This window comes from Enhydra lutris, unplaced genomic scaffold (assembly GCF_002288905.1).
Source record: "Enhydra lutris kenyoni isolate GAN:26980312 unplaced genomic scaffold, ASM228890v2 scaffoldscaffold10, whole genome shotgun sequence".
NCBI classification, from domain to species: Eukaryota; Metazoa; Chordata; class Mammalia; order Carnivora; family Mustelidae; genus Enhydra; species Enhydra lutris.
In genome coordinates, this window is record NW_019154094.1 from 10,187,428 (window position 1) to 10,309,323 (window position 121,896).

A 121,896-nucleotide genomic window follows, 5' to 3' on the forward strand; every position below is an offset into this window, starting at 1 on the left:
GTGTGTGTGTGTGTGTGTGTGTGTGTGTGTGAACAGAATGTGAGCACACACATGTGGGTGGCCAGAGGTAGGGGATGGGCTGCTACTTGTGCACTAGGCCACTTACATGCCTGCTGAGGGGTTTGGGTGTGGGTGGGGTCTTGCCAGAGGGCACCCCTGTGCCTCTTTGGCCCTTGCCATATGCCTGTGTTTGTGGGGGCTGGGAGGCCAGGGGCTGGATGGGGCCTAACCCATTAGCTTTGCCCATTTGGTATCCCCAAGATGAGAACAGATATATTTGGCTTCAATCTAGATGACAATATGAGATAGACGTTGCATGGTGAGTGTTCAATAGGACTTACTATTTGCTCCATAAATTCCAATTATGGGTCAAAATAATTGCTCCCATCCTGTGGCTCTTGGCTTCCTTCTCTCCTGGCTCAGGTTCCTCTTGCCCCTGCGCCCACCTCATTTCCATTCCCTGAAGCTTTCCCTGCCCCACCTGGAGGCTTTTGCCACGCTGGGCGTCCAGCGCCCCCCACGCTCACACTGCTGCCACCTTTACAGGCCCTTCTGCTCTCTGTACTTGGCATGTACTAAGAAGAGCTGGGCAGTGGGCCTGGACAGCCCTTAGGTATCGGCTAATCCAAGTCCCTATATTTTGTAGCTGGAGAAATGGAGAGGGAAGGTGGCTTGTCTGGGGCTGCCCAGCAAGTCTGCCACAGAACCAGAAGGAGAGCCAGGTCGAGACCTGCTTGCCCACACCCTGTGGGGCTCAGAGACCCTGGAGCCCAGAGAGAGCTCAACCAGAGTTAGAGATCCCCTGTTGCCTCCCTGCTGACCCTCGACGGCTTAGGGATGGTGATGTGACCACACCTGGCCTGCCCTGGAACACAAAACAGATTTGTCGTCCCTTTTTGGCTTAGATTTCACAGTTCCGCTGCATGTATGATTTGGTAGAAAACCACACAGGGTTGGGTGACGGGCTTCTGCACACCGTGTGTCTGCGTCTGTATGCACATCTGTGCACGTGTGTGTGGGGATGTGTGTGTGTGGGGATGTGTGCACACAGCTGCGTGTCCCGCATCTGAGCCATGCTTCGCTCTGCCCTGGGGGGAGGACACACAGTTCGGTGTGGTCAGCCTGCTGGAGATACAGTGAAGCAAGTGGGCAAAGAAGCTATAAAGGCTGGCAGAGGCCCACACGAAGGGCTTCCTGTGCCTGGCTGCAGGGGTCAGACTTCACATGGACGGTGGTGGCAAGCCTCCTGGGATTTTGGCAAGGAGTGGTGCCAGGAGGCTGTTTCAGGACTCGGAGGCTGAGGCCTTCTTTACTGCAGGGATGGGTGATACTAGGGGGACACGCCAGGAGGTGGAAGAAGTGCCAACAGGTGAGAGAGAGAGGTGCATCTGGGGCTGGGGAACCCCTCTCAACTCCTTTCTGCCTGCCCCTCAGCAGCCTTACCACAGCAGCCTTCTGCCAGTCCAGGTGACCATTTAGGTGTCCACTTTGGAACCAAGGCTAGAAGCCCTGGCTCACCCACCCCTCTCAGTGCCTTCAGGGTCTTGCGGATCTGGAAGGCGGAGCAGCTGGGCACCTGGTGGAGGCTTTGGTGAGCGCCGGCACCCTGCCCTCCTGTAGGCTCTCACAAGAATGGCAGTTAAAAGACCTGGAAGGAGCCCTGCAGTGGGAGTTGGGCCCTAGTTCCTGGTCTTGCCACCATCCTTTCTCCAGGTCTTGCTTTTCCCTTCTGTCTAATGGGGACAACAACATCCCGTCCTGCTCATTGCTCTGGGGAGGTGTCAGCGGTAGACAGATCTGGGTAGGAAAGCCCTGTGGAAGTGGGGTACCCCGGGAGGGAGGCAAAGAATGGAGAGGGGCTGACCTCTTCCAAGGAGAAGCTCAGGGAGCTCTCCATGCAGGGAGGCCCTCTTCTTCTGGGCAGGGCCTGGGTTAGAGCCAGCAAGGCCTTGGTGCTCACTGACGGAGGCTCCCTGGCACTGGAGTAGTGCTCGCAAGGGATGGTCTTTGAGTATTAAGTGGCTGCTGGTGTCACCGTGCCCTGAGAGGTCACAGAACCAATGTGGGGGTGGGTGGGTGTCGGCTAGAGCTAGAGTAAGCTGACCTACCCTGGGAGAGAGCCCTCTCCTGTCTCAGAAAAAAAAAAAGGCGGGGGTGGGGTGGGGTGGAGGGCAGCCTGAGATCCTTCTGGGTCTGGATCATGTGTGAGGGATATGATGAGGCCCTGACTGGGGTGGGGGAGAACTGGCTTGCCTGCAGGCTAGGAATCCCTGGCAGAGTGAGATAATTCAGGGTGTGCTAGGGGAGGACAGGGGTCATGTAGGGCTGGGGGGATACTGACACTCCACTCAGGGTGTAGCCAATGGCCTGCATGAGAGTGGGGTCATGGAGCTGTGCGGAGCTGAGTCCAGGCCAGGATGGGTGGCCTTTTTCCCTGAGACAGGGATGCCTTGGGGTCAACTGCTCCCGGGGAATCAATGGGGCCAGTCCCGAGGCTTATCCTTTCCCATTTCCCCTGGCTTGGGCTGCCCTTGGGCCTGGCTGGGTTGGGCTGTGGCAAACCACCTGGGCCCTTGAGACCTGATGCCCGCAGCTCTGATTTCACCTCTCTGTACATGTTGGTCCACCCGGCGTTGTTGCCCGCTCCGTGTGAGGGAAGACGCTGAGGGAGAGTTGGGCCCCAGAAACAAGTGCCCCAGTCCTAGGGGGACAAATGCTCCCCATAGCTCTGCCTCTTGGGTCACTACCTGCCATGACCTTGTACACGGATGGCTCCCTGGGGGTTCAGGGAGCTCTAGGACCTGGTCCTGCCCAGACCAGATCACCAGAGGCTGTATCCCCAAGATGCTCTCACTGGAGAGCTCCCTGCTGGGCTCTGCATACTCCCAACCTTTCCTGCCCCTCCTCCAGCAGCCAGCCCGCAGAGCCACCCTGCTTGCTTCTCTAGAGAAGTGTGAGCAGCACACGCTCTGTCCCCATGCAGCTCTGCCTCTCCATCTCCAGCTCCAGCTGAGAAGGGGGCGGGGTCCCGGCACTGGCTTCTGCCCCCTTCCATCCACTCCCACCCACCTGCCCAGCTTCAAGGTCTCTGGATCTCCTGGTGGCCTTGGGTCATCTCTAATAACTGCACCTGTAGCCCTCATGCGGGAGCCAGGGCTCTGTCTCCACCTGTTCTTCTCCTCCCCCTGTCCCCCGGCTTCCCTCCCTGTCCAGCTAAGGAAGCTGACCACAGGAGCATCTGGGCTCTGGTCCGAATCCCCAGTGTTCACTACTGTGGGTAAAGCTGTCCTGGGGATCCTATCTTGTGGGAGCTGGTCAGAGACCCCTGGCAGAGGGAGAAGTGCCCCTCCCCATATGTGGCTCTGTGGGTCTGGCGGTCAGGAACTGGGGGTGAAAACAGCCAGCCTGTGGTGGGTGTGTGTGGGGGTGCAGATCACTCCTTCTCTGCCCACACCCCACACCTGGGCAGTGGGAGCAGCCCAGCACATCCCTGACCAGCCCCCCGAATCCCATTGGGGACAGGCACTTTAGGGGTCACTGCTGCCACCCAGCAACCTCACAGCCACAGCCCTGCCAGAGGAGGGTTCAATGCCCTGGACTCCAGGACTGGGCATACACTCAAACCTTCAGGTGCGGCTATTCTGGGCAGCCCAGCCCCCGTCCACCCTGTCCGGGCGACCCCACCCCCAAAGGTCCCCGTCAGCCCAAGGCCACCCACAGAAGCCAGGCACTGGGCAGGTTTGCCCCCTCAGCGGCCAACGGCTGCCCCTCTGCCCTCGGCTCCTGGTGACTGCCAGGGCAGCGGGCACTGTGACTGCTGCGCGTGCTGCCCCGGGCCGGGAGGCGCCGCGCCGGACTGCCGCTGTCCCCACCTGCCCGCCCCCCAGGGCTCCGGCGGCCGCGCCCGGTGTCCCGGCTCCCCGCTCACCTCGGCGGCGCTGTCTCCGTACCAGAGGCACTGCAGTGTGGGAACTGTCCCGAGGAGCCAGTTCTCCGCTGAAACAAAGAGGTGGGGGAGAGAGAGGGGGGCAGCGGGAGAGGGAGAGGGTGAGTGAGCGGGAAGGAACGGAGGCTGGAGGGGAAGAGAGACGGAGAGGGCGAGGGAGGAGACGGGAGGAGACGGGAGGGAGGGGAACGCGGGGAGATCACGCCCGACTCCTGGGACTGAAGGGCCGGCGCGGAAGGGAGAGGAAGTGGGGAGGGGACGGAGGGGAGAGATTGTTCGAGGGGCCGCACGGCGAGGGGCGTGGGCAGAAGAGGGAGCCGGGTGACAGGCAGGGCTGCGGGCCGGCAGCGGGCTGGGGGCTGGGCCGGCGCGGTGGGCAGGGGGCCCCACCCGTCCTCTGCCCGCTCTAGCACTTGGGTGGGTGAGCAAAGGCCCCGAAGGAGAATGGGGGGGAGAGGCGGGCCGCCAGGAGAGGGCTAAGGAGCTGGGCTGGCGGGCGGGCTGGCTGGGAGCACAGGGGCCGGGGACAAAGGCGGGAGAAGAACAAAGGTGTCCGAATGGAGGAATCGGCCCCTGCTGACCTCTGGGTGCCGCAGTCCCCAGGGTCCTGGACAGAGTCTCCTGAATGGAGGGCATGTCCATTCTGGGGCGGTCCAGGCTCTGAAGTGGCAGCCGGAGGTCAAGGGGAGAGGGGATGGGCTGTGAGAGTGGGCAGGGCCTCTTCCTCCTGAGGGAGGTCGAGCACGCTGGCCGCAGGGACTGACCACATATTAGGATGCCAGTGTCACTGTCTCTTTGGGGGAGGGGATGGCCAATAGGGTCTGAAGCTGGGCCTGAAAGGTGGGTGGGGCAAGTCCCCTTTTAAGTAAAAGCATTTGGGGTCCCAGGAAGGGAGGGGGGAGGGTGGTGGGCTCTGTGGGGAACGGAGGAGGGACAGGGATGAGGGAGTGGGGAGTTGGGGACAGGGCAGAGAGGAGGCTGGAAAAGGGCCACAAGGATGGGTCCAGAACCGCAGCCCCTCAACAACAGGCCCTCAGGCAGCAGAGGCCTCCCTCTCCACACCCCACAATTCTGGGGCTGCCTAATACAGGATAGGCTAATGGGCCACTTCCCTCCTGCATCTAAGTACCGCTGTGCCAGGCAAGGGCACCCAGGAAGTCGGTTTGGGCTGCTCAGGGACAAGTCTATTAGTGCTGTTAGGACTACAGGGGACAGGGGAGTCCGGGTGGCCTTGCCCAGAGTCTTCCCATCCCTCTCTGGCCCTGGGCATAGTGCTCTGGGCTGGTGCAGTCTCCTCTCATGCTCAGAGGCACAGAATGCCCTCCTAAGCCTTCTGACCAAAGGAAGATCCCCTTGTCTCACTGAAGACTCACAGAAATTCCAGAGCACCTACGTTCTCTGGAGAACAGGAGAAGGGGAAGGAGCCATGGGCTGGCCTGAAGCTGTGACAGGGAGAGGGGAAGTCACTCAGCCCCTTGCCTTACCCACCCTGCACAGAAAGGGTAAGGGCTAGATGCCCCTTAGCCACTGCCTAGCCCCACCCCCTACCACCTGCTCAGCCCTTCCAGCCCCACCAAGCAGGGCCACATCAACCCAGCTCCCACTGGTCTAACTACATCTTCCAGTAGCCTGGAAGCCCGAGAAAGGAAGGAAACTACCTTCTTTTCTTCCCTCCCTCCCTTCCATCCTTTCTTCCCTCATTCCACCTTTTATTTAGAAATAATTTCAGACTTACAGAAAAGTTGTCAAAATAAGAATAGTCTAAGATACTCATATGCCCTTTGGCCATATTCAATTATTGTTACTATTTTACTTCACCTGCTCTATGTATTGGCTCTGTGTATGTGTGTGAGAGAGAGAGAGAATCATACATAATTTTTTCCCTGAGCTATCTGAGAGTAGTTGCAAGCATGTGGCTGAAAGGATGTTTCCTCTCTGCTTTGGTTTCCATCTCCTGGAGTCAACCCAAGGGAGCCCAGACCAAGTTGTATGGAATGAATGAAGCTCTGGAACAGGCAAGGAATGAGTGACATCCCCTACTGGGAGCTGAGGCCTGGGGACTGGAAGCCGTTGGCCGAGGCCCCCTGAGAGTTGGGCTGCCGGACTAGACAGGAATCCGCTTCTGCTCCTCCAGCCTGGGAGTCAGGGGGCCCTTGCCCACCGGAGCAAGCCTGTGGTGGTTGCCGGCTGTGGAGCTGGTGGAGGGCGGGCAAGGTGGAGCTGGAAGGGCAGGGAAGCCCATACTGTGGCCACTGGGCACACTCAGGAGATGGGGGATAGCCTGGCCTGGCCCTGAGCGGGATGGAGGAGACTCAGTTGCTGGAGGCCCCAGCCCCAGCGCTGAATTCTTGCCTTTGGGCCCTCCCCAAAACCCCATGAGGGACAAGGCAGGGAGGGATGGGGCCATCTTGATAGCAGGTCCATGCTGATTGGCTTATCGAGGGCAGGATGGTGGCTCTGGTCATACTGGGGTTTACGCGATGGTCCCTGATACAGGGCTAGCATTCCTTCTGTCCCACCCAGTGCTCTCAACTGTTTGGAGTCCCATCTGGAGGCTGTCCTTCAGATGACTTCTCTCTTATCCCTCCTCACCCCCATCCAAAGGTTATAGTTAAGTGTGGCATGTAAAAATCACACGGTGAGGGGTGCCTGGCTGGCTCAGTTGGTAGAGCATGGGACTCTTGGTCCTGGGGTCATGAGTTCTAGCCCAACATTGGGTGTAGAGCTTACTTAAACAAACAAACAAAAAACAAAAGAGAAAACCCCTAAAACCTCTTGTATCAAATGAGTCATACTAATAAACATTTGGGGAACAAAATCGCACAGTGAAAGATCATCTGAGCTCTGAAGCCCAGATTTCCTCTCCTTTATAGAGGAAGTCCTCTTCCTCCAGGAAGCCCTCCAGACTTCCTCAGATCTTCCCACCTCACACGGCTTCTGGGGGAATGCCAGCCCTGTTTGTTCCTTTGCTGGTTCACACTGGTGCTAGATCGGCCTACGGCTTTGCTCTGCCTTCAACCTTTCTCCCTCCTGCTGCCCCAGGTCAGCCACCTAACTGATGTCCTATAGACGGATGGCAGCGGCTTGCTCAGTCCTGCCAGGATACTGAGTCTCTCTGATGCCCCTGTGCCCATTGACTGAGAGTCCACAGGCTCTGGGGTCACTGAGGTGCTGGGAGGATGTCGGGCAAGGAAAAAGGCTTGTTCAAGACCACCAGCCTGTCGGGCAAAGGCAGGCCTCCAGCTTGGGGCTCTGACCACCTATTCAGCACCTTGTGCTTCTTCTCCGTGGAGCAGGGAGGAGAGACTATGCAGGGTGGAGGTTGAGGGTCCTCTCCAAAGCCCACTTGGGTGATTGCAGGACCTGCAGAACCGAGGGAGGAATGTAACCCTCGCATCAGTTACCCCCCACCCCTCCCGTATGAGAACCCAGGGTACGCAGGCCTCCTCCCCCCTGCCCATCCCCCAAAGCAATTTCTGCCAATTAACACATACAGTATTTACTTAATTAGGGTAATGACATAATTAGTGTAAGTTGGGCTCCATCGCATGGCTTCAACATGCAATTAGGAGCCGTCAGTGGGAGGCGACATTGTGGAAAAGCTCATTCAATTCGGGTTTCAGCATGGAGGCCGGAGCAGCTGCCTGTGCTTGGGAGGGTGGCAGGCAGCAGACACCATGTGTGTGTGTGTTGGGGGGAGCGGGGGTGACAGCAGGCAGCCTCGGACAGCACAGGCACAGGACTGGGAGAGTCAGCGGGGACAGAAAGGCAGTTTCCAGGGCTGCGGGAGTCCATGACCCCGCCTCTCCCATCCCTTATGGACTCTGCCAGCCCTGCATCCCCAGGGCAGGGCAGGGGTGACTGAGATTGGGGGTCTGAGCATTCCAAGCCTCTCCTCCCCCAAGCTATCTGCCTGAGATGCCACCGTTAGCTGGATCTGTCTTGTCTTCAAGGCTTTGCTGCTCACGAGAGCCACCGTCTCTTACCCACTGGCTCGGTGGCTGCTCATGGCGGCCCTGTGTGGCCACAGACTACAAGGCCTACTGTTATCCTCATGGGACTAGGAGGGAAACTGAGGCTCAGAGCAAGGGAGATGGTAAAGCCAGACATGGCAGTGCTGACCCTAAGAGGCAGCCTAACATGGCTGGCGACTTCTGGAGCCCAAGCAGATCACCCTCAGCCTCAGGGAGTTCTCCTGCCCGGAGGCTCCTTTCCCTGGGAAGGGGCAGGGAATCACGGGAGGGGGTGTGTCCAGAGACCCCTGCCTCCCCTCCCCTCCATAAGGCATGGGATGCAGGGCCCATACCTTCCCAAGACCATCCACAGCTTTCCTAGGTCCCGGGAGCAGGGAAGTGAGAGGAGATGGGAGGCAGTGCCAACGTTGTGCCAGGGGAAACTGAGGCTCTGGGACCTCCAAGAGCTGCCGTGGAAGAGCATTCCAGGCAGAAGGAGCCGCAGGTAGGGGCACCTGGGTGGCTCAGTGGGTTAAAGCCTCTGACTTCAGCTCAGGTCATGATCCCAGGGTCCTGGGATCAAGCCCTGCGTCGGGCTCTCTGCTCAGCAGGGAGCCTGCTTCCCCCTCTCTCTGCCTGCCTCTCTGCCTACTTGTGATCTCTGTCTGTCAAATAAATAAATCTTAAAAAAAAAAAAAAAAAAGAAGGAGCCACAGGTGCAAAGGCCCGAGGTACTAAAGGACAACTCACATGACTCGGGCAAGGAAAAGAGAAGAAAGTTGGAGGATGAGACCTGGGAGGCAGATGGGCCTCTATGGGTCAGGCTGGGGCCTGTGGCTTTTATTCTGTGTGGACAGGGAGTCATTGAAGTGTTTTAAACTGGTGAGTGATTCCCCTCCCTAGGAGTGATTTTTTTTTTTTTAAAGATTTTATTTATTTGACAGAGAGAGATCACAAGAAGACAGAGAGGCAGGTAGAGAGAGAGAGAGGGACGCAGGCTTCCCGCTGAGCAGAGAGTCCGATGCAGGACTCGATCCCAGGACCCTGAGATCATGACCTGAGCCGAAGGCAGTGGCTCAACCCACTGAGCCACCCAGGCGCCCCATCTAGGAGTGATTTAAAAAAAAAATCACTGTGGCAGTGGTGTGGAGGCTGGGAGACCAGGGCAGACCTGGGAGAGGATGGCAGCCAGGATTAGGATGCTTGCTGGCAGGGGGTGGGAAGATTGCATCTGGGATTTTGTTTGGAAACCAGACCAACAGGACCCCTCCTGAGTGTTGGCTGTGAGTTGTGAGGGAGAGTTGTCAGGGTAGCAATTTAGTTCCTCTCTTGGGCACAAGAGCCAACCGTGTGCCCATTTTCAGGAGAGGGGGATGCTGGGAAGAACGGGCTGGTGACAGGGAGACTGAGGGCTGGAGGCACCAAGGAAATAGTTGTCAGGCTTAAGTCTGAAGTTCCAGAGACAGTGCTGCTGGAGAGAGAGAGGGAGCTCATCCATACTTAGCGGAGACACAAGACCCAAGGTCCCTGGTCAGCTCTAGGAACACAGAGATTCAAATGAGCCAATCATCTGGAGGTCTCCAGAAGGGCCAAAGCACGGGCCAGTTGGGAAGGACCCTCCTCTCAATGCTTCTCCCACGTCAACCGGGTGAGCCAAGACCACCTACCCCCACCCCAAAGCTGGAGAAATAAGCTGATTCCACAAACTTGGCTTTCCAAATGGGCTGGAAGGTGTTACCATGGAAACCCTGGAGGCCAGCTGTCCAGGTAACCAGGCCTTGTGCCCACCTTCACAGGACCCCCTCGTGGCTTAAAATGTTCCTTCAGAGTGTCGGGGACTACATCCCCCCTCTAACATCACGAGTTAGCTGTGTGTTCTCAGGTAAGCCCCTGACCTCTCTAGGCAGCGGCCTCCCGATTGGAGGCAGCTGGAGGAGTAATTCCCTTCAGCTCCAGCTGAGGCAAGACAGGCAAAATGATGGGGCCGGGGGAGGGGCTCTGTCCCCACAGGTGTGGCCCATGGCCCCTGCCTCATTCCCATGTCCAAACTCTCAGTTCCGTGGGGCCCACTCGTGGCAGGCGGGCATCACTCCTGGGTATCCCCTCTGCGAGGCAAGGAGGCGGCTGCTGCCGCCAAAGCCATCCTCCAGGTCCCTCGCTCCTCCATGCCAAGCACATTAGGGAATAATTAAGTAAAAATAGGCCTTCCGACCAGTGTAGCTCATTAAGGCCTAATTAAGTTAATTAGTTCCAGGTGTGGATGGCGAGGCTCAAGTGAGGCGGCGGCTGTTTGCTGTAATTGCGTTTTCGAAGAAGCAGCCGTGGTGGCGGACGGTAATGGTGGCGGCAGAGGTGGTGGCTTCCTCCGAGGCCTGGAAGCCCGCCAGGGAGTTCGGGAGGCTGCTGCGGAGCTGTGAGGGGTGGGAAGCCCAGCAAGCCTGGACCACCCACAGAGAGCAGTGGCCAGGTTCAAGGTCAGCCAGGCCCTGGGAAACCTGGACTCCCAACCTTGCTAGTTCTCCTCTCTGCAGGGGTATCTTGGGACTGGGGTACTGGGGGAGGGATGCACAAAGTCACCAGCAGGCTTCCTCCCTGCTCACCAAATAGGGTGGGCCCACTGTGGCTGGTCCTTTGCATTCCCTCACTCCCTGTGACAGTCCCCAGGAAGACCCTCAAATGGCTTTGCCGAAGGGGAATGTGTGCCTCCTGGGGAGGCAGCTGGTAGGACCTGTAGGAATCCACCTAAGTCACTCTCTCCTTCTGGCCCGAATCCCCACTCGGGGGGGCTTCTGCAGGTGTGTGGCTCTAAGATGCCCTCTCTGTGGTTCAGGGAGGGAGTGCGGCCACTCAAGTCTGGGGCCTCTGCAGGGGACCTGCTGGCCCCTTCAATCTCCCACCCAGATGTCTCCCCAAACCCACTTCCTGCCCCAGTTCCAGGATGTCCCTGCCACTGTGGTCCCATCCCATTCACTCTGTCCATTTGGCTGCAGCTCGCTAGGCCTCCCATCCGTGCCAGGCTGCAGGGCCAGGGCTGGGGATGCAAGATTGGCTGAGGCAGGTTGGACCCTGCCCCATGGCACCTTTGGTCTCTCTGAGGAGGGAGTCCTACTAATGGCTCGGGCCACACAGAGCTGTCAGACCTGCGAGGAAAGCTGTGGGCGCTGCGATGACTATGACCCAGGTGAGGAGGGCGTCAGTTTTAGTGCCCGAAACTGGTCAGAGGGAATGTGGAGAATAAGGGGCCGATCAGGGAAGGGGCCAGTGGTGGGGCACGGAGGGGTCTAAGGCTGGGGAAGAGTGGCTGGACGGGAGGGATGCTTAGGGGCGGTGGGAGGGTGGACTTGGTGCACTGGTTGGCTGAAAGGGGGTGGGGAAGGAAGAGCCCACAGCCCCCAGGAGAGGGGCTTTGGGAGTAGGGCTGGGTTCTGAGACCCCCACGGGGGCGGGACTAGAGTGAGGCAAGTAAAGTATCTAAGATGCAAAACTGTGGGCATTGACTCCCAGCCTTATGTCCCCATCTGTGCCCTGTCCCTGGTCCTCTGAGATTTCTAACACAGTGGAAGCCATCCTTGGGGTCGGGACAAGGGGGCTAATTCTGGACAGGGTGTCCCCCTCTGTCTTTAATCCCTATCTGGGAGGTCCTACCTTCTCCGCTCCCTCCAGGGCTGGGGTAGGGCTGGGATTGACCCCCTAGTGTCTGACCTGCTCTGAGCCTGTACCCCATTTCCGTTCTGATGCCCAGTGACAGGTACCCCATCCGGCTTCTTCCTGCCTGCTCTCATGACAGGGGGCTCCCTGCCACCCGGGCACCCAGTCCCTTGGCTCCGGGCATTGTAAGAAGTGCTTTGGTGGGGCACCTGAGTGGCTCAGTCAGTGAAGTGTCTGACTCTTTATCCCCATGCAGGTCTTGATCTCAAGGTTATGAGTTCAAGCCCCAAAGTTTGCCTCTACGCTGGGTGTGGAGCCTACTTAAAAAAAATGTTGGATTTTTTTTTTTTTTAAGATTTTATTTATTTTTTTGTCAGAGAGAGAGTGTGTGAACACAAGCAATGGGAGCAGCAGGCAGAGGGAGAAGCAGACTCCCTGCTGAGCAAGGAACCCCATGTGGAACTCAATCCCAGGACCCTGGGATCATGACCTGAGCCAAAGGCAGATCCTTAACTGACTGAGCCACCCAGGTGTCCCTAAAAAAAAAAAAAAAAAAGGTTTTACCCTGAGCTCAAAAACCCTGAGCCTTGCAGTATCTTCTAGCTAACGGTGGCCTCAGCTCTGCCTCTGATCCTTTCCCACAACTCTGGTAGGTCTGCTGATCCCCTTTCCCAAGACAGCTTAACCTCTCTGAGCTTTAGTATCTCAGCCTATAGAAGGGGAAACAATGTCAGTCACCACCTTCTAGAGCTGGTATGAGGAATAACAACATGATGTGTGGGACGCCTGGCATGGCCTTGGCCCCAGAACTCCCCTGCCAGCCTCAGGTGGCAGGCTCTGCTGTGTCCCTCGCACACCCAGCCCAGACACAGAGCTAGTCCCAGAGGAAGACATTCACGGCAGAGAAGAAGTAATATTTTCCTGAGATGGCTGAGTGGTTCGAATGGGTTCTTTGCTCAGTATTCCCTCCAGCAGTAGGAGCAGCCTTGGCCCCTCCTTCTGGCCCCCTTCTTCTCAGGTCTCTCAGGGGGACCAGCCCTGGCTGAGAAGGAGGGGCGCAGCCCCACCTGGACGGAGGTGTCTGCCAGTAGGTCTCTCTGGGGCACGTCACCTCCTTTCCGTGTAAGACTGCAGTGGTCGTGCTCACCAACTCCCAGGGGCCCGAGACCTCTGTTTCTTGTCTGAGGGAAAAGAGCACCACTGAGGAGGAACCGACAGTGCAGAGGCCCAGAGCAGTGAGGAAGAGTGGATGCAGGGAGGCCAAGTCCTGGGTGCCAGGGGTGAGGCCAGGGGAGTAGAAGATGTGGGCTATTTGTGGGGCTGGGCATGGAGCTGGCTTCGTGCAGAAGAGGACTTACTCCTTCTTGCTCCCGCTACAGGAGGGAGGGCTTGCTGTTATTATAGACTCACCTTGTTTTTACAGACTGGGGCTCCAAGAGAAGAAGGGACTTGCCCAAATTCACATAGCAGGTGGGACCTGGGCCAGCACAGTTGGCTCCCACCCCTGCCAGATCCTGGTGGCCAGGCTCCTCCCTCTGGGGTACGTCAGTGGAGGGACCACCTCACCTCCTGAGGCTCAGTTTTGTTTGATTCGGGGGCCCGCCTTGAGGTGCTGGGTCCCCCAGGTGGTCTTGGTAACTGTGGCCTGATCCAGGCCAAGGCCGAGCTTTACTCTCTGCCTCAGTTTCCCCAGTTGTACAGGAGAGTTAAACCAACTCAGGTTTGGCCTGTACTGTTTTCACCACCCCCCACCATGGTGCACCAGGGGAGACAGGTGGTCTATAGCTCCATGCATGCATGGGAAAGCGAGGTGCCGGGAGGGGACAGGAGTACCTGGGGCCTAGGTCACCCCCAGGCTTGTCGACCCAGCTCTGAGGGTGTGGTCAGTGGCCAGGAGAGGTGGCTGCAGGGTTGGTGGCCAGAAAAGCCCAGGCTTTCTGATCTCCAGTGTTCTGTAACCTGCCCTTCTGCAGCCACTGCTCTGTCTTGGGTTCACAGCTCCACCCCTGCTGAGGGCATCCCCCTCCCTGCTACTTATGACTGGTCACAAAAGCTGGACCATGACCAGACAAAGGGACAGAGATGAAAGTGCTGGTTGTCATGGCAACCTGGAGGGTTGCTGGGACCCAGGGGAGGGGCTTGGCTATGTGCCCAGGCATCTGGATGACCTCTGAGCATAAGCCAGGATGGCCCAAGGGCTCACAGGGGTTCCCCCTCCTGTTCCATACCCTCCAGAACCGGGCACACAATGGCAACCTCACCCCCTCCATGGCAGCACCTGCTCCCTGTGCCTCCCCTGGTGGCCCCATTATCCTGCACCTGCTGCCCTCCCCCACACCTGCTCCCCAGCCCTGGTGTTCTTCCCAAGGTGCTCCCTGCCCATCCCCAGGCCCAGCTGCCTGCTCTGAGGGCTAGCCAAGAGGGGCGGTGGGACCAGGAGGGGTCACAGGGAGGGCCCTGGGGAAGGACGGAGGGTCCAACTGCCAAGCCAGCTCTGCCTGCCCAGTGGTGGGTGTGCCCATCTCAAGGGCTCCTTAGGGGACCTCCGTCTCCTCACCTATAAAATGGGAGCAGTCATTTCTGCCCTCAGGACCTCCAAGAGTAAGTTTCTCTCTGCTTGGAAGGAGCTCTGAGGCCAGGATGTTGCCAGAGCAGGTCAGGTTAGACAGCGAGGTTGGGAAGAGCTGAGGGAAGGGGTTGTCTTCAGCCATACTCTCAGGCCCGCCCACCTCTGTTAGAATACCTGGAGACCTGAATGCCGTCCTGCATACTTAGGGATCACAGCTTGGAGGGGGAGATGACATTTTCCAGGGGACCCTCAGGGTAGAGGGGACCTAGGCAGGGAACCCATCAGTGCCAGGTTCTTGAATGACTGATCAGGAATATTATGGAATTCACCCCCACCCCCCAATACACACATCAGGAAGAGTGCACACAACCAGGGGATGGCCTGCGGGGTCTCTGGTGTTCCAGTTCAGGTGGGGAAACGGAGATCCAAGGAACTGTATTGTCTGGTTCTCTGGAATCCTACCAGCAGGTGGTGGAATGGGGGGACAACGGGGCAGGAGAAGTAGGAGGCCGGCCAGCGCCCCCCTGCTCCCGGAAATGATTGGGGATCCCCATGGCAACTGGTTTTTGTCTTGTGGCCCACATTCTAGTGACTCCCTATATCCTATGCGACAGCCCCAAGTTCCGCTTGTACTTGGGCAAGGCCCTTCCCTTCTTGCCCCCTCAGTTTGCCCACCTGGGGGTGGGGAGCAGATTGCCAAGGAGGCTATCAGCTCCAGCTGCTGCCCTGGCTGTTTGAATGCCCCCCTCCCCCACCCCCCCGGGTCGTCACAGGCTGGCCACTGATGGCAGCGCCCACCTCTCTGACAATGAGGAACTTCCTCTCTGGAACAAACCAGCCTTCCTGACCTGTCTGGAGTTTCTTACACATTCCGTCTCAGATGTGTGGCAGGGGCAAAGCTTTTGCCAGGAATGGAGGCATTTGGGGGCACAGCAACTGTCCTGGTGTTCCTCAGGCCATTCCGTACAGGAGGCCCCAGGGCAGACCTCGGCACGTTTTGTGTACCCCACTGTGCAGATGGAAAAACCGAGACCTAGCAAGGGAAGAGACTTGCCACTGAGTTGGCAGCAGAACCCTGGCCTCCTGCCCTGTTCAAAGAACTTTCTAGGGGTGGGTCAGAATGGCAGGCTGGTTTCCAGACTCCGTGAACTCAGGCTCCCTGGAGGAGTGGTGTGGGGGGGCACTTGGTGGGTCGTGGAGGCAAGATAATGAGGCCAGTCCCAGTCTGCGGAAAGATCATTCAGTCGGTGTTCACTGAGTTCCTTGGGGCCAAGGGGAAATCAGAAGCGCTCAGAGCCTAATTATGACAGCTGCCTGTGTAGCTCCTTGGTGCCCCATGGAAATTCTTGTGGAAGATCTCACTGTCTGGGGGCCGATCACCTGGACCCCCTCCTGGCTCCTGCTCCTGGAGAGCCGGGCCTCAGCATCCTAGACCTTATTCTGGAGCATGGTCTGGAATTGCAGGTCAGAGGGGGGTAGGCTGGGGAAAGGGTATGAAGACGGGGTTGTGTGCAGCTGGGCTGCTATCGGTGGCTGCCATCTCCAGAGGGGTGGCCCCAATGTGGGGTGCTCTGTATCCTAGTCATCCCCTAAGAATTCAGGACTGATGGACTGGCAGGGCTGTGGGGAAAAGCAGCACCACAGCACCTCATTATCCCCACTGTTCAAGCCCGCCCTCCAGTTGGGTGACCCAGCAGTGGACCAACATCTGGTCGCCTGCCAGGTGGTACTGGCCATGGTCCTCTGGGGCCCCTGAGGAGAGTATAAGTGTGTTCTGTGGGCTGAGGCAATCAGGGAGGACTTCCTGAGGAAGCGTAGCCTGAAATGGGGTGGGAAGTGGTAGAAAAACTGAAAGAGGGAGGAGAATCCAGCTGGGAAGCTCCATGTGAGTTCAGGTGGGAATGGCTTTGGGCTGGGGGCCAGGATGAAGACTGAGCCTTCACGGGGTCCTCAAGCTTCCAGTCCCCCAGGAACTTCTATTCCTCCCTGAGATCTGGGCTTTTAAGGTCTTGTCTGCCAAGCTGACCTCATGGATCAAAGGAGAATTAATTTGTCTCCATTTTTATTCATCAAAGAAAATGCTGGTTGGAGCGGCTGAGGCCAGCTGACTGATAGAAGAGAGGGGGAAAATCAGAGGAGGCCTAGGGAGAGGGTGGACCCCAGACCTCAACCAGTCCTCTGACAGCCCCCATGCCTGTGACTCAGTTTCTCTCAGGAGCAGCTCAGGGCCCCTGGCCTAGAAAACCAGAGGGAGATCCTGAGGCCCAAGAGGCTGCCTGGGGGCAGGTGGGGAGCGATAGCTCTAGCCATCCTGTCTGGATGCCTGTCGCCCTCTGTTCCAGCCGGCCAGCCACGTGAAGGGCTCATTCTATCTCCTATTCACATGGGGCTTTCATCTCTGCAGCCGGGGAAGCATCGCTCCCAGCCTCAGCTCCGGCAGCAGAAAGGCACAGGGGAGGGGCAGTCCGGGCCTGCCATGCCCCCAGAATTCTGGCCCGAAAGGCATGGGCCTGGGAGCCCTGCACAGCCTGCCCGCCCAAGCCCGAAGCTTCCAGCCCACCAGAGATGGGGTAGAGAACCCCTACTCACTCACAAGCTCTTGAAGGAACCTGGTCTTATCTATTTCAACAAGAGCAAGGCTGGCTTCCCTTCTAGCCCATACACGGCAGAGGACTGCCCTCCCACCGCAGGAGGGGCAGGGGCCCAGGGTGGTGTCATGGCTCAGCCCCTTGTTCCTCCCTCAGGGAACAGGTAGGTGTGGCAGCCTTCAGGGCAGGGCAGGAAGCGCAAAGCCTGAACCTGTGTCCAACCTTTGGAGAAGATGGGGGCATTATAGGGTGGACATCTGAGACCCATGAGGGCAGGGACTGACCCAGTGTCCTGCCAGGGAGGAAGGGAGGCAGTCAAGCCCACCGCCCACATCCGTAGAGGGCAAAGTGGAGCTGGCAGGATTGCTGGGTGAAGAAACAACCCCTGGCCTGCATGCCCCAGGGACACAACAGTGACCATCTCATGGTGGGGGTGAGGGGATCTGTGGGCTGGGCCTTTTGAGAGTGGGCCTATCCTGCAGTGGCCTATCCATCTGTCTGGCAGCCATGGCCCCTGTGATGTCATCAACCCACTGCGTTGCTTGGCAACTTTCCAGGATTAGCGCTCTGCCCCTGTCATCCCTGACGTCCCACCATGGGCTGATGTTGCCCTGGCAACCCGGATGGGTACTGCAGCTTTTTGGACAGCTGTACCCAGTGTAGGAAGTGCCAGGAAAAAGCTGAGAAGCAGGTGCCTATCTATAGGCTGAATAGGGTACACGGCCTATCCCCAGACCCACAAAGGAGCCAGGCTGGCCCTAAACCGGGCTTTGAGGGTCTTTGTCTCCTTGAAGAGCTATGGCCACCTTTGCCCCCAATCCCCTTCTTACCCCTTCTTTCCTTCTACAATGGTCACTGAGCACCTACCATGTGAATGCCAACAAGAAAAGCAAATAACACCACAGTTTGGGCTTCGGGAAAGTTGCACCAGCATTGGGTCTTGAAGGATGAATAGGAGTTGGCCAGAAGCAGGAGTTGGTGGAGAGAGGTGTTCTGGGCAGAGGAAGCAAAGCCTGTGCAAAGGCCAAGTTACTGTCTCCAGCCACAGCTTACACTCTGCTTCTGTGCTCCTCATGGCCGGGCCTCTCTGGATCGCCCATTCAACAAACACTGTAAAGCAGAATCCAGTTCAAATCTGAATGCTTAGTGCTCAGCTCCGACTGGGCACTAAGCGCGCATTGCTAAAACGTCAAGTAAAGTTGGACATTTGTCTAAGGAACCTCAGGTCCTACCACCTCCCCCAACACCAACCTGCCTTACCAAGCCTCAGTTTCCCCATCTACAAAATGAGGCCAACTCTGAGAAAGCTCCCTGGGTAAGGGTTCTCAGGTTGAGGTGGGATCGTTTTTCAATTTTCTTTTGGTTTGTAACCCACCTCTTACCCTTACAGGAAAAAAAAATGTTAAGACTAATACACCGGACATCTGTAAACTTTCACATTTCTCAATTGTTAGTATTAGACCGCTTTTGTTTAATCTCCTCTCTATACTTATCTTTATATAAATTTAGCTGAACCATTTGAAAGGAAGTCACAGCAGCGGACGTCCTGACATTTGTCCTGAAATTCTTCGGCTCACATTGGTTAAGACAAGGACAGTCTCCTATACAACCACAATACCATTTTTCACATCGAAGAAAATTAGCAGAAATTCAATATTTAGGACAGACAGGAGGATCAAAGCCTGAACCCATGCCAGGTCTTTGGAGCAGATGGGCACCTGAGGCCAGAGATGGGGGAGGGGGATGAAGGAGCACCTACTGCCCACCCTGAGGAGTTGAGGAGTTGTAGCCAGGGGTGTGTGTGTGTGTAAGCTGAGCCGCCACAGAACAGAAGCGACCCTTTCCGCAGCGACCTAACCATCTGGCTCACAGCTGTGGCTTAGATACGAACTTCCTCAATTATTACCCCCCAATTATTTACATAACTTTAATTTTTATTTTATTTTATTTTATTTTATTTTATTTTATTTTATTTTTACTAGGATGCAATCAAAGTCCTCACACTGTGTACTGTTTTGTCTCTTACTCTAGAAGAGTCCGGGAGGGGCGATGGGTAACGGAGCCTGGATTTGACCGCCTAGGGGGCGGTCCCTGTTTCCAACCCACCGCCGGGTGAGGTAAGCGGCGAGCTCGGGGCGTGCAGACCCCGGGAGCGTTCGCGGGCGGAAGTACCGCCCGCCGCGCGGATGGCCCCGCCCCCTAGCAACAGGCCCCGCGTCCCTCCCTAGACACGGGCCTCCTGACCCTACTCCGCTCGTTGGAGCCGGTAAGTCGGTGGCGCCGAGGGTCGGCAGGGGCACCCCGACTAGGCGCAGAGGGCGAGTGAGCCGGGAGGAGGACGCCCTCTGGCCCAGGGTCCTCATTCCTACATACGAGTCTGCGCACCCGGTTTCCCCAGCCTTGGCCCGTGGGAAAGGAGTGGGGCGCGCTTTTAAACAACCCTGCAGAAAAGTCCTGTACTTACTAGGCGGGTGTTTTGCCCCTCCCCCCGCATGGCGAGGCTGTGGCTTCTCCCCCGCCCCGCTCCCCGCCCTGCGGAAGGCACCTGCAGGGAAGGAGCCCACCTCCACCAACCACTCAGTCCCTTACCTAACGCCACCTGTGTCCGTTCTTAGTCGTCCCTGTCCCCACCTGCAAATCCGCAGAGTACTGCGGCACCTGTCTCAGAGTGGTTATAGATATTAATTGATTTTCTTGCTTGACTCACTTCATTCATTCATGGAATCATTTAGCCAGCACTTTCTTGGCACCTACGGTGAGCCAGGCCCCTGTCCTGTCCTGCGGTAGGTTGTGAGGTTTCAGAGATCAACGTTACTCGAAAATTCCTGCATTTGCAGCTCTCATGATCACCTGGCAGGGCAGAGAGGTGTGCACATAGAATACAGGGAGATGTTCACTGGTGGGAGGAGCCTATGACAGCTGGGGGAACACAGAGGGGCTCACCTTAGGTGAGTACTCCAAAAAGGTGGGGAGAACCTCAAGCCTTTGTGGTTATTACTATCCACAATATTGTTTGCCAGCTAACACCACCAAGGAAAGAGACTTCAAAAATCCTTTAAGCCACACATCTCCTTTTTACATGACACCTTACCTAGAACCTGGTGTGTGAAACAGATGCAGGGTCTTCATTGAATCAGGGGGTGGATGGCTCTGAAGCCCTTCTGCTTAGGCTCCCCTCCCCATAAGCACTCACTTTGCAGAACCTCAGGGCTCCTCAGTGCACAGTTTGAGAACCACGGTTGTGGCGCTTAGGGACATGGACCTTTGGGTCAGCCATTTCCATTCTGGTTCTGCCATTTCTTGGCTGCGTGTCCTTTGCAAGGTCCTTGTCCTCTCTGGACCTTAGTTTCCTTGTTTATGGATTAGAGATGACAGTAATATTTGTTGTGAGGATCCAAAGCCCTTGTTTATTTGTGTCCATCCAGCCAGTGCTCGGTGGGTGGTTGGGTCACATGGGGTTGAATGACAGTGAATCCACTCCAAAGCTTCTGCTAGTCAAGCTATTAGGACTCCCAGGTGATCTGACTGGGGAGAAAGAATACCTTGGGTTTAAATTCCAACTACCCCTCTTGCTGGCTGTCTGAACTTACGCAGGTCCCTTAACCTCTCTGAGCATCATTCTCCCCAGCTCTGAGAAATGAGGATAGTCTCAGTTCTCACCTCAGAGGTTTGAATGAGATGTTGCACGAACCACATCTAAGCCTCTAATAGCACTCCCTGTTGCAGACACTGTGCCTGCTGGGGTCACCCCCACCATCTTACTGGTCAGTTTCCCCACGCAAATAGGGGAGCGTGCCCAGAGTGACCTTCAGAGGCTTGCTGGCAACGGTGTCCTCACGCTCTCGCCAGCCCTGCTCATTCCCGCACAGACCCCATCACCTGTGGGGCTGACAGGAGATAGAGGTGTGTCTGTCTGTTTATCTGTTAGCAGGTCCCATGGACACCAGCAGCGTACAGGTGCTCAGAGCTGGGGTGGAATGGGAAGGGAGTCTTAGATCTTTGTAAAGGGCCAAGGGATGGAGGGGAAGCAGGATTCTGGGTTTGCAACTCCCTCTCATGCCTTCCTTCTTGGGATGTGCCTGAATAGGGTCCCCACTGCCAATCCACTCAGAGGGAGAGGGCTCATAGGAGCAAGAGCCGCCCCCCCCCACTCCCCATCACGGACTCCTTTTGCCTCCAGCAACATTGTGCTTTCCTGGACATTTCTCCATCTGTTATCTTGGCCGAGCCCGATGACACACCAGCTTGACGGCCAAATATATTGAAACACATTTGAGAGCTGGGGAAACCAGAGAGTGGGAAGCCCTCCTGTGGCCTGGGGTCCCCAGCCTCTCCAAGAGCTGCTCTGTAAAGTGATTTTGTTCAAAGATGAGCAGACCTCTATGGGTTTGCAGCCACAATGGGGCTGAGCCTCAGCAGATCCTCTGTCCTTTAAGGTGCTCTGGGAAGGGCTGGTGACTGTCAGCAGGATAGGCCAGCCTCAACAATGTTTTTGGCACTGGCCCTGGGAGGTGGCTGGCCACCAGGGAGTGGATTCAGGGAGCTGAGTTCTGGTAGGTCACGCCTGACTGGCTAGAAGCTGGGCTGCCTTTGGGCTCAGAGTTTGGGGCTTCCTGCCAGAGTCCCATCTGCCTTTCATGGGCCCTACCGTGGCCTTGCCAATTCCCCCCTCCCCTCTTCTTAGAAATGGATTCGGCAGCTGCCCTCAGCTTCAGCACTGCTGGGTAGCTTTGATCCAGACAGTCCTGGCTGCCCAACCCGCCTTTCAGACCCCTCCAGGCAGGATTCCCCTGCAGTGATCCAACAGGAAGCCTAGGCCAGCCAGGCACACCTGGTGGCTAAAATGGAGATGACAGAGCATTACACGCCCAGCCAACAGGGCAGCCTGTACCACAAGTTTGCTTTGTGCCAGTGTGCGGGGTTGGGGTCGGGGGAGTGGGGAGAGGGCGTTGCTTGGGTCAGCGTAGGCGTTTGTTAAGACATTTCTCACATGCAGCACCCAGGGAAGGCCCTGCTGCCTCCCAGGGGGACCCGCCTGGCACAGTGTGTCTGTCCAGATTAGGAGACCCCTGTCTCTGTCCCCAAGCCCTGCGTGGGGGGCTGTGGCTTGTTGCAGGATGCAGACAAGGCGACCCTGTGTCCTGGTGCCCCTGGGGGCTGAGCAGAAGCTGGCAAGATCCCAGTAATGCCAGTATCTTCTCCTAGGAGCGCCCTGAGAAGCAGCATGGAGCAGCCTAACAGAGAAGGCCAGAGCCCAGGAAGGACCCTTCAGGGTCCAGAGTGCGATGGGACTCCCATGGACCAAGAGTGTGGTCTGAAGAGGACCCATGCCGACCTAGAGTTTAACCTGGGGAGGATTCTTCTGGGACCAGATTTTGGGTCAGAGAAGCCTCTTCCAAGTGCTGACCCCGATCTCCTGCCTTCGTCCCTGTCCCCACCCACGCTCTCAGACTTGGGGCAGCCCCGGAAGTTGCCCCTGACAGGCACTGATAAGAAGTACCCCCTGATGAAGCAGCGTGGGTTCTACTCGGACATCCTCAGCCCTGGAAGCTTGGATCAAATTGGGGTGAGTGTGGAGCTGTCCCCTACCTAGTCAAAGCTCTCCTGTGGGTTCCAGTCACCCACCCTCCCTCCCTCCCTCCTTTCCTTCCTCCGTCCCCTTCCTCCCTTTGTTCCTTCTCTCCATCAGTCCATTTCTTCACTTGTCTGTCTGGCCATCTAGCCATCTGTCTGTCTAGTAAATTGTCCATCCATCCGCCCATCCACCGGACCATCCAACCGTCTGTTCCTCCATCTACTTGTCCTCTCATTCAACAGTTCATTACCAAGTATCTCCTGTGCGACAGGCCCTGGGCTGAGCACTGGTGACAGTGAAGATGAGACATCTTTGTCCGTACTGTCATGGGGCAATGGCTTTGGTGGGGGAGTGCTCCCCCAGCTCTGGTTGGGGAGGGGTTCCTTGGACAAGGTGGCATACCATGTGTTTGCTGGGTGGCTGGCAGGGGGCTTGAGACCCTGACAGAGGCCATGGCCTGTGTAGAAGAGGAGGAAAGAAGGTGAGGGGACAGATTAAGGCTTGGGGTAGGGGGATGTTGGAGAGGGGATAACTAGGGGAGGGTTCAAAGAGCCCCAGAGTCCTGGACAGCCTTAGGAAAGTTCTAGCCAGGACGGGTCAAGAGAGATAGGGCAAGAAACCACCAATCCTCACTATGCTAGGTGTGCCAGACTTGCCTTTGGTGGAGGAGACATGCACAGAGACACCTGCTGGCACTGTGGTCCCTCCATCTTGTGGCTCAGCCCCTGGACACAGCAGGGGTGATCTCAGAGGAAGGAGGGAGCTGTGCAGGACCAGAAGCAGGTGGGGTCAGGGGTGTCCTAGGTGGCTGCAGCTTATTGTCCACTGTGGCCTCTGAAAGGGGAATTGTGGAAACTCACTGGTTCTGCCCCATCCCCGTGACCCTGGGTGTTTCCCGGTGGGTTTGGGGGAGACATTTGGCCTTGTGGTCCCTCCCAGGTCCTGCTTCTCCCCAGGATGTTTACACCCCCTCAGAATTCTGGGATTTGGTTTTAGGAAGTGTGCCGTGGTCCCTGCGTGAACCAAGACCTCCTGCGACAGGCCGACCTTGACCAGTTTACTCCAAACGGTCAGTGCCCAGAGGGACAGGGTGGATGGGTGGGTGCATTTAGAAGCAGGGCCTCTGGTCTTAGAGAGATTATTTCTGCTTGGCTTGGAATCTCAGTTTCCTTAGCTGTAAAATGGGGGTAACAAGACATAAGGTGCTTTGTGAGGACCAAGCTAATGGTTAGTGCTCAGTGAAGCACAGCTTTCTCTTCCTCTTAGCAGAGCTGTGACGAGGGCTCCACGGTGGCTGGGCTGCTCAGGGCCAGAGCATCGGTTCTCTGCCTGGCTGGAGACACTAGGGTGTTTACTTGTGTAAATTCTCTTTTCTCCCTCCCCTGGAACATGAGCTTGGAGGAGGCCAGTGCTGTGTCTGAGTGGTCCTTGCAGGGGCCCCAGCACCTAGAGCAGGACCTAGCACAGGAGATCTCTGCTGAAGGAGGAAAGGGTGACTCTCCTTCCTCCCAGGCTATGCACTGAGTCTTGTAAGGTCTGGGACAGGACTGTGGGGTGTGGGGCCGTCTCCACAGGAGAGGCAGCAAGCTGGTTGGGGCCCTGAGTGGCAGAGAGGAACTGGCTGGGGACCCTCCCACCTGGCTGGCAGCAGGGATACCCCCTTCAATCAGGCCCAGAGGGCCCAGCTCCAGGAGCAGCTTGACTCTTTGCTAGCATCTCCCAGATTAGTCCTCTCGGTGCCCCTGAGCCTTGTGGGATCTGGGAAGCCCCAGAAGTGGCCCAGGAAACAGCACGTGTATGTGCAATTGTGCAGTGAGCTGAGGATCCGGGCTATTGTGCTCTACAGTCTCCCAGACAACTGGGGCTCAGAAATGCTTACAGAGCACAGATCTAAAGGCTGTGTGCGGCTCCCACCATCCACGGGAGGTTAGGGTGGGGTTGCTTGGCGGCTCTGTACCCCCCACCCGCCTGAGGAAAAGCAGTCCCCCAGAAGGCCACAGGATGGTGGCTTCCAGGCCATAGAAGTCCACTCTGTGGCTGGAAGGCCAAGGGGAGGACTTGAGAAGCCTGCCTGGGACTCACGGGGCCAGTTGAAGGCCAGGCTTGGTTGTCCTCACCCTGCCTCCTTCTCGGCCCCTGGGATTCAGGGCTGGGCCCAGAAGCCCATGATCCTGGGAGGGGAATGGTGTCATGGACCCACAGGCTCAAAAATATGATTAGCCATGCCTTTTTGGTACTGTGAGGTTCCCTGAGCTCCTGACAACTTTGGGAGGAGAGCAGACTTCAGCTGAGGACCGGTGGCCTCTGCTGAGCCTCTCGAGTCTTCTATGGAGCCCCAGAGGCTAATCCCAAGGTGGGCTGTCCTGAAGTGTGACTATCTCTTGTCTCTGGAGAGGTGGTGAGGCCCAAGGAGGGGGTCACCAGGGCCTCCCAGGAGATTGGATGGGGGCCATCATTGAGCCTCTGTGAGCCTCCCCAGCTCCTGGGAAAGGTGACTCATCTCCCAGAGCATATTCCCATACCCCCTTTCCCCACCTCTCGGGACTTTCCTTTACTCTTAACATCCCAAGTCCTGGGAATCCCTAAGTTCCAGGCAGACTGGAATGGTCACCCTACCTAAGGGTCTCTCCCCACCAGCTGTCCTGTCCCAAGACCTGGAATGGAAGCCTCTGTCTGCCCTGGTTGTCTAAGTAGGGGTGGCCATTTTGTGCCCTGAATGTCCCACAGGGCCAGGGTGATGGCGCTACCTGCTCATACCGTATCCAGAATGCCTTGACTTTGGAAATGCTCCTGGGGGTTGAATAGCATTGACCATTGCTATGCCTGGGGCCTCTGGAGTAGGGGCGGCAGGGAGCTACCACTTTGCCTTCCTGTCCAGTTATAATCCCCATTGGTCATTGGATTCAGCATCTGGCTTACACAAAGGCCACCAGTGTGGGGAGGAGGGGTGTGGGGAAGAGATGACCGAGCATGCTGGCTCTGGACAGGGAGAGCAGGAGGCCTTCCAGAGGCCCTTGTCCTCCAGGCTTGCACTCTCTTGGGTGCTTGGTGCCAAATCTGCGTTCTCCTCGCCACTGCCAACCACAGACAAGCTCTGAGCTTCCCTGGCCCCAAAGCATGCATGCCTGGTCCCTAGTACTTCGCCTTGGGGAGTATTGGGCCCTGGCCCGAACCCCTGCCATTCCCGTCTGTGCCTCTGCCTGCAGTCAGAACCTTTGAGATTCCTGAGGACTTTGACGATTACCTGGAGCAGCAGCATATCGGGTCCACCACCCAGATGCTCACTCAGACTGACTTCCCGCCGCAGGCCTATGAGCCCAAGGTGCAGGTGCCTTTCCTGGTGCTGCCAGGCCAGTGTCCCCGCAAGATTGAGATCGAAAGGTATGGCTGAGTTGGCATCGGGCAGGCTGGTCCTCTGGGAGGGGGCATCCACCCAACTCAAGGGGGCGGGGGACAGCAGGCAACTAGGTGACCATCCTCATAGCAGAGGTTATGAAAACGGGTCTCTGTGCAAACCTTCTAGCCCTTTGGTTTCTTAATAGGGACACACTGCCTTCCTTGCTGTGGAAATGGGAAGGGTGGCCTTTGAGTCAAAACAGTGGAATTGCCAGGCAGGACGGAGGGCAACTGGGGCCCAGGACACCAGCCCCACTCCCGACATCACTTCCTGATGAGTTCCAACGGGGGTGGGGGGCCTGCAGATGTCCCTGGGCCACACTCCTATCCTCCCCTCCCACCCTGTGGGTCCTTGCTGGCACCTGTGAAGCCACCTCACATGAGCTGAGCTGTCATGAGATCCCCTCGTTCCCCTCTGCCAGGAGGAAGCGGCTGTACCTGAGTCTGGACATCAACCAGTTGCTGGCTGATGAGGGCATCGACTCCAACATGCTCATGCCCAGGCATCCAGATCCCCAAAACACCCAGACCATCGAGCAGGGCCATGACCCGCTCTTCCCCGTCTATCTCCCGCTGAAGGTGAGCCTAGTTTCCACAGAGGGCTGATGGTCAGGGGTGGAGGCCCAGAGGAGCCCAGCATTCACCCTCCCCCATCCTCTGGTACACGCCGCCCATTTGACCCCACTAGGGGTTAGCTCTCTGTCCCCACCCTCTGCCCGTTTCTTCTAGGTGTTTGACAATGAAGAGTTTGATTGCCGCACTCCCAGCGAGTGGATCAACATGGGCTTGGAGCCGGGGTCTCAGGTCAGGAAACCCGTCCCTGGAAAAGCCCTCCTGCCCACTGATGACATCCTGGGGCACGGTGAGCAGGGCCGGTGGGGCTGGGAGGGAAGGATCCCGGTCTGCACCATCCCTGACGGGCAGCAGATCGGCCATGGACTCCTGGGCTGCCCTGGGGGCTGGGGGCCATGGGAGGTGAGAGCCCACACATTTTGAGGCCTCCCAGCTGGGATACAGACTAAGGGGCAGGCTATACAGAGGCATGAAATAGAAGGACCAAGGATGACATCGTGGGAGGGCTGGGGAAGAGACAGCTGGATGGTGTCTAGTATTTTTTTTTTTTTGAATCTTTGATTTACTGGTGATAAAAAAAATAAGCAAGCTTGTTGGAAACGTTCAAATGTGCATAAGGGGCACAAGTGAAGCCTTTCCATCCTGCCACCCAGAAATCACCATAGCTCCAGCTGTCCCTGTGGCCTCTCTGCTCTCACCACAGGGTGGATAGCACACTTGTCATGCTCACCCGTCCACTTGCAAACACTCATTCACAAGCACCCAGCATCATCCTCACACACCAGCCCCCTACGCTCACATACCCGTTTTCATGGCACACACTCATACTTCTGCCACTACCACATCCCCACACATGTGCCCATGCAGATCTCTGCCTTGTCTGCGTCTGCGGCTGTATTTGCTGCTGGAGGGAACAAGCGGTGGGGGTGGGGGGTGATGGTGGTCTTTGGCTGCCACCTGGCCTGCGTGGCTGGTCTCCGTGTGGGCATCCCAGGAAGATCCAGGTTAGGAGGCGGGATGTTGGCGGTAGCTGTCCCCCTCTGCAGGGCTGAGGGCCATCTCTGCTCCCTGCACCCGTGGGCAGACACACTGCTTTGGGGTGGGGAGCAGGGCTCTGGTGGGCTGCCTCCAGGACTGAGAGCCATGCTGGCTGGTTTTAAGACTGCTCAGCCTCCAGGGGTCCCCCCACCAGCAAGTCCATTGAGCAAGCTGTAAATTTATGTTTCGATTTAAAAACATGTTAATGCTGGAATCAATTTCTCTGAACTAGACAAGAAACCCAGAAAGTTCCCTTTACTTTGGACTTAATTACAAAAATAATTTAACTCAATTGTTCCCAGATCTCCAATTCCTGGTGATAAAACCAGAAGGTGTGGGGCTGCATTAACCTTAAATGCACCGAGTACCAGCCTCCACGAAGTGTTTCTGCCCAACACCCCCCCAGGCCACACCCCTTCGCCCAAGCCCAGCCAAGGCAGCCCCTCCGGTGGGGTGGGAGGAGGGGCTGGCAGGAAGCGATTCTGCTAGAGACCTCTTGTGTTCTGCCGGGGGCTTCTTGTGACATCTTTTTCTCTAAGCTGAGCCAAACAGGTCAGCCTTTTCAAAAAAGAAGCTTATAGGAAGGGGAGGGATGGGAAAAGCAAAACAAGCAAAGCCAGCGAGTTTACCATGGCAAGCTCCTTTACCCATCTTTCCAGCTTCAACCAGAATTCCAGCCGTTTTTCCTCAACCCAGTGTGTAGAACCCATCAGTTTATTTTAAGGCACTTCTGCTAGGCACCGTGCCACACGCGTCTTCCTTCCACAAAAGCATACGGAGCACCTACTATGTTCCATTTTCCATTCTAGGTACAGAGACACAGCTGTGACCAACACAGATAAGGTCTCACCTGCCCTTGAGGAGCTGCCCCTAATGTGAGGAGGCCAACCAGCACCAGGATAGGATGCATACATACTGTGACTTTAGACTCTGTGAGGGACACAAACAGGGTATCAAGTCAGAGAGTTCCCGGGGCGAAGGTGCTCTTGTAGGCAGAGATGCTTTCTCCAAGGAGAAGCCATTTGAGCAAGGAACAAGCCAGCAATAAGATGACCTGAGCCAAGACTATTCCAGGCAGAGAGGATAGCCAGTGCAAGGGCCCTGAGGCAGGAGTAAGCTCCAAAGTCACAGGAACAGCCTGACATGTAAAATGGCTGGAGAGAAATGTGTAGGGCTGGTAGTGGCAGGAGATGAGCTGAAGAATAGGGCAAAGGCTTTCAGCCGAGGAAGTGGGTGGGAGGCCCATCCTGACCAACAGACTGTGAGGCCCACTTGGGGCCACTTCTGGGCGGTCATCATCTACTTTGCCCTGACCTATCCTGATATGAGGGGCCTAGAGGCTCAACTGCCATGTGCAGCCCACAGAAAGGGGTTCACTCTGGCCTTGGTCACCTTGAAGGGGTCCAGTTCAGACTTGAGGAGTTTTGCAACTACATCCTCAACAGGTCTCTGTGCCCGGGGCTCTCCTGCCTCCTGTCCCAGCCCCGCTGGCCTGTGTCTCTGCCGGCCCTGAAGGGGTCATACAGAGCACAAGGAAAGAGAAGCCTGGTCCTTCTGGCTCCTCCTCACCAGGGGTCCCCCAGAGGCCAGCTCAGCTGGGAGGAAGCAGGGGCCTTGCTTTGCTGGAGCTAGAGGCAGTCCATCCTACAGGGAGGGAGGCCAGACTAGTAGCCACTAGACTCATTCCCAGCACCTGCCGCCCACACTCAGAGGCCCCTGCCGACCCTGGGGTGGAGAGCACTGGCGGGTTCCCCTCCTGTTTCAGAGGACCCCAAGAGTCCGAAGCTCAAGTATGAATGGTGCAGTGTCGGTGTCCTGGATTATGACAAGGAGAAGAAGCTGTACCTGGTGCACAAGACAGACCAGAACGGCTTGGTGCGAGATGAGAGCGGGAAGCCCATCCTGAACGGAGGGGTCACCGCTGAAGGTGGGAGCTCTCTGCCCCCCGCTTGCAGACCCCCCCACATAGGCCCGTGACTGAGGCCCACCCCCACCCCCCAACACAGCCCCGTCAGGCCTGAATTCTCCCTTGCTCTGTGTCCTGTGGCTGTCTGTCCCCTGACCTGTGAAAACCCCAGGACACATCACTCAGAGAGAGACCCCAGGAAGGGCAGACTGCCATTAACTGATGGGTCCACTCTGAGCCGCTGACAGAGCCACTCCCAACACACTGCCAAGAAGGTGTCCGAGGCCCATGGATCAGTGATGTTCCCCCCCCCCCCCCGCACCGTGTGGCAGTGATGGATGGGGACATGGGCAGCCACCCCAGGGACTCTTCGTCTGAGCACAGCTCTTTGCAGTTGACAAAGCACTTTCACATCCAACCATGGCAAACTGTGAGGCAGGCCGGCCCACGGAGTGTGCCCATTCTACAGTTGTGACAGTGTGTCAGAAAGGGGAGACCACTTGCTCAGGGCCACCACGCCTCAATCACAGAGCCAGGCTGGAGCCTCGTGTTGCAACCCAGAGAGTCTGATTGTGTTCTGTGTCCCCTTCTCCCCCTCACCTGGCCCCAGGAAGGCCCCCTCTCCTCACCTGCCAGTACTGGGTGCCCCGGATCCAGCTGCTCTTCTGCGCCGAGGACCCACACGTGTTCACACAGCGCGTGGTCCAGGCCAATGCCCTGCGCAAGAGCACAGAGGCTCTGCTGCTGTACAATCTGTACGTGGACTGCATGCCCTCCGAGGGCCACCAGCTCATCAGTGAGCAGAGCCTGAGCAAGATCAAGCAGTGGGCCATGAGCACACCCCGGATGCGCAAAGGGCCCTCGTGAGTCCCCACCAGACCCTGCACCCCCACCCCATCCCCGACATCGCTTCCCCCTGGAGTTCATCTGTGGGCCATCTCTCCCACCGCACTGCGGACTTTTGGGCTCTAACTCGTGTCTTGTTCATCTCCAGATCCTTCATTATCAATATTGACTCATGGATTCTTATTTTATTTGAAGGGTTATAATCTGTTGCTACTTTTTTTTTAAAGATTTTATTTATTTATTTATAGACAGATCACAAGTAGGCAGACAGGCAGGCAGGGGTTGGGGAGCAGGCTCAGAGAGCCCGATGCGGGGCTCGATCCCAGGGCCCTGAGATCATGACCTGAGCCGAAGGCAGAAGCCTCAACCCACTGAGCCACCCAGGCACCCCCTGTTGCTACTATTTTATATTTTGATGCCCAAATTGCCCCAGATTGGGCCAGAGGGAACCTCTTCAAGCTCATTTCTGTGTCCTTCTGATATGTTCCTATTGGTCTTCGAGCATGTCTATACTTTTGGGCACAGCAAGAAGTTCTGGGCTCATCTTGTCCTTCTCCAGACCCAGCCTTGAAATCAGCTATTTCTCCAAGGAGCCCTGGTTCTTTTCAGTGGGGGAATGATATGTAGAAGCCAAGATCTGGGTACTAGATATTCTCCCGTTGCTACTGGAAAATCATTGCTTTGAGGTTCTTAGACCAGACAAATCTGGGGCATATATATATTATGACATTATATTACATTGTTATTATGTATAACCTCCACACACACCCATGTCTATTTCTGTCTATTGATTTATCTGTTAAAAACCATGGGTTCTATAGTGATACCTTCAAACTGCCCCTAATTCTCATTCTCACTTATACACATTTGTTACTTCTCTCCGCAGAAGAAAACCAGCTCCCATTCATTGTTCCTAGTATATTTGTTCAGTCCCAGAATGCACGGAAAGTAGTTTCAAACTGCTAATTCATACTCTTTAGAAGAAAAACCTTACTAAGCAGAACTTGATACACATGTAGTGTTCTTCTTCTCTTCACCCTGGGGGGCATTCAGAAGTTCATTTGCTTTAGTTCTTCCCATGCCTTCAATGGGATATGTTCATTTGATGAAATACAGGGTGGTCCATTTGTTTCATGTATTTAATGGATGTTTTCTCTATATCTGTTTCTCTCACTGACATATAGTATTCATAAAGATATCCTCAGATCGGTCCCTCTCCATCCCCATTCATTCTATCCTCTCTACATCTCCCACTTTCAACCCTGTTCCCACCACGTGTGCATAGCTCACCAGTGTCATTAGCTTCTGCTATGTCCTTTCTGTATTTCTTTCTGCACAAATGAGCAGACACACACGTATTCTTAGACCGCCTTCCTTCCTACTCGGAGAGCGGCTCGCAATGGATATCTTTTTGCATGTTACCTTTCTCACTTCTAGTATGTCCTGGAAATTAATCCGTGCGATCTCATTGAGATTTCCTTCCTTCTTTTTCACAGCCGCACAGCAGTCCAGTGTGTGAATGTACCCTGCTTACTGTGGCTTATTCGACTGTTCTCTATCATATAGGCATTTAGGTCATTTCCAGGATGTTGCAATCATAAACAGTGCTACAGTGAATAACCTTGTGCCTTCTATGTCCGTAGTGATGGAGGGGTAGCTTTACAGGTAGCTGAGAAGTGGGATTGCCAAGGCAAAAGATAAGCACATCTCTAATTTGGTTAGCTATTCCCAAATTTCCCTCCGTGGGGGTTGTGCTGTTTGCATACCCACCAGCAGTGTGTGAATGCCTGTTCCCCCACAGCTTTGCTGAGGGTGTGTTGTCATGCTATGTGATCTTTTGCCAGTCTGGAAGATAAGTAAGCAAGCGAGGTAAGTAAGACTGAACTGTTATAAGGGAGGCTGAACATTTTTTCCATCTTTTCATATAATTAAGGGTAAGTTTAATATATTTTTGGGACTCGCCTATTCATGTCTTTTGCCCATCCCACCCCCCCACCCCCCGGCCAGGCTCTTGAGCATTTTTTTTCTCCCTCTGATTTTAAGTGTTCTTTATATATTAAGGATATTGGTCCTTCATCTGTGATTCGTGTCGTAAATTTTTTCTCCTGGTTTGTCAGTTGTAGTTTAACTTTGCTTATGGTAATTTTTGCAATATAACTTAAAAAATATTTATCTAGATAATGTTATTAATCATTTCTCCCATTACCTCTGGGTTTTGAGTCATAGTGAGGGCCCTTCCCCATACTGAGGGTTTCTTCCCGTACTTGTATGGTTTCATATCCTTGTTCCATCTTTATGTATAGTGTGTGGTATGGATCCAAAATTTACTATTTTAACTGTTTTTAAGTGCACAGCTTAGGGAAGTTAAATGCATTCACACTGTTGTGCAACCATCCCTAATCTCCATCCACAGAACTTTGTGAAACTATGTACTCATTAAACAATAATTCCCCACTCCCATTTCCCCCTAGCCTAGGGCAACCACCATTCTACTCTGTGTCTCTGTGAATTTGACTGCTCTAAGTATGAGGGCAATCATACAGGCTTTTCCTTTAGTGTCTGGCTTATTTCACTGAGTATAATGTCTTTTAGGTTCATGCATGTTGTAACAGGAGTGGGAATTTCCTTCCTCTTTTTCCTTGTAATCGCCCATTGTGTGCACATACCGCATCTTGTTTATCTGTTCATCTGGGGATGGACACTTGGGCTGTGGCCATATTTTGGCTACTGTGAACGTGGGTGTACAAATCTCTCTTCGTGTCCCTGCTTTCTATTCTTTCGGGCATACACCTGGAAGTAGAGTTGTTAGGTCATATGGTAATTTTACTTGTTGTTGTTGTTTAGTTTTTATTTCATAATCATAAACTTAACTTTGCAATCCATCTAGACTTGGACAGGGGTATGGAAAACATGGAACCCAAAGAACTACAATGAAAGCACAGATTGTAGGCCATTATGAACAGATGGGAGAAGGAACCGTCTGGTGGTTAAGATAAAACACACATTACAGTTATTAGAGTTTTTCCACAGTCAGCAACGGTGAATGGTGAACTGCTCTTGCCATTCCTGGACCCAAAGCACCCAATGGTTTCCATGGTACTCTGCCCTCTTTCACCTGGCCAAAGACCACATGCTTGCCCCCCAAACACTCAGCCTTGTTGTGCAGATGAAACACTAGGAACATTCGTGTTGGGTCCTGCATTTGCCATGGACAAGATGCCGGGACCCATGTTCTTCAGGCTGAAATTCCCATCATCAGATTTCTCCCTCTGGCTGGACCTGCCGCCAGTGTCATTATGGCGTGGGAAGCCATCACCTTGGCACACGAACCCTAGAATAATTCTGTGACAGTGGGAAACTTTATAACCAAATCCTTTCTCTCTCTGCTCAGAGCACAAAAGTTTTTGGCTCTCTTTAGAACTTCGCAAATGGCTCGAAAGATACATGGCCCAAAGTCTCATGTTGATGGCAAATGTCTAAGAACATCACGGGGTTGACCATGGTAGCACAGGACAGCTCCAGTGGCGCCAGTGGCATCTGCGAAGCCCTGTTTGTAATTTTGGAGACGCCATCATCCAGCTGCCTTAGGCGGCGCCCTGTTGCATATTCCCACCTACGGGGCTCCGGGGCTCTAACTTCTTTACGTCCTCGCCAACATTTCTTTTCATTTTTTCCTTTACAACAGTCATCCTAATGGACGTGCCATGGTATTTCGTTGTGGTTTGTATTTGCACTTCGCTAATGCTTCGTGATGTTGACATCTTTTCATGTGCTTATTGGCCATTAGTAGGTCCTTCTTTGGAGAAATGTCTATTACAAATGCCCATATTTGAATCCAGCTGTTCGGTCTTTGTTGTTGAGTTTTATGAGTTCTCTCTATATTCTGGATATCAATCCCTTATCAGATCAGATATGTGGTACTTTCTCCCATCTCCTGGTTTGCCTTTTTATTCTGTTGATAGTGTCCTTTATATTACTAGGACACCAGGTTTTTCACATTGAGGAATTCTAATTTTTTTCCTTTGTTGCCTGTGCCTTCAGTGTCATAGCTAGGAGATCATTTCCAAATCTACTGTCATGAAGCTTTCCCCCATCTGTTCTAAGAGTTTTATAGTTTTAGCTCTTACATGAGGTCTTTGATCCATTTTGAGTTAATTTTTGTAAATGAGGTTAGCTAAGGGTCCAGTTTTATTCTTCTGCATGTGGAGATCCAGTTTTCCTAGCACAGTATGTTGAAAAGACTGTTCCTTCCCCCATTGAATGGTCTTGGCATCCTTGTTGAAAATCATTTGACCCATATATATTTGAGAGTTTATTTCTGGACTCTTTGTTCCCTTCCTTTGGTCTATGTATCTTTATGCCAGTACCACACTGTTTTGATTACTGCAGCTTTACATTAAGTTCTGGAATCAGAAAGTGTGAGACCTCCCACTTTGTTCTTTTTCAAGATTGTTTTGGTTATTTGGGTCTCTTGAGATTCCAATGACTTCTAGGATGGATTTTTCTATTTTCGCAAAAAGTGTTGTTGGGATTTTCTCGTTGCTAGAATTTTGATAGGAATTTGCATGCTTATTTTCCCGTGAGCATTGTGTCAATTCCTCTAGTTCTATCTTAAAAACACTTTGTATTTTGGTGGTGCCTGAGTGGCTCAGTTGATTGGACATCTGACTCTTGATTTTGGCTCGGGGGGATTGAGTCCCGAGTCAAGCTCCACATTAAGAGTGAGGCCTGCTTGGAATTCTCTCTCTCTCCCTCTGCCCCTCCCAAAGCTAGCATTATCTCTCTCTTAAAAAAAAACAACAAAACAAAACAAAAGCCCTTTGTATTTTTAATGGAACTGCATTATATTTTTATTTTTTTAAATTTATTTTTAAAGATTTTATTTATTTATTTGACACACAATTAGGCAGAGAGGTAGGCAGAGAGGAGGAAGCAGGCTCCCTGCTGAGCAGAGAGCCCGATGTAGGGCTTGATCCCAGGACCCTGAGACTATGACCTGAGCCGAAGGCAGAGGCTTAACCCACTGAGCCACCCAGGCGCCCCTGCATTATATTTTTAAATTAACTTAGGTACAGCTGATATCTTTAGGATCTTGAACTGTCCTATCCAAGAACAAAGAATGTTCATTCATTTGTTCAAGACTACTTTTGTGTCTTTAAGAATGCTTTATCTTTTTCTCATGTAGGTTTTGCATATTAAGTATTTTGTCTTCTTTGTTACTATTATAAATGGGATTTTCTCTATTACTGTGTTACTGATTTGTGTATGCTAATTTTATATCCCATTACAAACAATCCTTACTGAATTGTTTGAATGTGTTTTATCATTGATTCTCCAGGGCTTTCTAAGTATACAGTCCCTGTAAATAGAGGTAGTTTTGCTTATTCTTTTCCAATTCTTATTCCTCTAATCACTTTCTCTTGCCTAATTGCATTTTCTAATGCCTCCAGTACAATATTGAACAGTAGTGGAGATGGTGGGTCCTCACCTTGTTCCTAATATTAGTGGAAGTACCTCTAGTAAGTTTCCCCCTTAAGAAAATGCTAGCTTTAGGACTTTATTTAATAACATATCCATTGAAACTTCTGTTTTCTCAAGTGTTTATTTGTCACAGGTTTTTAAACTACTTATGGAGATAATCATGATTTGTCTCCTTAGATCTGTTTTTATTTTATTTTATTTAAAAAATATATTTTTAAAGATTTTATGTGCTTATTTGACAGAGATCACAAGCAGGCAGAGAGGCAGGCAGAGAGAGAGGGGGAAGCAGGCTCCCCACCAAGCAGAGAGCCTGATGTGGGGCTCGATCCCAGGACCCTGAGGCTTATTAACCCACTGAGCCACCGAGACGCCCCTCCTTAGATCTATTAACATGGTGTATTATATTAATTGATTTTCTAGTATTGAAACAACCTTGGATTCCTTTAATAAATCCCACCTGGCCATGGTGTATCATTTTTTTTTTAATGTGGTATTGGGTTCTGTTGGTTAGTATGCTGCCTAGAACTTTTGCATCGATATAAATAATGTTGGTCTGTAATTTTTTTGTGCTGTCATTATCAGGTTTGAAGCGAATTATGCTTGCTTCATAAGAAGAATATTGGTATTTTCCTTCATTGTTTCAGTACTCTGGAACAGTTTTTATTGTATTGAGGTTATCTGGTTATTCCCTTCTGAAACCATTTGGACATGGTGCTTTTAGGGGGGATAGTTCCTTTATAACTTCATTTCTACAGGAATTGGTCCAGTTAAGCTTTGTATTTCCAAATTGGGGGTCAATTTTTATATATTTTGTTTTATATATTTACATATGTAATATGTTATATATATATTTTATAGTTTTAATTTTTATATTTATATTATATATTTTATATATTTTTATATATTTTGTCAAAAAATGATCCATGTTTTCTAGGTTTTACAGTATATTTGCCTGGTCTTTTTTTTTTTTTTTTTTAATTTATTTTCAGCGTAACAGTATTCATTGTTTTTGCACCCCACCCAGTGCTCCATGATTGCCTAGTCTTTTGATAGGTGGTCTCATGATTTAAATTTTTTTTCTGTTTCGATGTTGATGTCTCATCTTATTTTGTAGAGTTATGCTCTCTTCCTTTTTTTTGCTTAATTAAGTTACTTAGTGATTTGCTTCCTGCATTAATTTTTTAAAAGTTGGATTTATTAATTTGACTGTTTTCTACATCTACCTCATTCATTTCTACTTTTTCTTTTTAAGATTTTACTTATTTATTTGAGAGAGAGAGAGTAAGATGGAGGAAGACAGAGGGACAAGCAGACTCCCTGCTGAGTGTGGAGCATGACCTGGGCTCGATCCCAGGACACTGAGATCATGACCTGAGCTGACGTGACACTGACACGCTTGACTGACTGAGCCACCCAGTCCACTTTTTATTATTACCTTTCTTGTGCCTTCTTTTGGCTTATATTCGTTATATTTATAGGAATTTATATTTTATTTATAGGAATTTATATGATAGGATTTAATTCACTTATTTACATTCTTTTTTTAAAAAGATTTTAAAATATTTATTTGACAGAGAGAGATCCCAAGTAGGCAGAGAGGCAGGCAGAGAGAGAGGGGGAAGAAGACTCCCTGCTGAGCAGAGAGCCCGATGCGGGGCTCGATCCCAGGACCTTAAGATCATGACCTGAGCCCAAGGCAGAGGCTTTAACCCACTGAGCCATCCAGGCACCCCCACTTATTTACATTCATATTGATAAATATGTTTAAGGCTAATGAACTTTCTTCTGGTAACCTATTTAAAAATAGTCCACAGATTCTGATATGTAGTATTTCACTTTTTTTTTCATTCCAAAAATCTGATTTGTATTTCGCATTTCTTTAAAGAATAGTTTAATGTCAGGTTTTACAATTTTGCATATGAGAAGGACTTGTTAAAATTTGTTGTTAATAATTGCTATTTTTATCACATTGAGATCAGAGAATGTTATTTATAACATTTCTATTCTATAGAACTTGCTGATGTTTTCTCTGTGACCTAATATATAATCAGTTTTTTGCTGAATGTTCTGTTTTGCACGTGAGAAGAGGTATATCCCCATAGTTAGGGTATAAGAGTTTTATATATACATGTATTCCAGAAAAGTCTATCTTATTATGTTATTTACTTCTAAGATATCTTTACTTATTTTTGTCCACAGAGAAGAGTGTATTATATTATCATTATTAATTGCAGCTTTTAGCATTAAAATGTGTTCTTGATCAGGTCAAAGGCTTTTTGACCAGAATTTTACTTTGTTTGATGTCAGATTTGTAACCTGACTTTTGTTGTTTCCATTTTCCTGATATATTTTTGCCCATCCCTCCATTTTTCAGCCTTTCTGAGTTAGTTTGTTTTAGAGAGGCCTCTTGTTATCAGCATATAATCAGGTCTTACTTTATGAGTCAAATTAAAAATCTTTTTCTTGTAATAAGTGAGTTAAACCCATTCGTATTTATGGATAGAGCTGCTGTGTTTGATCTCAATTCTGTTTCCTTCTTTATGTAATGTAGTTTCTTTTTTCTTTCACTTTTTAATTTCTCTATTATTATTTTTTAATATTTTATTTATTTATTTGGCAGAGAGAGAGAGAGAGAGCACAAGCAGAGAGAGAAGCAGGCAGAGGGAGAGGGAGAAGCAGGCTCCCCACCGAGCAAGGGATCCTGATGCAGGGTTTGATCCCAGGACCCTGGGACCATGACCTGAGTTGGAGGCAGATGCCTAATGACTGAGCCACCTAGGCGCCCCATTAATTTCTTTTTTTTTTTTTTAAGATTTTATTTTTAAATAATCTCTACACCCAACGTGGGGCTGGAACTCACAACCCCGAGATTAAGAGTCCCATGATCAGCCAGGCACCCCTCACTTTTTAAAATTTCTTTCAGCATTTGGGCAGATTTGTACCCTATTTTAGAGGTTTCTTTTGTAGTTAAGCCTTTTATAGTGCCCCATGTCCCTGCTTTCTTATTTAAACTGTTAATATCTGCTTTGTCCATTTTTAGTGTTATCCTTCTAATCCCTTTGATTTCTTTTGTAATAATCTTGACTTTATTCTACTTTCCTCATCCCTTTCTTCTCCCATTTTTAAAAAAATGATATATTTAATTATTTTAGAGAGCACGAGCAGGGGAAGGGGCCAAAGAACAGGAAGAGGGAGAGAAGCAGCCTCCCCGCTGAGCACAGAGCCTTTTGCGGGGCTCAATCCGAGGAGCCCACTCCCCCCAACCCAAATCATGACCTGAGCCGAAATCAAGAGTCAGTGGCTCAACCTCCTGAGCCACTCAGACGCCCCCTCCTCCCATTTTTAGTTGCTTTTTTCTCCTTACTGTTTTAATGTAATATTCTTCCATTCTCCTCTCTTTGTTTTATTTTTATTTTTTTAAAATAAATTTTAGTGATTGATTGATTGGATGCTCTACGCCCAACATGGGGCTCGAACTCACAATCCTGATATCAAGAATTGCGTGCTCCACTGACTGAACCAGCTGGCGCCCCATCTTTGTTTTAATCTTAAATCTACAATTAAGTTGACTGTGTATATCAGACTTTCTCCCTGAAGTTTCTCCTATCATCTTGCAGGGGAGGAAAGAACAATCCTCTTTTCTTATACTCTTCTAGGTTCTTGGCTGAGGCTCTGTAATAAAGACGGATTAGCAAGAGAAGAGCTTATAAATTTATGTTTCCCTTGACATAGGAACTTTTGTAAGGAAATGAAGATCTGAACAGATTAAACCTATGCTAGGTTTGATGAAGGATGGAAGGCTGTGGGAACTGTGGCAAGACAGAAGGATATGAGCTAAGGGTAGTAAACTGAGGAAAACAGTGAGACCTCTTCACTGGGATTCCTCTTGGTGTCATTCCATCTTGGAGCTAAGAATGCCCTTTCCTCTCCGTATAAGGAGGACACGTCTCTCCTGAGGATCTTATGACTTGCTTCAGGGAAGCCGTGTCTCAAATTCCTTCAGTTTAAAACATTCAGTATGCAAAGGTGCCATTTTGGGGAAGTGTGTCCTGAACCCCATCAATCTCTTGGTTGGGTGAAGCTCTTCTTCTAGTAGATTCCTCACCAAGGGCTCAAGAGTATATTGTTCCTAGAATTCTTGCATGTTTAAAACTTGACAGACAACTTGATTCAATATAAAATTTTTGCTTCACACTGTTATTTCTTGAGGTTTTTTGTTTGTTTTTGTTTTGTTTTGTTTTTAATGGTGCTTTTTTGTTGCCTTGCTTTGAATGTTGATTTTGAGAAGCCCGGTGCCAATCTAACTCCCCTTCCCTTGAGTTTCCCTTGATAAAAAAGAAAAATAAATCAGTTGATTTTTTTTGGCTTGGGGGCCTTGGTTTTTTTTTTTTTTTAATTTGTTTTTAATCTTTAAAGTCTAATCATTTTACTAGAGTATGTCTCGTACGAAGGCTCCTATGTCAAGGGAAACATAAATTTGTAAGCTGTTCTCTTGCTAATCCGCCTTTGTTACAGAGCCTCAGCCAAGAACCTAGAAGAGTATAAGAAAAGAGGATTGTTCGTTCCTCCCCTGCAGTCAGTTTTATGTCATACTAGAGTATGATCATTCTAGGTCAGTTTTCATAAGTACCAAATGGGCCTTTTAAAAACATAAATTGAGATATTCTTTATTTCTAGAATTTTTCTTGGATTATAGTTTTAAATATTTGTTCTGTTCCATTTCCCTGTTTTTCTTTATCAGATTCCCTTATATTTCTCTATCTCATCTATCATCTATCTTGTTTCTTTTTTTTTTTTTTTCTTTAAATTTTATTTAAGAGAGAGAGAGAGAGAGAACATGAGAGGGGAGACGGTCAGAGGGAGAAGCAGACTCCCCACAGAGCTGGGAGCCTGATGTGGGACTTGATCCTGGGACTCTGGGATTATGACCTGAGTCGAAAGCAGTGGCTTAACCAACTGAGCCACCCAGGCTCCCCATATCTTGCTTCTTCTTTACCTATTTCTAATTTAACCATTTCTGCCACTTTTTTCTGTTTTTCCCCTCATTTTCATTTTCTTGGTTATATTCAGGTCTTTCTTCAATGTACTTTATTACATTTTTTATTTGATTCTGTTCTTCCTTATGTACCTCTTAATTTTGCCTCCATTCCAGAAATAATTCTGTTTCTTCAATTTTTTCCCTGAGTTCAATGAAATAGCTTTCGTTTCTTCCTGTTATTTGCCCACTTCTGTGTTTTGGTTGTGAAATTCCGATTCAAGGTGTTTTTCATATGCCCAAACAATTGTTTGAAGATACTTAGTTTGGTTTGAAGTGCTGTGCTAGTTTTCTTCTGCTTTGTCTTTGTTTTTTTTTATTTGAGGGTTGGATGAGAATTTTGTTTAGGTAGGTGGATATTCTCTCTCTCTCTCTTTCTTTCTCTCTCAGTAGTTTCCTGCAAGGGTCATCTACTTATCTACTTTCTCCCATTCAGTCCTTGGATGTGGGATGATTTACAAGATTCCTAATTCCAGAGCGCCCTCTTCTGTTAGGAGAGCAAACCATTTTTTTCCTCTTCCTAAGTGGATAGCTCTGTGTGTGTGTGTGTGTGTGTGTGTGTGTCCGTGTGTTGGGGAGAGGGGTTGTCTTCCCAAGTTGTTTGTTTTTTCTTACCTTGCAGGACTCCATTTTTTAACTTTTAATTCGTTTCCCTTCACCCTTCAATCTCCAAAGTCGTCCTTTTCTTTCACCTTCCCTCTCCTCTGTCATGAAGCCTTTCAAAGAATGTTACCACGAATGAATGCACAGAAGTCCCGTCCTTGTCCAAGTGCTCCGAGTCTCCCAGACTCACAGTCAGTGTTTTTGCAGTTAGGGTGGACTTTCTGTCTTTCTGACAGGACTTCAGACCAAGCTTGGGGCTACCCCTCTTTCCGCAGACTGACCCCATCTTCCATGCAGGCTGACAGCAGAAGGGGGAGCTGCAGCTTGCTGGGAACTGACCATTGTTTTTCTACTTAAAGATAATGTGAAGTTTGGGCATTTCCTTTGCGCTATTTGTGTTATTTGTCCTGCCTTTTCTTTTTTTCTTCTTTCCCTCTGTCTTTCGGGAGCATCTGGGGAGTTTGGCATGGATGTGGCCATTCCCTTGGCTGTCCAGAATTCCATTTCTCAGCTTTTATATCACTGAGAATGTTTTGGGTTCTTTATAACAAATACGCTGGGCTCAGATTGGCTTAGATAGTAGGCAAATGCACAGCTTTGCTGATAACTAGAAATCGGATGCAGGACATGCCTGGCTCAGTGCGTGAGGACTCTGTCTCTGGTGGGTGCCGGCTTCATCCCCAGGTGGATGGCAGCAACAGTTTCAGAAGCACAAAGTTCAGATTCCACCGGGTCCTGCCCTGGATTGGATTCCCTCGAAGCTGGGCCTGTTTAGGGTGATTCTTGTACAAATGATATATTGACAGAGTCTTCCCCAGAGACATCTAAGGGAGGCAGCAGGATATAATGGAGGCAGGCTGCTGGGCAGAGGTGGCATTTTAAGAGAGGTACAGCCTCTGATCTCACAGGGAACTCTGGAGCATGAACAAGACTGCAGAATTTGTCCTGAGGAGGATGGGACAAGGGGATCGATTTTCTAGCTCTGTTTCAGTTGTTGATTTTTTTAAAAAAAGATTTTTATTTATTTATTTGACAGAGATCACAAGTAGGCAGAGAGGCAGGCAGAGAGAGAGAGAGGAGGAAGCAGGCTCCCTGCTGAGCAGAGAGCCCGATGTGGGGCTCGATCCCAGGACCCTAGGATCATGACCCAAGCCGAAGGCAGAGGCTTAACCCACTGAGCCACCCAGGCGCCCCTCAGTTGTTGATTTTAACTGGATCATGTTCCCACTCCTGAACCAATTAACAGTCTGATTCGTCTGATCACGACTCGCTTAGGTGAGATGACCCCAGAGCTGGGACATGTCAATGTCCCCTAAGTCAAGTGAGAAAGGAGAGAGTCCTAGAACAACAGGAACGTGCAATGAGGAGGAAGTGGACATCAGGCAGGCAAGCAAGTCTACCTCTTGTGCCAGGCACAGGGGCGCAGCAGCGAACACACCCACAAAGGCCTGCCCTCATGGGTTTTCAGTCTGGCCAGGGAGATACACAAGGAGAAAGCAAGGTGATTCAGGGCTTTGACGGATACTCTGGAGACAAAGCAAGACAAGGGAATAGAGATGTCGTGGAGGGACTCTCATATCAAGAGACTGCCTCACTGGGGTGATAACATTTGAGCTGAGTGCTGGAAAAAGTAAGGAGAGAAGATGATTCTGGCTGGGGGAATAACAGTGAATGAATGAATAAATGCCCTCAGGCAGTTAGGATCATTGAGCCAGGGAGGCACTTTGGGGCACAAATGAGGCTGCCCTCATCTGGAGGGAACAGCGTATGCAAAGGCTCTGAGATGAGAGCTCAGAGTGCCTCCAGGTACCCAGGGGGCGCTGTCTGTGGCTGGAGCTGGGGTGGGGGGTGGGGACAAGAAGGTGACCAGAGAGGAGAACAGGGAGGGGCTGGTCCCAAGAAGAGGTTTGGCTTATCCTAGGATGCAGGGGCCCAGGATTGACTTTTAGCAAGAGAAGGATGTGCTCAAACTTGAGTTTTGTGGGGAATGGACTGGAATGGGCAGGGATGGGTGCCTTGCTGGGATGACACAGGGAAATGAAAAGCAAAACAGGCAGAGTCGGGGCGGGAGGGTTTGACACTTAAGAGGCAGGGGACAAGGGTGATGGAGGTTAGCTGCTGGGGCCAGGCGGGAGGTGTGCCCATGAATCTGGAGGGGAAGCCCCAAACACATGCCCACAGGTCGATGGCAGGACAGAGTGGGCCCCAGCCAGCCCACAGCATGGGGGTGACTCCCCTGTCCCCCTTCCCCATTGGCAGGGTTCTGGAGCACCTCAGCAGCCTCTCCAGAGAGGTGAACCTGGACTATGAGCGCAGCATGAACAAAATCACCTTTGACCAGATTGTCTCCTCCAAGCCTGACACGTTCTCCTATGTGACCCTGCCTAAGAAGGAGGAGGAGAAGGTGCCCAGGCAAGGTGAGGGCGGCTGGACAAAGGCGGGCCCCAGGGCCATCTGCCTAGCCAGAGCCCTCCCGCCCTTCCTGTAAGGTGGTCTGTAAACCCAACACTCCCAGCACTTACCCTGCTGCCTCCCCAGCTGCCTCGGGCGCTGGGGAGGGGGGTGGGGGGTCCACGAAGGCTCTTCTGGGGCACCTGGGTGGTGTAGTCAGTTGAGTGTCTGATTCCTGATCTCAGCTCAGGTCATGATCTGAGTCGTGAGATCCAGCCCCGAATTCGGCTCCATGGGCATGGAATTTGCTTAAAATGTTCTCTCTCCCTCTCCCCATCTCCCCATCCCCCTCTCTTAAAATAAATACATAAATAAAATCCAGTGGTCTGAGTAGTACAGAAGGAAGCAGGTCATGGGTTAGAGGACAGCAACCGTTCAGAAGTGGACAGAAGGGCTCTGACGGTCTGAAGGACATTCAGCAGCAGGGGGCAGATGACATTGCTACAGCCCCATTTGACCCATGGCAGACTGCCTCTCCAAGTAGGGACGCGAGTTCTTCCAAGCCCTCCTTGCTTTAACTCTCCTGATGCCTGTGCATTTCATTTCCTAGACTTTGAGCTGCCATGTGTGGGAAGTGCCCAGGAAGCTGGGGTCAGGGGTGTGGACAGTGGGCACCCTGAGGGTCCTGGTGCCCACATCTCCTTTGTGTGGTGCTGGGTTATGTGCAGAGTGGGCAGGAGTGAAGGGGGAGAGGGCCTGTGGTTCTCCTCTACTTCAAATGGGTCAGGGACGCAGAGGGGCCTGGAGGGGATCCACTTACCCCAGAGCGGGCAGCTCGCTGTGAGCTGCAGGGCTGTGTCAGCAGGCTGTGGGAAGAGAGGGGTTCTGGGGTGGGTGTCTCTTTTGGAGGGTGGGTGTGTCTTTGGAAGGAGACAGGAGTTGTATCTCTCCATCACTACCTGTAGATCCCTCCTAATCCCTGGTGTGTCCCAGGCCAATCTGACCCTGCCCTCTGCCCCTACCCCTGCAGGGCTGGTGAGTGTTCCCAACTACCCCTTCCGGGAGCAGAAGGAAGACTTCACCTTTGTGTCCCTGCTTACACGGCCAGAGGTCATCATGGCCCTCAGCAAGGTGCGGGCCGAGTGCAACAAGGTGATGGGCATGTCCCTGTTCCACTCAAACCTCTCCAAGTACAGCCGCCTGGAGGAGTTCGAGCAGATTCAATCCCAGACCTTCTCACAGGTGCGTGGGCATCCAGGGCTTGGAGGGCCACGCGCAGGCTGGAGCCTTGGAGCTGACTGGCCAGCAGTGAGGCCGTGAGCTCCTGTTTTTAAACCTAGACCTTGTGGGAGGGTGGAGGTTGCCCAGGGGATGGCTCATCCCAGAGAGGAGAGGAGAGGAGACCCAGGGTAGGCTCCCTTTCCGGTCACTTTCCATCCAATCCTGGCGGCTTCTGAAGCAGACCCCTTGTCTTGGAAAGGATAACAGGAACTCCACATAGTCGCTAAGGATGGGGATGTGAGGGAAAAGGGTATAGCCTTGTGGGAGACCATCACCAGGTGCTCCAGGAAAAAAGCTCCCCGTTCCTGTTTCACTCCTTGTGTCTCTCTGCTCATTGACTGTGTCTCCATCTCTCTGTCTCTCCCTTAGCTGGGGGAAAAGCCCTGCTTCTGCTGCTCCTCCTCCCTCCTTCCCCCAGAGGAGCCCTGGTCCCCAGGATCATGGGAGGGTGTTGGTTGTGGGGCTCAGCAGTCAGTTGGGGCTGCGGGGGGTCCTTCCCCGGCCATCTGGGTCCTGAGGCTTTCCCAGCACCCTGGTGTCTAGGGTCCCTGAGTGTGGCGGCTGTGGGCAGCAGGTTCCCGGGGGACCCACCTGATGCCACCCACGGCCATTCCAGGTGCAGATGTTCCTGAAGGACAGCTGGATCAGCACGCTCAAGGTGGCCATGCGGAGCAGCCTGCGGGACATGAGCAAGGGCTGGTACAACCTCTACGAAACCAGCTGGGAGGTGTACCTCATGTCGAAACTGCGCAAGCTCATGGAGCTGCTCAAGTATATGCTGCAGGACACGCTGCGCTTCCTGGTGCAGGACTCGCTGGCCAGCTTCTCGCAGTTCATCAGTGACGCCTGCTGCAGCATGCTGGACTGCCCCGACCACATGGTCTGGGGCGACGACCTCATCAACAGCCCCTACAGGTGGGGCTGGCCGAGCGCAGGTGCTGGGTGGCCAGACAGGCAGGGGTGGGGGAAGTGGGGCAGCCGGGACCAAGGTGCCCAGCACTGCCAGGTCTTGGATGGCAGGGAGAGCCCGGCCCTGGCCCTGGTGGCCAGGGATTGTCCCACCAGCTCTGACTTGCACGTCTCTGGGTGACCTTCATTTTCTCCATCAGTCCCTGAGTTACTCAGTCAAAAGAAATATTCTTTGAGCACTTGCCATGGACCAGGTGGGGCTCTAGCGGAACCAGGGAGGCAGGACTCCTGCTCTCATGGGGGACAGGCAGCAAGCCAGTGAATCAATAGATGGTCACTGCCAATGTTTGCAGGGGCTGTGACAGACCAGGGTGGGGCAGGGGACTCTGCCAGGGGGTCAGGGTCCTCTGAGTCAAGACCTGAGATTGAGAGGAAAGCAGCCAAGGAGATGTGAGGGAGAGGCACTGGGTTGAAGGCCCAGCACATGCAGAGGCTCGGAGGGGAGGAAGACCTTAGGGCTGTCAAGGGTGGAAGGGCCAGCAGCTATGGCTGGAGTGGGATGTGCTGGTCAGGACGATATGGGAGAAGTCGCAGGGACAGGCCAGATCAAAGAACCTCTTGGGGTCACAGTCGGGGGCTAGATTTAGTCTAAGTGTGGTCAGCAGCCATTAGAGGGGAGTTACACCCTGATTAAACAAAGCTCTGGATTTGTGGGAACAAATGAGGCAGAAGGCAAGTCAGACCAAGTTTTCTGCCATTGTCTAGAAAAAGGATGATGTGACTGGGACTCGGGAGGGGTGCAGATTTGGGGTAGTGCCTGAGTGGCAGTGCTATGGGCCTGGCAGCAGGAGGAGGGGAAGTGGGAGGAGGGGAGAGGAGGAGACAGGCTGACTCCTGTGGTCCACCACTAGCACCAAGCCCTGAGGGGAGCTGTGTTTGAGATGCCCATAAAGGCAGGTGGGTGATGGATGGCAATCCAGAGTGCAGCAGGGAGGACTGGCTGGGAAGCTTGAGGGTTGTTGGCATGTAGTGGGCATCTGAAGTCAAAGATGGTGGCCTCCCAGGGAGAGCGTGTGTGCCGCAAGGACCCAGGTCTGCCTGGCCTGCCCTGATGGCCTCAGGACCACCTGGAGGTGGTCCTCCCTCTTCCCAGTACATGTGGACCTCTGGGCAAGTGGCAGGGATGGATTAATCTTTGGCTGCTCTGTGTTTTTCCGGTAACTTAGAGGTTTCTAGAAGGAGGGAGGAGACAATTTTCATGCATGGAGAAGCTTGAGAACCATCAGGCTAGCAGGGAGGGCAGAGGGCTAGATATGCTGCACACAGGCCTCCTTGGGCGCCTGCCCACAGTCAGCCTATCACCCGACAGGCCCCGGAAAAATCCCCTCTTCATTGTGGACCTGGTGCTGGATAGCTCAGGGGTGCACTACAGCACACCACTGGAGCATTTCGAGACATCTCTGCTCAACCTCTTTGACAAGGGCATCCTGTCCACGCATGCAGTACCCCAGCTGGAGAAGGTAGGCCACAGCTCAAGGCCCAGGGCATCTGCTGGCCTGGCTGCTCTTGGCTACCCAGCCACAGGCCAATGGGATTAGGGCAGTTCTACTTGATTTCAGGCCTCCCACCTGACCAGCAGAGGGCTCAGACTTTCAATTTTTGAAGGGCTCCCTTAATCCTCACCACAAGCTGTGCTGGGAACCATTAGCATCCCCATTTTGTCATGCACCAAGAGGGCACAAAGCAACTAAGTGTCAGACCTGCGACTTGAACCCGGCTCATTCTCCACCCCTGCCACAGCTGTTCTGGCCCCAATTCCACTCTCTTGATCCCACCCAGCTCCCTGCCTCTCTCTCCAGCTAAGATGTGGACAAAGACTGACTGTCACACTCAGGACCTCTTGCCAGAAGTCCCCACTCATCACACACCGGGTTACATCTCACTCCTCCCGGCCCAAGAGCTCCTGGAACTAGTCCCCTCTTGTCTTCCTTACTGGGTAGCCAGAGCCATCAGTGACCCAGCGGCCTTGTCTGCTCCTTTCCTGGGCTCTGCACTGAGTCAGGCCCGGGTAGAGGAAGACACCGCCCTTGGGTGGGGCTCCGGGGACTTCAGCCCTATCTTAGTCCACAGGGTGCTGGCAGACACCACAGCAAACCCTCTTCCATACCCTCCCGACACTGTCTGTGACTGGCCACACAGCTGCCCCCGACCCCCACTGCGCTGTCTGTGATTGGTCACACTGCTGCCCTGATCCCACCACGCTGTCTGTGATTGGTCACGCTGCTGCTCTGACCCTCCCCACACTGTCTGTGATTGGTCACACTGCTGCCCACCGCCACTGCGCTGCCTGTGATTGGCCACACTTCTGTCCGCTCAGGCTTCGGATCCCATCTTCAACCCCTCTGCTTGAGCCCCGTGGCTCATCCAGCTCACCCCCTGCCTTTGGCTCTGCAGCTGGTGATGGAGGACATCTTTATCAGCGGCGACCCCCTACTGGAGTCCGTGGGGCTCCACGAGCCACTGGTGGAGGAGCTGCGGGCCATCATAGCCAATGCTATGCGCAAGGCCATGATCCCACTGCAGGCTTACGCTAGGGAGTACCAGAAGTATTTGGAGCTGAATAACAACGACATTGCCACCTTCCTCAAGTGCGTGCGTACATCTGAGGGCGTCTGGGTGTCGGTATGACCCCTGGCCACCCACTTACACCCTCTGCCCCTCATGTGTGTCCCCTGTCCACAGAGACTACCAGACGCGTTGCCCGACAGCCTCGGAAGTACGGGAGGTGGTGCTCACCCACCTTCAGGAAAAAGAGATCCTGGACAGCTCTCTGCCCAGCAGTATCGTCATTGGGCCCTTCTACATCAATGTCGACAACGTCAAGCAGAGCCTGTCCAAGAAGCGCAAGGCCCTGGCCACTTCCATGCTGGACATCCTGGCCAAGAACCTGCACAAGGAGGTGGACAGTGTAAGTGCCCAGCCACCGACATGCGTTCACTCTCGACTCCTTGGTGAGCTCCCATGAATAAGGAAGGTGTCCCTGGGCAGGGCGAGGGCTGTCTGCAGATGCCCAGGCCAGTGGAAGAATCTGGAAGTCATCCTGCCTTGACCCCCCAGCCTGTTTAAGGGGAGCTGTCCCATATGGAAGGTCTAAGGAAATAGGGGCTACTACCTCTTTCCCTAGACTTGGAAAGACCTTGGAATCTCTCCCAAAGATGGGCCATTTCATGGAGCCGGGGGTGTGCCGGTGGGCTTAGAAGTCCCATGCATGTGTTGGCTGGGCGCAGGAGGCTAGGGAGGCCTCAGCTCCCCAGCAAGTCAGCTGCAGGATGTGGTAGGGTGGGGGCGGTTACCTATCAGGAGACACTGGGATCCAAGAAGGAGGAGCAGGCCCCAGGAAAGGACAGGGCGGGTACATGGCCTCCCTAGTGCCCTCCGTCCCTTGTCAGATCTGTGAGGAGTTTCGCAGTATCAGCCGCAAGATCTATGAGAAGCCCAACAGCATCGAGGAGCTGGCTGAACTTCGAGAGTGGATGAAGGGCATCCCTGAGAAGCTGGTGGGGCTAGAGGTGAGATGGGTATAAGGGGGACGGGGGGCTGGGCCCGGGGACAGACAGCGGCTGGGAGATTAGGAGCCAGGAAGCTAGAGGAGAGGTAGACACAGAGGATAAGGGGGTTGGGAGGTTACAAGGCTGGGTGCATGGTGGAGGTTCAGACCCATGCTATCTGGGATGGCCAGGAGGGTGGAGGGTGGCAGTGGGAGGTGTGGCAGCCTTGGCTTTTGGAGCCCTGAGCCCAGTGCTGGCTGTGGATCCTGCGCCTCTTCCCTAACCCCAGTCCTCCCTCTGTGGAAGAGAGCCACCTTTCCTTAGTGCTCAGCCACTTTGGGGGTCCCACACATGCAGCTCTCATTACCACCTGTCCGTGCAGGAGCGGATCGTGAAGGTCATGGATGACTACCAAGTCATGGACGAATTCTTTTACAACCTCAGCACAGAAGATTTCAACGACAAGTGAGTGGGAGCTTGGTCCCCCTCCCAGAGTGAGGGGCAAAGAGGTGCTGTGACACATGGCTCACATGGCTGTGTGTTCACACCAGAAATGCCACCCAAGATGTCTGAGACACTGGTTCCACATGGGCCAGGGCCAGGTGGCTGGTGGTGCAGAAGGAAATCAATGGAGCCTCTTGCCCTAGGGCCTCTGCTGCCCCCTGTCTCCATTCTCTAAAACATTGTCAGCCTGACACACACATGTTCGCACAGGCCTGGAATCCCCTTTGTGGGAGGGGCCCTTTGGGATTCTTGGGAGCATGGAGAACAGACAAAACTATCCTGGTGATCAGTGGGGAGCAGCACTTGTCCCCACCCAGCTCAAGAGCCTTCTGAGAAACAGCCTTAGGTTGGGACTGCCTTACTGAGGCCTCCAGAACCCCTTGCCCACCCTGCCTCACAGGCCTGGGGTGCCTTCAGAATGTCGAGGCCTGGGAGAGGTTGGCGCTGTCTCCTGGGATCCCTGCCAAGAGCCCCAAGGCACTGGCTTTACAGGGCATCCTGGTATTCAGGCTGGGCCTCCCCTAGGGTCAGCATTCCTAGGCCAGATGCAGGCAGAATCCCCAAATTCTACAGAGTCCCCCCATTAGCCAGCAAAGGGAGTCAGTCTGATATGAAGGAAACTGGCCTGGTGGCCTTGTTGGTCACCAAGGAAGTGTAGACTAGAGGCCGTTGCTTTGCCTGATGGGAGGTGAAGCACCTCCAGACTCCGGAATGTAAGGGGGGAGTCTAGCATTATGTCTCTCATTTCCGACACTGTTCCTTGTCTTGCCCCGTCATTGCACTGGGCACCATGGGCCAGCATCTCCCTGGGTGCCCACCACAGCTCCCAGACCGCAAGGAGGGATGGCCTCCCCAGCCAGGCAGGCCCACATCCCGACCCTGATGGTGGCAGGGGCTGCCTCCAGCTCACTTCCACTTCCTGGTTGCTTGGCTGTGACTGGTTCCAGCTGCCACCTGGATTCCCCCATTCTCCCCTTCACCCTGGGTGCCCCTGCCTGGCCAGGCCACCCCATGATTTCATCTGCGACCTGCCCCCCCCCCAATGCCCACCCCATCCTCTCCAGGTGGGCTGCCAGCAACTGGCCTTCTAAGATCCTTGGGCAGATAGAGATGGTGCGGCAGCAGCACACAGAAGATGAGGAGAAGTTCCACAAAATCCAGATCATGGATCAGAACAACTTCCAGGAGAAGCTGGAAGGGCTGCAGGTGGGGCTGGTTCAGGGCTCCGCTATGCCTCACTCCCCACCATGCGCTCTGGGGCCAGGCCTGGCTTCATGCATGCAGCAGGGGCTGTGGGGTTGTTTGGTGGGTGAACTGGTAGGTGGATGAACAAATGGCTGGGGGTGCCTGGGTAGCAAGCTCCAGAAAACTCAGGGTTACAAAGGGTCCCAGCTCTTCCGTGGTGTCCTCGGAGCCCCAATAGGTGAAAAAATGGGCACAGTGTTAAGGATGCTGGGTCTCCCTCTGACCTTGCTGTGTCACCCTCGACAGTCAGCATGCCTGTGATTGGCCAGGAACCTGCTTACTCCAGGAGAAGAAAGTGCCCTCAGAATGGGGAGGTATTGGTACCTGGGGCCCCGGATGCGAGCCTGTGGTTGGGGCCCTGGAGGCCTCTGACCCCGTGCTCCTTGGCCCACAGCTGGTGGTGGCTGGCTTCTCCACGCACACGGAGATTGCACGAGCGCACGAGATCGCCAATGAGGTGCGGCGGGTCAAGAAGCAGCTGAAGGACTGCCAGCAACTGGCCATGCTCTACAATAACCGGGAGCGCATCTTCGGCTTGCCCGTCACTAACGTAGGCCTCCTCGGGGCACGCCGCCCCCCAAGCCCCACAGCTTGAGGAAGAGCCCGTGGCATTCGTGGCCATATCTGAACCCAGCTCCTGGCTGGCAGGGCCCTGGCATTTGGAGGGTGGGACTGAGCAGGCTGCAGAGACAACTCCCTAGCCCCAGCCCTCAGGGCAAGGAGACTGGCTAGAATCAGGCAGGAGGCCTCGCAGTGCCACCCGGAGCCCGTGTGCAGTGGGGGAAGGGAGGCCAGGCCAGAGCTCATGGGGACAGGAGCAGGAACGGCATCCAGGAGCAAGGAATGGGAGAGGACCCGGCTTAAGAAGGAGCAGTGAGTGTGCAGAGAGCCTGGGAAGCACTCCTGGACAGCCCTGATTCATCTGTCCCCACAGTACGACAAACTCTCCCGGATGGTGAAGGAGTTCCAGCCCTACCTGGACCTTTGGACCACGGCCTCTGACTGGCTGCGCTGGTCTGAGAGTTGGATGAATGACCCCCTGTCAGCCATCGATGCCGAGCAGCTGGAGAAGAATGTCATCGAGTCCTTCAAGACCATGCACAAGTGTGTGAAGCAGTTCAAGGACATACCAGGTAGGCAGCCAAGCCAGCCTGTCTCCTCTTTCCTTGCCTGAGCTGGCCGCCTCTCACACCTGCCTGTCCCGCCCCGGCAGCCTGCCAGGACGTGGCCTTAGACATCAGGGCCCGCATCGAGGAGTTCAAGCCCTACATCCCGCTGATCCAGGGGCTGCGCAACCCTGGCATGCGGAACCGCCACTGGGAGGTGCTGTCCAATGAGATCAACATTAACGTCAGGCCCAAGGCCAACCTGACCTTCGCTCGCTGCCTCGAGATGAACCTGCAGGACCACATCGAGAGCATCAGCAAGGTGGCTGAGGTGGCTGGCAAGGAGTATGCCATTGAGCAGGTGCGTGGCCTCCAGGAGGCCCACCCAGCCCCTGGGAGGAGGACACTACTGGGCCCCATCCCCGGGGTCATTCCCTAGGCTCAGGGGTTGAGGTGCATTCTGTTCAGTGGGTTAATCTTGGATGTAAAGTGCTTGGTGCAATGTTCACCATCCCTGTCATTACTCAGTTACTCCTTTCAAGTACTTCTTGGCCCAGGGAGGAGCTGATAGTATTACCCTTATTTAACAGATGAATAAATTAAGGCTCAGAGAGGTTCAGCAACTGTCCCGGGTGACATAGCCAGTAAAGGTTAGAACTGGAACCAGAGCTTCTAACCAGCACCTCAGCTGCCTCCCAGTGTAGGTGTGTATGCTGTTCATGGGCAGCACGTGTTATGAGTACCAGCCAACCTTGAATTCAGACAAGGTCCCACGGGGGATTTGGTGACCAGACCACCGGGAAGTATTTGCCGGACAGCCACGGTCATGGCTGTGCAGAGCCCGCTCTTCCCCGTCCAGTGCTGGTCATACAGCGCATGGGCCAGCTCCTTCCTGGGACCCCGCCTTAACTTGCCCCCCCCACACTAGGCACTGGACAAGATGGAGAAGGAGTGGTCAACCATCCTGTTCAACGTGCTGCCGTACAAGGAGACAGACACCTATATCCTCAAGAGCCCGGACGAGGCCTCACAGCTGCTTGACGACCACATTGTCATGACGCAGAGCATGTCCTTCTCGCCCTACAAGAAGCCCTTCGAGCAGCGCATCAACTCCTGGGAGAACAAGTTGAAGCTGACCCAGGTGGGCCCTTGCTGTCCTCACGTACTCCTCCCCACCCTTCACATAGGCAGTCCTTTAAGGTGTCTGGGTGGGGGATGCCCTTTAAGGGTCGAAGGGGCGGTGCCTTACCCAGGTCTGCGGGCTCCTCCATCTCTGGCAGGCCCCTCCTGCAGGGCAGAACGTCGAGTGTGAGGCTCTCCATCTCTGAGATTTGGCTACCAGAGGAAGCGATTCAGGATGTGAGGGTAGGGCCGTGTGTGGTCCAGTGCTGTAGCTGGGGAAGGGCAGGAGATGCTTGGTCTTGGGACCACTAGGACCTCCAGTCTCAGAAATTTCTGGGCTGGATACCGCAAGGCCCTGAGGCTCCTCAGTGCTGTCTGCTCTGCTCTAAGCGTCCCATTTCTCTCTTACGTGAAGCTGGCGCAGGTTGAAGGGGCCTGGGCACTGGGCACTGCCCCTCTTGACGGCTGTCTGTTGAGCCTTGGAGGACTATCCTGGGTTAGGCCTACTGGTGTGTTTCTTATAGTCCCTTCCCTGGGGCCTTTCTGGGAGCTGCTGAGGAACCTCCAGTAAAGGCCAGCAGCCAAGTGAGGAGGGCTTATGAGTATGCTCCTTAGATCACCCAGAGATGTCTGACTTGGTCAGCATCGTCCCTGGGTCTCCGCCTTTGCTCACACTGCCCCCTCCCCCTGGAGTTCCATCTCTTCCTGCCATCTCCAAGGCTCAGTGTCCAGCAGCCCTCACTGACTCTCCCGCATCTACCAGCAAGGTGGCCCTTGGTACCTCTTACAAAGCCCATCACACATGCTGGGCCCTTAATGACTAGGGGCAGAGCTGGCTATTTTGTGGGCTGTGGGCCCCTTAAGTGTGGGGACCACATCCTGCTTCCCTGTTTTTCTGGATGCCCACATGGGCGTAGCCCAGGCCTGGCACAGAACTGGCTGAAGTACACATCACTCGAGGAAGGGAAGGAATGAATGAATGAATGAATGAATGAAAGAATGAATGAGTTTGCACTGATGGGAAAAGAGAGAAATGCATAGAGAGGAGTTTGAAGGTAGAGGGGGAAAGCGGCTGGTTTTGGAGGTATCTTGCTCTTGGACTGAGGTTCAGAGAGTATTTTAGGGATCTCGAGCTCAAATCCCAGTACACCCCAGAGACTCCTGGGGTCACGGACCCAAAAGTCCTCCCAGGAAAGAGGACTGGTTTGGTCTCCATGCACTGGGCTCTTTCCTCTGTGACTGCAGCACTCGCCGGTGTGAGGGTGGTTCTCTCGAAGGGAAGAGTGGCTCCCCTGGGTCTGTTGGAGGCTCAGGGGTTCTGGGGGCACTCGGGCTTCTCTGGAAGCCAGGGCCTCTGTGTAGCCTTGGATCCCTGGAGCAGTGGCTGGCAGGGTCACCTGGAAATCCACCCCCCCCTCCGCCCGTGGACGCTGGCTCTGATGTCCAGGGCTCTGCCCAGCACTCTGTGGTCTGGTGAGATCTCCAGGTCAGCGGGGACAGGACCTAACGTGGACCCCAGGCGCTGACGGTCCACGCCCTGCCCAGGAGGTGCTGGAGGAATGGCTGAACTGTCAGCGGGCCTGGCTCTACTTGGAGCCCATCTTCAGCTCGGAGGACATCAATCGGCAGTTACCTGTGGAGAGCAAGCGCTACCAGACGATGGAGCGGATCTGGAGGAAGATCATGAAGAACGCCTACGAGAACCGTGAGGCGAGCTTGCGTGGGGCTGGGAGGGGGCGGCGGGGACCGCCGAGGTCCCCAGTCACATTGTTGGCAGCCTCCTGGTCTCTCCTCTCCCTGAACAAGCAAGACTGAAGGACAAGTCCGAGGCCCGTGTCCCTTTGAGGAGACTCCCCAGTCTTGAGAGAGATTTCTCAGAAACACGGTAGTCGGTTTTCCCCTTGAAGACTTAGTCTCCATTAAGATTTTTTTTTTAAGATTTTATTTATTTATCTGAAAGAGAGAGCAAGGAGGGGAGGAGGAGAGAGGGAGAGGGACAAGCAGACTCTGCACTGAGCATGGAGCCTGACACGGGACTTGGTCTCACAAGCCTGAGATCATGACCTGAGCTGAAACCAAGAGTCTGACACTTAACCAGCTGAGCCACCCAGGTGTCCCTACATTATTAGGATGTTAAGGATTGTACTTATTTATTTTATTATATATTTAGAGAGAGCATGTCTTGGGGAGGGACAGAGGGAAAAGGGAAAAAAGAATCTGAAGCAGACTCCATGCTGGGAGTGGACCCTGAAGCAGGGCTTGATCCCAGAACCCTGAAATCATGACCTGAGCAAAAACCAAGTGTTGGACGTTCAGTTGACTGAGCCACCCAGGTGCCCCTACATTAGGATTTTAAAGGCTCTGACAAGTCCCACAACAAATAAAATTCCTTGGCTTTGTTTAACCCTAGTTCTTTTTTTATTTTAAAGATCTTATTTATTAGAGAGAAAGAGGGAACATGAGCAGGGGGAAGGGACAGAGGGGGAGGGAAAAGCAGGCTTCCCGCTGAGCAGGGAGCCTGACACGGGGCTCCATCTCAGGACCCCGGAATCATGACCTGAGCCAAAGGCAGACGCTTAACTGACTAAACCACTCTGGTGGCCCTAATCCTAGTATTTTTTTTTTTTAAAGATTTCATTTATTTATTTGACAGAGAGAAATCACAAGTAGACAGAGAGGCAGGCAGAGAGAGAGGAGGAAGCAGGCTTCCCGCCGAGCAGAGAGCCTGATGTGGGACTCGATCTCAGGACCCTGAGACCATGACCTGAGCCGAAGGCAGCGGCTTAACCCACTGAGCCACCCAGGCACCCCCCTAGTATTTTTTTTTACCATAGACTATTTTCTGTGGATTGACAGGGGTGATAGATGTGGGCCCTGACTCAGGGCCATTTTCCTGCCCTCTCTCCTTCCCAGGTCCTACTGGGGTCTCTGGGCAGCATGGGTGCCCTCTGAGGCCACCTTGCTGCCTCCCGGTCCGACCGTGCTCACTTCCACTCTCTGGCCTGGGCCGCGCAGGTAATCAGTGTGTGCTCTGACCAGAGGCTGCTAGAGAGCCTGCGGGACTGCAACAAGCTGCTGGACGTGGTGCAGAAGGGCCTCAGCGACTACTTGGAGACCAAGCGGGGCGCCTTCCCCAGGTGGGCACCGCCTGGCCCATGCCCACTGTCGGTGCTTGCCCGCGGGGCTGGGGCGTGAGGGTGTCTGACCCACTTCTTCACCCCTCCCTGTGCCCCTGGCAGATTCTACTTCCTGTCAGACGATGAACTACTCGAGATTCTGTCCCAGACAAAGGACCCCACAGCCGTGCAGCCCCACCTGCGCAAGTGCTTCGAGAACATTGCCCGGGTGGGTAACAGGGCCTGGGGTTCAGGTCCGGGAGCTCTGGGGCACCTTCCCAGGGAGGAGAGCTCTTTTCTGGCCCCAAGTCCTTTTAGCAGGAACTGAGGTGGCCCGTGAGGTTCCTGGCCCTTGGAGACAGCCAGGGCCATTGGGAGGAAGGGCACCTGTAGAACCCCCACCCAGCTCTGTAGAGTCCTGAGGTGCCAGCTGGGCCGAGAAACCCAGGAAGCCGGGAAGCGGAGGTTCCTGAGTCACCTCATCCTCTCTTCATCTACAAGGAAGGCCACACAGACCTATGGGGGAGGGGGACAGGCAGGGCAGGCTTAGCCTCCTTCCCCAACTGGGCTGGGCCGCAGCTGCGGACAAGGCAGACCCCACATGCAGTCGGGGGACACAGTGGAGAGGGCAGGGCCAGCCCCGGGGCTGGGGCAGACGGGGCCTCTGGGCACACAGGGGGTAAGGCCTCTCTCGCTCCTCCCCTGCCCGCAGCTGCAATTCCAGAAGGACCTAGAGATCACACACATGTACTCGGCCGAGGGTGAAGAGGTGCAGCTGTCCTTCTCCATCTACCCGTCCAGCAACGTGGAGGACTGGCTGCGGGAGGTGGAGCGCAGCATGAGGACCAGCGTGCGGGACATCATCGAGAGAGCCATCAAGGCTTACCCCACGGTGAGCCGTGCTGCCTGTCCCAGCACAGCCTTGGTGACCCCCCACTCCCTCACAGGGTCGCCTGCCCGCCTGCCTGCCTGTCTCATCCTTGGGCTCCGCCTTGACCGCTGGTGCTCTTAGTCAGCCGGGGGTTCTCTGGGGGCAGGTGGTCCCTGGGGCTGCTGGAGGAGGAATCTGAAAATGGTCCAAAAACTGAGACGTGTCCCTGGAATGACCAGCTACTGTGGTAGTGTTTTACGTACTCGCTGTGAGCTTGGCCTGGCCCAGGGCCTCCCCCACATCACCTCTCTCAGGCCATGGTCATGGACTGAGTCCATGCTGAGTACACGTACGTAGCTCCCTGTGGATTAGTTCAGAGATTTTTTTGCCCAAAGGTGTGTGATTTGAAAGTGGCAGGCAGGATTTGAACCCAGGACTGTGTTCCCCGATCCTAGGCTCCCATGCCTCCGCTTCAAGGTCTCCTCTGCTGAGGAAGTGAGGACTCGGCCCCATTCCAAGAGGCCCAGAGCTTAATGGCTTCTCTGCTTCTGAGGTGGAATTCACTACTTGGGCCCAGAAACACAGACAAAGTTTAAGCAAAAAAGAATGCACAGGCAGGGCTAGCCGCCCCTGGCTCAGCTCTACCTGTTATCTTTCTAGATGCCCAGGACCCAGTGGGTTCTAAAGTGGCCTGGCCAGGTGACCATTGCCGGGTGCCAGACCTACTGGACCATGGAGGTGGCAGAGGCTCTGAAGGCCGGGAACCTCAGTGACCAGCTGTTCCCCAAGCTGGCCCGGCAGGTGGGAGCCCAGGGAGTCTCCTTCTGCGTGCCCCCCCCCCACAGCCACCCCACACCCTGGGAGAACCTGCTTCCTCTGGGGGGCTTCCCTTTGTTGATCCTGGAAGGGGTTTGGACTTAGAGCCAAAGAGCAGTAGGTCAGACACCCTTGAAGTGAGTGTCTCACAACCTGCCACCCATGAGAGGGTCTGGTGGTCTGAGGAGAGCTCTGAGGCCAGGCAGGTGCCCCTCTGCCAGTGGTTAGTGAGGGAGCCACACACTGGGGCCTCTGGCACTGTGTGGTGGGCTCTCCCTGCCCCCTCTGTGGGCCTCTGTGCCCCCGGCTCCTCACCACGCTCCTTCCTCGAGCTCCTTGCCAGGCTCCAGCTCCTGGCCCCTGAAGGCTCCCAGGTCTCCGCATGCTACAGGCGCCATGCATGTGCCTCTGGTTTTATTTGGTTTCCTGCCAGACTTCCCACTGGCCAGCGCCCTGCCGGCCCTCCCCCTGCCTCGTCCTGCACCCCATTCCCATCCTAGGCCACCAGCTGCTCCCAGGACAGAGAGATTGTTCCTGGGAGAAGCACACCATCTATGCACGGGAGAGGAAGCCTACCCAGCTCGACCACGCCAATATCTGACAGCGTCCCCCCGCTCCTACAGCTCAGCGACCTGGTGGCCCTGGTGCGGGGGAAGCTGTCCCGCATGCAGCGGGCTGTGCTGTCAGCACTAATTGTCATTGAGGTCCATGCCAAGGATGTGGTGAGCAAGCTGATCCAGGAGAACATAGTCAGCGTGAACGACTTCGAGTGGATCTCGCAGCTGAGGTGAGGATGCAGGGGCCCCTGGCCCGGTCATGTCCAAGGCCAGCGCAGTGTGGAGAGGCAGTCTCCAGTAGGCCCTGGGACAAGCTGGGCGGGGTGCCTTGCTGCTTTCCTTCCCCACCCCTCCTGGGCCACATGCCCTACCCAGCGGCCCGTGGTCTCCATGGTCTGGGAACCTATCTCCCTGCAATGCCAGGTACTACTGGACAAATAACAACCTGTATATCCGGGCTGTGAATGCTGAGTTCACATACGGCTATGAGTACCTGGGCAACAGCGGGAGGCTTGTGATCACGCCCCTGACCGACCGGTGAGCCTCCTTCTCCCCACGTACTCTCCTACTCTGGTGCCTTCCTTCCAGCTCTGACTGGCCCGAGAGTCTGGGGGCCACAAGGCCCAGGGAGTCTGTGCTGGGCCAGTCCATTAAAACAATGCAGGGTGAGGAGCACGGGCTTCAGGTTCAAAGCCAGTTCTGACCCTCTGCTGGGTGACCTGGGACAGCTGACTCACCCCTCTGTGCCCCAGTCTCCCTTCAGCCTCCTCAGGGTGGTTATGAGAATTTCATGAGCCGAGGTGTAAAGCCTTTAAGCACACATGTAGCACTCTGGAAGCATCTAGAGGGTATGAGCTTTACTGATTTCATCAGTCACAGCTGCCTTTCAGGGTACCAGAGGAATTGGCTTGGGGGAAAGAACAGGCAACCCCTTTATAAAGTGAACCACTCCCTAAGTCTCCGGGAACCCTGAGGAAGGAGCATGGTCCCTGCTTACCTCTCGCTCCTGCAGGTGCTACCTGACTCTGACCGGGGCTCTGCACCTCAAGTTTGGGGGAGCCCCAGCTGGCCCCGCTGGCACAGGGAAGACTGAGACCACCAAAGACCTGGGCAAGGCCTTGGCCATCCAGACTGTGGTGTTCAACTGCTCTGACCAGCTTGACTTCATGGCCATGGGCAAGTTCTTCAAGGGCCTGGCCAGGTGAGGATGCCCATGAGGGTGGCATGGGGCAGGGCAGGAAGGCTGATGCCACCTGAGAGGAACCTCCTAGGATGGTGGAGGGGACAGGATAAAATAATAGGAATCAAAGTCTCGGCCCCTGGTGGGCACTGGGGTGGGGGGGTGGGAATATGACTAAGCTGGCCAAGATGGCCATCGGAGGCTTCCTCCCAGCAGAGTCACAGGGGGCCCTTGGAGGTGTCAGGTGGGCTCAGAACTTCTATCCCTGCGTTGTCCTTACCGCACTTAGTGCCGGGGCCTGGGCCTGCTTCGATGAGTTCAACCGCATCGATATTGAGGTGCTCTCGGTGGTGGCACAGCAGATCACCACCATCCAGAAGGCTCAGCAACAGCGGGTGAGCATCACTTCAGCTGTCCCCAGCACGCCCATGCTGCCACAGGGTCCCCATACTGGTGGCATCAAAAGCTAGGCATTCAGGTCTTCCCTGAGCCCAACCTCTTTTGTCTCACAGGGGATGGGCAGCCCCACTCCCGCTCATGGAACTGTCCCTGAGGGACATTTGTAGCCAGTCAGGGAGCCCCACATGCCTGCCCCACTCTGGGGGCAGCTTTCAGGCCAGGCTGTGGTGGATAAAGGGATCCCTCCCACATCCTGACCCTTATGGAAAGCCCCAACCTACTGTCCTTCCTCTAGCATCATTCAGAGTGACTAGAGGTCTCTTCCTGTGACTGGAGCTGGGAGGCTGGCAGGAGCCCAACCCCATCCCAGTAGGGCTCTGGATCCTAGTCAGAGCTGAGATTGCCCAAGTATAGGAGAACCAGTGTCAGGAATTGGGGGTAGGGTGGGGGTAGCAGGAGTTGTGTGAAGACCTCAGGGAGCCAGGACCTTGGAGGTCTCCAGTGCTCACCAGGACCCAAGGTCTTAGGCCAGATCCTGAGAGAGGAGCCCACCCTCTCTCCTGGGCTGAGCGGCTATAGCCAGGACAGGGCATCCGCAGGGACAAGGGGGCCCATCCAGAGAGGAGGCGGGGTGAGCCAACCCCTTCCCCCTTTAGGTAGAACGCTTCATGTTTGAAGGCGTCGAGATCCCACTTGTGCCATCCTGCGCTGTGTTTATCACCATGAACCCAGGCTACGCCGGCCGCACCGAGCTGCCTGATAACCTGAAGGCGAGTGCTGGCACAGGACAGCCCAAGAGGCTTCCCAGGATACAGGAAAGCATGGGGCTGTGGCCTTAGACATGCTGGAGTGCTATGCAAGGGCTCTCCGGGGCAACCCTCCTGCCCAGGGTTCCTGAGATCCACCCCCCAGCCATGGAGAGGAGGCTCCAGGCTTGTCCTCAGGCTTGGGAGAAGTCAGGGGATAGGTTCAGGTCAACACAAAGGACCAAGGACCCATTTCTAATGGCAGAGCCGTCTAGCCATGGGGGAGGATAAGCAGCCTCGGCTATGGCGGCTGAGGTGCAGAGGGGATCCAAGCATCCATGGGGCAGGAGGGCAGCGAGCCTGCCTTCCGGGGACTGAGGACCACCAAGCACCGAGAGGTCCAGAGAGTGGGCGGGGCTCTGGGAAGGGAGGCCTGCCTCTCAGTTCACACGTCACACGGGTGCCCCGTGCCCCAGGCACTCTTCCGGCCAGTGGCCATGATGGTTCCGGATTATGCCATGATCGCAGAGATCTCCCTCTACTCCTTCGGCTTCAGTGAGGCCAGTGTGCTGGCCAAGAAGATCACAACCACCTTCAAGCTGTCTTCCGAGCAGCTCAGCTCACAGGTGAGGCCCTGCCCTCACCAGATTAGAGTGTGAGAGCCGCTGTCTGCCCTCCGTGAGCCCCATAACATAGGAATTACATCCCCACTTCTCAGCTGAGGGCTAGTTGGCTCAAGCATTAGGAAACCAAGAGCCATACAACCCAAGGCTGAGGAGCAAGAATGCTGGGTCTTATGGGGCTAGAGCACGACAGCAGCCCCCTGGCACCATGAGCCTTCCACTCAGTGTGCTGAGCCCAGCTTCTGGGGGCACCAGCCATTGGCACAGACCCCAGCCCTGCTGGCTAAGCTTCCCTGTTTGGCTCCCTTCTCAGGCAGGCCCCCCTCTGCGGTGGCAGAGATGAGCCAGCTCTGGGCTTACACACTACCAGCTTAGTTCCTCTTTCTTCATAGTTCTAGAAAAAGTCATCCTAATGGGCCTTCTCTGGGTGACCTGCTCCTGCATGAATACCAATCACTGTGGCCAGGAGGAATCCAGGCTGACTTTGGCCAGCTGGGGCCTCCCAACCCCCGGGCTGGAGGAGATGTGGTCTGTTACTGGGAGATACAGCAGCTGCCCACACAGCACAGCCTGGATGCCCACACCTCCACACGCCTTCTTTCTCACCATCCACTTTCAAAAACACCGCCTTCCCTGTTAACTGTACCCACATGGTTCTGGAAATGCAGAACCTTAAGTGGCAAGACTAGCCCAGTCACTTCATCCTGCTCCAAGTCCAAGACTTCCGGGAAATATGCTGGTCATGTCCAGGTGTAGCTCTCATGGTCTGGCCCCATAGGGGGAAAATGATAAAAAATTTAACCATCTTCAACACATCTGCTACGTCATGGAAACAGAACCAGCAACAAAGAAGGGAAAAGCTACAGTGGTGTGGCCAAAAGATGTTAAGAGAGAAGGTTAGAAGGAAGCTCAAAGGCCCTTGGGGCCAACCCAGCTGTGACACCCACAGGAACTCCTTCTGTCATGTTTTGAAAAAACCCAAGTACATTCCTGCCCCTGGTGCAGTGCTGGGACCACAGGACTCTGCCAGGGTCAGACCCATGCAGAGTCCTCACCCTCAGGGGCCAAGAGTCAAGCAGAAGCAGGCAGGGGCTGCAGACTAGGGAGGCCGGAGAAGGGAGAGAACCCTGGGATGGCAAGGAGAAGGTGCCGGAGGCCTACAGTCGAGGGCACCTGGCTCAGGCTTGAGGCTTGCAGGGGGTGTGACCTTGTAACTTCCAGCTGGGTGAGGGCCAGGTACCAGGTGGGGAGGCAGAGTGTGCCAGGCAGCCACCCCAAGGCATAGGGCCCACCTGCCCCTCCTGTGCGGCGATAACAGGATCACTATGACTTCGGGATGAGAGCTGTGAAGACTGTGATCTCAGCCGCGGGGAACCTCAAGCGAGAAAACCCCAGCATGGGTGAGGTGAGCTCCGTCCAGAGGAGTGCAGGGATCTGGGCCATGGGAGGTCTCCAGAGGGAGCAGAGGCATGTCTGACCCAGGTCCCCTGAAGGCTCCCCCGGCTCCGCTGCAGGAGCTGATATGCCTCCGGGCCATCCGAGACGTGAATGTACCCAAGTTCCTGCAGGAGGACCTCAAGCTCTTCTCCGGGATCGTATTGGACCTGTTCCCCACCGTCAAGGAGGAGGAGACTGACTATGGCATCCTGGACAAGGCCATTCGCCAGGCCTGTGAGAACAGCAACCTTAAGGATGTGGACGGTGAGCTGCTGGCCTCTGCCCCCGCCATTCCGGAGTGGCCTCCCCGGGATCCAGGGCTGGGGTGCAGAGATGGGGCAGTGTTGCCCCAGGGTCACTCACACCCGGCCGAGTGTATGGCAGGCTGGGGCTCTCACCGAGCTGTCCCCAGAATAGGGCAGGTGACCGATGTCTAGGAGAAAGTCCTCTCGCCCACTCATGCCTGTGTCACTTGACGTGGGAGTTTTCCCACACCAACCAGTTCTCCCACACCAGTTCTCCATTGGCTGTCCCACAATTCAGCTCAGTTCTAGCACTAACCAGAAGCACAAGTCACAAGCAGTCACAAGTAGTGGGTCCCCACATTACCCACAACTTTTCAGCAGCTTGGCTACCAACTGGAGGTTCCCACAACCTCCTCCTTAGGTTTGATCATTCGCTAGAACGGCTCACAGAACTCAGGGAAACACATATGCTACTTATTCTGTAATAAAGAATACAAGAAGGGATACAGATGAACAGCCACATGAAGAGATATGTGGACTGAGGTCTGCTCCTCCCAGCACGTGGATGCGTTCATCCTCCAGGAAGCTCTCCAAACCCCATTCTTGGGGGGTTTTTATGGAGCCTTCGTCATGTAGGCATGATAAATTATTATTACTATCAATTATTATCCACTTCCAGCCCCTCTCCCTCCTCTGGAGAATGGGGGAGTGAGCCTGACAATTCTAAGCATCTAACCATGGTTTGGTCTTCCTGGTGACCAGCCTGCTCCCAGAAGTCCGCCACCAAGAGGTGCCTCATTAGAACAAAGGACATTCCTAGCACTCAGGAAATGACAAAGGAGCTCTGTGTCAGGAACCAGGGTCAAAACCTAAGTGTTAGAAAAGAAGATTGTCCTAGCATTCTCTTTACAATGGTTTGAGGAGCTCTGCATCAGGAACCCGGGGCAGAGACCAACATTCATTGTGCTGATTACTTTTCATTGGGGAAGCAGATCCTGTCACCGCCCCGAGACCCCTGCTTAGCCCCCCTCCTCTTGTGGGGAGCAGTCACAGGACCTGGCCTTGCTCCTCCCCGACAGAGGCTGTCCTTTACCCCATCCTTACCTGCCCCGGGGTAGCAGTGGGGTTTGATGCTGTCACTGGGGGAAATGGTGAGCCCTGCCCCACGACACCCAACGCACACTGTCCTCTTTCGGAACAAAGCTTGTTGCTCCCATCTTGGACTTGCCCACACTCCTCCTGGAATACACCAGGAGGTCACTGGAATAAGCCCAGTTGTCACTGGGCTAAGGAGCGTTTGGGCCTTTCTTGAACTAGCCTGTTACAAGGGCTACCACACAGATGGGAGAACCCTGGGGAATGGCACCCTCAGTCTCCCTCTGACCCTAATCCTCTTCCCTGATAGAAGCTGGGGGTCTCCATGCAGCCACTGTGTGGCCGTGCCCCTTGAGCTCTGGTCTCACCGTCCCTAGCCTAGAGGACCTTTCCTCTCCTCCAGGACCCTCCCTGCCAATCCTTTGTGCGGTGGGGGAACGTTCCTCCAGGAAGTCACACCTGGCCATGTGGCCACCCTGGCTATACGGCTGCAGGGTCTGTCCCCCAAGCCCTTCCCTGTCCTTCATTCCCCATTGAACTCTGAGGCCACTTCCTGCCCACCAGGTCCCAGCGGGGTTGTTGAATGAAGCCTCAAAATCTCTCCCTCATGGCCTTGGGTCCACTTAGCTATCACTGGGTAACTGGACCTTGTCCCGTTAGCAGGGCCTCCCAGACATGCAGGGCCACAGCTCCCCATGCCACCTCCCCAATACACTCTTGGGCCAAAGTGAGACACTCAGTCCCTACCTGTGTGGGCCTGGCCCTCTGCCTACAACGGGCAGCTAGCCCCACAGCTCTGGTCTTGATCAGTCGCAGCTGCTGATGCTCCGATTCTGTCTCTGGGGTTTTGCCATTTATCAGCCGCCATTTCCTCAGGGCAGTGCTTTCTGTAGGCCTGGCAGAGGATTTGGGGGCTGGAATTGCTTCTGGGGCTTGTGACACTGAGCAGGCCCATGCCAGCTGGACACCTGACCAACGGGTTTTAGGAAATCAATCATGGTGGAAATCATGGCCACCATTAGCAGAGTGCTTCCTCTTTGCCTGTCCCGTGCTCAGGGTTTCACCTGCCCCCAGGTATATTGCCAGCTGCATTTTCTAGATGAGGAGACTGAGGCTCAGGGTGACCCACCTGAGGTCGCACAGCAAGCTAGTGGCAGAGCCAGGACCTGAGCCCATGCTCTGCGCCCTGAGTGCCACTGCCATGTCCCTCTAGGCTTCCTGACCAAGTGTATCCAGCTCTATGAGACCACGGTGGTGCGGCATGGCCTCATGCTCGTCGGGCCCACAGGTTCCGGCAAGAGCAATGTAAGTAGAGCCAAGCCAGGCAATTCACGACCCAGATAGTGACACGGGCGGGGGTGTTGGTGTGGGTTGGGTTCTTGGCGGGGGTCTTAGTCCCCATTTGTACCTCTGTGGCCTCTAGAATACCCTGCCTGCCCTCTGTGGCCTGCAGCCCACTGCAGCCCTGTGCTCTGGGGAGCCAGGAGGCTGACTCTTGGGTGGCTGTCTCCCCAGTGTTACAGAGTCTTGGCAGCCGCCATGACATCGCTGAAAGGACAGCCATCCATCAGTGGCGGCACGTATGAGGCCGTCAGTTACTATGTGCTGAACCCCAAGTCCATCACAATGGGCCAGCTGTATGGAGAATTTGACCTGCTTACCCATGAGTGGTGAGTGGTCCCAACCTCTCTCCAGGGACCACCCTGAGCCCAGACCTCTGGGGGCTGTGAGCTATGGGCCTCCCTCCCCTAGTCCATTGGGGGCTCAGGAGCTTAGGCTCTGGAATCCAAATGCCTGGGACTCCACTCACCACTGCACTTCCTTGCTGAGTGACCTTCCTCCCTCCCTGGCCTTGGTGCTGTCATCTGCAAAGTGGGCATAACAATGGCACCATGGTTCTGGGAAAGAGAAAATGATCTTGACCTAGGGAAGATGTCTAGACAATATGACACATGCCGAATTCTCAGTAAAGATTGCCTACTGTCATGGCTAGAAGTCCCTCTCAGGTCCCCCACCTGCACACGGACATGTGCATTTCAGGGAAAGTACTCTGAGCTGGAGAAGAGCAACTAGGGGGAGACCCTCCAAACGTCAGCATGTGGGAGGCTTTTCTTTGGGGTCACTCTGTTTCTCTCAGGAAGACTCCAGTCTCTGTGGAGGGTTCTGCTTGGCTCCAGGGGTCTGGAAACCCAGGGGGGTGTGGGCACTGGAGTGGGACAGCCACCCATCTTTCCAAACATGACTCCGGCCTGCTTCCCCATTTCTGGTGAAGGGTCTCATCCACACCCACTCCAGGCTCTTGCGTGGGTGGTTGGGGGGCCCGGGGATCAGATCAGAAAGATGTCCCCCTACCCACCACTTTCCCAGGCCTTTGGTGCCTCTGAAGCGTGAGCCTTCCTGGGTTATGTGACAGGACCTGGATACCTCTCACGACCCATCCCTTGCCTTCCTGCAAGGTCATTTTCCCCATCTCCTTTTCCTCCCATCTCCCAGAACTGGATGGACCTCCATTTCTACTGGTGCCTCCTCCCCCATTTCCTTCTTTTCCCCAGGATACCACCTTTTATCTTCCTTTAATTTAACTTTAGTGATGATTCAGCAGAGAAGGAATATAAACGCACGTTTTTATAATCCCATGCTACACCAAAAAGTCCCATTTTCCCCATTGTTGTTTTTAAATGAATGAAGATATTAAAGAGAAAGATCCCTGCAGAGCAGGGCCAGACCGGCGGCCAGGTTTCCCTGGGTGCCATCTGGGTTTGCTGCCTGCCCCATCTCCCTCCTCCTGGTGGCTGCAGGACAGATGGGATTTTCCCCTCCCTCATCCGGGCGGGGGCCATCGCCTCCAACACCAACAAGAAGTGGTACATGTTTGACGGGCCGGTGGACGCCGTCTGGATAGAGAACATGAACACGGTGCTGGACGACAACAAGAAGCTGTGCCTCAGTTCCGGGGAGATCATCAAGCTCACCGAGGTACACTTGCCTGTCCGTCTTCCCACCTCTCCTTGGCAGCTGAGTGGCCCCGGGGGCCACAGTATGCTGGCCAGGCTCATCCCCCTCCCTCTCAGGGCCACGGCTGCCTCCCAGGGCATCCCCGAGCTCCCACACCTCAACTGTGTCGGGGGCAGCTGCCCCGGGCGGCCCTTCTGCAGCCCACATTCTGGGATGAGCTGGGCCTCAGTCCGGATGACCACCCACCGCTCTCCACTGACTCTGCCTTGTGCCTCCCGGGCCCACTTGTAGCCATGTGGGTCCAGTCTGGGTCAGACATCCTAGCAACATGCCAGGAGTCTGGAGACAGGCAGTACACACCCGGCCCCAGGGCCACCCGCCTAGTGTGTGAGGTGCTGTTCTCAGAAAAGGAGGGCTGTCACCTGGTGTTAGAGCAGTTTGTGATAGCTATGTGGAGCTGATCCCTTGAGCCCTCCTGAGAGCTCCTGGAAGTTCTGGAGCATGGCCCACAGCTCTTCTCACATTGTTCCAGGGCTCCAGGAACCCCAGAATGCCCTGGTCCTATGCTGGCCAGAGAGCAGTCAGGAAGCTTCTGACTTCGGTTCTCCTCACAACCCCAGGGAGAGCTATGTTATCAACATAGGTTGAGGACTGAGGGTTCCTGAGGCCCCTCCATGGCCTGCCCCACAGCTTGCCCACAGTTACAGGATGGTCACCCCCTGCCCAGAGGTTCTGCAGCCCTTTTCCCGGCCCTAGGAACTGGTGGCCAGCCCACTCACACAGTTCCTCCCCGTGCCAGGCAATGACCATGATGTTCGAGGTGCAGGACCTGGCCGTGGCCTCCCCAGCCACAGTGTCCCGCTGTGGCATGGTGTACCTGGAACCCAGCATCCTGGGGCTCATGCCTTTTGTCGAGTGCTGGCTAAGGAGGCTCCCTGCTTTATTCAAGCCCTATGAGGAACAGTTCAAGTTTCTCTTCGTCTGCTTCCTGGAGGTGAGTGAGGTCACCGTGTGCCCGGCCCAGGTGGGGCAGTGGGGCACTGTGGCCACCAGCCACAAGAGCCAGGTGCTCGTCCCCTGTAGGGATCCATCACATTCATCCGGCACTCGGTAAGGGAGGTGATCACCTCAACCAACAGCAACTTGACCCTGAGTCTCCTCAAGCTGCTAGACTGCTTCTTCAAGCCCTTCCTGCCAAAAGAGGTACAGCTCTGAGCAAGGGGGGCCGGGGCCCTGCTCCTTCCTATCCCTGCTCCCTGTGCCAGGGCACCCGAGGGCCCTGAGCCCCAAGCCCAGCTTTCTGGAAGAGCAATTCAGATTGGCTCACATGGGTCATGGGGTCACCCCAGCCTGTCTGCTGCAGACACACCAGACCATGCAGCAGAGGCCCAAAGATGCCCCCCAACCCCACTTCCTTGGGCTGCTCAGCACTGTTCTGGCCTGGGCCTGATGCGGTCCCCACTGTCCCCAGGGCCTCAGGAAGATACCCCCAGAAAAGCTGAGTCGCATCCCAGAGCTGATTGAGCCCTGGTTCATCTTCTCCCTGATCTGGAGTGTGGGCGCCACAGGGGACAATGCCAGCCGCATCAGCTTCAGCCACTGGCTCAGGATCAAGATGAAGATAGAAAACGTGAGAGGCAGCAGCCCCCAGGCTGGGCTCCCAGGTCCCAGAACGCTGGGGGTTCTGGGGCCGTCCATGGGGCCCAGGCCCTCATGGACAGGCAACCACACAAACTCCCAGGCCTCACAGCCTTGTTTTCCTCTGGTCCCTGCAGCTGACCCTGCACTTCCCGGAGGAGGGGCTGGTGTTCGATTACAGGCTGGAGGATGCAGGCATCAGCAGCTCCAACGACGATGAGGATGAGGATGAGGAGGGCAAGCAGGTGAACTCAGGCCTGTGCTGAGGGGGCAAGCCCAGGAGGGCCCTCTGGGTGATGGCTGTCCTCATCGATGAATAAGGACTATGGAGAGGAGCCCATGCTGATGGGCTCAGGTGGGGGATATTTGCATTAACTCGTGGATCCTCACAGACCCACAGTGTGGTTATGATTGTGCCCAATTTCCAGACAAGGAAACTGAGGCTCAGAGCAGCCACACACAGCTAGTGGGCGGCAGAGCTGGACTTGAACATGGGACTGGGAGATGTTGGCCTTCCTCCCTTCCTGACCACAAGCATTGCCTCCTCCATGTTATGTTGATGCTGAACCCAGGGATGGCTGCCGCAGTTCTACTTAAAAGTCCCATTTTCCTAGGGGCTGTGTGCCCTTAGGCTGAACAGCAAGCCCTCCTGGCCTGCCATGGTGTCCCATCCCTCCTATCAGCCAGCGAAGGCTCCGGGAGTCTACTGTGCTTCCAGGGTCAGGACCCCACCCCAGGACAAGGAAGGGGCATGGAGATGTCTACAGGGACAGCCACTATGCGTGCTCCTGCTGGGGGTCACACAGAGCACATTTGAGTCTAACGGTCAGAACTGTCCCCAGTGTAACCTGTGGTTTGACCCTAGCGAGCCCCCTCATCAAGGAAGGTCTGCAAGCTGGGTCAAGGCTGTGGGGGAAAGAATTCATGCAGGCAGGGATGGTTGGGGGCGGCCAGGCTGGAGCATCTCTCTATATCCCAGTGATGCCAACACCTGTGGTTCTGGCCCCCACACCCTCGGGGAGCCCGAAACTAAACAGCAAAGGTCTTTGACTGCTGGGCTGTCCAACTGCCAGAACATCTCCCTGACACCGAGACCTCGCAGTCCCTAGGAAGCCCCCCCACTCCCAGTGGCTTGTTCTGGGATTCCCCCCCCTGAGCAGAGAGGGGGGGCACAGGGCTTCCTGCTTCAGTCCTGAGCTGCCCCTCGCCTGGGCTCTCTTGCCATGGCCTAGCAGTGAATTCCCTCGTCCTCCTGGTGCGCTTGGCCAGAGCAGGGTGAGGCTGGGTTCCAGGCCCAACCCGGAGCGGCCTGTGCTTGCAGGTGGCCTGGGTGAAGTGGATGGACTCCTCGACTCCATTCACCATGATGCCGGATACCAGCTACTGCAACATCATCGTGCCTACCATGGACACGGTGCAGATGTCCTACCTGCTGGACATGCTCCTCATCAACCACAAGCCCGTGAGCGCCCCTGCCGTGCCCTGCTCCTCCCACACCCAGGCCCAAGCTGGGAGGTGGCTGGCCTCCCACATGGACAGCCGGGGCGTGTGGGGGGGCACTCCTGCCCTGCACCAGACCCGGTGAGAGTCGTGAACGAGTGATCCCTGTTCTCCCAGGTGCTGTGCATCGGGCCGACAGGCACAGGCAAGACCCTCACCATCTCCGACAAACTCCTCAAGAACCTGCCGCCGGAGTATGTCAGCCACTTCCTCACCTTCTCAGCCCGCACGTCGGCCAACCAAACCCAGGACCTCATCGACAGCAAGCTGGACAAGAGGCAGGCACCGCCTTCCTTGTTCTGCTGCTGTGTGTCCTCCCAGCCTGGTTCAACCAGCCATTTTCCCAACTCCTCACCCAGTTATGCTCTTGGGTTTGCCAAAAACTTCCTAGAGGGCCCTGGGTGCTCTTACAGACTGGTCTGGAGACTCACCCATCAGGAATTCCTGAGCCCGGCTATGGGTGTTTGTCCTGGGCTGGGTATGCGGGTGGGGCTTGATATCTGCCCGCTGAGCCCAGACTCCAGGCAGCCAAGTGTGATGTCCCAGGATGTTCAGACTGGGACAAGGGGCTGCTCAAGAGGGCTAACAATTCAGAGAGAGCTGAAGGCAGTTGCCATCTTGCCAGCCCTGGATTCCCAGCAGACCTGGTGCCAATGTGGGCTGGGCTTACGCAGCCCCTCCCCACAGGCGAAAAGGTGTGTATGGGCCGCCTCTGGGGCGCAACTTCATCTTCTTCATTGATGACCTGAATATGCCAGCCTTGGAGACCTATGGCGCCCAGCCACCCATCGAGCTGTTGCGCCAGTGGATGGACCATGGCGGCTGGTATGACCGCAAGGTCATTGGTGAGTGCCGGCCGGCCTGGGCCAACAAGGGGGTGGGAGGGAGGTGCAGGCTGGATGTGCTGGGCAGGACAGGGTGCCTCCTCCGTTAGGCAGGGTAGGCACAGGGCCTACTGCTCACAGTACTTTTAGAGGGTCCCCAGAAATGTTTTGATTTCTTTTAAAATCAGCAGGAAAATGAACTTTTAAGGGTCAAAGAACACTGTTAATTTATAATGTTATTATATTTGTCTATATTCCAATACTGTTATAAATGATCATTTTTAATGTTTTTTAGAGAGGAGGAGGCCCTTGAAGGCCAAGTGCCTAGGGCCCACAAAAAGTCATTAATTTAGCTCTGGGCCCGCCTCCCTCCTGACTTCCTGCCTCCACTCCAGGAGCGTTCAAGCAGCTGGTGGACATCAATTTTGTCTGTGCCATGGGCCCCCCGGGCGGAGGCAGGAATGCCATCACCCCACGCCTGACACGCCACTTTAACTACCTGTCCTTTGCCGAGATGGATGAGGTCAGCAAGAAGTGCATCTTCTCTACCATCCTGGGCAGTTGGATGGGTGAGCACCGAGTGGAAGTCGGGGGGGGGGGGGGGGTCCCGGGCAAAGGCAGAAGCCCAGTCTGGGTAAGCTACTCCTAGGACACCTGGGCAGCTGCTGGAAGGGGTGGAGTGGCTGAGGCAGTGACCTCAGCCCTGGCTTCACCCTTTACTCAGCTGTGTTACCTTTGGCAAATTCATGAACCTCTCTGAGCCTCAGTTTCTCCATCTGTATAATGGGTGGTGATATTAGTGCCTGCCCTCCCAAGTTGTGAAGGTTAAATAGACACTGGATGTAGCATCTAGCATGAAGCCTAGCACATGGTGATTGCTGAATATATGATTTATACATGTGTACACTTGTGTCTTCACCTGCATAAGTACACATGTGTATGTTAGTATTTACCCAGAAAAGCTGGCAGAAGGATGTTACTTTTATAAATCAGGAAAAACCACCAAGATAGAATAGACAGCATGGCTCTGACCTTCCACTCCCATCAGGATGCAGTCTTCTTCCATTAGCCCACCTCCTATCTAAGATACACTCTGACCTTGAACTCCCCTTGGCACTGTGCCAGGTGGTGGGTGATGAGAGTCAGGCCTCCATTCCTCTGGCCTGGCCTGCCCTGCCACCAGTGGTGATAGGCCCAGCGAGGGGTGGGGACCACATTGCTCTGAGGAAGGGGGCTGCTGGGGGGATGCTCTGGGAGCTGCTCAGCCTGGCCCAGCTGGCCAAGAAGTGCAGCAGGGGACCCACCTAACTCTGAGCCCCACGTCTCTCCCTCAACCGTCTAGATGGACTCCTTGGGGAGAGAAGTTACCGGGAGCCTGTGCGTAAGTGCCGGCCTGGAACAGGGCCTGGATGGGGTGGGCTGCTGGTTCCTGGAGCCCAAGGTGGTGGTGGCTGGGGCTGGGTCCCAGGGGCCACAGAGAACCATCATCTGGTTCTCTGGAGCAAATGCCTTCATAGGCTCGTTCAACCGTTCTCATAACAGTCAGCCCTTTAGTGCCTGGAATGTCCAGGCATTGTCCCGCCCACAGTAAAAGCAAGGTAAACGTGAGCTGAATGAATGAATAAAGTAAGCCAACAAACTTCCGCCCTGTGCAGAGGAGCAGAGGCTCCCAGGAGGCTGGCCCTCTCGGAGGAGCAGGCATCTCTGGTGTGGCAGCCCTGCACAGGGCAGATCTGGCGGTCACTGAAGCAGGGTAACGGACTGCGTCAGATCTCCAGCCCTGCCGCACGTCCCACCCTTCCTGTTACCTCAGCTGAAGGAGGCCATTGGAAGACAGCACCCTCCCAAGGCTTCCATGTCCCCCACACCCCTGCACCCAGGCCACCGTTTGTCCTGTCTTTTCTCCTGTTGCTGGGAATGGATGGTTCTTCTCTGGGGCTCAGCCAAAGAGCCCTTCTCGTATCCCACCCCAGACTGTCTGCTGGAGAGCGTGGTTCCACCTCCCAGCACACAGCATAAGCACACGTGTGTGTGTGGCCCATCCTCACCAGGCCATTCCATCAGCAAGCAGACGCATCCGATGTCCCCCATGTTAACGACAAAACACAAAACAGTCGCTTTGGGCCCCCCACCCCCATCCCAGCCGTCTCTCCAGTTCTCTGCTCGTGCAGACAGAACAGCTCAAGAGCATTGTCTCTTCAGCCGGCATCAGCCACCATTACCATTTTCCCTTGCGCCTCCACAGTCCCCGGAGAGTGCCCTTGTCCCCAGTGGGTCTCAGGTGGCCTGACCAACCATTAGCTCTCTCAGTCTCACGTTCCCGGGCTTCACTGTTGCTGGAGGGCAGCCCCTCCTCTCAGGTCAGGTCCACTGCCCCATCCCCATGCCCTCACCACACCCCCAGCCTCCCATCCTGCCCTTTAGCCATCTCAGCCTGAGGGACCCATCCATGCGTTCACTGGGATCACACTCTTCCTCTCCTCAACTGCAGGCAAGGGCCCACGTCCCAACAGTGACCGGCAGAGCCATCCCTGCCCCTCATAACCTCTCAACTCTCACCTGCCCCTCACTGGTCCTTAACACCCCAGGCCTCGGCATGCTTGCTCTGGTTCTGGGCCTGCCCTCCCTTCTCCAGCTGTCTGCTCGAGCGTCCCTCCTCACAAGCCTCCCTCAGCACTATGTCAAACGCCCCCAACCCCAGCTCGCCGGACACTACTCTTTTTTTTTTTTTTTTAAAGATTTTATTTATTTTTTTGACAGACAGAGATCACAAGTAGACAGAGAGGCAGGCAGCGAGAGAAGCAGGCTCCCTGCTGAGCAGAGAGTCTGATGTGGGGCTCAATCCCAGGACCCTGAGGTCATGACCAGAGCTGAAGGCAGAGGCTTTAACCCACTGAGCCACCCAGGCGCCCTGGGATACTACTGTCTTGCAGCCGGCCTTTGCAAGGCCCATCACTGTCCGCCCATCCACAGAGCCCCACAGGGTGGCAGCTGGAGGGGGAGGAGTGTGTCTGTGGGGACCACCCTCTGTGCCCAGGACCAAGAACAGTGCCTGGGTTGACTAACGGATAAGCCCTCCTGCCCCTTTACTCATTTCTCACTCCTACTGCCCCAAGTTCCCACGGCCTCACAGGGCAAGGCAGCAAGGGACCCGCCCCGCACTGACCGCATTAGTATCCCCCCCCCCGGTCCCACGGGTGTGCCCCAGTGCATGACAGCGTGTGCTGGAAATGAGGCCGTGGGCAGGTGGGTGGGGAGCTCAGAGCAAGAGATTCCTCACCCTGGGCTGGGGGCACCACATCAGCAAGAGCTTATGGTGGAGCTGGCATTCCAGAAGGGCTGAAGGCTGGGTGGAACCCAAGCCCACAGGCTGGGGACAGGGCACCCAGGGGAGAACACAGCCCTGGCAAAGGGGGTTAGCATCCATGGAGTCTGTATGGGGGGGCACCCGCCTGTGGGACTCAGGCCCACCCTCCTGTTCCCACAGCTGGGGCCCCCGCCATCGCCCACTTCACGAGTCCCCTCGTGGAAGCCACCATCATGGTGTACTCCACCATCACCTCCCAGCTGCTGCCCACTCCAGCCAAGTCCCACTACACCTTCAACCTGAGGGACCTCTCCAAGGTCTTCCAGGGCATGCTCATGGCCGACCCGGCTAAGGTCGAGGTGAGGACCCGGCAGGCTCCCTTCCCAGTGTCCAGGGAGCAGAGCCCACAGTGCCCCCACTGTCCTCTCCAGCCCCTTGGTGTTTGAGCTTACTGCTGCTGCAGCACTGCCCAGCCTTCATCTGGCCAGGCCCTGAGTGGCACTGGGGGCAGGCTGGGCTCCAGACCCCTGCTTTCCTACAGTTGAGCCCCGTCTTGCAGCTCAGATCCATGCCTAGAATGGCAGCGGTGATGGGGATCCCACAGAAAGATCTAAGGCAGCACAAGGGAGAGAGAGAGGGTTCCTGGTGAGGCCCCGTGTAGGAGATTTGGGAGGCAGAGTGAGAGGGATACACTCGAGGAACCAGACGCCCAGGTGGATGGAGCAGGACGGCAGCAGGGAGCGGGCTCTCAGGGTGCTGGCAGGGGGCTGGGGCTGTCAGCTGTGGAAGCCATAGCATCCTGAAGATGATGGGAGCCATGGAGGGGTCTGGGGGACAGATTTGCCCTTGGAATGGGGGCTGGATGGGTCAGTATGTGTAGAGCCTGGGGCCAGGGATACTTGGTGAATGGGATAGGCGCCAGCCCTGGCCTTGCCAAACTATAGCCCAAAAGGTAGAGAGAAGGGCCTGGGGGCTTCCTGAGGGCCATCCACTCATTGGGGGGGTGAGGGAGGGGAGAGGCGGGATGGAGGCGGCAGCAAACACAGAGATGGGAGCAGAGCCAGAGGGCCTTGCTGAGTGGCTGGAGGCGGTGGGTCAGGGTGTCCGGAAGGTGTAAGGAGAAGCAGGCATTCCTCCTAGGCCTGTGGTTTGAGCTGCTGCGGGGGCCCTGAGAGGGGGGATGCTGATGACCAGCTAAGGCAGCGGGGTCCCAGCAGGCACTTGGCCAGTGGGGTGTGGGGCCGGGGGAGGGGAGGTGCGGGTGGTGCAGCGTGGGACGGGATCTTGGGGGGACGACGGGCCGTGCTGACTGACGCGGGCTGGCTGCAGGACAAGGTGCGGCTGCTGCGGCTCTGGTACCACGAGAGCTGCCGCGTGTTCCGCGACCGCCTGGTGAGCGATGAGGACCGCAGCTGGTTCGACAAACTACTGGAGAGCCGCATGGAGCAGTGGGGGGTGACCTTCGCCGAGGTGTGTCCCTTCCAGCCCATCCTCTATGGGGACTTCATGTCGCCAGGCTCTGACGTCAAGTCCTACGAGCTCATCACCAGCGAGAAGAAGGTGAGGGGCCCCTTTGCTCTGCCCACCAGGGTCTGGGCCCTCCGCAGCACCGCGAACAGACCAGCACGCTGTGACCAGAGGGTCAGGGCTCTGACTTCGAAGGCTAGCCCTTGCCTCCCTAGGTCCCATTTCCTCTCCTGTCAGAAGGGGCAGCAGGCCCTGCTTGGTCTGCCTCGGAGGACAAGCCTGGGCTTCGTCAGGGACAGGTTCTGTAAACGTGGGCGTGCTCGCCTATTGGAGGGGCTCTCATCCCACTCCCCAGGGGGCAGCAGGGTCTGAGGGCACAGGTCTGAGTTGGGACCCCAGAGAGACATGGAAGAGACCTTGTCAGAGGCCTCAGAGCTGTGTGGCTGGAGGGGGCCTCCTGATGTTTTCCCTGCACATGCATCCGCTCCTCATTCCCAGGCGCTCTCATGAGCTCTCATGTGCTTTAGCACAGCTGGTGAGGCCAAGAGGAAATAGACAAGGCTCTGACCCCGCTCCTTAGGCCTCTGTGTATCCCAAAGGTCTGGCCTCCTCTAGGCCTGACGTCTGAACAGGTCTGGTTCCCTGTTCCCCGACACTCAGGTGTTGCTGCTACAGGCAGTGTGGCAGGGTCCAGGGTGGGCTGGATACAACCCCGTCCCAGTGTGGCATCCTAGGAAGTGGTCAGCACTTCAGGCCCAGGTCACTGTCAGTTGGGGTGAATGTTTGGCAGGATGGCTGGGACCGAGGGCAGGGAGGCCGACAGTTGGGGGGGTGGTCAGGCGCATGGGGCCAAACCCTACTGAGACCTCCAGAGGAGCAGGGCTGGCCATGGGAGGGGGTGTGTTCTGTCAGGGTCCTAGTGCCTGGAGACGGAGAGTCAACCCAGATCTCCCCATCCACCCTGGCCCCAGATGATGCAGGTGATTGAGGAGTACATGGAAGATTACAACCAGGTCAACACAGCCAAGCTGAGGCTGGTCCTCTTCATGGATGCCATGAGCCACATCTGCCGGATCAGCCGTACCCTGCGCCAGGCACTGGGCAACGCACTCCTGCTGGGTGTGGGTGGCAGCGGCCGCAGCTCCCTCACACGGCTGGCCTCGCACATGTGAGGACTCCGGGAGTGCTGGGCAGCGGATGGCCACAGCTAGGGGAGCTGGGGTCACCCTGGTTGAGGGCTTCTGAACGCGCTGGGCAGGGGACCTAGGCTCCAGGGAGAGGCAGCAGCAGTGCCCTGTGGTGCTGCAGAGAAGGGAGGTGTGGCGGCAGACATCCAGGAGGGATGCCTAGATGTGGCGGCCACGGCCTCCTCTCGGTTTCAGAGCTGGGAGGATGGAAGCGAAGGGTGTTCCAGGCCACGGAACAGCTTAGGCAGGGGTCTGGAGGCAAGAGAGCAGGTTCAGCGCCTGGAGCATCTGCAGATGTGCTCAGGATGGGAGCCAGAACTCCAGATGGCTGGGGGGGGGGGGGGGGGGTGGGGGGTGGGCACCCACCACTCAGCACTTGGCCTCAAGCTCAAGCATACCTCCAGCCAAACTCCTGTCTTCAGGGCCGAGTACGAATGCTTCCAGATTGAGCTGTCCAAGAACTATGGCATGACCGAGTGGCGTGAAGATGTCAAGAAGATCTTGCTCAAGGCTGGCCTGCATAGCCTGCCCATCACTTTCCTGTTCTCTGACACTCAGGTGCCACTACCACAGGCAGAGGGCAGGGTCCAGGGTGGGCTGGATACAACCCCATCCCTGTGTGGCGTCCTAAAAAGTGGTCGGTCCTTCAGGCCCAGGTCACTCTTAGGTGGAGTGGATGTTTGGTGGGATGGCTGGGACTGGCGGTGGGGGGCCCACAGTTGGGTGGGTCAGGTGCATGGGGCCAAACAAACCCAGCCTGTCCGAGCTAGGGGGGCATAGGTCAGCCCTATACCCCAAGGGAAAAGAAGGCCCCTGGCACCATGGCTGATCACAAGTGGCACCATACTCACTGGCCAGTCCCACCTCAAGGACCACAGGACTCCTGCCCGAAGCACTGTGCCTATGGCAGCCCTCTTGGGGGCTGCTCCCTCTAGAGCTCCCTAGGGAGGAGGCCTGTCCCTGGGTCTCCAAAAGAAACTGAGGTGATGGCTCTGGGGTCTCAAAGCAAAGAGAGCAGTGCCTAAAGCTGCTTGCTGGTGGGAACTGGCCTGAGATGGAAGCCCTGGAACGTGTCCCACTCTGTGCAGGGTGCCCTCTGTTCCCAGCCCTACCTCTACCCCCAGGGTCCCCTCATGCGGTCTGGCAAGGACCTATTTCTGCCTGTGGCCTGGTTTCCTCCTGTGAGGAAACTGAGGCATGGGGAGGCCTGGAAAGGGAGAGTAAGGTGTCCTGTCTCCCACCCAGGACCCAGGGCCCTTGCACAGCCCCGTGTTGATGTTCAGAGTCTCTGCTGTAGGGCAGGCCTGAGTATGAGTCTTAGACCATGACTTGCAAGGTCACTTGTATACCCCTGAGCTTCTCTGAGCCTCAGTGTGGTCTGTAAAATGGGGCTGCTGTGAAGGTCCTGGAGACCAACACCCAGGGGCCATCATCAAGGCTTAGCTTTTATACTCTCATCTCTCCCCAGATCAAGAATGAGTCTTTCCTCGAGGACATCAACAATGTCTTGAACTCGGGCGACATTCCCAATCTCTACAGCGCAGATGAGCAGGACCAGATCGTCAACACCATGCGGCCCTACATCCAGGAGCAGGGCCTGCAGCCCACCAAAGCCAATCTTATGGCCGCCTACACTGGGCGTGTGCGCAGCAATATCCACGTGGTTCTGTGTATGAGGTATGGGCCCCCATGGTGGCCACATAGGGACGGCACTTGGGCCTGCCACGAGGAGGGCCCTGGGCTCTGGAGGGTCCTGTGGTGGAAGTCAGTGCCTCATTTGGCCTCCTGGTCCCCCAGCCCCATCGGAGAGGTCTTCCGAGCTCGCTTGAGGCAGTTCCCCTCCCTTGTCAACTGCTGTACCATTGACTGGTTTAACGAGTGGCCAGCAGAGGCGCTGGAGTCTGTGGCCACCATGTTCCTGAATGAGATCCCAGACCTGGAAGCCACCTCTGAAGTCATTAGAGGACTGGTAGGTGTCTTGGTGAGGAGCAGGCTGTCGGGGGGGCTATTTGGGTTTGGACTTACTGTCACAGGAGGCTGCGTGAGAGTCCCAGGCCCAACACTGATGGGCTTTGGAGCAGAACTTGACCTATCCTAAGCCTGTTTCCTCATCTGTATCATGGGAGTGCTGCAAGGTTGTCATGGTGACATACAATCAAAGACCACAGATGGGGGGGCTAGATTTGTCTGGTCCAACCCGAGAGAGTGATGGTCACCTGCGAGCCAAGAACTAGAGTAAATCTGTTTCCCCCCTCAGCTATGTTGAGGCCTTGGGCCCTCTGTTCACCCCAAGTTCCCGCCTTAGGACTCTCAGAGTAAGGCAGTTTAGGAGCTGTGATGAGGGCAACAGGTCAAGATCTGGGAGACACCTGGGTCCACGTTCAAAGGCAGCTCTGCCCTTGACAGTTGTGTGAACTTAAATGAGCCCCTTGACTTCTCTGGGTCGTGAGTTTTTCTTTTGCAGAATAGGTGACCTTGACCTGGAGGTTATGAGGCTCTTAGGAGACAGCGCGCGTGAGAAGCATTGAGGTTCCTACATGTGGTCTCCTCCTTGGGACCAGGCTGCAGTGGCTTCAAGGGCACCGTGGTGCCGGGTCTCTGCTGGGACCTCTACAAGGCTGGCATCCATGGTCTCCCACCCCACAGATTCAGGTTTGCGTCTACATCCACCAGTCAGTGGACAAGAAGTGTGTCGAGTACCTGGCTGAGCTGGCCCGTCACAACTACGTGACCCCCAAGAGCTACCTGGAGCTGCTTCATATTTTCTCCATCCTCATTGGGCAGAAGAAACAGGAGCTGAAAACTGCCAAAAACCGCATGAAGAGTGGCCTTGACAAGGTGGGCCAGAGTGGGGCTTGGTGGGCAGTGGCTAAAGCAGCCTGTGGTTCCGCTTGCTCCGGCTTACCCTGGCCCGGGCAGGCCCAGACCGCCCTCTCATTTGGCGGCCTGCAGTGTTTAAATGGGTAGCTTCCTCCCTAACCAAATGAGCAAGGGCAAGGCCAAAGCAGGTCACCCCACAGATTTTCAGAGGACATCTCGCTTCCTCTAGGACTCACTGGACAACCAGCCACAGCCTCTCACTCATGAATGAGGGCCGGGCAGCTCTGCAGGACCCTCTCCCCAGCCACTTCCACGCCCGGCTCTCTTTCTGGTACCCTGTCACCCCTGACTTCCTCTCTGTGCCCCCCATCCTCCGCCAGCTGCTTCGTACTTCAGAGGACGTGGCCAAGATGCAGGAGGAGCTGGAGATGATGCGCCCCCTGCTGGAAGAGGCTGCCAAGGACACCATGCTCACCATGGAGCAGATCAAGGTGGGGGTGCTCCCTGGGCCTCTTCCCTGATGTCTGACCACGTCTGAGGAGGCTCGGGGTCCCCATGCAACCACGAGATCACTGGCTGCCTGACCTCTGCAGCTGCTTAGCTCCTCAGTGCCTGTTTTCCTTAGTCGGTCGTCATTTGTTCATTCAGCGAGAGTTTGCCGGGAATCTATTCTGGGCCAGGCCCTGCGCCGGGCAGGGGGTATGGTGAAGAGCAGGACAGGCAACCCAAGCCCTGATAATCACAACAGGGACTGACCGGCAGGCCGCCGTGGGCAGCTGTGCAGACTTGGCCCCAGCCTCCCTCTGAGTCTTCCTGAGATCCCCGATTTCGAGGGCCCTCCCCGCACAGCAGATACCTCTGATTCGCAAATCCGTTATGACAGCTTCCTCCTAGAAGCAGTCCCCTCCTGCCCGGCAAAGCCAGCGTATCAGAAATGTTTCCAGCAGACAGAAAGAACATGACGTGGGGGGCGCCTTTCTCCGTCTTGCCTGGCGATGTCCTGCGGGCTTAGGGGGTCCTTCCCTGGAGGGCAGTTGTGCTCAAGCATGTAAAGTCCTGGGTCCCATGCCAGGCCCACCATGAGCACTTGGGAATGGGCTTCTCACATTCCCAGAGCTCCTAGAGGGCCCTTGGGGAGGGGGGCATCCTTGTTCTCATTTCTCTTTACCCTGGGGAGACTGAGACAAGGGGAGGAGAAAGGGGGGGACACACCTGTCCCCAACACGCCACCAGCTGGGCCCTCCCTGCCTTTGGTCCCTAGGTGGACACAGCCATTGCTCAGGAGACTCGGAATTCGGTGCAAGCAGAGGAGATCAAGGCCAATGAGAAGGCCAGGAAGGCACAAGCTATTGCTGACGATGCCCAGAAGGATCTGGATGAGGCACTGCCCGCCCTGGACGCGGCTCTGGCCAGCCTGCGCAACCTCAACAAGAATGACGTGACCGAGGTGGGTGGCCAGCCAGCCCCTGAAACTCCCCTTGGGCATCTGTCCTGTTGCCTCTGGTCCCCACATCCTCTGTCTCCACATCCCCTGGGGTCATGTGCTGAGAGGTGGGGGTAGAGCTAGGCCTCAAACCCAGCTGCCTGCCCCTACCTCCTTGCACCAGACAGGCACATGGGGAGGGCTTTGGGTCCTGGGCAATGAGCATCTAGGACCGCAAGGTCAGGCCTGGGTGTATGGAGGAGCAGAAGGAACCACAAGCCAAGACGGACCTCGGGGGACAGCTAGGCATGCCCTTTGGCAGTAGGAGCTAGCTTGGTGAGGTCTACCCTGTCTGACATCTGCCTCTGCCCAGGGGTACCCAGGCCATAATGGCTCTCCCCTTCCCCACTCTCGGCCTGACCTGCAGGTCCGGGCCATGCAGCGGCCACCCCCAGGTGTGAAGCTGGTGATAGAGGCTATGTGCATCATGAAGGGCATCAAGCCCAAGAAAGTGCCTGGAGAGAGGCCCGGCTCCAAGGTGGATGACTACTGGGAACCCGGAAAGGGGCTGCTGCAGGACCCTGGCCGCTTTCTCGACAGCCTCTTCAAGTTTGACAAGGTGGGTGTGCCAGGCACAAGGCGAGCAGGCCTGTGAGTGAGGTGGAAGCAGAGTCTCCTCCCACCACCAGCATAGGGCTCTCTGTCCTGTCTCTCTTTGTCCGAACATATGCAGCCTGATTGCCACAGAGCTGACTGGGACCACATCCTGGCCCCGGAGGAGCACTCTGGCTGGTGGGAGTGACACCTCAGGGCTCTACAGCTAGAGACCCCTCTCATGCCCTTTCCTCCCTGAGACCCCCATGGCCTTGGCCTAGGCTTGCACTGTCTGTGCAACCATGGCCTTTCCCTTGGTCTCAGCTGAGCTTCAGCTTCTTCTGTCTGTCCCTGGGTTTCTCCATCTGCTGTCTGGCTGGGGCTCTTGGTACCCACGGCCATGTCCTCTCTCAGGGGCTGCTTCATGGTTAGGTCAGCCTGGTGCCCACCACCTTCTTAAGGGACCTTCTTCAGCCCAGAAGTTGGGTAGGGGGCAACTGCCTGTGCATGCGCCCCACCCCACCCCCACCACTGCCAGGACTCACTATGGAGCTGTAGACACCCCAGGCTGCACTGAGAGGGTGGATATAATGGCCCATATGCAGCTGGGCCCCCATAGACTACCCCGTTCTTCCTCCTCCATGTCCATCAGTCTAGAAACTAGAGGCCCCACATGCCTAATTCAGCCCAGATCAGTAGTGCTCACAACCAGTACTCAGGATCCCTGGTCCCAGGCTCTGAGCTCCAGGAGTTCCTGAACAATGCAGATTCCTGGGCTCATCCTGAACTACAGGGCTGGACTCTCACAGGATGGGATGGGAACTCTGGGGGTGTGATGAGCTCTCAGGGTGAGGGTTAATACCCTTGAACATGAGCCTGGTTGGGCATCAGAATCACTCACTGGTCTCCCCACCTGTCAGGAAGCAGCCCTTGTCGCTAAGTAAGTTCTTAACAGAGCCTGCCTATTACCAGACCTTGAGACTGCGTGGTTTCTTGTGGAGGAAGACTCTGGTCATTCTCTGAAATCCTGGTTGCTTTATGGGCTGTGTTTCCCCAGGAAGACAACTATGCTGAAGCCTACACGGGGCATGGGACTCTGAGAGCGAGCTGGGTGTTCCTTAGCAGGGCCTCACGGCCCCTTGCTCCTTGGAAAGCATCCCCCTGATGCCCCCAGTCCTCCTCCCCAGGACAACATCGGGGAGGCGGTGATCAAAGCCATCCAGCCGTACATTGACAATGAGGAGTTCCAGCCAGCCGCGATTGCCAAGGTGTCCAAGGCCTGCACCTCCATCTGCCAGTGGGTGCGCGCCATGCACAAGTACCACTTCGTGGCCAAGGCAGTGGAGCCCAAGCGGGTGAGGCCTGGGCACGGCTGGGGGGGAGGTGGCAGGAGGTGGGGGCTCCGCCGGGGCCCCTCCGCAAGCTGGCCCGGGCCCTCTGGCTGCAGCAAGCCCTGCGGGAGGCCCAAGATGACCTGGAGGTGACGCAGAGGGTCCTGGAGGAGGCCAAGCAGCGCCTGCACGAGGTGGAGGACGGCATCGCCACGATGCAGACCAAGTACCGGGAGTGCATCGCCAAGAAGGAGGAGCTGGAGCTGAAGTGTGAGCAGTGCGAGCAGCGGTTGGGCCGCGCCGATAAGGTGGGTCTCACAGTGGGGGCAGGAAGGGCCTGTGGGCTGCGAGGGTCTGCGGGGGTGTGGGGGGGCCTGCACCCCTTCCCCAGCCCCTGGCACGGCCACCCTCAGCCCACGCCCCGGGGCCGCCTCTGCAGCTCATCAACGGGCTGTCGGATGAGAAGGTGCGCTGGCAGGAGACCGTGGAGGACCTGGAGCATATGCTTGGCAACATCCCCGGGGACGTGCTGGTGGCTGCTGGCTTTGTGGCCTACCTGGGCCCCTTCACGGTGAGGAGCCTTCCAGCCCTCCCTGCGACAGCCTCACCTCTGCAAGGGGCAGCCTGCTGGGCAGCTCCTCCCTCAAGCGCTCCCTCCGCAATGCGCGCATCTCGGGTGCCCCATCTGGACCAGGCGCTATTGCGGGCCTGGGGGGTGAGGCAGTGCAGAAAACAGCCAGAAAACCCACCTGGCAAGGCTGGCCTTCTAGGGGAAGCCTGAGCCCGCTTGCTGGGGGCATCACACTCGGTCCTCACAGCCTCCTGGACAGGCAGGCCCATTGTCACTGCGCCTGTTTCACAGAGGAGGGGCTGAGGTTTATGGAGGCCAAGGAAGTCACCCAAAGTGAGACCTGAGTGCACATGTCTGACTCCACGTCTGGGATCTACTCCTGATTACAACTACTGAGTGCTGGGGGATAGCGGCAGCAGTGGGGAGGGAGAAGGGCGTCCTGTATGTCGTGGTGGGGTGGCCTGAGTCTGGCATCTCCCCAGGGCCAGTACCGCACGGTGCTCTATGACCACTGGGTCAAGCAGCTCACGAGACACAAGGTCCCGCACACGTCTGAGACCACGCTCATCGGGACGCTGGGAAACCCTGTGAAGATCCGCTCGTGGCAGGTGTCCACCCGGGGTGTGGGGTGGGGGGAGCTGGAGGGACTGGGCTGAGCCAGGAGCCTCCTGCTTCCCTCCCACTCTCTTTCCTCGGCCTGCTCAGAGGTGTCTCCCTTGAACCCGCCCACGCCCAGCAAGAGGGTGTGGGTTGGAGAGGAGAAAGCTGAACACGGCGTGGCACAGATCTAGCTAACCGGGGGCAGAGAATTCAAGGGGTACTTGCCAGAGTGGACTGGGGAAGGAGAGCAGCATCCAGGGGAAGTTAAGATTCTTAAGTTTTCTCCCCAAAAGTCAGATTTGAGCTAGACCCTAAAGGACAGGTAAAGTTGGCCCAGGGAGAAAACCAAGAGGCTATTGGCAGAGGCCAGGGGAGAGTGAAGACCAGGATACCAATGGCCTGTGGGCTCTAGAGAGGTGGTCTGAGGGAGAACTCAGTAGGCAAGAGGGCAGAGAGGCCCAGGGAAGGAGGGTGTCGGGATCCAGACAAGGAGCAGGAGAGAGTAGGAGGTCCTGTGGGGTGACACCTGTGCCCACTGTCCCCTGCCCCTTCCTCTAAGGGGGCGCCCTAAGGAGAGGGAGGAGATAGCCAAGCATGAAGCTGGGAGTAGAGGTGGGAGAGCCCTGACCCAGTCTGATGTCACACAGATTGCTGGCCTCCCCAACGACACGCTGTCAGTGGAGAATGGGGTCATCACCCAGTTCTCCCAACGCTGGACTCACTTCATCGACCCTCAGGGCCAAGCTAACAAATGGATCAAGAACATGGTGAGCCCACCTGCCTCGTGCCCCATCCCACGCAGATGGGCTTAGCCTCGGGCGGGCTGGCAGCTCCCACAGCCCCCACTTGCCCTCTCTGCCCACAGGAGAAGGAGAATGGGCTGGATGTGTTCAAGCTGAGCGACCGAGACTTCCTGCGTAGCATGGAAAATGCCATCCGCTTTGGCAAGCCCTGCCTTCTGGAGAATGTAGGCGAGGAGCTGGACCCGGCCCTGGAGCCAGTGCTGCTCAAGCAGGTGGGCCTGCATTGGCAGGGGGGTGGGCGCAGCCTGTCCGTCTGGACCGGGGGGGGGGTGGGGTGGGGGCAGGGCAGCCCCACTCTCTGCCTCTCTGGCGAAGCCCGGGCTGCAGCACTTGCCCCTCCCGCCCACCACAGACATACAAGCAGCAGGGGAACATAGTGTTGAAGCTGGGGGACACGGTGATCCCCTACCATGAGGACTTCCGGATGTATATCACCACCAAGCTGCCCAACCCGCACTACACACCAGAGATCTCCACCAAAGTCACCCTCATCAACTTCACCCTGTCGCCCAGGTAAGTCCCCAGGCCCCAGACCCAGGGTGTCAGCTCAGCCTGGCTGCCTCCCTCCCACTCCCAGGCCAAGACTCTGTGGGTCTTTCCCAGAGGCTCTAGCAGCTTCTTCCCAGGTGCTCTGGCACCTCCACCAGCTCCCCATACTTGCCGCCATTTCCAGCTAAAAACCCCCGCCCCCAAGACCAGGAGCCCTTGATCGCTGGTCAGGACCCCTCCGCCTCCCCAGCGCTAGCCTGTCTTGTCTGGGTACCCTCCCCCAACAGCTCAGCGCTTGCCAGCACCTTGTGCACTCACCTCCATAGCGGCCCTGGAGCCCTGAGTCAGGCCCAACTAAGCCCTGTTTCCTGCCTTGCTGCTGTGAGCGAGGGCCGGGCTAATGGGTGCACAGTGCTGGCCGCCTGCCCAGAGCCCACAGGCCCACTCCATGCTCAGGCCTCCATGTCAGTGGCCACCGTGAACGTCCCCACAGACGAGGCGGTGAAAGGCCTATCCCCTACTGGTCACCCAGCCCCCTCCTGCTGAGAGGAAGTTTTTCAATGACCCCAACAGTTCACATATCTCACTACTGGCCCACTCCTGGGATTCCAGATTCCATCAGGGCTCTGTCTCACTGAGAACTGGTTATCCTGTGGGCAGGCTCTGCATTAGCCCTGCAGCCCAAGACAGAGGGGAGGCCTCCCAGGCCACCTCAGGCAGGGCTGCTGGGCTCTCGGAGCCCCAGGGTCACAGGTCGTAGGTGAACAGGCTCAAGGCTGGCCCTCTGGAGCCTACCAGGGGTTACAGACGCCGTGTCCCCTCCCTGGCAGTGGCCTAGAGGACCAGCTGCTGGGCCAGGTGGTGGCCGAGGAGCGGCCAGACCTGGAGGAAGCTAAGAACCAGCTGATTGTCAGTAACGCCAAGATGCACCAGGAGCTGAAGGACATCGAAGACCAGATCCTGTACAGGCTCAGCTCCTCCGAGGGCAACCCCGTAGACGACATGGAGCTCATCAAGGTGCTGGAAGCTTCCAAGATGAAAGCTGCTGAGATCCAGGTCAGCTACGGCCTCTCCCCGCTGCGACTCCGGCCTCACCTGCCCAGACCCCACCGCCTCAGGCCTGCCCCTGCCCACATCTGCCTGTCGCCCTCCCTCGGCCGACCCGGGCCTGACCACCACTCACCTGCGGTGCCTCCAGGCCAAAGTCAGGATCGCGGAGCAGACGGAGAAGGACATTGACCTCACACGCATGGAATACATCCCCGTGGCTGTTCGCACCCAGATCCTTTTCTTTTGTGTATCTGACCTGGCCAATGTGGACCCCATGTACCAGTACTCCCTGGAGTGGTTTCTCAACATCTTCCTCTCTGGCATCGCCAACTCGGAGAGGGCAGGTAGTCCCAGGTGCTGGGCTCCCACCCCGGCACAGACGTGACACGGGGACACGTCTCCACGGGGCGCACATAAACTCTTACCCATGGTCACTTGCACATTCTCTCAGATCAGCCATAACAACACACCCCTGCCCCCACCCTCTTCAGGGTCCCTTTGCTGACAACTCCATAGACCTCAAGGGGAGGCCCAGATGGGCCACATGGCTGCGGGGCAGACTGGCTGGGCTGGGCCCAAGCCCAGGGATCTCGCACCCCTCACCCCTCCCCGCGCACTGCCGTCCCCTCCCTGCCCTGCAGACAACCTGAAAAAACGTATTGCCAACATCAACCGCCACCTGACCTACAACCTGTACAGCAATGTCTGCCGCAGCCTCTTTGAGAAGCACAAGCTGATGTTTGCCTTCTTGCTGTGTGTCCGCATCATGATGAATGAGGGCAAGATCGACCAGGTACGTGAGCATCTGGCTGGGCCGCTGACCCAGGACAGATGGCCCAAGGAGGCGCTCTGTGGCCGGGCTGGGAGAACAGGGTGAAAGGAAAGAGAGGGCCAGGCATGAGGGCCCAGCGAGAGCAAAGGGCTCAGGAAACAGTTCCTTGCTTACGACAGCCGGAGACCCTGGGTTCCTTGTGGCCCGTGCTGTCCTGTGAGCACAGCCTTCTCAGAGCTGAGTGTGGTGGGAAGCCGGGACTGTCCCGAGCCTCCCAGAGCATGCTCTCAGGAGCCCCAGGTATTTGCCGTGTGTTGGGAGTCCCTGCCGAGGGAGTGCGTGTCACAGTGCCACAGCTACTGCCGCTCAAGCCTCGCTGTGAGCAGAAGCCTTGGGAAGCAGCTGAAATTCTCATTCTTCCTACTTTCCCAACTGAGGAGGCTGAGGCTCAGAGAGGTCACATCCTTTGAGGACACACAGCCAGGAAAACATGGAGCGGGGACCCTAACCTGACCTGTCTGACTGCCAGCCGCAGGGAAGACTCCATTTCTCTGGCTGAGAGGGCTAGGGGAGGCACTGCTGGGTGGGGTCCCAGAGGCAGGTCACAGGGCCCGTGCACTAGCCTCCCTCCGTCCCCTGCCAGGCTGAGTGGCGCTACCTCCTGTCTGGAGGCTCCATCCAGGTCATGACTGAGAACCCGGCACCTGACTGGCTGTCAGACCGGGCCTGGCGAGATATCCTGGCACTCTCTAATCTGCCAGCCTTCTCCTCTTTTGCTGATGACTTCCCAAAGCACCTCTCAGAATTCCAATCCATCTTTGACAGCCTTGAGCCCCACAGGTGAGCTGCACCCCAGGGCCAAGCAGGGTGGGCACACGGAGGGGAGAGACCCCAGGGACAGGCCTGCCCAGGAGGTTTGAGAAGCCACCTGGGGGTGCCCTGCAGCTGTGGCTACATCCCATCCATGCCCCCAGCCATGCACCCTCCAGGGACCGCACTCTCCCCAGCCACCTAGCCGGCAGAGTCCCTGGGGCCAGTGCCCTCCCACAGGTCAGCTCTTAGGGGGACATGGACACTGTCACAGGGAACCCTTGCCTGGCATCTGGAACGAGTACCTGGACCAGTTCCAGAAGCTGCTGGTTCTCCGCTGCTTGCGTGGGGACAAGGTCACCAATGCCATGCAGGATTTCGTGGCTGCCAACCTGGAGCCACGCTTCATTGAGCCCCAGGCAAGTGCCATCAGCCAGTGCCCTGGACAAGTCCCCACCTCTGGGTCCCGGGGGCCTGGCTGCACCTGGATAGACCATTTTGCAGCGTTGGTTGGGCTGGGACTTCTAGCCGCACCTTCCGAAAGCTCAGGGAGATTCCATTCCAGCCCCCCACTCCCACCCCTGGAAGCCTCTCTGAGAGCTCTCTGGAAGCCCCAGGACCCCCTGCTTTGCCCTGGTCCCTGCTCAGCCCCAGGCGACCCAGCATCTCTCCCTGACCTGCAGACAGCCAACCTGTCAGTGGTGTTCAAAGACTCCAGCTCCACCACGCCCCTCATCTTCGTGCTGTCGCCTGGCACTGATCCCGCTGCTGACCTCTACAAGTTTGCCGAAGAGATGAAGTTCTCCAAGAAGCTCTCTGCCATCTCCCTGGGCCAGGGCCAGGTAAGGACCAGGGGGGCAGTGGTGGAAGTCTGGAGGCTGGGCAGGTTGACCCCTCACTGCTCGGCCTTTCCGCCCCTTCCCCCTGCCTCCAGGGCCCTCGGGCAGAAGCCATGATGCGCAGTTCCATAGAGAGGGGCAAGTGGGTCTTCTTCCAGAACTGCCACCTGGCACCGAGCTGGATGCCGGCCCTGGAGCGCCTCATCGAGCACATCAACCCCGATAAGGTGCGCTGCCCCGGCTGCCACAGACCTGATGGCCTCCCTCACTGAGGGAGGGGACTGCCAACAGTCCCTCAGTCCCTCGACAGGGATGATGAGGCTGAATGAGATTGTCCCCCAGAGCGCTCAGCACAGCCTGGGCATACCGCACTCAGGAAGGGGTATATGAAACATGCCTTCTCAGTGCATTCTCCCCTTGCATTACTGTTACCAGTGGTGACGTGACTTGCCCACATCCACCCAGCACAGACTGGTGATGCTGGGACCTGCCAAAGCCCATATTCTTCTCTCTTTCCCCTTTGGTGGGGAGGCAGGGTGCAGAGGGAGAGAGAATCCCAAGCAGGCTCCAGGCCCAGCACAGAGCCAATGCAGGGTTTGGTCTCAGGACACTGAGATCATGACCTGATAAAACCGATATTCTCAATCAGTGGTCTGCTGGCCTGGCCTGGCCCAGCCCACCCAGGGGAGGGTCAAGCTGCAGGTGGCCCAGGGCTCCTGGTGGGAGGGAACCTGGTGTGGGGCCGCCACTGGGCGTGGGTCCCCATGCTCACCGGTTGTGTGGCCGCCAGGTGCACCGGGACTTCCGCCTGTGGCTCACCAGCTTGCCCAGCAACAAGTTTCCAGTGTCCATCCTGCAGAATGGCTCCAAGATGACCATTGAGCCGCCCCGAGGCGTCAAGGCCAACCTGCTCAAGTCTTACAGCAGCCTGAGCGACGACCTCCTCAACTCCTGCCACAAGGTGAGGCATAGGGGTGCACACTCGCCCCCCACCACTGCCTGGGCCCCGGCCCCACCCCTCACTCCCCTGCCATCCTGCCTCTCACAGGTGATGGAGTTCAAGTCCCTGCTGCTGTCTCTGTGCCTATTCCACGGGAACGCGCTGGAGCGCCGCAAGTTTGGGCCCCTGGGCTTCAACATCCCCTACGAGTTCACGGATGGGGACCTGCGCATCTGTATCAGCCAGCTCAAGATGTTTCTGGACGAGTACGACGACATCCCCTACAAGGTGGGCTGGGGACAGGCTGGGGTGGGCCGGTGGGCGCGTGCGGGGGGGCCCTCACCCACCCACCCCATAGGTCCTGAAGTACACGGCTGGGGAGATCAACTACGGGGGCCGTGTCACCGATGACTGGGACCGTCGCTGCATCATGAACATCCTGGAAGACTATTACAGCCCCTCCGTGCTCTTCCACGATCACAGCTACAGCGCCTCGGGCATCTACCACCAGATCCAGCCCACCTATGACCTCAATGTGAGCACGTCCCCCATGGCCCAGGCAGCCTGCCAGGCCGGGCTGCCAGGGTGCTGCGAGCGTCCGGGAGCTGGGTGTGGGGAAGCATGGTCCTGTTCCCTCAGTGGCTCTTTTTCCTGGATTACTCCATCCCACAAACATAGCCACAGTGAGGGAGGCAGACCCAGGCCCTGCCTCCAGGAGCTGGGGCTCTGTGGAGCGAGGCCAGAGGGAGCTGAGTGTAATTATCCAGTTGAGGCAGCGCAGCCCCTCCAAGGGTCCCAGAGGACATGGTGCTTCAGCTAAGATGCGTGTGGGGCCTGCAGAACTGGGGTGGGTGTCGGAATGTGGTCCTCACTGGAAGGAGAGAAGCCCCCATGACTGGAACAGTTGAATGAGGGAGCAGGATGACAGCAGGAAGAGGGCTGGGAGGGAGGCGACGTCTACCCACACAGCCCCTCAGAAGCCATGCAGCCCTAAGAAGAGGGAGATGCACGAGGGCGTCCAGAGTTGGAGGCAAGCGGGAGTTGTGCCCTGTTGGAGGGACCCCCCCACCGACCACAGGCTGGGAGTAGAGCAAGGTTTCAGTTGTGGTCCTCCTACCCTCCAGGGCTACCTCTCCTACATCAAAGGCCTCCCTCTCAATGACATGCCTGAGATCTTTGGCCTGCACGACAATGCCAACATCACCTTCGCCCAGAATGAGACTTACGCCCTGCTCGGTGCCATCATCCAGCTGCAACCCAGATCATCCTCCATAGGAGGCCAGGGCCGGGAGGAGGTAGGTGGCAGCAGGGGGCAGAGGGCCATGGGTTGGGCAGGGTCGGTCTCCCACCCACTATCCTGCCTGCTCCCCTGTGGGAAGGAACCCAGTGCCTGTGGAATCCGGCAAGAATTAAGTAAGGGGTGCTGGCCCTGACCCCCTGTGTGTGTCCCTTTGCCCCCACAGATAGTGGAGGATATGGCCCACAGTATTCTGCTCCAGACTCCTGAGCCCATCAACTTGCAGCTGGTAATGGCCAAGTACCCCGTGCTGTATGAGGAGTCGATGAACACAGTGCTAGTCCAGGAGGTCATTCGGTAATCCCCCTGCCATCCACCCCCAGCCCTGAGTTAGTGCGGAGAGTCATTATCATAGAGAAATGGCAGCAGCGGCTCCTCCAGGCCAGGTGCAACATCAAGTCTGTGCTCGGGCGCAGCCACATTTATTGTCCCACTCCCATCAGACAAGGAAGCCAAGGCCCAAATGGTCAAGTGACCTAAGGTTACACGTGTGCTAAGGAGCAGAGCTGAGATCAGTACTCAGGCCGCCTGACTCAGCTCTGTGCTCTTAGCCCCATGTCGTGCCGTTGTTTTTCTGTCTGTCTGTGGTCTACAACTGGAGAGTACGGGTACTACTCCCCTCACCCCCAGACTGCTGCCTTCTTCCTTGCCGCTGGCCCCACAGGTACAACCGGCTGCTGCAGGTGATCACAGAGACACTTCGAGACCTGCTCAAGGCTCTCAAGGGGCTGGTGGTGATGTCCTCACAGCTGGAGCTGATGGCTACCAGCCTGTACAACAATGCTGTGCCTGAGCTCTGGAATGCTAAGGCCTACCCGTCGCTCAAGCCGCTGTCCTCCTGGGTCATGGACCTGATGCAGCGCCTGGACTTCCTGCAGGCCTGGATCCAAGGCGGCATCCCAGCTGTCTTCTGGATCAGTGGCTTCTTCTTCCCCCAGGCCTTCCTGACGGGCACGCTGCAGAACTTTGCTCGCAAGTCTGTCATCTCCATTGACACCATCTCGTTTGATTTCCAGGTTTGCACACAGCCAAGGTCAGGCTAGGGTCAGGCTGGGGTATGGCCTGGGTCAGGCCCCCAGTATTTACAGGTCCAGATAGGAGGGGCGCTGAGGCCACAGCTGGCTGCCAGATGGGGGTCCTGAGTGGGGTTCAGGGGGCAGGGAGAGCCAAACCAGAGGAGGCTATGAGCCCCCAGGAAATCCCTAGGGGCAGGACACAGACTGCAGGCGGCCAGCTAAAATGGTGGGTGAGTGGGGCATCTGGGTGGCTCAGTCAGTGAAGCGTCTGCCTTTGGCTCAGGTCATGGTCCCAAGATCCTGGGATCAAGCCCTGTGTTGGACTCCCTGCTTAGCAGAGAGTCTGCTTCTCCTCTCCCTCTGCCCCTCACCCTGTTTGTGCTCTCTCTATTGCTCTTTCTCAAATAAATAAATAAATAAAAATCTTAAAAAGAAACAAAACAAAACAAAATAAAATGGTGGGTAAGTAATGGGCAGGTGGGCAGAATTCAGGAGGGAGTTTGTGCCTCCTGACCCAAATCCTAACCCAGATCCCAGGTGTTTACATGTGCAGGGGCATGTCTGTGTGCCCACCACAGGTACTGCGGCAGTCTGTGTCGGAGCTCAAGAAAAGACCCAGTGAGGGGTGCTACATCCATGGACTGTTCCTGGAAGGTGCCCGCTGGGACCCTGTGGCCTTCCAGCTGGCTGAGTCTCGGCCCAAGGAGCTATACACAGAGATGGCTGTTATCTGGCTTCTGCCAACGCACAACCGTAAGATCCAGAACCAGGACTTCTACCTGTGCCCCATCTACAAGACACTGACCCGAGCAGGTACGGGCCCAGGGCGGGGAACCTGCACCACAGGTGCGGGCCCAGGTTAGCTGAATAGGATGGCTGACAGAGGCCAGTCAGCCCTTCTGAGAGTGACCGGGCCAGGACAGAGCTAGACCACCGGCAGGCAGGGAGGGGAATGCCCAGAGCTTGGGCTCAGTCTGTACGAAGTGGCCTCTGAGCTCCCCACCCTCTTGCCTCCCTCAGCAGACCCACCTGGGTCTTGGGAGCCCCCGTCTGCTAATGAGGGTTCCTGGGGCTAACAGACTTGGATGGGAGGTGGGCCTGGGCTGGGTCCAACAGGGAGTGAGCAGTGGCCCCCAACTCTCCCATTCCTGTCCTCAGTCATCAGTGTAATAACCCTGGGCAGGCCTGAGCCTTGGCAAGACCCATTCACCAGGCAGGTCTCCTCTCGGCTCAGGGCTGCTGCTTGCCCCCAGCTCAGTCTGCTGAGTCCATTGCCTTTATCCTGTCCCTACCCTGTCCCCGCTCTTGTGAAGACAACTTAACCCTCCCTTCTTGCCTGCTCCAGGAACACTATCAACCACAGGCCACTCAACCAACTACATCATTGCTGTGGAGCTCCCCTCCCATCAGCCCCAGCGACACTGGATAAAGCGTGGTGTGGCGCTCATCTGTGCCCTGGACTACTAGACTCAGGAAGAAGAGTTGGGGCCATTAAATACGTTTTCTAAGCAGTCCAGCGGGGCTTCTGCTGCTTGTGTCAGTGCCTGTCCACAGGGTTCACTGCCGGGGTAGCAGTGCGGCAGCCTCAGGAGTGAATGTGCTTAGCAGCGGGGACGGGGCAGAGGGACAGCTTTGGCCTGCTGGACCTGTCCAAATGAACAAGGGTAGAGATGTGCCCTCCAAGGGGGCCCCTCCAGGGACAGCGTGGTGGGTAAGACCAGAGGCCACCTTGCCTCCTCAGCCCAGAGCCCCCACCTCTGCTCAGGTGGCATGGCCATCAGAACTGGATGAAAGCCATGGCTCTGTCCTCCCAAAGTGTCCTCTTCAGATTTCTACAGCCCACCCAAAGCCCTGTCTTGGCTCAGGTTCTAAATCCTGGGTCTACGGTCCTAAGAATATCTGCCCCAGAAGGACGGACGCCTGAGAATATATACCTCTCACCCCTCTGGTCACAGGCCCTTCGGCCCAGGTTTGGTTAGGTCCTCCCTCTCACCACAACCTAACCTATAAATCTTAGGCCAGCAACCACAGGAGAGTTCATTTCTTAGGAGAGTTTTATTCATTCATTGATCCAATATTTACAGGGACCGGAGAAGTCAAGCTGTGCTCAGCACAGAGAGATGGCTGCGACACTGGCCAGCCATCCCCTGCCCCAGTCACTATGTACAGATAAGGGGCCTGCTTTGATCACCTTCCAAGCCATCTGGCAGTGGCCATGGGGCTCTCTTTGGGGCCTGAGCTCCAGAGACAGTGCTGGGCCCATTGCCCCTTGGCATTAGGCCCTCTGGGAACACCGGGGCTCCAACTGGGTGCCTTAGTCCTGCTGTCCCCCACTGAATGCCTTGCAGAGGCTGAAGAAGCTGGCATGGCATGGAGAGCCGAGGGGTGTCAGCTTCCTGTGAGCAGCCCTGTCTCTGCTATCCCTAAGAGAAGGGAGACATGGTAATACTGAGGAGCTGGGCAGGGACTCCTCTGAACCCCAGGCTCCAGGGACAGAGCCCAGGAGCCCAAGACCGGCCCATTGCCAGGGCTACAACACTGAAGGCAAAGAGCCCCAGAGCCTTGCTGCAGAGAACAGTCTTGACGAGCAAAGCCAGGAAGGGAGTTTACAGGCCAGTAAACAGCTTGAACACTTCTCTCTACTCAGGCCACAGGACCCCAGTGGGCTGCTCATTGACCCCCTACGAGGACACCCCACTCCCAAACCAGCCCAGAAGCCGGGTCCCTGAGTTTGGAGCTCTCCCGGGAGGAAGAACAGACCTGGCTTCCTCACGACAGGGACAACTGGTGGCTGGGGCTAGAGCCGCAGGGCCCAATGCCCACCCAGGCCGCAGCTGGGACCCTGCAGTCATGACTCCAGCATGATGCGGGGACCTGGGTCCACCAGGATGACAACTGCTGGAAAGAACGCAGTCAGGAAGCTGGCTATGTCAACACAGTGGTGGCAAGATGGGTTAGAGCCCAGAAAAATAGACGTCTCTGTAGGTAAAATATATACTCTGCTGCTGAGGCAGGAAGGCCAGGTCCTGCCACTCCACAGCCGGCTGTGGAGGAAGCTGCAGCACCTCCCTGTGCCCCAGCCCCAGCCCCAGCTGCTGTTTCCAGAGCACCACGGGGCGGCCCTGCCCCGCCAAGCCCGGGGGCATAACGCAGGAAGTCCAGCCTGGCACTCATGCCCAGGGGCCAGGCTCTCCGGCTGGAACTATTCAGTAATACTGGGAAGACGGGGAGTGGGGCAGGGAAGGGGCCCCTGGGAGGGCCACGCGGCAAGAGCGGCTGCAGGGTGCGGGCCAGCAGTCCTCACTGGCGCTTGGCCTTGTAAGGGCGTGAGCGTTTCCGCCGGTCGGGCTTCCGCTGCTTGTGGAGCCGGCCGATGCTGACCCCTTGGCGCCGCCGCACCGAGATGTTCTGCTCCACCAGGTTGGCCAGCATGCCTACAAAGGCCAAGGTGCTTGAAGAGGTGGCCGGATGCACGGCAGCCACCCACTGCATGCACCTCAGGCCAGGAGCTGAGGCTCTCCCAGCCCTCCCTGAACCCCTGCCACCCTGCCGTAGGTCTGCTCAAGCCCCAAAAGAGGCCTGAGGGACATGGCCCCCAGCAGGGCATGCCAGGTCAGCTGCGGCAGTAAGTCCCCTCACCTTCCTGGGCTAGCATGGAGATGAAGGTACAGATGAACTCATCATAGTTGTGGGTCCTTCTCTGGTCGTCAATCTGTGGGAGAGAAGGATGAGAGCACTGCAGCCCATCTCCCCGGAGCAGCCACCAGCTGACCTCGGGAGGTCACACATCTGGGAAGATAGGCAGAGGACCAGCTGCTGGAGATGACCCACCTTGAACTTCTTCCTCTTCTCCACCTCTTCCTTGAGGCAGGCTTCATAGTTTGCAATCTCTGCCTCCACACACTTCAGCAGTGCCAGCAGCTCCTGCCAAAATCCCGCAACGTACCCCTGAGGGGGGCCGGCCAGCATCCAAGTACCCCCCCTCCCACCCACCAGGAGGCAGCTGGAGACATGGAGGAGCAGCCAGAGTCCAAACCCTACCAAGGCCCCGGCAGCTTCTCAACCCAAACAGGCTTCCTGGAGCCCGGCTTCCGCCACCAGCCTTTACACCAGCACTCCTGAGGCCCCAGCACCTGGGCAGCAGTGCCTCAAGACCTTCCCTCTGGCAAGATTAGAAGAGAAAGCTGCAAAGGGACTCACCTTGGGTGAGTACTTCTCCCCACTCAAGGGCTCGCCAGGCCTGGCCAACCCAGGCTTCTCTCTGCTGTCTGCAGCTTCCGTGACCTCCTTCTCTTCGGGGCTGCTGGAGCCCTGGCTGCCTGGGCTCGGCCTGCTGCCGGGCGAGGAACCCTTCCCACCCTCTGGGAAGAGAAGGCACAAGAGGACCCCTCAGAGAGCAGGACACCTGGTGGTTACTTGGCCACCCCCCTCCTCAGTACACCAAGAGGCCAGTGAGCCATTCGCAGGCGCACCTGTCAGTGCCAGGGGACTCAGTACCCCGTCCTCAGCGAGGTGCAGCAGGCCCGTACTGATGACAGGACCCAGGTCACGTACAGCGCGATTGTAGCGGATACAGTCAACACGCAGCAGACTGTCGTCCTCTCCGAAAAGCACCTTGGAGATGTGGGAGGTGACAGGGCTGGAGGGCCGCGTCGGGTTGGCTGAGCGAATGGGCGACCGCAGCGGCGAGTTGAAAGCACTGCCGATCTCAGAGGCTGTGTCCGTGCTCTCATTGCTGGGGGTGGGTGAGGGCTGCGAGTGCGTGGGGACCGCCACGGCCGGGCTGGCCGCGCCACTGTTTGTCTTGATGGACAGAGGAATTGAGAGGTCTTTCTGGGACTCTTTGAGCTTCTCCGCCAGGACGTTGATGGTGTTGGGCTGCAGCACCGACAGCTGCCCGTCCCCAGAGCCACTCAGTGGCCCTGGCTTGCCTGGCCCCTTTCGCTTATACCTGGGGAGGCCCAAGGAAAGGTGAGCCACAGGAAGGGGCTGGGTGACCCTGCCCAGCACTGCCAGAATAGCCCTGGACATGTCCCGGCCTCCAGGGACGGACACTGCAACTCCTCGCACTGGGTCGAGCAGCCTGACCTGGCCATGCTGAGCCTGGCACCCTAAGCCTCAAAAGCCACAGCCACGTGTTCTCAAAGGACACCTCTATTCCAGCTGCCTCACTCTGGCCTTCTGCCAATGCCAGGTCTTCTGACAGAGCCGCACCCCACCCCATCTCCTCCATCCCTGCTTCATCCAATCCTTCGAGGTCTAGCTGAAAGGCCTTCCAACAGGACAAGCCTTGTTATCTGGTCAAATGTCAACACTCCCTCAAGCCCTATGAAGCCTTGGGGACCCAGGACCTGGAGTCAGCCCTGCATGCCAGCCTCCCATGGACCCTGAGCTCGGCAGGCACTCCATAGTATATGCTAAAGGGCAACCTCAGACGTGGACTGGAAGAGTCAAGGTAGGACCTACAGCACTCGAGCCTCTAGCCTTCCAGAGCTGAGGCTGACCTGATGGCAGGGTTGGCGTTCTGCACGTCATCGTCCTCATCATCCTCGTAGTCGTCCTCATCATCCGAGTACTGCTGCGGGGGGCGGACTGGAACTCGGCTGCGGCCCATGCCTGCTGCCAGGTCTTCCTCCTCCTGGGGCAAAGACCGAGGGCGGCCATAAGGAGCGACCAGTCAGCCCGGGCTGGACACAGCAGTCACAGCCGAAAGCCAACACGGTTCTCCAGGTCAGAGTCCACCGAGCCCCAGGTGTTCTGAGCCCACCCTTGACTCCCGGGGAGGCTGCTGCCCACCCACATGACCTGCCTATGCGAGACATCTAAGACAAACAGAGCACCCTGAAACACGTGCCTTTCTTTTGCCAGCAAGACCTAACTCCTCAAGTGGTACCAGGCACATGCCCTAAACATCTTGCCCCACTGCTGTGTGAGTGGACTGCAAGTCAGAGTTCTCTTCCTCTCTAAGCCCCTGGCAGGGCGGGGGGGCTTCTGGGTAGCAGAGACTTGGCTATCGAGGCGTTGGCATGGGGTGAACACCAAGGAACCACCTAAGGAAACTGCTTGTTGTGGCCTCTCAAGAACGCTGGAGGGGCTCGGCCAAGGGTGCTCCCAGCTCACCTGCATGGGGGACTTGGCATAGTTGTGATTGTCCAGAAAGGCTGGCAGCCGCTGAACAATTGGAGTGGGGTTGGGAGGAACCCCGTTGAGGCTGCTCCCGGGAGGCTTCACCACCAGCTTGGGTTTGCTGGGAGGGCTGTGGGTTGGGGCTTGGGGGCACGAACCAGCCACCTCCTCCACACCATCTGAGAGGACAAGGAGCACAGGCAGGACCTTCAGGCAGATCCTCAAGAAAACAAGTCCCCCGCCTACCAACTCCCCAGATATAGCGCTGCTCCCTCCTCTCTTGCCAGAGAAGAACAGGTACGCTAGCTAACAGGATGAGAGTCCGCAAGCTCTAGGTCATGGGCCCACAGCAAGCTGAAGGATGAGATGGAAAAAGAGAGGGAGGGAGACAAAAAAAAAAAAAAAAAAAAAAAAAAAAGACTCATAAGAAAACCAGAAAGGAAATATTTATTATAAAGAAGGTTCAGGAACTGTGGTAACATCAGCCCTTCACAGGTACCTTTCTTTAGGTGATGACTGCTCTCCATGTTCCGAGAATAAAGGGCTGCAGACACTCGGCCTTAGGCGTCCCATAGGAGCCTTTGAACCTCTGCCCAAGTGCATCCGACAAAAAAACTTGCTCTGGGCCTCTCAGCTCAAGCTATGATGGGGTGGCTCTGAGGCCAAGGGTACCTGTGTGAGTGCCCTCGGAGGCTGCTGCGGCCCTGCCTGCCTCCAGCGCCAGGGGGGACTTGCTGCTGGCTGGTTTGGGCTCCTCAGGCAGTTGTGGCTCTTGAGACTTGTGGGTCTGAATCAGCTCTGGCTGTGTTACCCTAATCAGCTAAAAACAGAATCCAAGGCTCAGAGGAGTGAAAGCAGACCCCAGCCACTCGCCTGGACAGCAAAGGTCCTTGGTTCTACCCACTCGCTCACAAGGAAATACAACAGCTGAACCCAAACCTCCTTCTAGAAGCTATTCCCCCTCCCCACCCCAGGTCCCAGCTTTCCCACAAGGAAAGCAAAGGAAAGGAATGGTCGGGTGAAGCTCAACAGATCTGTAATAAAGAGTGATCTGGGAATCAGACACCACACCCCAGTGAGAGGAAGAGGGATGGCAGGAGGGGTCCCCACCTGCTGCAGGGCCTCCAGTACTGTCTGACGGTTCACCTTCAGCACATGCAGCCTGGCCTCATACTTGATCCTGCGGTCGGGCACCACCGCCATCAGGTTGAAGCGGATGTCATGGTAGGGTTCCCTGTAGTCACAGCCACAGCCGTGAGAACAGCTCTCGCCCCAGCACCACCACTGGGTTGAGATAAACAATGTGGCAGGGCTCCCTGAGTCACAGTTATAGCCATAGGTGCAGGCCCCACCCCAGCAGGCGGGCAGCAGCTAGCCATGCGCTCGCTGGGCAGGAGCTGAGCTGGGGACTGCCCACGACCTGCACGAGGGCCTATCAGCAAGAGAGCCAGCATGTCTGGGCCACCTAGGGCTCCACCAAGGCGTGCCCCTCCCCAGTCTGTCCCAAAGCAGGCCATAAGCAGCCTGGGTGAGAAACATGGCAAGGAGTTAGAAGCCCAAGATTTAAACTGGACCTGGCCAGATTCCTCATGTGGCCTTGCATGAGTCATCTGACCTCACTGCTTTCCCTTTTCTGTGTCTCTCCCAATGGAGGCACAGCTCCAGAGGGAAGGGCAAGCACAGAGCCCTTACCCTGCGGTGGCGAGGCCGATTCGCTCCATGATGACCCGTCGGGCCTTGTCGGTCCACTCCTCGTCCTCCCCCCAGGGCCCTAGGGAAGACCAACAGGAGGAGTCAGCAGGGGGGAAGCCCTGAGTTTGGACAGGCCAGGAATGGAAAGGAAGATGGACAGCAGTTGAGTCAGGGAGTCTGGGGTGGTCAGGTAGTGCAGTGCAGGGTGCCATCCAGCCAGAGACGGATGCCCTCAACACCATGCCCCTGCCAGTGGGTCCCAAGCACCTAGGGACCCTGAACCCCAGCTCCCTAGAAGGTAAGCAGAAAAACCCAGTGGGTCCCTACCATGATCAATGGGATAGACCTTCAGCCCATCCAGCTCGAAAAGCCGGCCTGTGATAGGCACATAGCTGACAAAGTGGAACGCCTCCATCGTCCGCACAGCACTAAGGCCATTCTGCTTCTCAGGGAGGTGGCGTGGCTCAGGCCTAGGGAAGGACATGCTCAGGGCCCAGAATGGAACAACCCTTCCTCCCCCTGCCACTCCCACCAGCTCCCATAGCTCCCACACACCTGGCATGGCTATTATGTGCCTTGGCCAACTCTGGGGCATTGCCAATTGCATATCCTTTGCTCTAGAGAGAAGGAAATAACACATTAAAACAACTTCTCAGGTGGGCCTCTGGGTGGGAAGCAAAGCTCTGGACAATAGGCCTGGAGGCATTCCAGAAACCTGTAGCAGCATAGATTGATTTTGCTGAAAGGTTAGTGGGGACAGAAAAGAACTCCAGAGCCCCAGAAGGATGGGGTTCATCTTGCATGGTAATGAGTGGACACTGGAAAACAATGTAGCCTGATACATACTGACAAAGAAATTTGTAACATAGTGTCACTTAAGGAATGTTCCTTTCCTCCTCAGGTCTTTCCTGACAATTGAACCTAAAATCTAAGGGTCAAACATAAGGGAAATCATTTGAAAGAAAATGGCCTCACAGTATCAAATGGCATATGGTATGTGGGCCTAGGAGTCAAACCTGAGCAGCAAGCTGTGAGCCAGGATTGAGGTGCTGCTGCGGCCTACCTCAGGGCTGAAGCCTTTGGTGAAGTCCTTCATGCGACTCAGGGTGGGCCCCAGGTCCACGTTGCTGCAGTTCAGGAGCACGCTCAGCAGGGCATGAGTGGCACAAGAGTTGGGGATCAACTGTGAAACCCAAGAACAGTCACTCATACACAGCATGCCTCACCTAAGCCAAACTCCTATAGAATGAGGATCCAGAAAGGGACAGTCCTATCTGGACAAGAAAACTCATCAGCTTCCCTCCTCTCCACCCAATATTTGTTCATTTAACTAAATGGCCCCCAAATGTCTGGGGACATGCAGAATGGACTCAGCACGAGCCTGCTCTCAAGATACTCCCTTTTGTAATGAACTCAGAGCTCAGTTCCTTCTGCCAGGGGACTTCTCTAACCGCTACTCATGGTATCTGCCTATCTCTTCCTCCTGCCTTCCCCCACTTCCACTTCCCAACAAAGACAGTGGCAGCATCCCACCCTCCAGATGGAACACAGAGCCCAGCAGACCTGATGGGCAAAGAACATGTTGTTCACAATATCATCATCAATCACAGACGTATCATCCACCAAGGTAGACACCTTGCGACGGGATCGGCGTTCTTCGATCCATTTGAACAGGAAGATGAATCCATACACTGGGCTGGGGAAAGTTAAGGGGCAAAGCTAGACCAGCCAAGTGGGGAAAGGCAATCAGCATCCCTTTTCTTTTCCTGCCTATTCCCACGCACTGTGTTATCACTCAGGTGCCCTCCCCGTGATCCCACCTCTACCCTGGCTTCTTTCCAACAATGCCTAAACTGGCTCTGAGCCTTCACATCCAGAAGCCTGCTGCAGGCACAGTCAAGCATCAGCTTCTGGGATAAGAAATGAAAAGCTGGACCCATGGCCCAGAACAAGGTAGGAACAGAAGGTAAGGCAAGAAAAAAAAAACCCTCTGATCAAGGAATTTAAACACTAATTCTCACTGTGAACCCCAAGGCTTGGGCCCCAGTGCAGTGAAAAAAGCTAATGAACACCTTAACAGTCCGTGCTTTCCTGAAAGATAAAAACAGATCTCTCGGTTCATGCACTGTAGTCTCTGTAGAGGGGCACTCCACACCTCTAGTCTGCAGGACAACCAAGACAAGGCTCTGAGGTTGGTCACCCTGGAGGGGCCTTGTCAGATGCCACACATCAACCAATCAATACAAGATCTTTGTGAAGGGATTAAAGCCACCGGCACACGGGTACATGAAAGCAGTAATTAATAAATTACAGCAGGCACTGTGTGACCTGGGTCAAGAGAAGGGGCTGCTTTTCTGCAACAAGACCAGAAAAAGCTGCTGAACTGTACTCCAAAGGATAGATTTGTAGAGGGGGAAGGGGACTGCTACATAAAGGGAAGTGTGAAGGAAGACTGGGAGAAAAAAATATCAGCTTGATCAGGAGGGCACCCAAAGATGAGGGGTGCTTCCATGTATGAGATTTTATAACTTGGGATTCTTACACTACCTCCCTTGAGGGGCACTCCTCCCCTGGCCCTTCTCTTGCCCTCGGGGTGTAAGGGAAGGCCCTGGCACCAAGCCACTCACCCCTGACATTTGCTCTGAAGGTCATAGATCTCCTCCACCTGCACCCCTTTGACACCTGCGGTCAGGGAAAGAAAGAAGTCGGAAAGGGCAGCCCCAGGCTGTGCAGCGAGGGCACAGGAGTGGACCCCCACAGCCCGGGTCCAGCGGGTAGAAGAGGCTCTTACCGAAGTCTTCCACCAGGAGGGTGAAGAGGCCTGGGTCGGGCGACAAGAGGAGCAGGTAGTGGTCAGACAGATGCGTTTCGGGCCCAACCGGCCTCCCCAGCCCCCGGCCCGCCCAGCACCCTCCTCACCAGGGTCGCTCTCCAGCTCCAGCCAGCCCTTATTCATCTTCCCGCGGGGCGGCCCCTCAGCGCCATGTCCAGGCCCTCCCGACCCACCGCCGCCCGCGCCGGGAGCCCCCGCCGCCCCGGGGCCCCTAGCCCCACACACAGACAACGGGCACAGTTTACGTCACCCTCACGCGCCCGCGACACCACGTCACCACAGCGCGACGTTCTCCGCCCCGCCTCTGGGCTTGTCTTCCGCGGGATCGATTCTCGACGCCCGGGCGCTCGCGCGAGAGGGCGGGGCGAGGTGGAGGGGCGGGGCGAGGTGGAGGGGCGGGGCGAGGGCTGCTCTGGGCGCCGGCCGCCCGAGAGAAAAAGGCAGGGCGGGGCGGGGGCGGGAAGAGGCGAGGGGGCGGGACAGGGGCGGGGACCGGCTCGGCTGTGAGAGAGGAAGGGGCGGGGCGGGCGCGCGGCTGTTAGCGCGCGGCCGTTAGCGGTTCTACCCTACCAACGGTCAGCGACGCGGTGGTCCCCGCGGCCGCAGTCTCCCTGGGTCGCAGTCCGCGCGACCCGGCCCCGGTTTGCGTGCTCGCCCCCTTCGCCGGCGCAGTCACCGCGCGGGGCGGCCGCCCGTGAGGTAGCTACCACGGCTTGTGACAACGAATAAAGCTCCGGACTGCGGCGCCCTCGGCGACAGCTGGGCGGGCTGCCCCGGCCGGGAGCGGCGGCCTGTGCGCTACCGTGAGGAGCGAGCGGCGGAGACGACCTCCGGCCCGGCCCCGCACCAGCCGCCCTACAGGCGCGACATGAGCCTGGTCTGGCATCCGCGGGATGCTCCTTGAGCCCCTTCTTTGGCTGTTACCTCCGGGGGACGGTTGTGGCCACACCGACACATTTTACAAATAAATCACTGTTTATTCTTGCGGCGGCGGGGCCGAACACGCTAGTTTATTTTTAATTTTTTCAACAAGCTTTACCCAGCACTCATCTAGTGAAACAGCTTGGTAACCGTTCCAAGGGAGCATCTGCTCCGTTAGGGAATCTCGGACTGAGCTGCTCGTGGAAGCCTGCATTTGCAACGTCCCTCCTCAAATGCTCTGAAGATTTTTGCGTCTTCCCGTAACTACCAGTGTGCACAGAATCCCACTCAAGGAACGTCTTGGTCCAGCGATGCAAAGAACTGACGTTTCAAGGTTTTATTTCTATTGCTAGATGGCCGGGATTTCCCCCCAACGACCCGGAGCCGCTCAGTAGTTCCGACAGCCGGTCCCCTAGTGCGTGTCCTCCTCTCTCCTCTTCCAGCCTGGCCAACTGCTTTTGTTGAATAAGAAGCCATCAGGTGCCGTGACTTCTGCATGTGCAACTCATGGGTCGGAAGAGGAGATGGAGCAATCACAAAGAGAGGAAGGGTGGTCTAACCAGTCTTAGTTTTCTGAACAGCTAGTTAGTTGCCTTAACAGTTGTGTGGAAGAACAGTTGACAGCCCCTGCAGATGTTCACGCTTCCCAGCTGTGCTCTGAGGACATGGGTGCTGGTGTGTCTGTCCCTGGAGTGACCTGATTCACTCGGCTCTCCTTCGAAGAAATGCTGTCCTTCCCCCTCTCCCTTAACTAGACACAGCCCTCTCTTCATGGGAGTGGATTGTATGTCTTTTTCAATTGTCTCTTCCCTTTCAGGGATTTCCCCCATTAACCAATGAAAATTAAATTTGCGGTGGGCTGACATTGGTGGAGGAGGGGTGTGGGTGTCCTCTCCACTTTGGGACATTGTGCTCTTGGCTCAGATCTAGACAAGGTTGGAAGCCAACCAAACCTCAATGGCCAGCGGAGCCCGGTGACAAGGGAGAGGAGCTAAGGGGTGATTTGTCAGTGTTCCCTCCTGTCTCCCACTAGAGGGAGTTCTTGCTTTAGGCAGCCCAAATCCCAGCGGCTTCTTTTGCTAGGAAAGAGCTACCTTCTCCAAGCCTTTACTGGGTAGAATTAAGGCACCTATACTTGGAGGCAAAGTGAGCATCTTTATCCTGAGTGCCACCTCGTGCATTTAGTAGGCATGAAAAAAACAAAGACCCATTTAGGTCAGACAGTGGTTCCGATTCTTACTCTACTGAGTAATAGCAGTAACTCTGGTCTTGGGCAAGTGCCTCTCTGTGCCCTCTCTGTGCCTCAGTCTCCTCATCTTGAAAATGGGCATAGCAGTGGTACCTACCGCACAGAGTTTTTGTGAGTTAACACAGATGAAATGCCTAGAACAGTTTTGACACAATTTCATGTTTATTCACTACTACTAGCGTTGATACTGGGTGGTTCCCTTTTATTCTGTCACATGGGTTGGGAGGTGAGGTACACTGTTACTTTGACCCTGTGGAACCAAATGTAGAATTAAATTGCTGACCAAGCCCTGTTTATATTTATAGCTGGAAGAGCCTGTATTGTCCTCATAATAGTATAGAAGAATTCAAGTTAGGAGAGAGAGGCAGCAGCGAATGAAGACTATAAAAGAAAAGAAGAAGGAACGTCAAAGATTGAGGTAGAGTAGGTGACGTAAGGAAGTTTAGGAGAAATTGTCCAAAGACCCATGGTATATCATGCATTTTTTTGTCCCCTTTGTGTGTTCTTGGGGGGGGCTGGGGTTGGGTAGCATGGAAGCATACACCAGTGGTCCCCTGGAAGCCCCGGTGACCTGTGCCCCCAGAGCTGTCCCTAAAAGCGAAGTGCTGGCTCTGGAGCCCTAGGGGCTAGATTCATATCTGGGCTCCAACACTTGCTGACACTAGGTGACCTGGGACAGGTTACTTCATTTCTTTTTAAGCCTCAGTTTCCTCACCTGGAAAATGTGTTTAGTAATAGCATCCACTTTTTAGAGACTTCTGTAGATTCATTGAGCTAGTGTGTGTGAAGAGTCAAGAATAGTGCTCCACAATAGGAAATTCACACTCAATTTTAGTATTTCGTTATGCTTTGTGAACATGGCACCACCAGAGATTCAGAGCAGGTGACAGAAGAAACAGTAAAAGAGCAAAAGGAGGTTTGCTCTTGCATTCATTCAGTCTACACAGGCAGCACAGCCAATGGGAACAGAAAGATAACTACAATATCATGTAATTCAAATGATTTAGTGGCTATATTTTGTGTTCTCAAAAAATACGCAATAAAAAAAGAAACTGATTTTTTAGCCTTTTATTATTTTGGTCCTTCCTCAGACCCATGGAGGCATTTTTGAGGGAAATGTTACAAGGGGTGTTGACAGGATCCTCAAAGACCGCCTTGTACTTCTTCCTTCTCTTGTATAGAAAATCTGCCAAGACAAGGAGGGTGACCCAAAGGAAGCCATCTTCAGGGCCTGGTAAGAAAGACTGGAGGTTCTGTTTAACCGCTGCATTCCGACCTCAGCAAAGGCCAGCTATGTAGGGCAGCAAACTTGCTTCTCTGAATGTCCGTCCTACTTATTTCCCAGATTCTCTAAGATCCTGAAGAACTCCGGGTCCTTGATTCTTAAATGGCTAATCTAAAGTTCAAGAAGCAAGTTATTTAAAGCCACTTGAGAGAAAAGTATATAAAATGAGCAGTTGCTGCCAACTCCCTCAAATGTGGCCAAATTATATAAAGGCCTAACTGATACCATGCAGTACTTCTTTCCAACCTCCACCCTTGTCAAAATGTCCTCTTCCCAATATATGACTTTTCCCTGTACTCCCAAAATGAATTCTTAACATTCTCTCCTCCAGTTTGCCGGCTATGCCTTCGAGAACCTGGGGATCCTGAAAAACTGGGGGAATTTCTTCAGAAAGACAATCTCAGCGTGCATTATTTTTGTCTTGTGAGTATAAGGTCCCCTTTGCTTTGAATGTTTCATAACTTTTGCTGTACAGTCTGTTCTCTGTTTTTCATCCAGCCTCAAATCCATAGCCTTGTTTTTCTCAACAGCCCTTTTTCTTTCTGAAATCTAGTCTTTAAAATGCTATAAAATCCTGACAGTATAAAGTATATACAATAAAAAGTCACTTCCCAAAACAGCGTTCTTGATCTTTCTTCCTCTCCCTAGAAGCACATGCTATCAACTGACCTTTGAGCTGGTTTTTCCCCACTATGCTTTCTTATTTTTTATTAGCTATAATTTGCCTACTATAGAATGCACCAATTTTATGTGTACAGTTTGATGAGTTTTGATAAGCTCCTATGTCATGGGGATATAATGTATATCCTCATATAAACACCACCCCAAAGTATTTCCATCACCGCAGAATGTTCCCTCCTGTACCCCTCCACCTAGCCCCCTCAGAGATCATCACTGTTCTCATCTATAGGTTACTTTTGCCTCTTCTCATATTTCATACCAATGGAATCATACACCAATTGTATTCTTGTGTCCGACTTCTTTTACTCAATGCAGTGTTTTGGAGATTCACCCATGTTGTTGCATATATTGGTAGCTTGTGCCTTTTTGTTGCCTCGTAGTATTCTGTTGTATGAATATTTTGTAACTGGCTTCTTTACCCATCTGTTGATGGACAATTTGAATTGTTTCTATTTGGGGACTATAATGAATAAAGTTGCTGTGAATATTCATGTTCTAGTCTTTTTGTGAACACATATTTTCACTTCCCTTGGGCAAACGCCTAAGAGTGGATTTATTGGTTGTGTGCTAACTGTATGTTTAACTGTATGTGAAGTTGCCAAATCACTTTCCAAAGTGGTTGTACTGGTTTACACTTGCCCTAGCAATTTGTGAGAGTTCCAATTGCACAATATTCTTGCCAGAATTTGATATGGTCAATCTTTTTAATTTAGGCATTCTATTAGGTATGTACTGGCATCTCATTGTGGTTTTTAATTTGCATTTCTCTGTTGACTTAAGATGTTGAGCTTCTTTTTGTGTGCAAACTGGCCCATTCACATATGTTCTTTAGTGAAGTGTCTGTACAAATATTTTTCCATTGTAAAAGTAGGGTTATTTTGTCTTCTCAATTTATGAGTTTTTTATATATTCTGGATGCAAATCCTTTTTCAGATATGCATATTGTCACTGTTTTCTCCAAGTCCATGGTATGCCTCATTTTCTTTTTTTTTAATTTAATTTTATTTTTTCAGTGTTCCAGGATTCATTGTTTATGCACCACACCCAGTGCTCCATGCAATACGTGCCCTCCTTAATACCCACCACCAGCCTCCCAACCCCCCAACCTCCTCCCTTCCAAAAACCTCAGTTTGTTTCTCAGAGTCCACAGTCGCTCATGGTTCATCTCCCCCTCCGATTTCCCCCATCTCACTTCTCTCCTGCCCCCAATGTCCTCTGAGTTATTTCTTATGCCCACAAGTAAGTGAGACCATATGATAATTGACTCTCTCTGCTTGACTTATTTCACTCAGCATAATCTCCTCCAGTCTCGTCCATGTTGATGCAAAAGTTGGATATTCATCCTTTGTGATGGAGGCATAATATTCCATAGTATATATGGACCATATCTTCTTTATCCATTCGTCTGTTGAAGGACATCTCGGCTCTTTCCACAGTTTGGCAACTGTGGCCTTTGCTGCTATGAGCATTGGGGTACAGATGGACTTCTTCTCACTGTGTCTGTATCTTTGGAGTAAATACCCAGTAGATGCCTCATTTTCTTAATGGTGTCTTTCAAAGAACAAATGTTCTTAGTTTTGATCAAGTTCAGTTTATCAATTTTTTTTCTTTTATCATTAGTGCTTTTTTGTGTGTGTCCCAAGATATCCTTGCCTACCCATTGAATTACCTTGTTGCCTTTGTTGAAATCAATTGACCATATTTCTGTAGATCTGGATGATTTATTTTATGTCATTGATCAGTGTGCCATCCTTACAACAGTCCTGTACTCTCTTGATTATTGGGGCTTTATAGTGACTTGAAATTAAATACTATATTGTTTTTTAAAAACCACCTTTAAAGATGGTTTTGGCTATCAGGTCCTTTTCTGTATAAATCTTACCCTTAGCTTGTCAGTTTTTCTCTAAAAGAAATGCCTGTTGGGATTGATACTGGGATTGCATTGAATTTATAGATCAATTTGGGAAGAACTGAAATCTTGAATCTTCAATCCATGGACGTGATATATTTCCCCATTTATTTGAGTCTTTTAAAATTTGTCTCAGCAATGTTTTATTTATTTATTTTTTTACTTATTTTTACTTAGCCGTGTTTTTTAGTGAAGAAGTCTTGCACATCTTTTATTAAATGAATGCATAAATAATTTTGGATTTTTATGCTATTATAAATGGTATTTTAAAATTTCAGCTTCAAGTTTGGATGTTGGTATATATAAAAGCAGTTTATTTTGTATGTTGATTTTTTTTAATCCTGCAATCTTGTTAAGTTCACTTATTAGTTCAGTAGTTGTTTTTATTTTTAAATATTTTTGGTAAATGCCTTAGGATTTCCTGTGTACACAATCATATAGTGTGAATAAAGAAAGACAGTTCTACTTCTTCATTTCCAATTTTTCAATTCTTTTAATTCTTCTTCTTGCCTTATTATACTAGGTAGGACTTTCAATCAGGTGTTGAATAGGAGTTACAGGAGTAAATATCCTTGTGTTACTCCCAGCATGGGAGGATAGCATCCAGTTTTCCAACATTAAAATATGATGTTAGCAGGGCGCCTGGGTGGCTCAGTGGGTTAAGCCACTGCCTTTGGCTCAGGTCATGATCTCAGGGTCCTGGGATCGAGTCCCACATCGGGCTCTCTGCTCAGCGGGGAGCCTGCTTCCCCCTCTCTCTCTCTCTCTGCCTGCCTCTCCATCTACTTGTGATCTCTCCCTCTGTCAAATAAATAAATAAAATCTTAAAAAAAATATGATGTTAGCTGTCGGCTTTTCATCAGATTAAAGAAGGTTCCTTATATTTCTGGTTTGCTGAGGATATCATGAATGTGTATTGAGTTTTGTCAAATGCTTTTTCTGCATTTATTGTGATGATCATTTTTCTCCCTTATTTTGTTTGTGGGGTTTGTTACATCAATTGAATTTTTAATGTTAAACTAACCTTGCATTTCTGGTATAAACCCTGCTTGATGATGATGTATTATCCTTTTTATATGGTCCTGGATTCTGTTTGCTAATATTTTGTTTCATTTTTACACTGGTACTCGTGAGAAAGATTGGTCTGTGATTTTCCTTCTTGTAAGTCCTGTCTGGTTTGGGTGTCAGGTCTTGGTTAATCTCAGTGCCTTTACAAGCATACACATTTTCAACATAAAAATAAACATACTATACACAGTGTTTTGTATTTTGCTTGTTTTTTTTACCTCTTAATACTTAGGAAGATCTTTCCTTGTAGAATGTATTAATCTAGTTTTTTTTTCCTTTTTAATATCTAATTGGTATTCCATGGTATGGGGGTGCCAAAAAGTATTAAAACAAACCGCTTTTAAAGGACACTTAGATTATTTTTAATCTTTCACTATTGGTTTTTCTGTTTATAGAAATAATACGTACTCATTGTAGAAAATGTAAGTAATACTTAGAAATATAAATAAAACGGAAATCACTCATATAGTCCTAAAGCCCTGAGATAATTAGTGTTAAATAGATATGTTTTAAGCCTAATTGGGCACATATAGCTATAATCCAAGTGTCTTCAAGTCATCTAACCTTGGAGCGTCACCCTTTCCATAATGTCAAAAAGGGACACCTGTGTGGCTCAGTCGTTGGGCCTCTGCCTTCGGCTCAGGTCATGATCCCAGGGTCCTGGATCGAGCCTCACATCGGGCTCTCTGCTCTGCGGGGAGCCTGCTTCCCCCTCTCTCTCTGCCTGCCTCTCTGTCTACTTGTGATCGCCGTCTGTCAAATAAATAAATAAAATCTTTTAAAAATTTGTTATAATGTCAAAATAAAATAACCTGGGCTCCCATTACACATTACATGTAATTACTTTAGGAAGTCCAGCACCCTTCCCATATTTTTGGAAGATTCTTGGGGTGGGGCTGGGGTGCTCACATTCTTCCAATGTACATACATATATGTAACAGTTTATGGGTACATTAACAGTTTATTGTCCTTTTCCTTGATTTCCCATTCTAGAATCTGCTTTGGGGGCTTTTCAGAAACTAAAGGCCCTTAAAATTGTATTTTTTTAAAAGATTTTATTTATTTATTTGATGGAGATCACAAGTAGGCAGAGAGGCAGGCAGAGAGAGGCGGGGAGCAGGCTCCCTGCTGAGCAGAGAGCCCGATGTGGGGCTCAATCCTAGGACCCTGGGATCATGACCTGAGCTGAAAGCAGAGGCTTTAACCCACTGAGCCACCCAGGCGCCCCTAAAATTGTATTTTTAAAGGAAAGTTCAATTCTTCCCCTTCCCCAGTAGGGCAGAATGACTATCATTGGGAGATTTTATTTTATGTAGAAGGAGGGAGAGAGAGAGAAAGAGAGAACGTGAGCACAGGGGGCAGGGGCAAAGGGAGGGGGGAGAGAGTCATAAGTAGACTCTGTGCTGAGCCTGGGGCCCGATGTGGATTGGACCCCATCTCAGAACACTCAGATCAAGGCCTGAGCTGAAACCAAGAGTTAGATGCTTAACCAGCTGTGCCACCCAGGTGCCTCCATAGTCAGATTTTAAAGTCCTGTTTCCCTTCCTGTAATGAACAAACTCTAAAAAGAGGTTTTTTTCTGTGCTAAGGGGCGGTACAGTGGGCGGGGTAAGTGTGTGGGTTCTGTGGGCCTGGATGTGAATGCCGACTCTGTTGCCTCCTTGCTCTGTGACCCCAGCCATGTCCCTTGCCATCCTATACCTCAGTGGGCCCCTTTTTTTAATGAGGGTCTTTTAAATGAGGATCACAATAGCATCTGTATCACAGGGTTGTCGTGAATAGAAAATGAGTCGATATATAGGGAGTTTTTCCCCAAAGGGCTCAGCACCCGAAAGCAAGCCTCAGTTAATGAGAGACAGCATAATGCAGAGGTTTGTAAGAGCCCAGGTTCTGGAGTCCTATAACCTTGAGCAGGTCACAGAACATCTGTGACCTTGAGCAGGTCACAGAACGGGGGTGATGATAGTACCTACCTCCTGAGGTTGTTACAAGGATTAAATGAGTCAATATTTGAAAAGCACTTAGAGCACAGTTAATGCTGTATAAGCCTTTGCTAAGTAAATTACCCTGTAAATGCGTATATATCCCACCAAGCTCTATATTCTAGCTCTCTCACCCTGTCCTCTTCCTCACCGCACTGCACTGTTTCACTGATCATCAATGTTGACAGCCTGGTTCTCCTGCTCCCCCAGATCCTATCTAGCAAGCTGCCTCAGAGGGGCCAGTCCAACAGAGGTTTCCATGGATTCCTGCCTGAAGACATCAAAAAGGAGGCAGCCCGGGCTTCTAGGAAGGTTAGAATTCCCCAGTATGGGGGCCTCGGGGTAGGTCTCTTCTCATACCTCTCTGATGGCCCCTGTTTCTGTTCTTTTCCCTAGTGGCTAATTCAGAAGTCAAAGGACTCTCGGGATTTCCCAACAGGCCCTTCCCTTAAGCTGCATTCTTCTCTGGGGTGGAGGATTCTAAGTGGGGAGGGAGCAACATCCTGGGGAAAAAATTATTTAGTGATGCTTGAAGCTCAGCTTCAGGGTGCCCACAGAGCTTTCAGGTCAACTGAGGAAAGGAAATGGCTATGGCTTCCTAGAATTTCCATTCCATACAGTGATGTGCCACAGAACGTCTCTTTGTCTTTCTTGGGGCCCTGAGCACTGCCTGGGATCTAATTTCCAGATCTGCTTTGTGTGCAAGAAAAAGGGAGCTGCCATCAACTGCCAGAAGGATCAATGCGTCAGAAACTTCCACCTTCCTTGTGGCCAAGAAAGGGGTTGCCTTTCACAATTTTTTGGAGAGTACAAGTGAGTGATGAAGGGGAAAAGTTGGACTGCCCTTTTGCAAGTTGCTCTTAATTAGCCGCTAATGAAATCAGAGTCTGGTTCTCATAGACCCATTTTTGATTCACTGTGAATCTGTCCTCCCATTCAATAATAAGAAACAGTGTCTTGACTTGGCTATTTCACAGGGGTTACTTCTTGCTTCCCATCCCCTTCTTAAATTACGAACAGCTGCTGTTCTTAGACAGCTGCTCAGAGCTAAGTGGGGCTTTTAGGAAGAGGAGGCTGTAGAGATAGTCCCAAGAGTTTTGCTCAGTGGGGGAACAGCTGTGAGAAGGCATGTAGCTGTTCTTCCCCCTTCTCCTCCTCCTCCCCATGAGCATGGAGGTTCACTGGGCATTGGCCTGGGTGGTTGGCCTTCCTAGGCCGGGAAGCTGGATGACTACATCAGTGACAAAGCAGAAATCAAGTCTGTTTACTCTGCCTCAGATCATTTTGTGGAAAACACCGCCCAACACAGGACATGCAACGGGGGAAGGCAGGGGAGGAAAGCTGTGTCTTGTGTTGTGAAGACTTATCCCAAGCAAGTGTTGAAAACATCCAGAGTCCTTGTTGTAGTCAAACTATCTACCATCGCAAGTGCATACAGGTGGGGACCGCCCTGGGGACCTTCCAGATTTTCTCTAGTTCAGAGCACCCTAGGAATGTTCAGGCTGTCTTGACTTCTGTGTTCCACCCAGGAGGCCTATATGCAGGGCTGGTTCCAGGCAGTCAGAGGAAAGGCAGCCCAGTCTCTGGTCACCCCTGACTTGTAAGACTTCATCCAAAATCCTCAGGAGGGCTAGAGCAAACAAGCTTGAATGAGTCAAGCAGCCTCCAAATCAGCCTTGCTTCCTGGGATGGAAGGAAAGCGACCCTTGAATGGGTCAGCACTGCAGACCCTACAGCCAGAGATGACAGCTAAGGCACTCCTGGGAGCTCTCTGGAATTGGGCTTGGTCTCTGGTCGAAGGCCTGGATTTACACCCCTCCCACTAGCCCACCTGTAGCCCTTTTATGGAAACCTCCAATCAAGCTCTCTTGGCAACATCCTTTTTGGGAGATGAGGGTTGGGGTGGAGAGAAGGTGATCAAAGGTGGTGTTTTACAAGCCCAGTGCTCTTCCATGTTTCTCTTACAGAAATATGCCCACACATCAGCAAAACATTTCTTCAAATGTCCACAGTGTAACAATCGAGAAGAGTTTCCTCAAGAAATGCTAAGAATGGGAATTCATATTCCAGACAGGTAGTGGGAACTCTAGGGCAGGAATTGAGCCAGGGAGTGGGTGCCTAGATTTCTAGAGAGGAGGTGAGTGTGAGGTTAGTTCAGAGAAGGAGGGAGCAGCCCAGGCACTGGCATATGGTAAAGAGGGAAAGAGCCGGGGGAGGGCCTATCAGTTATCAAAAGAAAAGGAGGTGGGGGGAAATGGGGGAATGGGATAGACATGTTCCTGAAAAGGGGGCTTGGGGATCAGAATTCCCTGGGGGTTGGTTCTTGAATCTCAGCATGGAACTAAGGAACCCCCATGTTCCACTCATCCTGTTTCAGCCCTCTTCTACTGCCAGACCACTTAGCCCATCTTATTTAAAGTATTCAGGCAGGGGTGCCTGGGTGGCTCCGTCAGTTAGGCGGCTGCCTTTGGCTCAGGTCATGATCTCAGGGCCCTGGGATTGAGCCCTGCATCGGCTCCCTGCTCAGCGGGGAGCCTGCTTCTCCCTCTCCCTCTGCCTGCTGCTCCTCCTTCTTGTGCTTGCTCTCGCTCTCTCTCTCTCTCTCTCAGTCAAATAAATTAATAAAATCTTAAGAAAAAAAAAAGTATTCAGGCAGCCTATTGGGATCTTTTGCTGTGCTAACTTGAGTTCTTTCTAGTTCCTCCTACCTAGTTACTCCTACTTTCTAGGTACAGCCTACCTAGTTACTCTAGGTAGGCAAAGGTTTCACCCCTAATTATGCGCCCTTTAATCATTGTTTGTTTTCCCACCGCAGAGATGCTGCCTGGGAACTCGAGCCAGGGGCTTTCTCGGAGTTGTATCAGCGCTATCAACACTGTGATGCCCCCATCTGTCTGTATGAAAAAGGCAGAGACAGCTTTGAGGAAGAAGGGTAGGGAAAGGCTCCTGGTTAGAAAGATCTCTCACTGGTGCCGTGCTAGAGTTAGACCTTGGCACAGTTATCAGAACAAGAATATCGCTCTTGTCTGGAGACCTCAGGGTGAACTCGAGTACCACACTTGACCAGCCCAGGACTCACTCATGCACAAGTGGACAGGTTCCTGCAGGGTCTGCTCCTCCTCGCACCCAGTGGAGCAGCCCTCGGGTCCAATTTCTTTCCAAATCCACCTTTCGAGTATCTGTGCCTGAGTGCGGGGTCCAGGGATTGGCACTCGGCCATGATGGGTCATGGGTAAAACGTACAGTGAAAATGGCCTGGGAAGCCTTCAGCGAAGGCCTGGCCTCTAGCAAACATTCTGAGAGCAGTAGCAAGTGTAATCTGGGTCCCCACACCCTTCCTTGGCTCTTTCTGCAGGAGGTGGCGTCTCATTCTGTGTGCTACGTGTGGATCCCACGGAACCCACAGGGACTGCTCCTCTCTGAGAGCCAACAGTAAGAAGTGGGAGTGTGAGGAGTGTGCACCTTCTGCTGAAGCCACAGGTGGGACTGGAGGGATGGTCTGGTCGAAGAACTTGGGGTGATACCTGGGAAAGGAGGAGGGTGTGTCCCCGGATGGGGACTTGGAGTTGTGCCTTTGGTTTGGGAAGGGAAGTAGCTAGCGAGGGGCTCAAGGACCTGAGCCTGGAGAGACAGAAGCCTGAATCTTCCTCTCCGCCTTTCTTTCACCACAGACTATACACCTGAAAACTCAGGTGACATCCCTTGTTGCAGCGGCACCTTCCACCCCAGGGGGCATTTCTACAGAGACACCAGCCTGGAAGAGAATCCAGGCCCTTCTTGGACTGATTGGCCAGGACCTTCCTTAGTAGAAAAGCCAGAGTCCTCTAGAGGCAGGAGGGGCCACCCCTGCCGGTCTAAGGGTGTCAAAATCACTAAGAGCTGCAAAAAATCCAAGTAACAGCTTCTGAGCAGTCGCTGCCAAGCACATTTGGGTGTGAAGCTGTGCTCCTCCGCCGGGTTTGAGGCAGGGAGCCCTTTGGGACTGTGAGACAAGGAAAGAGGCCCAGCAGCGAGAGCATGAACCAAGGAAAGAGAAATCCCAGGGGAGCGTGAGGACAGAGCAGGGTCCAGATGCCAACCTCGGAACATGTTAGCAGTTAGGAGAGTGCCTCTGCTCTTTCTGCCCTATTCCCAGAGAGCCTTCTTTTCTTCTCTCACCCTAATCTGCTCCTCATATGCCTCTTCTTACTTCTCCCACGTTATTATGCAAATAAAGGTTTTTCTCTCCATTGGTGTCTCCTTATAAATTCACTCTGGAATTTATCAAGCAGCCTGAGGAATCCGGAGGGTAGAGTGAGGAAATAGAAAATGCACCCTTCTGATCTATAAAATTCAGTGAATAAATGTAGAATTTTCAACTTCAAACAGAGACATGTTGCTTTGGACAGAAGTAGTTTGCTGGGAAATTAACTTTACAGGCGGGGACAGAGATCTCATCATTGCACAAATAAACACAGGCTCTCATCAGGGAAATGAGCCAGCAAAGGAGGCCACACTGGACTGAGAACAGGCCACCATTGCAGGGCTTAGGGTCCTGGACTCCAACAGGGCAGGGACTGTCATGCTCATGTTGGGTGGAAGGACTCAGTTGACTGTAGGCGGTGTGGTCTGCAGCGTGCCCCCATTCAAAACCTCGCTGCCTGGTGGCTTGGGCAATTCCGTCTCGGGTCAGGGAACCATGCCAGACCAGTTGCGTTAGTCAAGGCAGCTGGGATGGGAATCTGGCAGAAGGTCTTGGGAGAAACTGAATGCAACCTATCTCACATTTGTTTTTAATGATTCTGTGGGATTTAGATTAGTGGGGGGAAACTCAGGACCATTTGCCAGATACTCAGTGCTCAGGGTCTCACTGAGTCATTTGTCACCAGTGGTGCAGGAGCAGGTTCTCGGTTCAAATGTTGATGACCCCTGGAGACTTCCATCCTTGGTGCTTACAGGGATCCTTTTCAGATTGGACCAGATCCACTTAGAATCACATGGGATATGGGGTGGGGTATTTGTGTCTTTTTGTGATTATCAAAGTATGTAGGCAAAGTAATACAGAATTTTAAAAGTCAAGAAGTACTTAAATGATTATAATGAAAAAGAGCCTCTTGACTTACCCTTCCCTACCCTCAATCCCACTCCTTAAAGGCAACTCCTGTCCATTATTTTAGCCATTTCTTGATTCTTTGGTCTTAGATGTTATTGACTTCCTATTACATCATGTGAGATCTCCTTTAACATTTTCCCACTTCCGTTCTCTCCCATCTTTTTATAATTGCATCACAGTTTTTGTTGAACTAACCTTCAGGGATTACATGTGTAACCTTCGGTTTACTCGCTATGAGCATGTAAATGCTGTATGCCTCTGAGCCAAGGGGTACACTAGGATTCTTCTTCTTCTCCCGTAATTTGTTTTTTTTTCCTGAAATACCTCTCTTTTGTATTTGCTCAATTTGTTAGGCACCTATGGCTAATTCTTCCCAAATGTTCCACATGACAGTTGCTTCAAAATATAATATTCCTCAGAGGCCAAACATCAGATCTCTGTTAGCTGCATTTCTTTTCTGAAAGACCAGCCTCCTAGAGCTTACTCCCGAGCTGGAGCTGGCTGCTTACTGGGCCTCCTGCTCAGCTAACACCTAGGGCTGCCCGCGACTGTGCCTTTTTTCTTCCTTTTCTCTCCCATGATTCTGATGACTCCGTGCTGTGCTTCCTAACCTGGGTTTCCAGGGACACCTTGTCAGAGCTCTGCAAGTTAACAAAGTTTTTAAATTGTGGATTTTCATTTAAAAAACAATGATATTTTACCTATCCTAAAGACTCAACTCTTGTAGTGATAATTCACAATTGCAAGACACTTCCAAGATTAAGACTTCAGTTTCTAGAACTCCCATAACTTGGGTCACCAGGCCTGTTCTCAGACATCTGGGGGTAGTATCTTTCCCTTTAAAAAGAATCCACTTGGGGCGCCTGGTTGGCTCAGTGGGTTAAGCCTCTGTCTTGGGCTCAGGTCATGATCTCAGGGTCCTGGGATTAAGTCCCGCATTGGGCTCTCTGTTCAGCGGGAGGCCTGCTTCCCCCCTCTCTCTGCCTGCCTCTCTGCCTACTTGTATTCTCTGTCAAATAAATAAATAAAATCTTTTAAAAATAAATAAATAAATAAAAAGAATCCACTTGGAGGGGCGCCCGGGTGGCTCAGTCAGTTAAACATCTGCCTTCAGCTCAGGTCATGGTCTTAGGGTCCTGGGATAGAGCCCTCATCTGGCCTGCTGCTCAGTGGGGAGTCTGCTTCTCCCTCTCCCTCTGCCCCTCCCCCTGCTCATGCTCACTGCTTTCAAATGAAATCTTAAAAAAAAAAAAAAGAAAGGACCCACTTGGATACTACCCAAGTGTGAGAGACACCATCTTAATTGAAAGTAGTGGTCCTCTAACAGTGCCTCTGAATCCAGCTTCCAGGGGTGGGAGGTAGAGCTTGTGGCTAGGGTAGGGGTTAGGGGTTGGTTTGGTCACTCAGACCTTCAGTTGCCTGGTCTGTGGGTGTAGTTGGCCTTATGGATACCTAGCAAAACAGTGCACATGCACACACACACACACACACACACACACACACATACTCTCTCTTTCTCCCCTATTAACTATTTCTTCATCTCCATACCTGTACTCTCCATTGATTTTAATGGCTTCCTGGAAAGTCCCTAATTTTTTTTAAAAGATTTTATTTATTCTTTTGATAGATTGAGAGCGAGCGAGTGAGAGTACAAGCAGGGTAAAGGACAGAGGGAGAAGCAGACTCCCCACTGAGCAGGAGCCTGCTGAGGGTCTCCATCCTGGGAGTCTGGGATCACAACCTGAGCAGAATGTAGATGCTTATCCAACTGAGCCAACGCAGGCTCCCTGGAAAGTCCCCAATTTTCAAATGTTCTGTTCTTCACCTAATCAGTCTTTCTCCACTAATTAACTGGGCTTTTGTCTTAAATGAACTTTTAACTCAGGATAGTTTTAGATTTACAAAAAATTGTGATGATAGTACAGGGATTCTCCATATACGCAAACTCAGTTTCCCCCATTAGTACCATCTTACATTAAAATAGTATGTTTGTAACAATTAGTGAAACAATACATTATTGCCACACTCAGAGTTTATTTAAATTTCCTTAGTTTTCACCTAATGTGTCTTTTCTGTTCTAGAAGACCACATTGCACTGAGCCGTCCTGTCTCCTTAGGTTCTTCTTGGCTGTGACAGTTTGTCAGATTTTCCTTGTTTTTGATGACCTTGAGAGTTTTGAGGAGTACCAGTCAGGTATTTTGAGAGCCCTCACTTGGCATTTATCTGATGTTTTTCTCACGATGAGACTAGGGTTATGGGTCTGTGGGAGGGAGACCACCCAGGTCACGTGCGTTATCACATCATACCCAAGTTACAAACTATCGACATGTCTTCCACTGTTGATTGGTGACCTTGGTCGTCTGCTGAGGTATGTTTGTCAGGTTTCTCCAGCATAAAGTTACTTCTTCTCCCCACTTTCCAGACTGTGCCTTTTGGAAGGAAGTTACTCTGTGTAGCCCACCATTAATGAGTGGGGATTTATGCCCCCTCCCTCCTTGGGGACAGAATATCTATACCATTTGGAATTCTTCTGCATGGGAGATTTACCTATTCTCTCCCACTTGTTTATTCGGTCATTCATTTATGTCAGTCCAGACTTAGGGATAGGCATAGTGTATTCTGGGTTATAATCCAATACTGCTTTATTTATTTTGTTGCTCAGATTATCCCAGCTCTGGCCATGAGGAGCTCCTGAGTCCTTTACACATGCCCTCATTATTGTGTGTTTTGTTCTGTTTTGTTGTTGGGGATTTTTTGAGCACTTCTTTACTTTTTGGCACTACAAGATGCCCCAGGGTCCTCTTGCATGATTTAAATATATGTTTTCACAAATGATCTGTCTGTTAGAATTAATTACTGTTTTATAACATAGGACCTAGAACAAATAGTTCACTTGGGGAGGGTAGAAATAGATGTTAAATAAAAATCCCCCAAAGGGCCTTCTCTATTTCCTCTAATCCTTCCTTACCTTTGTAGGAACCATGAACTAGGGCCAGAAATCTCAGAAATCTTACCTTCTGCTTCCCTTTATCCTCAACCACTCTCTTTCTTGTCAATTTGACTGTTTTACAGATGTTTGCCTTCTTTGCCATCCCATTGTCAGTGCTCAGCTCAGATCCCTGTGCCTCAGAGGGCTACAGCAAAAGCCTTCTCTCTACATGGTTTCCTATGTGCCCTTGCTTTGCTGACAAATGCACCCTTTCCCCTTATGCTGATTACCAGAAACATCTGCTAGCTCTTTAGTTAGGATGGCTGCTGAGACTGGCATCCAAGTCCTTCCACAAATATGGCCCTACTCAGCAGCATCTTCCCGGACACCCCACCCACGGGCACTCGGCCATGGCTACCCTGGAACACTGGGCCCCGAGCATAAGGCTTGCAGTCTGGAGACCTGTAGTCTCTATCCTTAGCCTGTTGAACCCAGCATAAGGGCCGTTTTTATCGTGCACTGACCTCTGCTTATGCTCCTATGAGAGCAGGCATGGTTCTCCACCTGTTCCTACAGTTGTGTACCCATCTCTCCCATGATATGGGAAGCCCCTTAACGGCAGGGACCTGTTTGTCTTATTAACCTTTCTTCCCACGTGGTATGGGGCTCTGGACCCACATTCAGAGGCAGTTTGATGTCTACTGAATTGATGGAAGTGCTTGTACCTTGTGTTCATGAGCCTGTTGTTTTACTGTCAAACACCAGAGGGCACTGTTAGCATATTGAGGAAGGAGATCGTAACCCTCTAGAGCTGGGAGGTTGAAAAAAGGCGTGTTCGTGAAAGCTGGCTTCTGTGTTGGGATTGCGTGGGACTTCCGGCTCTTCGCTTGTTCTAAGCACATCTATTTGCGTTTATTCATGAGCTGTGCTCCTGCTGGGTTTAGAGATCAGTATAAAAGTTACTAAAAAGATCCTCAGACAGGTCTGCCTTCATGGTCTGTCCAGACCCAAAGTGATCCTCCTAATCCGGACTGCACTCCCCCTCTTCTCCAAAATGAGGACTGCCAGTGCCAAGGGAAATGGGTGATACAGTTCTGTTCTTCTGCCCCACTCTCCTTACACACACATACACACACACTGACATTAAGACCTCTGGTTAGTGACATCGAAGGTTCTACCTGTGCACCAGATGGGAGGTTGCTTGAGAAATAGCATCTCCATTGGCCTGGAATCCAGCAACACCGTGCTTGCTAGCTCATGTACGCTCCCTACCGCTAGGAAGCCCCATTCCGGGGGCCCTGCTATTTGGAAGGGTCTCGTACCTTGTACATTTTTTTTCCAAAAAGCAATGTGGCGATTGGAGGCCATAAACCAAAAAGTTGTTATTTTTCAGAAAACCGAAAACGAAAACCTTGATCTAGTTTCTCTGTAGCAAACCACCTCCAGCATGTGCAACAGCTGTGCAGTGTAATGGCAGGAGGCCCGGATGGAAGGAAGGAGGCTCAGGGCTCCTCCCTCTTGTCTTTGCTGTAAACTTGTTCCTTGAC

At 54.4% G+C, this 121,896-nt stretch overlaps 3 protein-coding genes across 4 annotated transcripts; 2 read left to right on the forward strand and 1 right to left on the reverse strand.

Moving 5' to 3' along the window:
- The first annotated feature begins 21,928 nt into the window (after nucleotides 1-21,928).
- Nucleotides 21,929-94,048, forward strand: LOC111143889 (dynein axonemal heavy chain 1). Its single transcript, XM_022497930.1, has 77 exons — nucleotides 21,929-22,270; nucleotides 23,276-23,348; nucleotides 25,486-25,660; nucleotides 26,098-26,254; nucleotides 26,405-26,537; nucleotides 29,052-29,213; nucleotides 29,803-30,055; nucleotides 43,417-43,574; nucleotides 44,579-44,790; nucleotides 45,446-45,744; nucleotides 47,108-47,258; nucleotides 48,193-48,386; nucleotides 48,481-48,706; nucleotides 49,188-49,307; nucleotides 49,669-49,751; nucleotides 50,855-50,996; nucleotides 51,430-51,585; nucleotides 51,970-52,168; nucleotides 52,249-52,502; nucleotides 53,070-53,282; nucleotides 54,809-54,973; nucleotides 56,279-56,400; nucleotides 56,503-56,608; nucleotides 57,092-57,271; nucleotides 57,911-58,051; nucleotides 58,690-58,853; nucleotides 59,047-59,160; nucleotides 59,636-59,824; nucleotides 60,093-60,198; nucleotides 60,859-60,972; nucleotides 61,425-61,574; nucleotides 62,890-62,976; nucleotides 63,086-63,272; nucleotides 65,562-65,653; nucleotides 65,864-66,018; nucleotides 67,147-67,324; nucleotides 68,103-68,297; nucleotides 68,387-68,506; nucleotides 68,775-68,933; nucleotides 69,079-69,186; nucleotides 70,263-70,403; nucleotides 70,559-70,719; nucleotides 71,129-71,286; nucleotides 71,661-71,834; nucleotides 72,608-72,646; nucleotides 74,753-74,931; nucleotides 75,902-76,132; nucleotides 77,011-77,207; nucleotides 77,649-77,784; nucleotides 78,695-78,903; nucleotides 79,024-79,195; nucleotides 79,873-80,064; nucleotides 80,427-80,537; nucleotides 81,308-81,493; nucleotides 81,897-82,088; nucleotides 83,251-83,418; nucleotides 83,511-83,702; nucleotides 83,834-83,965; nucleotides 84,448-84,573; nucleotides 85,213-85,332; nucleotides 85,431-85,580; nucleotides 85,721-85,881; nucleotides 86,688-86,913; nucleotides 87,056-87,251; nucleotides 87,549-87,700; nucleotides 88,323-88,519; nucleotides 88,764-88,908; nucleotides 89,173-89,331; nucleotides 89,424-89,555; nucleotides 90,119-90,289; nucleotides 90,377-90,556; nucleotides 90,627-90,803; nucleotides 91,393-91,563; nucleotides 91,732-91,862; nucleotides 92,230-92,581; nucleotides 93,160-93,394; nucleotides 93,927-94,048. Exons 1-77 carry the CDS (start codon nucleotides 21,929-21,931, stop codon nucleotides 94,046-94,048), a joined length of 12,807 nt encoding a protein of 4,268 aa, XP_022353638.1.
- Nucleotides 94,049-94,617: 569 nt separating this feature from the next.
- Nucleotides 94,618-103,468, reverse strand: LOC111144240 (BRCA1 associated protein 1). The gene is made up of 17 exons (XM_022498454.1): nucleotides 103,319-103,468; nucleotides 103,191-103,220; nucleotides 103,027-103,081; nucleotides 101,963-102,095; nucleotides 101,463-101,582; nucleotides 100,955-101,016; nucleotides 100,727-100,869; nucleotides 100,400-100,478; nucleotides 99,818-99,941; nucleotides 99,380-99,527; nucleotides 98,702-98,886; nucleotides 98,086-98,219; nucleotides 97,054-97,532; nucleotides 96,782-96,942; nucleotides 96,413-96,505; nucleotides 96,221-96,293; nucleotides 94,618-96,015 (listed from the first exon to the last, which is right to left on the reverse strand). Exons 1-17 carry the CDS (start codon nucleotides 103,353-103,355, stop codon nucleotides 95,882-95,884), a joined length of 2,190 nt encoding a protein of 729 aa, XP_022354162.1. The 5' UTR covers nucleotides 103,356-103,468; the 3' UTR covers nucleotides 94,618-95,881.
- Nucleotides 103,469-103,863: 395 nt separating this feature from the next.
- LOC111144084 (PHD finger protein 7) lies at nucleotides 103,864-116,556 on the forward strand. 2 transcript variants are annotated; one of them, XM_022498191.1, is made up of 11 exons: nucleotides 103,864-104,487; nucleotides 105,708-105,820; nucleotides 106,584-106,636; nucleotides 107,019-107,110; nucleotides 112,538-112,639; nucleotides 113,016-113,140; nucleotides 113,606-113,765; nucleotides 114,295-114,401; nucleotides 115,143-115,259; nucleotides 115,683-115,807; nucleotides 115,999-116,556. In XM_022498191.1, exons 2-11 carry the CDS (start codon nucleotides 105,777-105,779, stop codon nucleotides 116,223-116,225), a joined length of 1,152 nt encoding a protein of 383 aa, XP_022353899.1. In that variant the 5' UTR covers nucleotides 103,864-104,487; nucleotides 105,708-105,776; the 3' UTR covers nucleotides 116,226-116,556. The 2 variants fall into 2 exon arrangements, with proteins under 2 accessions (XP_022353899.1, XP_022353900.1); XM_022498192.1 differs by lacking the exon at nucleotides 115,143-115,259.
- Nucleotides 116,557-121,896: the final 5,340 nt, after the last annotated feature.

Bases quoted from the DNA above. Each gene is read 5' to 3' on its own strand.
- LOC111143889 (XM_022497930.1), top strand. From the start codon at position 21,929: ATGGAGCAGCCTAACAGAGAAGGCCAGAGCCCAGGAAGGACCCTTCAG. The intron at 26,538-29,051 runs GTGAGCAGGGCC...CTCCTGTTTCAG, and splicing joins TGATGACATCCTGGGGCACG to AGGACCCCAAGAGTCCGAAG. The intron at 87,701-88,322 runs GTACGTGAGCAT...GTCCCCTGCCAG, and splicing joins ATGAGGGCAAGATCGACCAG to GCTGAGTGGCGCTACCTCCT.
- LOC111144240 (XM_022498454.1), bottom strand. From the start codon at position 103,355: ATGAATAAGGGCTGGCTGGAGCTGGAGAGCGACCCTG. The intron at 96,506-96,781 runs GTGAGTCCCTTT...GGATTTTGGCAG, and splicing joins GGGAGAAGTACTCACCCAAG to GAGCTGCTGGCACTGCTGAA. The intron at 96,294-96,412 runs GTGGGTCATCTC...TCTCTCCCACAG, and splicing joins AGAAGAGGAAGAAGTTCAAG to ATTGACGACCAGAGAAGGAC.
- LOC111144084 (XM_022498191.1), top strand. From the start codon at position 105,777: ATGAAGACTATAAAAGAAAAGAAGAAGGAACGTCAAAGATTGAG. The intron at 105,821-106,583 runs GTAGAGTAGGTG...TCTCTTGTATAG, and splicing joins AAGGAACGTCAAAGATTGAG to AAAATCTGCCAAGACAAGGA. The intron at 115,808-115,998 runs GTGGGACTGGAG...CTTTCACCACAG, and splicing joins ACCTTCTGCTGAAGCCACAG to ACTATACACCTGAAAACTCA.